Source organism: Kryptolebias marmoratus, linkage group LG19 (genome assembly GCF_001649575.2).
Source record: "Kryptolebias marmoratus isolate JLee-2015 linkage group LG19, ASM164957v2, whole genome shotgun sequence".
In the NCBI taxonomy this organism is placed as follows: Eukaryota; Metazoa; Chordata; class Actinopteri; order Cyprinodontiformes; family Rivulidae; genus Kryptolebias; species Kryptolebias marmoratus.
In genome coordinates this window covers 16984593-17109929 of record NC_051448.1, presented here as the reverse complement: position 1 = coordinate 17109929, position 125337 = coordinate 16984593, and the positions used below count along the sequence as shown (strand labels likewise).

The window sequence follows — 125337 nt, the reverse complement described above, 5'->3', positions numbered from 1 at the left end:
TGTGTGTGCGCGTGCGCGCGCAAGCGTGTGTGAGTGAGTGAGTGAGAGACAGAGAGAGAGAGAGAGAGAGAGTGTGTGAAGAACGCTGATGAGATATGAAATAACCAGTAGCCAATTGAATAAGCTACCCTTTTGGATTTATATATTTGTAAATCTGACTCTCAGTGCCTCACCAACCATGAACCTCACCGCACGTCACTGACATATTGTAAATATCACCTCGCGGGCCAAATACAACTGTAACAAGGGCTGGATCTGGCCCACGGACCTTCAGTTTGAAGCCTGCGTTTTAGAGCGAAGCCTCTTTAAATCAAATTCAGAATCCAAAAGTGTCCTTGGAGCGGCTCAGGTTCACTCAGAGGCGTTTGATGGAACTAATGGACCACACTCTTTACTGCACTGACAAGTGTTTTACACCAGCTACAGCCCAGCTATTTATTGCGACACTGTTAGCATACAAGCCAAACTTGTTCGGAGCTGTAATTTGCTCGAAACGCGTCAGTTGAACAAAAATGAAAGTCTCTTACGGCCGTTTAAAGTTGACACCGCTTCCCGGATCAGCAGCAGCAGAGAAGTGTGCGGCTGTATGGCGATACATTTTTACAGCGTCCCATTAATAAAACATGCCGGGCAATTTTAAGAGCATTAGAAGTTTGATTGCTTCGGGGCAGGCCTGGGGGACTTTCAGGACAGTAATTATTTATATAAATGAAATGTCATCTCGGCTCTGGCTCAAGCCCACTTTAACCTCAGCAGAAGCAAACACCGTGCGGCACAGTGGCAGCCATCTTTTACAGCTCGGTCAGTGATGTTGGCAAGAGTATCGCTTTGACCGGCGTGCACAAATTCAGTGTGTGATATTCCTTTTTTTCTTTCTTTTTTTTAATGTCTTCTTCTTCGCTGTCTTCAGAGCAACAGCAGTGGAAGAGACGCTGAACGCCGTTGGAAAGCATTATCCCGAGTTCACACACGCTCCCTTGGCTGCGAGCGTCTCCTTGATCCTCACCCCTGGGTTTCCTCAATAATACATCAGTGTCTCCATTATAGCTTGTATCCGCGGGCTTGTGGGCAAAAAAGCAGTTTAAGCTGGGTTGCAAAGGGGCCAACATCCCCTGCTTGTGGACACAGGAAAGGTTTTAAGTCCGAAGCGTTGCCTGTGAGGAGACACGCGTCTCTCGTGGTAAAGTGTCAGAACACCCAGAGACACCGCGGGGCAACATCCAACAACATCCAACAAGATCCAACAACATGGACCACGACCCCCGCGTGCTGAAATGAAAGTTTTGTCTAACCCAACAACGGACAAAATATGAACATTCGTGCCTTTTTTTTTTTGTCAAATCTTCAGCTCCTCCGCAGATTTCTGACACCTATTAATTATGTCAAAACAAAAGGTACAGGCCTAGCATATTACTCATTCCATTTCATGCAGATTTTTAAACTTCAGTAAGCTTATGTTTTAGCCTTTTTGGTCAAATCTTAAAAATAACTTCATATCTTGCAGAATCTGTTAGCGCTTACAGTATATGTTGACTCTCGGCTATGACCACATCAAACTTTAGCTCAATATTTATAAAATTTACTGAGTTATAGCCATTTTTGTGTTTAATAAGTTTGGTTAGAAGTAGTGGTCATCTTAATTTGTGTTGGCTCCAAAAATTAGTCAGTTGTAGATGTGTATCCAGTGATCATTTCCTGAAAGTTTCGTTAAAATCCATCCAGGGGGTTATGAGATATTTTGTTAACAGACAGGCAGAGTTCACTCAAAAGAGCAATGGGAAAAATTTTAAACAAAGATTTTGTGCAACGTGATAGTGCTCAGAATATGTGTTGGGGATCAGGCTCGGCTACAAACACATCAAATTTTATCTCAACATCTGCAAAGTTTATCGAGTTATTGCGATTTTTCGGTTCCGTAATGTCGATTAGCTGCGGCGGCCATCTGGAATTGGGTTGACTCTAAAACTTAATCAGTTGTAGATGAACATCCAGTGACTACAATGCGAGAGTTTTGATGAAATCCATCCAGCGGTTCATGAGATATTTTCCTAACAGACACACGACGAGACACAGGCAATAACATCACTGCTTACCTTTCATGGTGGTGGGCAATAAAGACAATGCAAGTACCAAAAGTTAAAAAGGGTTCGATTCTGGGTCACATCCTTCCCTATCTTCCCTTTACATTTTTTACATCATCTGTGTCTCCCCAAAGAAAAGGGAAACAACAGTAATCGAGCGTCTAAAAATAGACCGACGTACTGTAAACGACAGAAAGAGCTCCAATTACAGTTTTTAGGACCAAACAGAGGATTTGTGTGTGTGTGTGTGTGTGTGTGTGCGTTGGTTGCAGAGGTTAAATGTTTAAAACCATTTTTGATGTGATTAAGAACAAAGTGACAGTGCTGACATAAACAATGAAAGGTCCACTCTAGGAGAGCCGGCCTGATATGAATATTGCTGTGGGATTTGCTTATAGTCACTGCTTCATTATGCAGTGTTTAATATTAATAAAGAAAGTAGAAGTATCTATTATTTATAAGCTATTCATAGTGTGTTTGGTGTGTGTGTGTATGTGTGTGTGTGTGTGTGGATTTGAGTGACAGATTGAGATGCTCCCTCGCTACGGGCGATACAACCAGACAAGGCTCTTACTTTTTTCCACAGGACCCATCCTGACAGTTTCTCCCCCAGTTAAGAGGATTTGTCCGAGCAGGGCTGAATCCATAATGCATGCAGATTCCAGATTTTAATGTGGACCGAGTAAATGATTCAATGCTGGCTTTTCTCAGAAGTCCGGGCCAGGAGGGGAAGGAAGGGGGCACAAGATGTGGCCCTACTCATGTACACACACACACACGGTGTCCCAGTCATAGCAGACAGGACATGGGAGGGTTAGATCAGGACAACTATGTCTCAAAGAGTTAAAAACAAAAAATCTTATTCATCAGAAAATCACCAGTAACTATCAATTCTACTAAAAAAAGAAAAGCAACAGGTAAATCTTTAAGGCCGCTGCCAAAAGGTGGAAAGGTGGATGATGATGTGTTTGTCTGTGTGTCTGTTAGCAAAATATCTCATGAACCACTGGGCAAATTTTAATGAAACTTGCAGAAAGTATTCACTCATTGTAGCTCTACAACTGATTAACTTTTGGAGTCAACCCTGTTCAAGATGGTAGCCACAGACAACTAACATTAAAAAACACCAAAATGACTATAATAAAGTCAGTTTTACAGATATTGACCTACAATTTGGTGTGGTGGTAGCTGAGAGTTCTTCACAACTCATACATCAAGTCTTACTTGGTGTGTAAGATCTTTGCTTCAAACTTTACCATTAGCTGTTAGAGTCGACCCTGTCTGTCTGTTAGCAAAATATCTCATGAACCACTGAATAGATTTTAATGAACACTGACCACTGGAATCAGTTCAAGTCAAGATGGCTGCCACAACTAATCGAAAATAATTAATACCTACTTTTTTAGTTTAATTGATTTGGAAAGCTATACAAAACAAATTGTTGTGTTTTTTTTGTAATAGACAATAAGAAAATGTGTGAAAATTTTGATTTCCAAACGTAAAATAAATTAATAAATTAAATAAATTCTGCACTTAATTCCTCACAGCTAAACATTGGTAATATTTTGTCTTTTAAAGGTGTCTGTACAAACCTATTTGTTTGGGGTACAATGTTGTTTGTGTTTATTAGTTCTGCTGAGTTTTGCACAAACAAAAGACTATATTAATATATAAAGTCATAAAACAAAAACAAGCCAGAACAATTCAGGCTGCCAAAGTAGTTATTTGTCGCCCTCTGGTGGCTGTAGTTTAAAACGACACACTTCTGTATTCAAACGAAGGGAATTCTTTTTTATTATTATTATTATTAATAATAATAATAATAATTCATTCTGCCACATATTAAAATTAATCGAATAAGATTTCTATTGTTATTTTAGAAGAAAAATAATTTTGTTAAAAAAAAAGTACAACGCTTACCCCTTTATGTCGATAAGCCCAGCACACGTGCGTCTCGTTTACTGCGTCATCACGTTCGCCGGTAGTCAGTGACGTACAGCAAAATGTCGGTGTCCTTGTTAGAATGGGGACCCATTTGTTAGCCGATTTACTGTGAAGAATTGCGGATTATTCTCACTGGTGTCTGGTTTTTTTTGTGGATTTTCCCTACGCATACATGATAAAGGTACGTGTTACGTTTTTATTGCAGAATAGGAGTGTTGTGAAAAAGTCCCTTCATAGGTGGGGACCTCGAGGGGGTCTAGTTGGAAGTAGGAGGTTAGCTTAGCCAAGTTAGCCGGAATAAAACCTGGTTGAGTTATTCTTTTATCACGTCTAGTTAAACTTACCTACATTTTTCTCCAACTCACGTCATACCTCCTGCTTTATGTATATTTACCCACTTCACTAGTTCGTTTGGTTGTTCAAGCTAACTGGAAGCTATTAGCAGCTGGCTGCCTCGTTAAGCCGCTAATCTTTCTATTTTATTTAGTTTTAGTCGCTAGAAAATCAGCAGTATTTAGCTGCGGGACGTGCGTTCGCTTTACACAATTACTCTTCCAGTAATAAAGAGTAATAAAGAGTTAAAAATTTAAATGTTGGCAAAGTTTCACACTAAGTAATAAAGTTATCATTTTCTGTCGAGGTTTATTCCAACTGATAAATTCATGTAAATGAGAAATTTGTTGTTTTTCTGTTGTGGCAAAAAATAATTAAGTTTGTTCTAATTAACCTGTTTTTTTTCATGAATCAGTTTTTTACTTTGTAAAATTTCAGAAAACAGCAATAACTGCTACACACACATTCAAATGCACATAGTGACGTGGGTTAAAAATATCCTGCTAAAATGTAATGAACTGAAAGTGACAATAAATAAAATAAATAAAAATTTGTACATAAAAGTAGCGTTTCAGTAAATGCATCTCGTTATGTTATGCCAGTGCTGAAATAAAGCTGTAAACAAGTAAGCTCTGCATTAGTAACATGACTCTTTCTCCTTCAGTGTTTATAAATAATATTTAAATACAACCAAATTCTGAACAAGAAATTTGTAAATAAAAACTGAATGCAATGATTTGCAAATCTCAATAATCCACATTTTATTCACGCTGGAACATTATAAACATACTAAATGTTAAAACTCAAAAAAGTTGTATAATTTTAAGGAAAGAAAGAAGTAGGGACTTTTGAATTTGCTTTTGACGTTGGGATGGGGCTGTATTTCTTTCTGTGAAGCCTCTCCTCCTCTTTTACCAACAGTCTGTAAACATCTAGAGCTGAGGAGAGCAGCTGCTGGAGGTTTTGTCTCACTGCGTTTGAAATGACCTGTGGTCCAGAGGAGACAGCAGAGGTTCTGGATGGTGTTCACTCATGGCTCCTTCTCTGCCTGATAGAGCTTTAAGCAGCATTAGTGGATGGTACAGTGAGCTGTGATCTGTGGAAGTGTTCCTGAGTCCAGAACAGAATCAGAGCTGGTTTTAATGCTCACGACTTTCAGCCTTTTGTCCTTTGAGCTCACAGATTTCTACACATTCTTGAAATCCTTTTATGATACTATGAACCGTAGATGATGGGATATTCAAAGTCTTTACAATTTTCCATTGAGGAACGTTCTTCTAGAATTGTTCCATTACTTTTAGACACAGTTTTTCAGACTGGTGAAACCTCTGCCCATCTGTACTTCAACGAGGTTCCGTCTCTCTAAAAGCTCTTTTTTTATACTCTGTCTTCTTTCTGACCTTTTTGTCAGTTAACTAATTATTTGCAAAACGCTCCTCCAGATGTTTCCTTTTGTTCTACTTAGTTTTCCTGCCTTTTGTTACTCTTGTCTCAACTTTTTTTGAGACGTGTTGTCGCCATCAAATTCAAAATTTCATCTCTTTCCAAAAAAACTACAATTTCCTAGTTTCAACATTTGATATGTTTACTATGTTTCATTATGAATGAAATGTGGGTTTATGAGATTTGAAAACCGTTGCATTTTTATTTTCGTTTTACACAATGTCCCAGTTTCTTCAGAACTGGAGATATATTCAGTAAAATCTAACCACGTAGCAATTGTTCTGTATGGTGATCAAAAGAAGACTGAGGTACAGCTGACTCTGATTCTTGTCGATTGGACATTAGTGTGTCTCAGATTGACCGTCACTGTTGAAGTTGTTTTTCTTTTTCCTTTCATTTTAAGAATTGGTGAAGATAATCCTCTCTCTGTTCATTAAGCAGTCCAGTGCAGCGGGTCCATCCACCTCCTCCCCACAATCAATGAAGGACTCCAAGGAGAACTTCACTGGCCAATCAATTCTGGACCACATCAAGCCATGCTGGTACTGGGACAAGAAGGATCTCGCCCATACCCCGTCTCAGTCGGAGGGCCTGGACCCTGGCACGGAGGCTCGGTACCGGAGGGAGGGAGCCCGCTTCATATTCGACGTGGGAACCCGACTCGGCTTGTATCCTTGAGTGGTTTCCCTTTTGAAGTTAAATTGGTGCCTCTTGCTTCAGCTTTTCCTGATTAAATGCTAACAAATGCCACCAAAGTATACAAACTCTGTAGAATTTATTGACAAAAATGGTGTGTGATGCTGCAAAGTTAATCACCTTCCTTAGAATTTCTGATAAATTGTCGATCATCTTTGATAAACTTGAAAATTAAAATGTGTGAATCCTTGACTGTCGGCAGACACTATGACACACTTGCAACTGGCATCATATATTTCCATCGCTTCTATATGTTTCACTCTTTCAAGCAGTTTCCAAGATATGTAAGTTCAGTTCATTTTTATGCCTCCCCCCGCTTCCTTTGAGTGTAAACCTAGTCCAGGTGAATTATGAATGTTGGGACTTGTGTTTCAACAGGTGACAGGTGCCTGTTGTCTCTTCCTGGCTGGAAAAGTGGAGGAAACCCCAAAGAAGTGTAAAGACATCATTAAAACAGCCCGGAGCTTGCTGAACGATGTGCAGTTTGCCCAGTTTGGTGATGACCCGAAGGTACCGTTTCTCTCATTTAGCCTTTTTATTATTTTTTAACCTTTTAACCTTCTTCTGGACAACACATTGCACTATAGGCCCAAAAGTTTAGTCACTTGCTCTGTTGTAAACAAGAAAATGTTTATAACAGCTAAAAAACTGGAAAGCAAACACTGATTTTTGTGACATATTGAGTTGGGTTTAAAGCTGTTTGTTAAATATTAAAAGCTTTATTGTTTATTTGTATGTGAAGGTGTGCAGCTGAGAAGCTGTAGCATCCAGTTAAACAGCTTTCCAAGCTGGTTATTTATGTCATATATTTAGTTTTAGTGAAGGTCTGAGTAGAAAAGAGCAGTCAAACAAAACATCTGCAGTTTCTTTTTCTTGTGTATTTTAGTTGCTGATGCTCTCAAAGATCAAGTATTTCATTTACAATTTTCAGTTTTTGACAAACTAAATATAAAGAAAGCTACTAACAGATAGTGTTTTGGGGTGTATTTTTGCGGGTGAGATGGATTTTGGGACCTGATTGAACTTGTTTTCACAGGAGGAGGTGATGGTGTTGGAGAGGATTTTGCTCCAGACCATTAAATTCGACCTGCAGGTGGAGCACCCCTACATGTTCCTGCTGCGCTACGTCAAGCAGCTCAAAGGTGAGAGCTGACAAATGCTGCACCACAACCGCAAAAATAAACTCTGGCACGTAGAGAGAAAAAAAAAAATAAAGAGCGGGGTGTCGTTTTGTCTCGTTGTTTTAGGGGAGAAGAATAAAGTGTGCAAGGTGTTACAAATGGCGTGGACATTTGTCAATGACAGGTGAGAAAAGTGCTCCCATCTTTCATACAGGATGTGTTTTGGAAAATGTAATTAACAGAATAATATTTAAAGCTTTATTTTCTAACGTTTTGCTTGTCACATGCTTACAATAAATATGTTCTAATAAATCAATGTTTAGTATCTAGGATGTCTCATATGACAAAGTAGAGGCCCGGTGGTAAAATGGCACCCATTTAAAAGAACATTTTCTGCATGATGAAGGGGGAAAAAAAACAAGAAATAATTTATTTCTTCCAAAGAATCATATTCTTAACAAAATTGTGGTTTTGTTTTCTTCTGCAGCCTGTGCACCATGCTGTCTCTGCAGTGGGAGCCAGAAATCATCGCCGTGGCTGTGATGTACCTGGCAGGCCGCCTGTGTAAATTCGACATCCAGGAGTGGACGGCCAAGCAGTCGTCACGCCGCTGGTGGGAGCAGTTCGTCCAGGACGTCCCCGTCGAGCTGCTCGAAGGTGCTTGTCGCAGAGAATTTGCCCCGTTTTGTTTTTATCAGGATTTATTTTCCGCTCAGCCTGAAATGTGTCCTGTCCTCCAGACATTTGCCACCAGATCCTGGACCTGTACTCCCAGGGCAACAAGCCCATCCCGCAGCAGATACAGGAGAAGGAGCGCGCGCCAGCTCCGCCCATCCCTGCTCCCCCGGCACCACAGGGACAGCCCCCGGCCAACAACCCTCCTCCCCCACCGCCAAAAAAGACGTCTCCACAAGGTGGCAGCCCGGCCCGCCAGCTCAAACGCTCACATGTAAGAAATCTGCTGCTTCTCCGAGTTTTAAAAAAATATATCTATAAATACAAAATGTAAGAGATGATACAACTTCTCTCTGTTTTGTTTCAGACATCTCCGAAAGAAGAACCGAAGGCTCCAGGTAATCCAGTGTTTCTCACAACACTAAGCTGTCAAATGATGTCTTTAGATTTTAAATCATTTAAGAACTCCATGTCAGATAAAGTTTACTCAAACACACAGAGTACATTCAGAGCACCTTGGATTAGTATTTTCTTGGCAGCTTGTTGAGTTTTGTAAACATCTAAGCATACGCAAGTCACTTAATGCGTTCTCGGATCATTTTTTAGAACAAGCCGGGTCAAAGATTCCCAGACTGGAGAGCCCCATGCCCCCGCTGCCTGCTGCAGCTCAGCCGCCCCCAGGTAAACATTCCTACGTCTGCTATCCACCACCTTTGACTTGTCTCTAACTCTGAATGTAGGTAGAAAGGTTTAGAAATAAATTTGAACTTGAAGCCCAAAAGGACCTGTAATCACCCCTCATTTGCAGCTGAAGCTTATGAAGCAGCTCAAAATCTTTAGTCTGCTTACATAATCACAACTCGTCTGGACAACACATGCTCCTAAACCATCCCAGACCAATCTGATTAGTGTTTAAGCCTGAAATGAGCCCTCCTGTGCAGCTGAAGCCTGTTGGCTTGGAGCTCGCTGTTGTTTTAACATGATGTTGGAAGAAGAGAATGAATTGATTTTAAATGTGTTTCTTCAATGTCCAGCCCCTCCCACAGAAGCAGAACCAGGAAATGAAGCTGCTCCTCCACCTCCACACGCCCCACCTCCACACCAGCCCCCTCCCCTCCCCCATCGGCCTCCTCCTCCTCCGCCCTCCAGCTACATCATGTCCACCACCAGCTCCTACATGTCTGGAGAGGGCTACCAGAGCCTGCAGTCCATGATGAAGACAGAGGGTCCTTCCTACGCCCCCATGCCGCCCACCTACGCACCCCCATTACCCCCATACCATCCACACGTGTACCCGCCTGCTACGGCACCGCCTCCAGGCCCCCCACCTCCTCCCTCCAGCTACCCACCGCCCAGCTTACCACCAACCTATCCACCGCCAGGCTACAACAGCTACCCCCCGCCGCCGCCTCCACGTATGCCGCCAGGACACGTTCCCCCTCCGGGGCTCGGGCTTCCACCCGCTGGGTATCCTCCTCCACCTCCTGTGCCCCCAGGACAGTCACAAGTGCCACTGCCCCCTCCACCTGGAATGCCTCTGAATCGTGGGGGGTGGATGAGATGAGAAGCCACAGTCGGAGGGTCGACAAAGCTCTCCGGAGACTGAACACAACCAGGAAGTTGTTTTTCTGGTTCAAACTAAGAGAAGCGGAGTTTATTTTTCTGTGAACGAGCAGCTGCTGGGGGTGTAAAAGAAGAGCCATCAGCAAAGGAGCTTTAAATTAAAAGGAACCTTTTTAGTGTCGTGAGAACCAGAGAGGTCTTGACAGCGCCCATCTTCAAGGTTTTGTAACAAGAGTTTATGGTACAAATGAATATAAGGACCATATTTTTCCTTTTCTCTGTCAGACATGCTGTCTCATTAGTTGAATAGCAATGAAATTTCCTGTTTTACCTTAACATGCAAGTGGGTAAAAGGTGAACTCTAGTAATCTCTTTTTTTTAATCATTTTATGTGTTGCAGCTCTGCTTCATTTTCAGTTTTTTTCCTCCTACCTACATTCCCGCAGTCTCCCTAGGGGAAAAATAATAATAAAATGATGGTCAACTATGCCTTTGTAGTTTAAAACATTACTTCATTTACCCTTTTTAGAACACTGGAGTTGTATTGCAAGACTTTTATGCGACTATTACACCTTTTTATTTTTTATTTTACTCATTTTTCCCTTGTTTTATGATTCAGTAAAGTGTCCTGCAGACAGTATTAACCAGATTTCAGAATAAAACTCCTGTTGTGAAGTTAAAACATGTCGACAACTGGACAGTTTTATAAATTTAAAGGATCTTTTCATTTCAGCGGATGGTTTCTAGAGCTTCTAAATGTGCCTTAGTCAGGCCTGTGTGTGTATCCCAGCTCGTAGCTTTGATTTAGATCACAAACAGTTGTCACGACAATAAAGACCTACTTCTTTTCCAGCTCTTCAACCGATTTGTGGGTTTTCAGTCCACGTAGGTGAAAAGTAGATAATCAGGTTGTAGTTGGATTTCTTCTGCACAGCAGTTGCACCTAAAAGCTTCATGTGCCAGTAAGTCTAAAATACAAAGTCTTATCTGGTGTTTTGAAAATAAATAAATTGGGCCAATCAATGGAATTCTTATGGCCGTTTTGTTTTTTAACCACTTTCTTGTTAAATTTTAATATGAACAAAATTTTTAGGTCCTAAAATATTAAAGTAACCAGCCTCAACAACCTTTTCCAAAAACACTAAAGAAAAAGCAACCTGTAAAAGCTGCCAGATTTAGGGAAATGTTTTGAATTACGTTGTTTTACACCATTATCTTTAATTGGACTCATGTGCAGTACTTTCACTTACCAGCAGAGGGCAGTCTAACTCATCCATTTGCTTCCTTTTTTGAAATAAGACATTTCACAGCATCATTAAGCAACTTGTTTATTTTTTTCTTCTTCAAAGATTTCTAAAAGTGGCCTATTTCATAAATTGTTCACCTGCCAAATCTTGATCTTATCAGTAAAGTTCATGAGAAAAGGTTACAGTCATGCTATCTGCTACAGGAATACACATGGATGCTGCGGATTATGGGGATCTGGACTGGGGGTTTTAGCATAAAAGGTGGAAAAAGGAGCATTAACAATGTTTACAAAACAGTCGGGTTCCAAATCAAAATGCACTGAAACGAAACGTGGCACATCTAAAATCAAATGCCACCTATTAGATATTCAAAATTGTACCATGGCTTCAAATCGGTTCCTAGAAAAAAGGACACTTTTAAGAAATAATACTTTTTTTTCCCGCTTTTCCATCCATTTTTTAGGAGAACAGCCTCGGAAATGTTCTAATTTGGAACAAATATCACTAGAGATGGGAGAGAGCAGGCTGTCAGACACTGAACAAATCAGATAAATTGGGAAAAAAAAAAAAGATTGTTCAGTTACAGGTTTACTCTCCGATCTCTATTTTAGACATGGCAATAAATACGCTGACATTTTGACATTAAGAGTTACTCGTTTAAAAATGTTTCATGGTGCGGAGACATGAAAGGGAAGACGTACTTCGTTAAAAAATAACACTCTGCATAAACACACCTGCTGAATCCACATCAGAAAAGGTCTAATCTGAAGAAAAGTGAGCTTTTTAATCTTAGGAGATGAGTACAAAAAAAATATATATTAGTGCATTTAGTATAGTTCAAAATATTATTGCAGTTTATGGGACGTGCCTTCTTGTATGGATTCAGAAAATGTATTTGCACTGTGTTGTAACCAGGGTTCAACAGCCACACGAATGCTACAGCTGCAAGAAAGTCATCCACACACACACACACATACAGGCATTTATGGTTCATAAGACCAATGTGACTTTTTGGTGGTTTACGAGGACCCACTTTTGCCAGCATCTGGTCAACACAAAAACTGTCTCACACACACACAGTCAGACAGGTGAAGGTAAAGCTGTAGCCCTCCCAACCTGAGAAAATGATTGTCAAGCATGCACACAGCATACAGTATTTGTTAGTTTCCCAAAGTGATTAAAATATCTGTAAATGAGCCGAATTAATGGGTAGAATCAGCCTGGTTTTGATACATTTTCATAGGTTTACATAGATAAGGACTGATAATAATCGTTCATCTGGAAAATAATCATAATAAAAAGTTAATACCAAAAGCAAACCCTGTGTAAGGTCCAGTTTTGTGTGTTTTAAAACTGAAATATTGATCGCATGGCCACGCTAGAATACAAAAAAAAAAAAAAAGATAAATCAACGATAACAATGAAGTACTGCTATGGTTTTATACAGAATATACACACGTTAACAGTGATCCCTAATTATTCATAGGCTTGTCTTATAAGCAAAAGGCGCTAGATCACAGTGGGTTTCACTTAGTTAACATTTACAAATCCTAGGTAATCATTGACCACTAGGGGGCGAGGATGGCAGGAGCAGGGGTCTCTATAGGGGGTATTATCAAAACTGCCACACTGTTGGCCCTCTCGTCGCAGCGGCGTGCGGACAGATCTCCGTCAGGTCTGTGCTTGAAACCATGTTGCACTGCTGGCTTACGGCAGCGCAGCGATGCTACTCGAACGGCTAAAAAAGGAGGGCGTGTTTGTGGTTGTTAACAGAGGGAGGGGGTCATTGTGTGGATTCAAAAACCAAAAAGGAAAAAGGGGGTGCATCAGTGAAACTAGCTGCCAGTTGTCAACTCCACCTTTTGACAGAAAAAAAAACAAAAAAAACTTGTAAATTTGTAAATTACAGAGTCCATTCTGAGGCAGTCCTAACAGAGTGTGTGTTTTGAGGGACTCCTGGGTGTTGGGGAACGTGGCGTGACGGTTCGTGGAGGCAGTTAGCGAGGTGGTGTTTTTGGTGGCGAGTGCAGATCCTGACGTGCTTCGCGGGTCTCGCTGCCACGCTACAGCGGCCCCTTGAACTGGTTCCCGGAGAGGTGCTGTCTGATGGACAGCTTTGATCCCGCGGCATCACCCAGTTTTCGCCACACCACCTGCAAGCAGAAAGACGAGCTGAGTGCGGAAAGAAAGGCGCCGATATCTGAAGGACTAAAAAAGAAATCTAAGTCGGTTCCCCGACAGTGAGAGCTTCAAATATTCCCACTGTGACTTTGAGCTGCAAAGACTGCACACATACATATGATAGCATACAGCGAAGCTACCTCTGCGCTCCTCTCTGTGAGGCTTTTCTCTACCACTGAGTGAGAGGGGGGCCCCTGGGGGACCCCGGTGATATTACAGAGGCACTATTGTAGTGCTACCCAGATTCCTGGCCTGTCACATACCTCTGCAGGGCCCTGATAGCCAAACTTTCTTTCTCTCTCTAATCAGCGGACCTTTTATTCAGGACAAGGCCTTTTCAGCACCGACACAGAGCGAGGTGGAGGGAAATGAGGGGCAGCGGACAGAAGGGCCGGATCAGGGGAGGCTGTGTGGTGGGAGGAGTGCTCTTTTCCCTGCCGTTCCACTTTAATTGCTTTGACAGCTCAACTATGAGCCTCTGCTGAGAGTTTCCAGTATGTTGAGCTGGCTTTGGAGCAGGGGGAAGGATGGGGGGGTCAGAGGTACAGTATGCCCAAAAATGCGCTGCAAGCATCACTCACAACTGAACGAGTGAAGTGATTACTCACTTTACCTCAAAAGGACGCAAGTTTCTATTTATGCTAGATACAGGAACTCAACTCACTGTTAACCTTTTGTATTTAAAGCTGTAGCTCAGATCTTTTGTTGTGGGGTTTTGTGGAAAGGCTGTGAACTGCCAGTGCCTTACCTGCAGAAGATAGCTCTTTGAACAGTCTTATTTTGGAGAAATAATTAGTTCTGAGCAGACAGTCATGCTAACAGCTAGTTCAAATGGGGCCAAAGCACAAGTGGTTTCTTAAAACAACTCCAGTCTCAAAAAATTCACTAAAACACTATTTTACCGTTTAATTGCTGCCAGTTTTGTATTACACTGTTATTTATTCTATGGTTATTTAAAATGATACATATAAAACACATGATCCAAAATGGAGGATGTTAAGGGTACTCAACCAGAGTGACGGCTGGAAAAGTAAGACAGTGTAAAATAATTTTCAAAAAATCTAACTATAACTATTTTTTGTTTGCTTTTCTAGAGTCATAGATTGTTTTTCTACCCTAACCCCAAACCTTTTACTGTTTTCCGTCACATGAATGTTACTGGTACCGGACAAACCCAACTTCAGTTTAAACAACCATCTAACCCAAAAGTCACACTTTGAAAAGGTTTATGAAATAGCAAGGCATGTTTGGTCTTGTTTAATTGTATTAATAGTTCATAACCTTTCCACAAAACCCCACTTCAATAGATCTGAACTATACCTTTAAACTTTACTTCACTAAGTCTATTCTTTTTATAGAATAAATATGGAAAGCCCTCTGCTTGTTTGTGCCACTTTTTAGAAGCAAGAATTGAAAATAAAGTCTGGAAACAAAAATGTTTTTCCGCCCTCTCTTATCTTTTTTCCATACTTATTCAGACCTGGAATACTAAAAGCAAATTCCATGCTTTTCCATTATTTTAAGACAGTGTAGAAACTCCAGATTCAGCAGTGATGAGGAATGATGAGAGATGCACCAGAACATAAGAAACGAGCGACTTTCACGTCTTTAAGGAAGACTTTTGCTCATCTCAGGCAGACAAAACCAAAACACAACACAAAGTCCCAATTGTTCATCTTGTTTTTCCCCTCAGAAAATGATTACAACATGCAGAAAATTAAATCTGTCACAAAGAGACCGGGAGACGTGAGTGAAGAGCGGCTGTTGCACTTACGTTGCACATCTCTCGCACAATGGCCTTCTCTTTCTCACTGAGATCGTCCTCGTAGTCCTCCGGAGCCTGCTTGTCCAAATTCTCGTGCACCTCCAGCACCTTGAAAGGCACAGAAGAAAGACCGTTTCCACGGATACAGGGAGACAGAAAGGACTGAGCCCTCTTTTAGGGATAGTTATATGAAACAACAACGTTTCTAAAGAAACCCAACACGTCATATATATTTTTTTCTTTTAGCCAAAATAAAAATATGGAACTTTCTTTTTGTATTAATTTATGACAAAGCTAGACTCTTATTTTGAAGAATATCTATAACGTCCATTTTGAAACCTAGAAGGTAAAACTTCTTCCTGTTTGTATTTTGTTTAGTTTTTTAAGACCTGCTGAATATTATTATCTTCAGTGACTCAGAAGCTGCTGAGTCACTGGTTGCCATGGCGATTCTGGCCTATTTAGGGGAGCAGAGAGAGGAGGGAAGCGCACAGCATGATGCTTAAGCAGACAGGAATGCAAACTTAAAACTGAGCCTCAAACAAACGGTCGCTGTGAAAAAAAGTATGACTTGTACCAAAAATATTTTTAAACCGTGAATTGCACAAACTTGTGTTGGCCATATATGTTTTCTTTTAGTGTATAGTAATTATGTAGGAAATATGACATGTTAAGGAGTCTCTTTACTTCAACTTTTAAAGAGTAAATTCAGAGCTCAGAAATAATGGGAGTCAATTAGAGCTGATGTGTGCACTCTGGATTCTGGAGGGATTCGAGAATAAAACAAGTCCTACAGTAGTGAGAAACATACTGAGTTAATGGCAATAAAACATTTATGTTTTGATGTATAAACTGTATAAAAAGTGGAAAAATTGTATGAAGAGTTTGTTTGCAAAATCTTTGGAAAACCTAGACAGTCCAAAAGTTGATCATTCTATGGCAAAATCTTCAAAAATCCTAAAACCTAGACCCTGATTGTGTATAATTTGTTAAAGTGTCAGAATTTGGTGAAGTCCAACTTCTCCTGATCCATTTAAGCTTTGAATGGTGTAGCTACTCTGAAGTACGGCTGAGCTATAGAGCTTCAAAGAAGCCTGGGTTTCCTTTTCTTTCTTGTCTACACGATAATATGTATCACTATCACAAGTCAGGGCACACTTTTCCTGTTTGAGCGACATGTTTTGATGTAAGTTTCTGCATGCAGTGAATCAAAACTGGCGACAGAAACTGAAAAAATAAAGGCCCTTTATGGCACCCTTATTAAAATAACAGATATATATCATCATAGGGGTGTTTGAGATCATCACTGAATTATTAATCAACAATAAAAGTATAACAAAAGGTGCTGAAAAAAAACAATAGATCCATCCAAGCAAAATGTTCCTAAACGGGAATGTTTTACCTTCATGGCGTGCACCACGGCCTCAGGCTTCTGGACGCAGGACAGGTAGCCAGTGGCAGGAGATGATTCACTGGTTGGTAGGCGGTTTGTACCCTTGTAGGAAGGAAACAAAAAGAAAATGTTGTTTGTCACAGTAAACAGTAAAGAGTACCAGGGAAGATGTGCATGAAGTGGTGAGCAGTGATAAAAGTTAAAAGTCAGGTCCAAATCTTAAACATGTGGAGGATGTGCTCCGCAGCCTTATCACATCTGCTGCCACAGACTTTAAGCCTGCAGTCCACTTCACCGAGACACTGCACTGTGATGGAAAAGGTTTGCCACGCTCTCCGCACCTGCGCTTCTTGGACTCAAAAGATGGATTTCTTAAGAATGTCATCCCCTTCAAATTAACTCAAATCACCCCTCTTCCCCTTCTGTTTGTCCTTTTTTTAATTATTATTATTTTTAACTTTCGTCAAGCAATCCGTTCCCGGACATGCTACCTGCTCGGGGTGATTTAATGTGGTGTGATGGGAGCAGTCAGCCAGGAAGAGAATCGGGGTGTCTGCTTGACTCATCTCACCCCCCCCTGGTTAGTTCCAGACAGTGGCTCCCTGTTTAAGGGACACACAGATCTCTGGGGCACACAATGGCACTATTCAGTGTGACCTGGCATCAGAAGCCTGCATTAGACACAGCTCTGTGGCTCTGTTAGCTCGGGCTCCGTTCATACCACTGATGTGTTTGTCAGCTCCGTCCTCATTCACCGGCTCTGTTTGGGTGCCAGAACGAGCCTGTATAATCTGATGGCACACAGATACGAGAATAATCCCAACTTTAGCCCCAAAAACTGTCCAAGAGGTCACATCAGACACTGGTTTCTGTAAGTGGTCCACAAGGTCACGGCCTGACACCTGCTCACCCACAACTAGTAAGGTGTTATTTTTTCTCCTTTCTGTAGTGCGCTGTGAAAGGCTTCTAGAGTAAAATAGCTAATTAACTTAATTATCTTGTAATGATGACTTAAATAACTTGAGCTAACGCCGTAAAAATAAACTTCTAAACGTGTCTTCTCTTGGTTCCTGTGCAAAAAACGCTTCTTTTTTTTCCTCTCCTTTCTTTTTGGACTTTAAAGTCACCTACAGCTAAATCCTCTCCGACACCAATCCCTTTTGATGGTCTTTGTTACAGTCTTCATTTGAAATGTGTAAACCTCTCCCGCTCGCTCTACAGCCAGGCTTTCCCAGTTTGTTTTTCAACCGGCGAAGAAAAGGATCTGGACAGTCCAAAGACGCGGCCAGCTCCCGGCAATGTTTACTGCTTACATAAATGTATATTTGGGGAGGTTTTCCTGCATAAACAGGCCAGGAAACAGGAAGGGGAACACAAACACTGTCAGAATCGGCGGTGTGGAGTTGGGAGTTCAGAAGATCAGAACAGACTGTTAAGTGTTTGTGTGAACCGCGGAGGCTGGCCTCTTTCTTTCTCTGTGCATCTTCTCTTCTCTCCCCTCATTTTCGATCTGAGGCTCTCACACGTGCTCACTGACCTGAAACTGTTTGAACGAGACAAAGGACTGAACTCAGTAAAAAAAGGATGAGCTGATAGACTGGGAGGGGTACACGAACTCCAGTCCTCTGAGCTTCTGTTGTTGCCTTCTTTAACCCGCATATTTGTCATCTTTCTTTAACTTTCCTCTTTCAAACTTGGGCTTAATTGGGGTCGAAGCAATAAATCCTCTCATGATCGTTATGAGCTCCCGTTCGAAAAAGTGCCAACTTTTCTCACAAAATAACGACTTTTCCCAGCATAACGACTATTAAAGCAACAGTTCAAATCTTTTGAAGTGGGTTCCTGTAACCCCGCCCCCACCGGGTGTAAACTGAATTGTAAATTTAAAAGTAGGTTGTTTGAAATTTGCATTTTGCAGTTCTGAACCAAAGGACATCAGTACATCCACACCGAGGCTGTCATCAAACCATGATATAGATTTTTGTTTTCTCCAACACCCCGAAGATTTAGTCCTCTGTGCCGTGGTGCAGCGCCGCTCTAACTCTTCATGGGGCAGTCAAAAAACAATTACCAAGCCTTTCCTCCCCAGACACTGTCAGGGTCAGAGGTGGAGGTGGATTGGAGAGGATTATTACTTTCAAGGTGGGATTCAGTTTGAACAAGCTCCAGAGAAGCAGAAAGGAGCTGAAATAACAGGATCTGAGATAAAGAGAAGAGAGTTCTACAGCCATATAAAACTTCTTTGTTTATCTTCTAGTTTGTCTCATCCACCTTTATTTTCTTCCTTTCTGAGCGCTTGTGTTCTTCCCGTCACGTAGAAGACAGCAGCGTAGGTGTAATTGAAGAGTCTGTCGTGAAGTGAATTAAAGCTAACCTGACTCGATTTCGCCATGGAGGCACCAGCGCAGTCCTCCCTACAATTAGATGTGTACGAAATTAAACCCTGCCCCCAACACCGAACCACATCTGCTAAGGCAGCGCGATGGTGACGACCTATTGTCTGAGCAGTTAAATGTGTGAGTGGCTTCGCCCTCGCTACGTGTCACTGGGAGTGTTTGAGAGAGGTTCACGGGTGCGTGCTCACCATGTGCATGGCTTCCTGGCGCTGGGGCAGCGAGGACAGCTGGGACTCTGAGTGGTACAGAGTCATTCCCTTCCTCAGGGCACGGAGGTCACCTGGGTTGCACTGCTGGATACACGTGGGCACAAAGAGAAATAGGACTTCAATGTCACGTCGCCTCCAAATTTCCAAAGGAGTTGCCCTTGCTGCACATAAATTGATTGCAATAATTAGTCTTTAAACAGAGTACAAACATACAAGCAGGAAGCAGGGAGGTGAATGGCGTTGATAAAAGTTCACTGAAGTGAATTTGCAAAATTTACATAATCAAACCCAACTCAAAAACCAATCAATTTCCCTCTATATGCGTTCAAATTATCCTCCTGGTACTTCAGTTTCCTCCCACAGACCAAAAACATGCACATTAGATTTATTGGTAACTCTAAAAGTCCCTAGGTGTGAATGGTTGTTTGTCTCGTTTGTCTCTATGTGTCCCTGTGATGGACTTGCAACCTGTCCAGGGTGTCCCCCGTCTCTCGCGCAGTGACTGCTGGAGATAGGCACCAGCTCCCCGTGACCCGGAAAGGAAAAAGTAAAATAAAGTGGATGGATGGATGTGTTCAAATTGGCATCCTAAATGAGACTCTGCTTCAGTTAATAAAGCTGGATCTTACTGGGCTGCTGGCAGCTAGCTGATAAAAATACATTTCTACACTTGTTTACGTTTTCCATTCATTCTGGTAAACTATACCTCCAGTACGGGTCTCACAACCTGTTACTGTGTATTATTGTCAACAGAAAGGGTTCATTAACGTCTCTGGTTCTGCACCTGATCTCTCATCGTCACTTCCACATCACTGCTTGTGCTGCTCTCCGCATAAAATTGCATTTCATTGCGCTTTGTGCATCACTTTGTGCCATCACTGAGGGCCATCACGCAGCACAGAGCTCCTAAGGTTTTGTGCTCATTAGCAGCCAAAGACTACCCGCTCCTGCGAGCTGCAACCAGCCGAGCTTCACTCTGTAGGCAAGAACACAGCAACGCCATGGTTCCTTTGTGACATTTCTCATATCACGCATGAGTGTTTGCTCTGTGTGAGGCGCGGCGTTTAAACACACGTGATGCCTGGGAGCTCTCTCAGGCTATAAATAAGCCAGCGTGTGTTTCTGTGAAAGCTCGGACATTGTGCTGTGCTGTCTGTCTGTGTATTATCTCCCTCTGACTCATACAGTCAGGTGCGCGCTCGCATACGTTTTCCAAAGCCCAAAGACACAATCAGCATTTCCCTTGTCCTCTCTGTCCTCTGATATCCACCCTCCCCGTCTCTCCACCACCTCCGCATCCTGCTGGTCTTCCTCTAACCTTTTCCAATCCTTCCCTCGGCACGTCCTGATCCATCTTTTGGGTTTCCATATTTATGCCCTCAGTTCTTTACTTCTGTAAACACCTCCAGGCTCTGTGTCAAGAAGCTCTAAATGTCAAATCTGAAGTAGTGACAAACACACTAAAATTAGACCAACGCTTCAAAAAAAGTAAGAGATTTCTTCCAGAATCAGTTCCGTTTTCCCTTTTAAAACAAAACCCGCACACATCTCTAACTTTACTCCCAATTTGACCTTGACCACTGAGACCAACAAAGCTATCTGTTTGCTCGACAGCCGAGGACAACTAAAACTCAGGGTCCTCTGTCCATTTATCCATCACAGTGCTCTTCGGGGTGACAAGAAGAAGCTGGGGACGTGATGCATCGTTTTCCTTTGAGTTATGAGAGGCAGGGTTGCTGCTGCCCTGTTAGAAGGGTAGGAAGGATGGCGGTGTGCACTGTGTGAGCCATAATTCAATGAATACAATAAAAAAAAAAAGTTTAATCCGAGTCATTTGCACATGGGTAAAATAGGAGTCTGCCTGTTTTTTTAATATTGTACATAAATAAGATTCTGGCAAACCTGTTTTGTCCTTACTGATCGTGAATCAGAGGAGCATATATGACAATGTGAAACATGGCTGCTCTCCCCTTTTAAAACCCACGGTTGGCTGGTCACGTAGGCCTTTTGTCATCGCTTCATCACACCATCGAGCCACGAGCCCGCTGACCTTTTCACACCTCAACCATTAGATGTCTGTCACTGCGTCTGTTGGCAGCTCAGAGGCATAACAGCAGCTGGTTGCCTTCAGCCCTCCATTCATAAATCACACCAAGACAGTGAGAAGGTGCCTCTAAGCTGATTGAGGTCTTTAGCTTAAAGAGCCAACTTATAGTAACTTAATATAAAAAAAAAAAAAAATTCCCTTCTCACCCTCCGCGGGTGGTCTTTGTTTCATCCTCTGAGCTCGGGTCCTCTACCAGAGGCCTGGGAGCTTGAGGGTTCTGCGCAGTATCTTGGCTGTGCCTAGAACTGCACATTTCTGGACTGAGATGTCTGATGTTGTTCCTGGGATCTGTTGTAGCCACTGCTCCAGTTTGGGGGTGACTGCCCCTAGGGCCCCGATGACCACAGGCACCACTGTGGTCTTTACCTTTCAGCCATGAGACTTTTAGATGGTACTTCATTCAGTCGTTGTAATTGGCATCGGGGTTGTCTACTACAAATTCAGACATATATATATATATAAATATATATATATGTCTGAATTTGTAATATTAGTCTATAAACTTAGAATGTAGATTTTTTTTTCTTATTTTATCTATTGGAAGTAGTATAGTAAAACAATTGAGACAAACTTTCACTGACGCTTCTGAAAGCTGATAGCTGGGTTTATATGGAGCTTACACAAGCCATGCCTCAATCCGTGGTTCTTTAGTCTATCTACTTTCTTAGGCCATGAATTAAACATGTTGTCAGTGAATAAGCTGTAAGCCATTAGGCTCTATCACTCTAAACCACAGGACTCTACCACTGCCCACTCTTACAAATGGATTCAGGTTAAGCGGCTGTTGGAAGAAGTGCTATCTGAATGGGCTATTTAAGTCATTAAATTTTCAAAGTCCCACTGAGCTTTCACTTGTTAGCAAGCATGTGGCAGCAAGTGCGAAGTAAAAGTGTGTTGCACTGATCTTTTATTTTTAGTTACACCTGTTTTTTTCCAGGCCTTTGGTAATGTGCAGCATGAAACTTCCTCTCTATTCCCATCGGTGCAGCAGAAATTCCTCCACCGAGCCGATCTCGAGGCTCAACAGTCCCGCCATAAGAGGCTATTGTTTCTTTTCAGCTGCACACAAGTTTCACTGGTCTGGTTTCATAATACGGGAAGTTAGGCAATATGTCCACAGAGGCAACTAATCCATTGTTAGAAATCCACCTGCAAGTCTCCAAGAGGAAGGTTACATAAGAATCAAGTCCTGTAACTCTTGTTTGTCCTGTTTTCAAAGAAATATCCTGCCATTAGTGACATTGACGTAGAATATTTAACTTTACACTGACATTTTTTTGATTCTTCCTTCACACTTACACACCAGTTGGCAGCCATGCATTATGGATGCCCGGATCTACCTGTGTTGCCCCCATATGTTAAATTATTCAGCCCACCAGACGTTTTGACAAGCAAGAACAAGAGTGTGCCGTTTATGCACCAAAGCACAATGTAGCATCCATTCACCTGGGATACCCTGGACCAATGCAATGCAGGTCCAAGGACAGATAAAAAGTTTTTTCAAGCCAAGAAAGGCCACATATACAAAGCAGCTGTGGGATTCATTAGCCCAGCATGCTGGCAGCATGTGAAGGGAACAGGACACAGAAGCAACAACTCTACAAGGAAATGTAATTCAAGTTTGCTCCTAAGACTTCTAGAATTTTACAAAATGTCATTTAAATTCTGCAGTGTCTGAAGATGCATTTTTCTGCGGTGGAACACTGAAGCTCTGTACAGTAATCTGATGTCTGTATGTTTAATATGAAACACAAAACACAGATATAACTTGTCTGACTCAATTCTAAGTACAGCATGAAGGTTTTGTCCAATATACTGTAATCAGGGTGTCCTCTAAGAAAGGACAAACTGCAATCGATGAATGCAAAGAAAGATCTAAGGTAATTTCATTTGTCAGGCATCACTAACATTTTATTCTGTACTATATATATGGAAACTAAATTACATCTGTACAGTTATTCTATAATTTAAATAAACTTAAATTATGTTTGAATATGATTCAAAGACTATAAACTTTTCCTAACAGCTTTTCTAAAGCCTACTGATCAACATACTTTTAGATTAAATCGCAAATATGCAGCATTTGTGTGAAAAGATGTGGTTTTATTGAAGTCTGTGTTGGATTTTTCTTGCTCATTAAGCTTTTGAACACGTTTTGCTATACTGAAACAATTAAATACCTGAAATTAAGCAAAAAAATAACCATGTAAGTGATTGTAAATAAGGTGGTTAGTATAATTTTTTACAGAGATAAGCCAGCTGTTTCCAGTTTTTACATTAAGGCTGCAACAACTGTCATAGGGTGTAATTTTTAATCCTCTGTCCAACCATAGAATCTGAAACTTTTGGTCCCAAAAAACTTTTTACAAAGAATTAAAATGGTCTTTAAAATTGTCGGCTGTCTGCATGTTCACAAAAAGTCTTAAAAACTTGAAAATATTTGACAGATTAGTCCCTTGATGACTGGAGAGGGAAGAAGAACTACCGTTTCCAACTCGGTACTTTAGGTGTGTGGGATTTATTTTGTGATCCTAAAATATTCCTGCAGAGTGCAGCTTGTCTGTCATTCCACAGCACTCAAAAAGTTCTGCAAAGATAAGGTGATCTATAACAGTTCCTGTGGCGCTGAAGGGCTGAGGCACACACACAGAAGTGAAGTGAAAGTCAAAAAGAGAAAGAGCACATCAGGTGAAACCTCTCACCATCTGGCAGCCCGCCACCTTTTTACAACTTAGTGCTGAGGAGTGGCTGCTTTTATTTGCACTTTCAAATAAATATACCGTTAAATCATTAAATCTTTACTTTCTCTTCTTTGTTCTTTGGTTTTTAAGAGCTTTGCTCACACATTGGCTGTTTTTTGTTTAAAAAACAAACAAACAAATGCTTTTTGTTCTCTTCTGGTCATTTATAGGCTGCCATCACTTAATCAGCTGTGACAACAGCCCTATTAATGGCTTCACACGCCAACTAAGCTCTGTGACTACCTCTGTTGGCTGCTCAGAGGAATATTGGAGGTGGATCAACTTTGACCCCTCATCCTGTCCTGGTACTTCCTTCTCAAATTAGGATAAAGACATATCAAGTAGGAATGGGCAATGATTTTTTAAATATCTGAATGTTGTTAAAGTACACAAATTTATGCGACTAGCCTTTTGATAAGCAGCTGTTTTTTTTTCACTGGCACCAGGTACTAACTTGTTGCTTACAACAATACCACAAAGTGATGGTAATGTAGCAAGTTGTACAAAAACGGAAATTACAGCCAGAACATATGTGGACTATCAGAATTAGCAAAAGCATACGTGTCCCTGCAACCTCTGTCCCTTCAGAGAGGACTTTCAGCGGCAGGACTTGCAGTAGACAGTACTCACCGCAAGTCTTCACGCCAACCAATTTTGGACAAAAATATGAGACAGGCAATGGTCCTAAATCATAAAACGGTTGCTAAAATTAGCTCCTATTAAGATAAACGTGTTAAATTAATGTTCTGGTGTTTTTCAGCGGCATAGGAAACAATTTAATGTTGTGCTAACACGAGCTATAATAATTAGGACTGCTTTAGTACAGACACACTGTGGGACAATGCAAGAATAGCTGTCCCTCAGTCTTTTTCTCTGTGTGCTTAAAGGGTTGGGGTGGACGCTTTTGATATTAGCAATAGCTGAATAATTGTCAGGTGGCTGGAAAAGTACTTTTGCTTGAAATTCCAAAGATCAACGTTGACTTGAGAGGTTATGATTGAAAGCGCCTACGGATTCCAACGGTTCATTTTTCCTGCTTCCTCAACCACCACAGATGGCCACATTTGGGTTTTGTATTTCCAACAAGTCACAACAATTCCTGCCACGCTCCGTGAAGTAAACCAGTTTTCTGAGTTCTATTCGAGATTGAAGACTGATCCTTCCAGGCAGAATAACAAGATGCCGTGACTGCTTGATGAATCACAAACATCCAGCTGCACATTTTGCATATCTCAAATGCAAATTGAAGCAAGTTTTTGGTATATTTTGTTGAGTAAATCTGTTGATTTGCAAGGTAGTGTGTTCTAAGTCTGCATCTCCTAATGACTCATCTTGATAAGGGATAGACGCTTTCTGCCGTCTTATCTGCCTTTGTGGTGGAAAGAACTTGATCTAGAACAGATCAAGTCACTGTCATGATAGGAGGGACCTGATCTTTGGAGCTTGGTGGGAAAAAAAACTGATAAGAGAACAGATAAAAAGTTTGTTTCACAACAGAAGAGTTGTAAATGTTGTCATTCATAGGACCTGCAGTTCTTTAAATCTTAACACAGATTGATTATTAAACCCTTCAATTAAAAAAAGTTACATTAAATTGTACAACTGTTGCTTTGACTGTGTCCATCATGTTATAAGAGAAAGCGTCAAGCTCAAAGCTGGGAAATTGTCCACCACCAGACAGTTAAAGAGAATGAAAGAGAAGAGGAGTCAACATAGAGTGACATTTCAGAAAGTTACCTTTTTCGTCTGTAATTGTGATAAGCTATAGCGGTTATAAGCCTAGGGAGAGAAATGGTGGAAAGATTCATCATTATTATTTATATTGCTTTTCTATTTTGGTGTTTCTTTATTTGGCAATTGGAAGTCATTATTATCAGCAACAGAAACACGTTAAAGTTCCAAATACTTTGCCCTTAGTCACAAATATCCAACCCTAAAATCTGCATCACTTCTGTGACAATCAGGCCCTGTTTGCATGTTATCGCTCTCCTGTAAACGGAGATTTTCCGATGCTGATTTGGGAAAAGTTACATGTTTACTCTGTAATCCTGTGCTCGTAGGTTGGTATTTCAACGACACACTCCAGCATGAAAGCCGTTGTGTCCAAAAGGGTGACTACACGGACGTTTGTTTGGACCGACAGTGAGGTTGGATTGCTGCTAACTGCTGAAAAGGGTGAACGGCACAAACAGCGCTCAGTTATCCACCATTGTTACTGTCGTTGATCTACTCGTGCAAGCGCAGAATAAATAAATGTTGACTGCAGCCGTCTTGTAGTGGGCACGTGCAGTTTCACTTTGACACCGGGCCTCTCCAAAAACCTCTATTCGGAGACCTGGGTTCAAAAGGTTTCGGTGTCAGAGAATCGGATCGCAGTTGTCGTGTACACGAATGGAGGAATCGAAGCAACAAAAAACGGTGTTATATAAACAGGGCCTGGTTCACGTTATTCCTCTCATTTGAGACAATATGTAGCATTTAGGAGCTAATTATGAGGATCATTTCACACCACTGACTCCAGCCTACACTCCTACGTATGAATCTGTTGGGAAAGAAGTGGTGAAAGAGGACTCTCAAGTGAAGAAAAGCCTCAAGTGAAAAACCTCTGAGGCTGTTAAAAATCTGTGTCCCAACATCATAAAACCCTTTAAATTAACAAAAGAATGCATCTTTACAGGAGTTCTACCAAGACATAAGGATTCGGCTTTAATGTGTTGAAAATTTTAACCCCTTTATGTGGATAACTGGTGAACACGCACTCCTGCAGACTGACATGTGACCTCCTGGTGAACTACACTAAAAATTCCTCCCCTCCCTTCCACACCCCCCACCTCCTACACTCCAACTTGCGAGAAGTCACTATGAGGTCAACTTCAGGGAAGAATTTTTGTTTTGTTTTGGGGTTTTTTTTTAAACTCGGTTGCTGTCACTTAATGCTTTTCCTCCTTTTTCCGCCCTCCTCTCATCTTTCTTCCGCTCCCCCAGCTCGCCTGTGGGGTGAACAACTCTGCTTGGAAGTGAAGATTACTGACTCCCTATGAATTAAACATGAATAAACATATTCTCTGACTAACGAGCGGCCTGACGCGAAGGAACGGCTTCACAGAGGCGAACCCTTCGAGTCATCACAGCTGCCGATCACAAGGGCTTTTGGGAGGAGTTGCAGGGGTTTTAGTGAAGTTCAGAGACGCCTGAGCTCTGACAAGAGAAAGACCGAGAGTGGCGGACACTGAGCATGTGCAGTGTTCGGGCCTCACCTGAGAGAGGAGCTTGTTGTTATCGTCCTCCAGTATCCGCACCTTGGTCTCCAGCTGCCGGATGTAGTTGGAGGAGGGATCTGGAGGAGAAAACAGGGGAGGAGAGGTGATTAGCATTTCAAAAGACCTCAAGTGAGAAAAAGGCAGGCAGGGTCAATGAGGCAGAAGGACCATATAGGATTCCAAAAGCCGTCGTGCAAATACAAAACGAAAATCTTTGCAGAGGAGCACTCCACAAATATGGATTTTTACATCGAGGTTTGGTCTGATATGGAATTAAATGGAGTTACATGTACAAGAGAAGTGTGATCTTTTAAACTGAGTTGACTGGTTTTTCTTAAATGAAAACAATACAGATGCTTTTTTTGCGTTGAACTTGAAAGAGGCTTCAAACTCATCAATAAATTTGTGACAGGTTCCTGTGACCAAACCTGACAAGATGCTTGTGTTTGCTCTGCTGTCAAACTTTTTGTGAAGCCAAAAAAACCCCCAAACATGTCCATATTTTTAAACATAACAAAAGTGCTGCAAATCCTCATGTGTTTGAAAGTCTAAAAACAACATACATTTATTGCTCATAAGTGGTAGTTGGGGTTCTGTGAAAAAAATTCGGAACAATAATTTCTTTTGTGTTAAAGAGAGCTCTTTAAACGACCTCGGTGGGAGAAACAGTGTAATTCTGGCTGACTGATGAGTTAATGGCTGGTCTATCCACGACCAGGACCAAAACAAACTGCTTAAACACAAAAATTTGGTACCAATTTAGGAGAAGATTTATAAACCATTACACTGCTGTTGTTTTATACTACATGGTTATTTATTTAAGATCTTATGGTTATTTGCAAGCAGAAATAGCAGAGGCAGCTAGCTGTAGCATCTTTAAGCAGGAATATTATAACATTTCTGGTGACATGTAACAAGTAATGTGAAACTGGCAGCAATGTAAAGGGCCTAAAAAGGATTGTTGTTGGATTTGCATCCAACAACAATCCAATTTGGTCTTGGTCTCAGTCAAATCCGTGGTTAACTCGGGTAACTAGTCATTAGCTAATTTGATACTTTCTGCATCAAATGTAATTGTCATGTTTGTAATCTTTCACAGAGTCACAGTCATAAAATCTGAACTTTAACTGTTTATGTTCCCACCTAACAATTGACTAACTGATCATTTAAGCTCTAAATTTCAGCCTTTTTGGACAAAATTTGAGCTACTTCCATCTTAACTTTCCACATTTCTTTTTTGTTTTATACAAACTCAAACATTTCCCAGACAAGCAGCTTGTTAGACATATATTTATTAAAACTCACGTTTAGCCGGAGTCCTAAACTCCTCGTTTCATTTTTCTGTATCAAACCTAACTGTCACATTTAAGGTTCGTGACAGACCGTCTGAGAAGTAGTGCTCGACTTCTTCGCAGAGTTTCCCACAGCCACCCTGATAGTAACGCAGCGCTCTGCGCATCAGGTTTGGAGTTCAAACCAGGGACATGAGCTGCAGTTTGACTCAGTGGGTGGCACAGAGCCTGTTATCTAAAGAGACATGTTTAGTTTAGACATCAAAGCAGACAGGAGCACACCACTGCACATGCAACTTTATTTCCTTTTGTTTTCTAGGTGGCGCTGCAGCAAGAGGGGAGCCTTTGATAGGGAGGTATAACAAAGCAATAAAATGCTAAAAATAAAATGCTACAGTAGCGTTTAAAGATGTTTCTGCCATTGGTGAGGAAACACCGTTTATTCTTAAATGATGTTTACTAAATTACCCAGCTTGTAACATTCCCTTTGTGTACTTAACTAGGGGGCGCTACTGTACAAAAACCTATCATCGGTATGTCTTTAGCTTTACATTAGAGCACACTATGTACTGCTGTGAAACAGACATCAATAAAGATGACTCAATGCATGATGGCTTAAAGTCTTAAAACAGATTAAATAAAGAGGTTTCTACGTTCTTAATGAATAAAAAAAACTTAACAAGCACAATGGATTCAAAACAAGGACAAAAATCCCAGACAATAGTTCCGGCCACGCACATTTATGTTGAGCCCCCTGACTTTTTAGGAGAGCCGGTGCAGATAGCACCTTTCAGCCCATGGCTGGACAGCTAGAGGAGCAGGTTGGAGTGGCCAGAGCTGGTAATCCTCTCTAACTGCCTTGTGACCCTCTAATCCTCATTCATCTGCTGGCCTGACCTGCAGCCAAATCTCAAGCCGATTAGGACGAAGGTTCCTCAGCTTTTAGTCATCACCAGCACACTAAAACAACAAAGAAAGGCGACTCCAAAAGAGATGATAAACAGGGAGTTTTAAATGCTTTTTTCCCCTTGTCCTCCGTGGCGTGTTTGATCGCATACAGTGGTAAAGATCTAATTCTCAGTGATTCTCAGTTAAGGCATGCAACCAAATCTAGTTATTTATGTGTTTTTATTTGCTTTGAGACACTAAGAAATAATCTAATATGAAGAATTCTGTAAACATGAGTAGCCTTTTTAAATCCCACAGCTCTCTCTCTCCCTCTCTCTCTCAGTGCCACTCCCCTAAACATAAGCCTTTGATTGTGTTACAGATGGCTAAATCTCAGAGAGCATAACTTCAATCAGCGTTACACGTGATGCTGTGGATGGTTGGCACAGCACTGTCATCTCGCAGCAATAAGGATCCTGATTTAACCTTTGGCTCAAGCATTCAGTAATCAGATGTTTATCTTTAAAGTGCAGCATTCACGAATTCAAATAGATTGCGCTTGTTTTTTTGGATGAGGAAAATAAAAAAAATCCACATTTAAACTCAGGGTTAAGACATTCTTCGGTGTTATGAATGTCACAGCAGGAGCCGAGACTCGTTCCTTAACCAAAAACGTGATAACTGAGAAAAAAGTTGATCAAAATAGGGTTTGTATGACTTGATTTTTGAGACTGAAGTTGTTTTCAGACAGCAGAAATCTGCTTTAGAACTAGCCTTTTAATTAGCCGTTAGCCTGATTGTCCAGGGAGAACTTCTCTCTGATTTTTTGGAGATTGCTCTGAGTGCTTTGTAGGGTAAGATACTTACTACTTATAACAGCTCCACAAAAGCCCATTAAAATAAAAACTAGCATTCCTTGAAGGAATTCATATGGGCTGGCACCTTTATGCCAAAGTTTTAAACAAAGATCTTGTGTGATCTGTTCAGAGTTAATCAGTTGTAAATGTCACCACCATCCTGTGATTACTTTCTGAGAGATTCATTAAAATCCATCCAGTGGTTAGTTAAATATTTTGCTAACAAAGAGACATGGCTGACTAGAACAATTAATGCCAAAGTAAATGGTTATTGATTGGAGTATGTGTTGGGGAAGACTTAGCTACAACCACACCAAGATTTAGCTAAATATCTGTAGACTTGACTGGGTTATAGCCATTGTTTTGTCTTAGCTTATAGTGATTGGTTGTGGTGGCCATGTTGAATCAGCAGGGCTCTAGAGTGCTACCAATTTGGTCGCAAATGCAACCTGATTGTTTTCTAGAAAAAAAATTCCGGTCGCACCGGTGCAACCGGTCGTTCTTGGAGGCGGGGGAGAGATCTGGGGGCCACTGACACAAAAATTCTCCATGTGGTTTTACCAAGACACCCTAAGCCCATGTCATGGTCTAAACCAATCAGAGATAGTGAAGGGGTGGCCCCCACCTCTGATTGGCCGAGGTCCAGCTATAGCAGAGAGTGGATGTGGCGCGGTGAGAAGGGAAAATGAAAAGAACAACTGACGACTTCTTCGTCAAGTCAAGGCCATCTACCTCCCAGGGTATGCCACGCCCTGATGCGGAAACGGCATCAGAAAACGATCCAAATACGTTTGGCTCTGAGCCCGCAGAAAGTAAAACAGGGAAAGTATATACGTTTCGAAGACAGTGGCTGGACCAGTTTCCCTGGCTAAGATGCAGCAAAGCTGATAATATGATGCACTGCATTTACTGCAAAGAGTGTGGGAAGGCCATGGCTGGCAGTCGTGCATTTGTGACCGGTTCAAATCCATTCAGAATTGAAAACGCCAACATTTAGCCCTAAAATCTTCAGTTTGAGATGTTTATAAGATTTCCAGCCCTTAAACATTTGGGCTTATAATTTGGAGATGCTTAAGCCTAAATTTCAGGTCATAGAAGCGCTTTAAAAACTTCTTCAGCAAGTTAAATGTCTGGTATAATTCTGGTTCAAATAAAGAACTTTAGGTTTACTAGATTGTTAATTATTAATTCGTGAGTCAACATTGACTTTATGGACAGTGATTTGAAAACAAAGTGAACCTGTAAAACTGCAATGTTAAAGGCAACGCAGTTCAAAATTTGGATGCTCCTAACTTTTGTACTGGTGCACCTAAGAAAAAAAAGTTAGGCGCAAAAGGTTACTCTAGAGCCCTGATCAGGTAGACCCCAATAGTTACTTGTCTTACTAATTCTAGATGTACATCCAATGATTACAACAGACTAACATCAAATGAACACAATATAACTTGTGCATTGACACAAACAATTACATGGCCGCCTTTAATAGTTGTGGGTGATATATATATATATGTGTATATAAAAATTATTTTTTTCAATCTATCTTATCTTATTGTTTAAAAAAAGCTGTTCTGCTATCTTTCTAGCTTGCTAACTAGCTGTAGGTCCCACCATAGTGTAATCTGTAAACATACAATTGGTAACACAAAATCTAAGTGTGTCACAAACAGTCCTGAGTTGTGCTACAGTGCTTTCCCCGTTAGAGTTGGTTATTTAAGCACTCTCAGTGAAGAAGACACAATGTATGACAGTGAAGAATTAGAACAGTTGTTTCAGCTGGGCTGTGGTACAGAGGTCTATGAAAAATTTATTGATTCTGTCAAATTAAAACTGGTGCATGGCCCAGAGATAATTTGATTATCCATCGTCATCAGTTTCGTTTTGACTGACCCTGTATATTGGAAATACTGGAGAAGACCAATGGATGAATCGTTACGTGGCCTTTAAATACGGTATGTGCAGATAAAAAAAAGCCAGAGAGTCCTTAACACTTCCCAAAAGCACACAGCGAGCCACGGGGAGAATGGAGTCGTCAGACACTCTTTAACTCTGGGCTCCAGAGAATCATCCTGGTGGGAGAAGGGTCAGGCAATTAAACTGTTCCCTGGCTTTTATCTCCTCCATTCCCCGGGCTTCACATCTACTGCTCTTCTGGAGGAAAAGCTACAGATCATGTGGGGATTGCGTTGCAAGATTCAGCTCTGCTTCATTTCCTTTACATGCTACCACCGAGGGAGCTGCTGTTGTTCGTCATGTTTAACCTAAATGCGCTAATATGAGCCATTAAAGGATGAAGTTCAGTGAAATGTATTCAACTCGGCGGTAAGCCATGAACAACGAAAAAGCGAGGAATGCTTGTGTTTAGAGCGGGAGCTATTTTTACCTCTGGAACGTAAGAATGGTTGTGATTTTTAGTGCGAGCACAAGACAAAAGGTGACGCAGAGAGTGGCGCAAGTCCATCCGTCTCTCAGCATGTCACTCTGTATCACGTCACTGCCACTGTGACCCAGTTCCAGCTGCCGCTCCCTCCTCAACTCTGCCCCACTCTCTTATTTCCCTCCATTTTACTACTTCCTTCAAATGAAACAATTCTAAATTTTTGTGGCTTTTCTGTTCAATTTTCAAAAGGTCTAACTTTTTTTTTGTTTGTTTTGATGACTGGCCTGCAGACAAACCATCTGTAGCTGCTTGGTGGTGATGAGTCAAAAAGAAAAACAGCAACGGTGACCTTAGTAAAACTCAAGTTCTAAACACTTGGTGTGACCTTTTCTAAAGGTCTTGACCTCCACCGGGCCTCCTTTGTTTTCTGCTGGGCTCCAAAGCCTCCCATCCCCATCTGTCCATGACAGCTAATCAGCTAATCTTGCTCCTTCTGCACTACACTAAGTTAAAGCCACCCCCCTCCCCCCAGCAAGTTATAGTTCCTCTTTAAATGGGACGTTGTTCTCCACGTTGTTCTCCACCAAAAACACAAAACTGTGGAAAATAGAGCTACTTGCAAAGGTTTACGTTGTATTAAAGAAACTGGACTTGATGCCTTGTGTCTTTTAGACACAAGAAACAGAACATTAGTGGTTTCAGTCAGTCTAAAGTTAGGCAGTCGTTCAGAGGTTTTAATGCCTGTGAAAAATGATGGCGAGAGACAAAATGCATGTGCAGTATTTGACAAGTTTTGATCGTAGATCAAGCAACTCAAGATATCTGATCTGGTTCTCCTAGAGTCAACGTTTCATAGTAACTATCAAACAACAACGTGCCATATTGCTATGGCAATTTGTATAAACATGCTGGGTATGTATAGTGGTTGTGAATAAAAGCAGCCAGAATAAAACTACATCACTTTGCCACATGTTTCAACTCATTGAACTGGCACTGCTACATTAATTTATGTACTGTTCCTTAACCTGGGGACATCATTATAACCGTCACTGCTGGTTGTCACACGAGACACCTCAGCAGCACATCAAACACAACTCTCTAATACTACTAATAATAATATTAAGAAGAAGAAGACAGGTTTTCTGTTATTTGGCTCAGACACTGTGAACAAATGAAAGTGTGGTACAGCTTATTATTGCTAGTAAAACCATAAATCAACAGATCAGAAACTGAAATTACCCACCGGGGCCCGTGTGCTTGTGTCCATAAATGTGAAGATCAGACTTCAGGCGTGTTTAAAGCGGCACGTGCGTGTTACTAGGTCCGACTTAGTCAGAGCGCCATTGCTAAATGTTACGGGAAAGCACCAGGCAGATAAACCAGACAAGGTAATGACATGTTCACTTGTCCTGTTTACTGGAAAGCCGTGCAGATCTGAAAGGATGTCTATGTGCTCTAGCGTCTCAGCCACGACCAGCACTTGGACCACAAAAGTCTAGAAATGATTGCTTTTTTTTGGTAATAGTAATACCACGCACACTGATATTGGAATAACAACAGATTTTTCAGATTCTGTTAACTGAAGTAACACAGTCTAAGACGGTTTTGCTGTAGATGAGCAACTAGCTTCTGTAGTTTCTGCAGCAGAAGGGTCTGGGTTGTAGTTCAGGGTAAAGGTGGGGCTATGACATCATTGTTTTCAAAAGGTTGTGTTCTGGTTGTCTACACAAAAACACAAAAGTGGCATTTCAAGATTTTTTTCACAGTGGAACCTGTGTTAAAAACAGTAATGTTTTGGGTTCCTATAATGCAAAGCTGACACAATTAAAACCATTTGCATATTCACAAAACGCTGTTCCCATGTGGGCGGTTGTCTGACTGGATTAACGACCTAAAACTTAAACTTTTACGCTGCTGTCAATTTTGTGTCACACAGTTAGGCAACTGCTTGTAAAAGTATTCCTTTATTGAGTGCACTCACATTCAAAAAAAACATTTTATCAGCAATAAAAAATGGGTTTATAGGGAAGGAAGAGACATTTTTTACAATTTCATAAATATGACACATCAACTGAGCATAAAATACATAAAGAGTAAAGACCTGTAAACAGACGCATAAAGGGGGCTCTGTAATTTTTTGTCATTTTGTAAAAAGATAGTTCCAACAGCCCTAAAACACTATCTTTAAAACGGCAGTGATGATAGGGGAAAAGTCCATGTTTTGAAGAAAACCTAAAGGTTGTTTGTAATCGGGGCTTTGTGATGAGCACTCGGCTGAATTTCTGCAAGCATACAGTAGGTGGAACAGCGAACCCCCTCCTTCACTCCAGCAGTTTGCCTTTCCATCTCAAGTTCCTCCTCACATCACGTCTTTAGGTCACATGCTTCAGATCCCAGTACGAGACGCTGGGTGGGACCGGGTTTATTGGAGGTCGAAGCAGGTTCCTCTTTCACAAACAAACCAGAGAACCAAGACGGGGAGCCAGGTACGATGCTAGCAGACGTCTGACGAGAATTAGCCTGACAACTGTTAAGACGAATGCGAGCGGACGCGTGCGTGTTGAAATTAGGCAATAATTTGACGCTGAAGAGATGGTTACAAAACATCAAAGTAGCTTTGTTAAAACACTGCTGTTAAAAAAGAAAAAGGGCCGCGCTGTGGAATCCCCTCATGTTTTCAAGCCAGATCCCAGGGCTGTTTAGAAGCCTGCGGTGCGCTGAAATCAGTCGGCTTTTATTATTCCTGGCTCAGCTCCGGCTTTCATCTCCTATTCACAGCTGTATTTTAGTGTTTTAGCACAGAGACATGGATATTCTCAAAGCGATGTGTGTGTGTGTGTGTGTATGCGCGCACTAGGAAGGTGTAGAGCATTTGTAGGATGGGGAGTGCATGTGGGTTGGACTGGTGTCTAAGCTGACAGCGTGAGTTTGTGTAGGAGGGAGGGGAAATGAGCAAGAAGGTTAGTGAGAGAAAGGGGAATTTTAAACCCATCTGTGATTACACTGTATATGTGTGTGTGTGTGTGTGTGTGTGTTTAAGGCAGGACCAGGTTGAATCAATTACATCAAGATGTTGAAGAAAGAGCTGAAACAGTCCAAAGTCTCGACTTTCTCTCTTTTGTTTGCGCCAACACCCAGTTCAAACTTCCATAAAGTCCGACCACAGTGCTTGTACACCGGCCAGCCATCGGACGAAAACAACTAACCAAGAACTTAACGACAGCGTCTCCAAAACAAACAGGATTCATGCTGAGGAGCGCAATTTAAACGAGGCCCTAGTTCAAAACTGAAAAAATAAAATAAATCAAAAACAACGAGAAACAAAAGAAGTGTGGCACCAGCAGCAGCCTCGAGTCGAAAGTGATAAGTGAGAACTTATCAGTAGAAACAAAGCCTGACTTTTGCTTTTTGTTAAATAAACCTATTGTGCTTGTGACTGATCTAATATTTACTTTGTGTAAATGACATATGTTTGAGACACTCTAATCTCACAACACACACACACAAAATTCTAGACCCCCGTTCCACGCTCCGTACCAAAATCTGTACCATTGTTTTTTTTTAAACCAGAACACATCCAGCCCACTGTGTCACATGGAAGCCAAGCGCAAAACCAACCTGGGGCTTGCACCACGAAGCAAGATTTTGGACTATGCTGAACTGAAAAATCAGAGGTTTTGGCATCACAAAGGAGGCTCTCTTTGAGCCTAGCTAGATCACCATGGCAACAGAAGTAGTGAAAAGCAAGCCTTGCCACGCTGTATGGCTCGCGACAGATGCCGGACCGTACGATTCCCTGCTGCAGGAGAATGGCGTGCGTCGCGACCATCCAGCAGAGATTAGTCCGACAATAAATGGAAAACGACATTGGCAATATAAAAAAAGTTACCACTCCCATTATTGGGTTACGACTCCTAAAAAAACAAGAGGAAGGAGGAGGAGGTAAACCAGACACCTGTAGACGGTCTCAGCAACAGTCACATGGCATAAAACTTTCTGACAGTGCTAGTTATTTGTTGTCTTTGGTCGTGGGGGCGATAAATCAGCTGTTGGTAAGCTTATCACACTAGCCGACCAAAGATTGTCTTTCAATTATTTCACAGCGATACAAATTTGCCAAGAACAGCCGGAAAAAATAAAACTACATTGTGCCAACAACTACAAAAGTGACTCAGATTTACAAAAGATAAGGTTTTCAAACCTGTTTGATCAAATAGGATTGAAAATAAACAATAGTCAGGAGGTAGACTGAAACACTGCAAGTTTTCTGCTCGAAAATGCAGAAATTATGTTTTTTTTTTTATCTCATTCTATGACCCAAACAGTCAGTAAACAGATGTTAAATCAATATTTGGCACGTCTGCATGCATGCACTAGGGTGAGTTAGTGCATGCGTCTTCAGCTTGGCTGCGCAGCAATCGGTCAAGGCCGGGGCAAGCTGGCCACAGTGACAGGGAGGAACAAGTTAAGCGGGCAGCACCCATGCTGCATTGATGTGGGGGGGGGTGCTGCAGAACCTGGCAACCCAAGCACGTAAACCACAAGCCCCTGGAAGGGCTTCAAAGGCTCGATTGGCTCATCAGCTGGCAGGGAGCTAACCCCGTCTGACAAGACGTGGCAGCCACTCTGAGGAAGAAAGCACCTCACCTTAACCCGCACTCTTCAGAGTGTGTGTGTGTGTGTGTGTGTAGGAGTGTGTTCTGCAAAGAACAAGGCTTTTTTTTTTTTTTTGCTTCCTGTGTATGGGAACATGCACATCTTCCTCGATGTGCGCCAACAGCCCGGTGTTACTTTCTGCTTGAACAGATGGAGCTCATGCAGAGTGACTAGTGTCAAAGTTAAAGAGTCGAATGGATTACACTTCGAACGGACGGCTCCGAACAACTCAAACGCTGACCTGGTGAAATCCACAAAAAGCGAAGCTGAGGAGCACTTACTAACAACCGGAGGTTTGTGTGGTTTTAACTGAAAAAAAAACACCGAAGGAGATGTTTGCCTTGAGGACTTCAGGCCTTATAAATATTTAATATACTTTGGTGGGTCATATAAAAACCACATCCCTCCGAAGCGCTGTGTGGTCATGCAATAATAATTAAAAAAAACAAACAGAAACAAAACAGCTGATTGGCTGTGGCAGCCCGTTGAACCTCGACCACTTCCAGACAATAAATATGTCAGCTCTGTGCTTTCTGTTGAAGAGTAATAAATAAAGACTAGCTGCGTCTTTGGCTATACCTAATCTACTGAACCAAACAGTGACAAGTAAACAGAAAACACCCCAAGTAGACACATTTCTGAGTCGGTTTGTCAAAAGGAGCACAAGCACTGCAAGTCATTCCAGCCTCAGTCTGGAGAAGCTAACAGCTAGTGCAAACGGGCTCAAGAACAAAGTGGACTGCTGCCATTTTAAAAACTCCAATTTCAAACAGTTCTTGCATCTGCTGCTTCCTAAGCCTCTGCATCGTCATCGGTTTTACATCACTTGCTCATTCTGGCAGAAGTCTGATGATCATCCTTCAGGAAGTGCCTCCGGCTGCACCGAAACTACTACAACTAGCGATTAAACACAAATATTCTAGATAAATATCCACGTAAGACTAAATTGACAGTGATGTAAAGGTTTATAAAACAGCATTCAAATGAGCAACTTTAACATTTTTGTTGTGTTAAGACATCAGCAGTCCACTTAGGACTAGTGGACCATGTTGTTTTCCACAGTTTTTAATATGAAAGTGGTGTAATGTTTCTAACCGGCATCCCATCATTGTGCTGCACTATATACAGCGAGGTGGTGTAAACCAGCATGGTGAATACAAACAATGAAAGACTTTATCTTTGTTTGGCTTCTTTTTTTAAATGATAAAAAAGCATAATACTGTAGTTTTAAAAGCTTGCTTACAATAAACAATACTTCATCTCCTCTCTCACAGCATGAATCAATCTTTTCCCATAAAGCAAAGACAAGTTGACAGGGAATCATTATCGGCCTAATCTAATTACCAGTGATCGTCACATCTTGTTATGCGTGTAACCATGATGTTGTAGCCACCCCAGGCTGCGCACAGGTCAGGCGGTGCTCCACAATCAAACCGGAGCTGGTTGCTGTGAGGACATCGAGGGCCCATTTAAATTGCTCGTGGCCAAGTATCGATTGTCCTGTCAACAACTTCAGCAGCAGAGAGAGAGAATCCCTGTTTATTTACGGGGGCTTCAGCGGTCATTTGCGCACAACTGCGTCCCGCTGCTCTCACACATTTTCTTTCTGGGGAAAGGGAGGCGTCTCGCTCCTGTCTCCTCCTCTCGCCGTCACCGCTCTCGCGGGGTCAGCGGACGTCTCGTCGCACCCGCAGGCCTGCGCGGCGGGCTATAAATACGCCTGTATCTGTGCAAAACCTGCGTGCGTCTGCGCAGCGTGCAAATGCGCACGGCCAGCTGATGTGTCCGTCGAACGACGCGACTTTAAGTTCCGTTCCCGCTGACGTGACCCAGCAACAGCAACCGAGAGTGAGTAATTATAGTTGCTCGAGTACAAAAACCTTCATACAGCCGTGGCTGTTTCGTATATGATCAGGCCACTTGTGAGTGACTCGTCCCACGTGTCCCTAATCTTTTGATTAGGCCTGAAGAGCGGCAATCAGGCAGCCCGTTTGGTTTAATCCCATGAAATCAAAGCTTATATTTGGTCCGTGCTCTTAATTACAGTTCATGTGTGAGTACGGCGGCCATTCACTGCGAGACAAAAACCAAAGGGCTTACTGACATTTGGAGGTGGCTTAGCTGCGGTCTATTGTTCGCCGAAAGGATGTTGTGCTGTAACTTGTGAACTTGCCCATGGAGAGAGCACATTTGCCGTTACTTAGGTGATTATTCCTCTTATCCGTAAGTTGATCTCGAGCCTCTTCTTTTTCCCGGTCAACATATTCCTATTCTGAGAAGCCAGGAAAAGATTCCTACTTCCCAGTTAGCATTAGGCTGTTAACAATAAATACCTCCGGTGACAATGGCGCTTGCCGATTCGACAATAGAATGCTGCATTCCTCTAAATCCGACAGACATTCTCTGCTTGCATGAAACAGAATGGTCAGATTACTTTGTGCCTGCAAAGTCCCTTATGTCTACATACATTTCAGTATCTGACAGTTGTTTATATGGTTTATTTTTGAGGATTATAAACCCTTGTTTGCTTGTTGACTTGAACAATTAAGAAAAAAAAATGATTTAAAAACTAGCATTCCTTGAAGGGATACATATCGCCCACTTTGATTTGGATGTCAAAGTTTTTAACAAAAATCAAATATGATCAGTTTGAGTCCAGAGTATGTGTTGTGGATAACTCTTAGCTACGACCACACCAAATCTTAGCTTGATGTCTGTAAAAATGACCAAATTATATACATTTTTGTGTTTCCTATGGTCAATTAGCCCAGGTAGCCATCTTGAATTAGACTGACTCCAAAGGTTAATCGGTGGCAGATGTATATCCAATGACTACTTTCTGAGAGTTTCATTAAAATGTGCCTGTTAGTTCATGAGATATGTTGCTAACAGACAAACAGGGTTGGCTAACCATTGTTGCCAAGATTTTAAACAGAGATTTCACTCAATCTATTAGTGCTTGGGGTATGTAATGCCACTTACTTTCAGCTACTACCAAATAAAAATCTGAGGTCAATAACTATAAAACTGACTGACTTATAGCCATTTTTGTGTTTGCTAAGTTTGATTGACAGTGGTGGCCATCAAGAATCAGGTTGACTCCAAAAGTTAATCAGTTCTAGATGTACACTCATTAATTGCTTCCTGAGAGTTTTACTGTAGTCAATCCAATAGTTCATGAGATATTTTGATAACAGACAGATATCAACCAGTACCTAAGCATTTTATTTTACATATGGCTTTAAAAACAAAGGAAAAAAAAACAATGTGCAGGTATGTTTCCTGCAAACATTTAGATTTTATCAACACCCCACAAAGGCTTGACAGAGGAGGCTCTTACAAGACGGTTGGCTGTACCTCAACACACGCCACAAAACAACCACACTGTGTAAACAAACACCAGAGGGCATTGTGGGTAGAGAACGTCCTTCCGGAGCCAGCGGCCCTCTTTAACCTCATTCCTCTCCTCGTTACCACGGTTTCGCCACCGCAGAACCCCTCAGCAACCTCATTTGCATAAATCTGCATTCCTTTTAAAGCCTGTCTGACTGACTGCTGAGCTGGCAAAGGTTGTGCTTATGTAAGCAGAGCAGTTAGATGGTAAATACAGAGGACATTCCTTCCACAAGTACAACCCTGAAACCCCTTTATTATAAGCCTCCGAAAAACCCCATCTGCCATGTGGGCTATGATGCAATCTCAAAACCAGGACTTTTTCTTTAAAGCTTGTAAAAAATATATATATATATATATATATATATATATATATATTTTCTTCCCAGTGACATTATGCAGCAGTCTCATTACCGTTAAATCCAATAACAACAAACTACGCGTTCATCTGAACGCAGATCGAAGAGACCAACGACTGAACCTGAAATGCAGAAAATGACCCGAAATGCAGTGACGGGGCTGTAACAGTGCCACAGAATTACACCAAAAAACAGGAAGCAAGACGTAGAGCATGCACGTCAAGCTTACATGAACTGTAGACACAACAAGAAGAAGACGAAGACGGCCAACACAAGAGTAAAAAAAAACAATCTTTTTGTGGATAATACGTTTAGTGTCAGATTAAACTCCAAACCCACAAAGTTCAGGACAGTAAGAGTTGACTGCAGTCGTGTCTGGCCCATTATCAAATTAAGTTAAATACTTTACACACAAAAGTCCCTCTTTTAAAAATATTCCCATTTCCCTAATTTGTAAATGTATACTTGATGTATATTGTAGTTTCTTTGTGTATTATATTTGTATTGTTCAATAAAGTGATAAAAAACTTCTTTGGTTTTAGATTATTTGGTGTAATAATAAGGGGCTTTTGCTCTGGTTGACTTAAGAGTTTTATTGTTTATCAGCCTTCTCTGTTCACTGAAGTACTATAGTATATGACTGTTTTTATGTAGTCGAGAAACTACGGGCATTATTGTTGCATGTCATGCTTTGGGTCTGTAGGTTTAGGTTAGAGGTGGGGCTATGACATCATGGTTTTCAAAAGGATGTGTTTAGGTTGTTCACAAGAAAATACAAGGGTGGCATTTAAAGATTTTCTTACTCATTTTTGATAAACACCCATTAGGGTGGTTTTTTTTTTTTTTTTAAATGCTGTTTCCACTGAAATCTTTTACGTAATCACAACAATCACGGGGTTGACATGTAATCGTAGGTGTTGATGCTTTGACACTTGCACGGGAGCTTCTCCTCAGACTGAAAACAGGTCCTTAAAGCCACGCCGATTCTAAGTAAGGATTAAAAACTGGTTCAAATCTTCATTTCAGCATTTCAGAAGCGTACTCCAGCAGATTAAATCATAACCGTGGCAGTGGCTGCAGAAGCGAGCTGAGGTGGGGATGATGTGGGCACCTGGGTGGAGGAGGGCAGCAAAATAANGGGGGGCTGCCAAGGTGGGGACAAATGGCGCTGAGGCAAGTACGATGTGGGAGGAGGTGGACGACAAACTAATGTGCATGGGCAGGAATGCAGTTTTGCGGGCCGTGACTTTCAAAAACTGGCCTTTCAATATGCAGCCACTTTGGCTCGTTGGTTGGTTGGTTTAGTCACAATCCCTTAAAAGTCAGTAATACTGCGAGGAAAAATTTGCAGTTTTGAGCCTCCAACTAGTTGTAGCCCAGAGAAATACCACCTTATCTCTGAAATGAAGTGTTCCAAAAGCACGAGGACAAATCTCGCAAATGAAACAGCTTTGAGACGCAAACAGAACATTCCCATATGACGTCTGGAGCTTTACCCTCTGCAGAAAGAATGGGCTCCATGAGGAACTATTAGCGCAGTAATGGGATCTTACAGAAGAGCTGTCCAGGCAGACAGTTATCTCATCCCAACCACAGCTATAAATGGTTCGGATGTTGGACCGCAGTTATGCAGCTGCTCACTCACTCCGACAGCACCGCGGTGAAGCTAAATGAAGACGACAGCAGTTATACTTTGCCATCGTCAGGAAAACAAAGGCAGTAAAAAAAAGGAAACAGGAGAATGACGGCGCGACGCTCTGTATGTCACAGAGACGAGAAATGCTGCGCAGACGGAACAAACAACAACCCAAACACTAAAGAAACGCTCATGCATTTTTAATGAGGGCTTAGAGCTGGCTGCATCCAAAACTCCAAATACAGAAGAGAATAATTATCCACTTTACCAATTTTAACTCTTCAGCGCTTTTCAGAGGGAGAAAACTGAGAAGTACTATGACCTGCCGCTACAACGGGCCCTCATCTGAGAGGCGTCTGGACAGGAACAAAGACATGTCGCCAGCTCACGCATCCAGATCAACAGGCTGGTTTTAACGAAGATTCCTGTATGAAGTGGAGCTTCAGAGGAAAAGCACACTTCGTGGCAAACTAGAGTAGAGGAGAATGAGCGTAAAGGCAGAACCTCACTGGGCTGTGAATGTTGGGAGACTAGCTGGCGAAGAGGTAGTCTCCAAGACGTCTCAAAATGTTCCCAGTTTCCTCATGTGAGTTGCAGAGGCTCTCAGTCTTGATGTCCAGGTCTAATCGGTAAAGAAAAAGCAAATCAAGTGTACTCCAGTAGATTAAAGCATGAACATGGTGGGGGAGCTGCCAAGGTTGGGACAAAGCCCGCTGAGGCGAGTATGATGTGGGCAAAAAAGTACCGTGCACGGTCTAGAATACAGTTCTGCTACTTTATTGCTTCTCCCAAGGGTGCTGAATACATCAGTGAGGGAAACTTGACTAGATCATCAAAGTGTTTGCTACAAACTGCTGGCGACAAACCGCAAAGGGGATTTGCAGCGGGAGCTTCCAAAATGTCTCAAAACGTTTGCGAGGGTTCTCAATTTCCCTGGCTCGAGTCTCAGGGCCATGTAGTGTCTCAGGAAATTTGAACATAATCCAAATTTTTTTTTTACTTTTAATGGTCACAGTGTCGTGGCAGGCATCTGGAGCCTGTCTTGAACCCTTCTCAATTTAGGTCATGTAATTCTAGAGCGCTAGAGCTGAGGTTTTTTTGGTCATATGTACGCAAACTCCCAGCAAATGTTGCCAAAAATCTGTGCAAATGTGTCGTTCAGTGTGACTCCAAATGAAAATTTACATATTTTCTTGCAATTTTATATCTCCAACTAGTTCCCAAAAGTCGCAGCCCAGTGAGATTCCACCTTAAGTCCTTTTAGCTAGCAAATAAAACATGAACAATGTTGTTGTTCAAATAAATATATTGCCAATGTCAACATAATTTGATCATAATTAGAGGAAATCACTGAGATATGAGGTATTTTGGATGCCAACCATCCTCGAGTGTCATTAAATCCCAGCAGATGAGGAGAGGCCCAAAAAGGTGACATTACAAAAAGACCAAACATTCAAAAACAACATGTTCGTTATAATGGTTAGTTTCGCCCAGCTGTTTATATACACATAATTGAAGGCCATTAAGAAGATTACGCAAAGTGACCTCTGTCGAGAAATAATTGCGATTAGACGATTATGCAATAATTCTGACAGGCCCGATTCTAATTAGTTTCGACATAAAACAGGAAGTTCAAAGAGGTCAAGAGAAATTGAGTTAATGCCGACACGTGCACAGACACCGTGTCCTGACAGGCAGAGCGCTCCGCATAAATTCAACAGAAACGGCGGAACCCGTCGCCAAACACATGACACTGATTAAATATGCCAGTAAACACTTAACTGCTGCTGATGAATAGCTTCATCAAGCCGTTTGTTCCAAACATCAACCGTATTCGCACCCTGACATTTACGACTAATGTCGTCACTCAGCTTTAAATTTTAGAGCGCTTAAAGTTGACGGGATGATGAAGTGCTTTTTGACTTTGTTTATATACTGTAGCCCAGCGTGTACAGGGAGTTTGAAATGGCGTTGTGCATTAAACAGCGGCATCATAAAGATATCAATTCCATAAGTGCCAATGTAGCGCTGAAGCCAACTTTTAATAGGCCTAAACCTTGTATCTGAATTTATAGCCATTAGGTTTATTACTGTTGCTCATACAAAACACACACACACACATGCAGAGCGTAGACTCCCAGGGACAAATTCCATTAGCAAGTGAGACTAGAGGTTTATAGACAGATGGTTAACCTGCCTTGAATCTGATGAAGACTACAGCGGGACTTAATGCACACACGCAGAGCCTCACACACACATAAACACCTCGTAAAGTTTAATGGAGACTCATCAGCTGGTGATTTCATTACACACCGACCTCCCCGGGACCCCATCGGCCGATTGTCGAGCCACACGTTCTTGGTTTACGATGCAGGGCCATCGAGCACAGCAAGCAGTTCTATACGCTCTTTGGTTTGATGCGTCCTCTGACAGGACAGAATCAGAAACCTGTCAATCTAACAGCTGTCTGTATGTGTTATAAAAGACCAAAAGGCAAGTTGGATTGCCAAACTGAAAGCTAAAACTGAACATTAAGGTTGGATGGTATCCATTTAAAAAAAAAACTAAACCTTTAGACTTCCTCAGATTATACCATGGTATATGGTATTAGCATTTGCCTAAAAGTCTTGTCGTGTTGTCTCATTACTTTTTAAACATTTTTAAATTATTTTACACTTACTTTCTCACATTAAAGATGCAGATAAGTACTGTTGTATCACGGATTATTTAAACATCAAATTTTTATGTATCGTGAAGCCATAATTTATGTATGGTCGGAATTAAAATCACAGAAATTTTTTAAGGAGACTATTCAAAGCAATACTGCTGATATAACTCTGTATTCCTTTAAAGCCAAATATTATACAACCCTAGTGAACATGCCAACATGATACTGTGGCATTAACGTGACCAGTGTTTTAATAACATGACACAAACTGAACTACTGTTCTTTTTAAAGAAAAAAAAAAAAGGACCGAACCACTCAAACCTTTCAACCAGTTTGACATATAGCGATTAGCCTTGAACGATCTACCACTTTTAGTGCCTTTATTACGCTCAGAAGAACAGCACCAGACACAAGATGAAGACAAGTGTATCCCAGCCAGCGCCGTTGGGCGGGACGCTACTTCTGAATCCGTTGTCGTCGGTGGAGCCATCTGTCCTTTGGGAATCGCTGTGTCAGCTCAGATTAGCTGTGAGGGACAACAATCGGGGCGACACCGCCGTCTGCAGGTGGTCCCCCTGACTCAGTGGGTCTAACTAATAAATATGCAGTGAAAATAAGCGTGGTGAACAGTGAATCGCCACCAGAATATAATAAAAGAACCAGCCACAGACGAAGACATGGTGCGACAAAAAGGGAAATAAGAGGTACAAGCACCGATTCCAAACAAAACTAATTCTGTTGCTTATGTGCTTGAAAAAGAGGGGGGGAATCAGCTCTTAGTGGATCTAAATAAGCCATTAGCTTTTTTTATTTTTTTGTTTTTAATGCTTGGTTATCAAACCTTTAATCAGCTTACACCAGATTAATATGGAACAACACATGCTGACATTTTGTTTTTGATAGAACTCTGTTGGGTTCCGTGTCGGCTTGAAAAATTCAACATTTTCATCTGTTCCGGTCCTCCTCTGCTAAATGTGTTCCGGTTCCCTCCCACAGTTTAACGCAGGTTGGCTGAAACGGTTTCACGCTGCAGGTGTGAATGTGTTCCTCTTCTTGTTGGTGCATCACCCCTGTGATGGAGTGGCGACCTTGGCTGGAGTGGACCGACCCATCGCTCAGTGCATTCTGGGAATGGTTCCAGCGTGAAAGCATGTGCAAGATCCAGAAAAAAAAAAAATGATTGGATGGATGGGGTCAGCAAAGTGATCAAAAAGATAGAAAGCCTATAAAAGCCTGATAAGACCCCTTAAAACCTCCTGCTGCAGGCTGATAAGTCATGTCAATGAAGGCGTTTATACGTCATGAGCATAAAACACAAAGAAACACCGTCCAATGTGACCCGTCTGTCACCTTTTCCTTTCAGCATGTGGGATCACTAGAGGCAGGTCAGCACAAACAACTGTTCAGACATAACTTTACGTAACCCACTCAAGTGTGTTTAGTACAACTTAACGGCAAACTCCACCCACTGCACCTCGCATCCAAGTTCCTGTCAGCACACACTCCTTATTGACATTCCCCAGAAATTTAAAAAAGGCACGATGAGGTCCCACCCAAGAGCCATTAACATCTGCAGCGTTGCAACAGCCACAGTTTTATCATCGGTATTTCACAGAGACGGTTGTAATTCATCGGAAAGGGGGGAAAAAAAAATGTGAGAAAGTCAACTTCAGGACCACCGCTGAGATATTTAATGATAGCACAACCTCTGAGCAGTAGGACGCGCTCCGATCTGCATCAGTGTGGAAATACCTTCATATTGTCAGAATTGTTTTTAATGGATAAAGTTACAGACTGGAAGGCAGATAGGGAGGATAAAGTTTGGAATCTTAAACGTCAGGAACAAAAAAGAGACAAATTGTCAGAGATGTTTCTTGAATTACTCAAAAATCTACAGCTTAAGCACTTCTGTTGAGCTGTCTGCTTCGTTTCCCGCCATGATCTCGCCACTCTCTCTTGATACGTAAACACTGTGTCTGCTGGAGAATTTTCCGAATGAGCACAGGGAGTCTGTCGGACGTTTCTGGATGGGAAGGGGAATTAGCTGTGATGCATTAGAAGTGCATGGGAAAAGCTAAACTCTTGGCTAATTAAATACAAACAGCTAAAAGACTGCAGTTAAAATTTATACTCCGTAGTTACGAGGAACAATGTGTGATATATTGCATAATATATAACCTATTGTGCACTGGGTGTTATAAATTAATGGATGGAAAGGGGGTATGATTAAATAAGTTAACCTTCATCATACTCCTTTTCAGACTCATATTCACTGAAAAAGTGGTGTATTTACATGTATTTGAGTATGTGTAGGTGATACTGAGGTACTGTATTTACATTTAGAAATATGAAAGTCTTTGTTGTTGTTGTGTCTTTTGTTGGTGAAATATCTGTCTGAAATAAAAAAAATATCATCATGGACGTACATCTTAACTTTCTGATGTTTTTTGAAGGTTTCCCAACTTGACCTTTAATGCAACAGCAAAAAATTCCTCATGATCTCCTACATCATATACAGTACATTACTTCCTATATTATATACTTGACTTTTTTATTTTGTTTTTCCTCACAGGTTTTTTTTCCTCAACTTGATCCTCCTCTCAGCCAGCTCTCGAGTGGATCTTACTCTTCCTTTCATCTTGTTTTTTTTTTATTTTACTTTTTTTATGTTATTCACTTTCAGTCGTCTCTGCTTGAGCCTTCAGATCTTCTGCAGACTCCCCATAACACCCAAACCTCCAGTTTTCCTTTCGATCTCACATTACTCAACTTTGAGCATTTCTGTGATTTTCCCTGACGGTCACCGATGTGGGCTCGCACTGTCCAAAGATTTTCTCCATCAGCCTTTCCAAACGCCTGGTGAACCGCCTTGCCGCGACTGTGGTAATCACAACATCGACGCAACAGGAATCGACCGAGGGAAGCCGCTCTCGTTCTTCTTATCTTAGACAGTATTTTCCAAAGAGTCAATTATTAACTTCTGTGTGGAAACTGCTTACGTTTTATCCTGCGTCTTGTTTCCGCCTGGACCTGAACTGGAGGATTACAGAAACATTAGCCCAGCCTCCCTTTTTGGCTTTCCGTTCACTGTTACTGTTTGCCCAACAGGCGCCAACTACAGGCAGGCCCTACTGGTATAAAGTGCTCGTTCCTCCTGGTAGTAGCTCAGCTTTAAAGCAATCAGCAGCAGGGGGAAAAAAAAGCAGCTATCTGCATTCCTCTGCAACGAGATTCAACTTGTTGTGGAGTCTCCTAAAGAAAAACATAAAGTTGTCAGGAGAAAAGCGGATTTAGAGAGTGGAGTCGAGAAGTGCATAGCTAAACGAGGTGCCTGTCAGTGGTGAAAGCACAGAACGGCACAGCCCATAATGATGAAAAAGGGGCATAGTATCCTAGCAACAAGCCAAAAAGGGGAATGCTGCTTACTCTGCAGTGTCCTCTTGGATCTAAGCCGTGGATCCTTCCAGACGTTCAACACAGCTAATCTCCCAGTGTGTCCTCTTTCTCCCACCCCGTATCCTTCTATGGCCTGTTAGGACAGCGGCCTGCAACCCAATAAGAGCATTTTCATCAAGTGCACATGTCATTTACCACACACTGTAAAGGGCTTAAGAGAGTGCCTTGGTTTTTACAGCGCCTATCATACGCAGGGCTACGTGCTATGTGTTCAAAAGAGTGGTGGGCAGAGATACAGCACCGGATCGCGCTTTCCAAATCCTTTTAAGCCATCCTCTTCCAACCTTCTGCCATGCTGCTGAGAGCCACGGCAGAGCTACAACATCAATGGTTTAATCCCCCTACATCTTTTGTTGACTGAGAGGAGATTCAGCGTGATAGAGAGCATACATGGTAGGAGATAACACACAGTCATACAGCTCCTGAAATTGCTTATGGTTGGCTTTGCTTATCTGCTCATGATTGTGATTATATAACAGTGATGGGTGCCGACAGAGACAGCCATGGGTCAGAGTTAGATTTATCAAGAAAACTGAGAAGGAACTCAGAGTTGGTTTATCTGCGCAGTGGTGTCACGGCGAGGAAATGCATGCGTGTTCACTGTCTTTACTCATTCGTCCAGATTTAAAAAGCCCTTACAGAAAATTTCACATCTTCACCTGTCAGAACAATTACGTTCTTGACTCGCAGAATACTGCTGGCTGTGACAGACATGTTTTTTAAAGACATACCTCAATACTGCTCGTCGTCTTTACATGCGTTTGTTGACTTCAGCCAACTTGACGTTCAAATTAAAAGCATAATGTTTTCGCTATTTGAGAACATTTGTATAAAAAAAATACAAAATTCAGCAGCACCAAACACTACTATACAAACAAAACCCTTGTTATTTCTTTTATAAAACTTGAAAGTTTGATGAAGGTCAGAAATTATACTTGAACAGAAGTGGAAAACTCTGCTTTCTTTATTGGCCAATAAGCGGACCAGTCCCACTTAAAAATGTTTACTTAAGTACATTTTCCATTTCTAGACAACTCTGATGAGGGATTTTTTTATATGACTAACCAGCTTAAGGTGTATTTAAGACCTAAAGTTCTGCAAACAAAGGGTGTGTCTCTTTCAGACACGTGTACTGCTGCCACTACCCAATGGCCACAATCTCACGACAACTTCATCCAACCATCCATTTTCTTTACCTGCTTCTCCTTTCTGTGTTGCTGGGATCTGGTGCCTATCTCCTAATGGTGAGCTTGAAATATCCAAACAGCTGAATAACATATCAAACTAGAAGCACTCAGAGAGAGCAAACCCCCGCCAAGGCCATAGGGTCAATAAAACATAATGTGATCCGGATCATGAACTGGATCACCATCAAAATTTAATCAATTGTTTGTTAGTTTTTTGTGACAATCCCTACATTTCCTCTAAATTTCTTGCTAACAAACAGAGAAACAAACACAACATAACTTTGACAAAGGTGTCACCTGTGGCCTTGACCTTTGACCCCATGACCTTGAAACCAATAGCCATCATCCTTGACCCATGAGGTGTCCAGCTGTGCAGTTTGACATTCCTACTTTACACGGTTGCAGACTTAGAGCACAAGATCACCTCTAACCTTGACCTTGGGATTTGACCGAATCACTACCAAAACAGAATCACGTGTTCCTTGTTCCATGTTTGACGTTTCCTGAAAATTTCATGAAAATCTGTTTATAATTTTTTTTTTTTGGTAATCTTGTACACAGACAGACAAACAAATGCTACCAAAACCATAACCTCCTTGGCAGAGGTAATGATAGGCATTTCCCCCCACGGTCTGGGTATTTACCATTGTCAAACTTGGACCACAGCACTTCAAGAGTAAGTATAGATCTTCTGAAGTCTGGTTCTGTGGATAGGTTAGGAACAATTATTATCTTACAAAACGTAGATAGCTATTTGATCAAGCTTGATTTCATTCTAGAACCTTTTGTTCATTACATCAGCAAAGTTTCCTGTAAAATTATATTTGGTGACGTTATTTCTCAATCGATGTAAGGCTAATTAGCTTTTAGGTGAGCTAAAAACAGAATACTCCAAGTAAAGTGTTAACCCATCCCTGCTGCCTTGCAAGCTGGCGCCCAAGTCAAAAAAATGTGCTGATGCTGAACTCTCTCATAAGCAGCAGATGAGTGAAGATCAGAACCGGAGAAGCCACAGTGCAGAAAAGGAGAATAATTGGCTGTCACGAGTGTCAGCTCCTCTCAGCGTGTAAGTGAGATGAATAACTGGCTCAGTTTGCCTCATCTAACACTTAACCAACTCGAAGTGAAGTTAGGAGGCCATCTGGACAGAAACGGGCATCTTTTCTAGGCATCATAAAATTCCAAAGCCAGAGACATCATTTCATTCATCAGTCTCCACTTTTTTTTTCTTTGTTTTTTGTGGCCAACAAGAGCCAAGAAGCCTTTTAGACATCTGCTGAATCCAAAGCCGACTCTGATGACGTTTCAGAGGACTGGATGGACAAATAATTAGACTTGAAGAGAAGCACATGGACATCCCTGGTGACGGTCACATGAACACTAACACAAATGTTCCCGTTCCATGATACATGCAACCACATGAGACGTTAAAGAGCTTTCTTTGTTTGCATCCCTCTTCCTCTGCCGTCCAGTACTGACTGAGCCAAGCAAACTCATTTTCCACGAACTTGCATTTGCATACGATTATCAGCTTTCACGTTAAGAGCTTTATGATTGCCACAGAGGGCGGAATTGAACATCCATCACTTGGCTCAATTCAAATAAATAATAATCATTTTGATCAGTCCATAAAACCAGAGAACAGGCTCAGTTAGAAAGGATTGTAAATCCTCATTTTTATTAAATTTAACAAAACCATCTGATATTGGACACGCAGGATAAACGTGTTTTATTTGCTCTGTAAAGTCGGAAAGTTAAGAAAGAGACTGAGAAACATTCTTCTTACTGCTTTTGTTACACCACGTGGATGAGTGAAAAAAGCTCCGCTAACAGATGGTCTTAATGTAGAATATTACCAGAATGGAGAAAAAAAAGGGTGGAAACCATGCCCCCCTTTTTAAACTCCCCCAACTTATTCCACGGTATCCAGTTTCGACGTTCATCTCACTCGCAGTTCTGTGTGATTGATTGTCACCCTAAAGTAAGTGCCTCCTCCTTCCAGGGTAAAGGTAACAAGTTGCCTCAAGCCTCATGCCAAACCCAAACAGAGAAATGTTTAGTTAGACAGAGCGGCCTGCAAGAGGAAATTGGTCTGCAGAACAGCAAAGAAAGGTTACCTGAAACCATCCAAAAGAGAAATGGAAAAAAAAGGGAAAAAAAAAAAACATTCCAAGAGGATGTAGCAACAATGCTGTAGACTGTAAAATTCATTCCAGATGCTTCAGCCGACAGTCAAAACTCCAAACTATCTCATCCATCTTAGTGGCACACTGCCAATTTCCCTTTTTTTTGCATGCATGACAATTATATGCAACTTTCCCAGATAGGAATTTATGTTCAAGTTTTCCACATCTACCTATCTGAACAAATTTTGCGGAAACTCCAAACAAGTATTTTGGTTTTTGCCGCTTTTAGTCATGTTGGACCCACCAGAAGTGGCGACGCTGGAGCGCAGCCAAGCATTCAAGAGAACAATCAATAACTGTTAAAGTGCAGGTCGGCTGGAGGTGACAGCGCTGGGTAAAATGTGAGGAAAGGGAAAGACCTCTGCTGACTTCAGCCACCAATGTCACAGCGACCCAAACCCAAGAGCTGACCGACAGAAAATCCAGATGAACGCCTCGTTCCTCCCGGGCCAAGAAAGGAGCTGATGTGTTCCAACCTGGGACCCTTCCGCTGCTGGAAGGTCATGGTTTGTGTTGCGTAGACAGAATCGAACTGCTGACGGGGGACTTTATGCTGCCGTCCCAGATGAGTTTTTGTCACTGCGCCACCTGAACCTATTTACTCTTCAACTCCCTGTTGTGTCTCCAGTTTGCATCCTAATCAGTTGTTCGGATCTATTGCCATCTGACTTGCAGCACAGATCAATAGGGCTCCTGCCAAGGGTGCAGTTCTTCTTAATAAATAAGATCAGCCTGTGTCAGGTAACGGCTGGCTGCCTGAGGGACAAACATGGGACACAAAGTAGCAAAAGTAAACACAAGTTTACCAAAATGCTTTCTGAGAAAGACAGTATGGAGAAGTTTTAGAAGCAGGCATTTAAAAAGAAAAGGTTCTGCTATGGAAATTCAGCAAAATTACTCATTTTCTTGATGTTTCTTAGTCAATTAAAAAAAATACTGAAGCACTTTTATCAAACACTGCATTTAGATTGCTTTTAGTAAATAAATAAATAATATTCAAAGTTATGAGATCAACACATCCACTGGTTTGTGGATGCCTCACTTTGAAGCATCAAATATTTAAAAATGATCGTCCTAGCAGGATCAATGTACTCAATATCAATATCATAAAGAACTACAAGAAATTGAGCGTTTATCCTAATAATGTATTTGGCCAGAGGAGACGATAGTGGCCATGATAATAATGCACACAGGAAAACCAGAGGGAGTTAAGATGACGAAAGAAAAAGAGGAGTTAAATCTGAATTTATAACAACTAATACCTACACGGTGATATTCAATATTATCACCACAGCCCTAGTTTGAAGTCTTAACTTTAACATTTTAGTTGACTTGGGTTTTTGAAACCTGACTGAATAAAGTGCACACACCCTTTGGCAGATGGGATCTCTGGTATATTCTGTACAGATTATACCCAAAATGAAACACTAATTCTTAAATTGCAAACCCACATCCCAATAATGTAATTTTCAAACAACCAGCGTAGAACTTGACACAAACTTTACTTTACTGATGTGGAAATGATGTGCACCTCATTAGGCGTAATGTTACCCAGGGGTAGAAAAATGTTTGATTTCCAAAAGAAAGGAAAATTATTTTAAAACAAAACTAAAAAAAGAAATAGGCTTGGTTTGCCATGAATTCGAGTGACAATGTAAAAAAAAAAACTTGCCAGCCAAGTTGTGTGAACGTGTGTGTTATATCACTTAAAGTGATACAACACATAGTGTGAACATAGAAAACAACCAACAAAGAATATTATTCTTTTATCATCAATTAGTCGGGTGTTGTAAAACGAAGTTGCCAAGCTGTAGTATAATGAAACGTGTGGTAACGCAGGAATGTTTGTGGGTATCTGGGTAGGAAACATCTGCTTATCACCTTTAAATTTGACAGGCTGACTTATCTGCTTGTTAAAAATAACCTCCTGCTCAAGTGAGGCTTTCATGTCAGTGGAGTCTGACAGAACTTGACTGCATCACCCCCCACAACCTCCACCACTCTTTCTAGCTCACCCCTTGATTTTTGCGTTTAAATGTACTTAAGAAAAAGAAGAAAAAAATGTATCTGCTTCACAGCTATTGGGAGGATATTTTGCCCTTTTCCCTCAGATTGATGATGTTTTATAAGTTCACACAGAACGTATGCATGGAGGAGGAAACCAAAAAGTCAGTCATTTTGTTTGTCCTAAAATTTCTAAGTTGAGAGCACACACACACAAACACACAGCTGACCTCACTCGGGTTGGCATAATTCTGCACGGGTCAGCCAGCATGGAGGGCGACCATGCCTTAACCGAACACCCCCCTCTCCCCTCCTCCTTACATCTTAGTTCCCTCCGCTTCACTGACTCCAGAGCTAGGCGTGGGTGCTGTCCACTCGCCCCACTGATCATTGCTGTCGCCTTGGCAACTGAGCGACCCAGCCCCTTCAGCAGCCTGCTGCCCAACAATCAGAAAAGAAGGACATCCACTTAAATCACCACAGACATGCGGGGGGGGGGGCTGAGCCAAGTGCTTTAGTACTTGCCTTGTAGGCTGTCTGCATGAGGAAGATGGGTGGGGAACGGATTTGTTTACTTGTTTCCTTCTGAGATGAAAAATGTGGCGTTACATTATGTGATTTGTAAGAAAACATGATGTTTTGCGTAAAAAGATTATATCCGCTCACCGGCAGCTTTATTAGGCCCCACCTGTTCAATTGCTTATTAACACAAACAGCTAATCAGCCAATCACATGGCAGCAACTCAAAGCCCTTAGGCATGAAGACGTGGTGGCATCAGAACGGGGAAGAAAGGGGGATTTAAGTGACTTTGAATGTAGCGTGGTTGTTGGTGTCAGATGGGCTACTCTGAGTATTTCAGAAACCACTGATCTGCTTGGACTTTTACAGACAACCATCTTTAGGGTTTAAACAGAATGGTCAAAAAAAAAAAGAGTAAGAATCCAGTGAGCTGCATTTGTGTGGACAAAAAAGCCTCGTTAATGTCAGAGGTCAGAGGAGAATGGGCAGACTGGTTTGAGATGACAGAAAGGCAACAGTTGCTCAACTAACCACTCGTTCCAACAAAGGTCTGCAAAAAACCATCCCAGAATGCACAACAACACGTCTAACCTTGGAACAGATGGGCTACATCAGCTGAAGGCCACACTGGGTACCACTCCTGTCAGCTAAGAGCAGTTCACACAGCCTCACCAAAATTGGACAATAAGAGATTGGGAAAAACATCTCCTGGTCTGATGGGTCTGGATTCACTGGACTCCAACGGTCTCCACAGCCACCAGATTTTAATCCAGTCCAGCATCTTTGGGATGCGATTGGAACAGGAGATTTACATCATAGATGTGCAGCTGACAAATCTGCAGCAACTGTGTGACGCTAACATGTCAACAAGGACCAGAATCTCTGAGAAATGTTTCCAACATCTTGTTGAATCCATGCAACAGAGAATTAGGGCAGTTCTGACAGAAAAGGGAGTCCAACCTGGTGCTAGCAAGGTGGACCTAATGAAGTGGTCCATGATGAGCATATTTCAGAGGTGACAGGCCAAACACATTGCAGCTCAGACTTGTTGAAAACCCGCTGTTGTGTTAACTGCCCAAGTGTCAGATCTCTGAGAAAAGTCGGCGACCGTGTGGGCAAGGCCCATGCTGGCTCTTTAACCTCATTCTGTCAGGCTGGGCACTGCACAGATGGGACAGACAGATTGGATCAGACAGCAGGTTGGCGGGAAACAGGAGAAAGATCAACTCGGATGGGGAGAGAAAGAGATTCGCGGGAAAGTCTGTCAGCTAGGTAAGATAAGACATCGAGGCAAAAGTTCAAAAAGCAGCATTTGTTCTTCCATCTTCCTGTTCCTCTCTCCATGCGGTGTCATCCCTGCTGTGTCACAAAGAGGAGAAAGACCCACTTCCTCTTTTGTTTATCCTGGAATGCGGGACGTCCTGACAGGCAGGCTTTTCATTGACAGTACACAGCTGAGAGTTTCCCCCTGTGGCTCTCTCTCTTAACCTCTCCTGTGTGGGTTTATGAGAGTGTGTGTGTGTGTGTGTGTGTTCCATTATCTGTGCTTTATCAGTAAACCAGGCCAAACACAGAGAGACAACATGCAGGGAAACACAATCCAGAGATGTCTGCGTTAAATCCAGGGAAACTCCCAGATCGTATCTGACGCTTTTTCTACAAGTTTTAACAAGACATAATCAGATCTTTTTAGTGGAATCATGTAAATCTCCGGGATATGAAGGCACTTTAGTTTCCCAAAGTGGCTTTATTTTTATTTATTTTTTATTTTTTTGCTCTTGTCTGGGTGTGTGAGTTTTTCCTGTAACCAAAAGATTTCATTACCTACTGAACAGATTTTAATACAACTTTCGGAAAGTCATTTTTGGACGTACATGTACAACTGATTACCTTTTGGAGTCAATCCAATTGAAGGTGGCTGCCACAGCTAATCAACGTTAGCCAACGCTAAAATGGTTATATATAACTCAATCAATTTTACAGATATTAAGCCAAAACTTGATGTGGGTCAGTCACAACACAAACTCTGAGCGTGACATCTCACGATATGGCATGAGATCGAGCATAATGTCATTTTCAAAGGTTTGACCAAAGCAGCTACAACTCCGTCAATTCCCAACATAAGATCTTCTTAGTTTTAAACTCTGGCATGAAAGATTGCGTGTGATGTACATGCGTTCAAAGAATGGTAAGGTTTTCATTTCTCTCTTAAGTTTTGGGTTTGCAAGACATCATCAGGTAGGAAACATATCGAGAAAAGGTCACAGAAACCAACTCGGCCCATTAGATCACAGAACGTGGGAGTGGACAAACAGGATATCAGCGACGGAAACATCCAACTCTTGCTCAGTCAACCCCCCACCTCCTGCTTTTTTTTTTTTTTTTTTTAAAGCCTTCAGACATGCAACAACACAATGACTTGAAACAACTGCCAAGAATGAAACACCATTGTGTTGCCGAACCTCTGGCTTCCTCTGAAAGAAAGGAGCTCTCAAAGAGAAACTCAAGTGTGACTGGGTGTGACTGACTCAGGTTTATTTAAGAACAAAATGTATTAAAGCCGGACTTTGACTCTTCAACATAAAAACTGCCCTATTGTGCACTTTGAGTCAACACAAACCAGCCAGAAGAATGTAAACACTTAATCTTTGGCTTTAAAGATTCTTGATGCACACCGCCACAGACGCACATAAATGTGATTATGAGGCCACTGACTGATTTGCGTTGACACGATGACACGCACAGTCACTGGCGGCCAACTGGGAGAGCTGGTTCCACAGTTTCAATTGAGAGCTTTTAGCTTGTGTCACTCGCCAAGTGTGCAAAAAAAATAAGAAAAAAAGAAATGAAACTGAAAACGGAGTTTTCTCCTAAACGAGAAAGTGGAATAGCTCGCACTCACTCAGCACCTCGTATGATGTGACACATACACACATGGAAAGGCCAGGTGCTAATGGATTAAACACATTTTCTTAAACTGCTCTGCCAATTTATGAAGGCTAATTAGAGCCCAGCTGGAGCCGGAGTGGGCGGGTTTATGGGGCGACTTGGGCGCAAGTTCTCAGGAAGTGCAATCAATGCAACACACACACACCTTGTGGAAAATAAAAATTAATCTGCAGTGAATCACCAACCTATCTGATAGGTTTCTAATAGCCAGACTCAGCTGAATAAGATGGCAAACTGGATGGCTCAAAAAGATTATGGTATTAATAGAAGCTCATCCCTTGAATACATAGGCCTAGCAGTTTTGTGACGACTGCTAACAGGTCCTAATCACAACTGAAGTAGAGAAGAGCTCCCTGAGATTTTTCAGTCTTTTGTACACCATTTCACAGACTACATAAGCATGGCAACTGCTTGCATGTCAGTTACTGTAGTGGCTCAAATCAGGACAAAGTTCACCTGGTTTAAGTGAGAGGCAGAGTACTGTTCACTCCCATTACACAGCTGTCACACATGAGAGGACAGTCATTTTGGATTCAGTCTGTTTTAAAAAAGATAATAATAATAAGGAACCACCTAAGATCACCTGTTGTCTTTCATGCCAGAGATGCAAGAACAGTAACATCACAGTTTATTTTGGCCATGCTAATATCTCAAAAAGCTAATAATACAGAAACAAGTGTCCGCCTGTACTGTAAGATGCAGCTCAAAGTTGTGAGCCGAGTAGCAAACAGGATTGCAAGACGATCAAGATACAACCAATCACATTCGCGAATCAGTGAGTTTATGGGAGCAAGGCCCCAATTCCAGCTGGTGTGGCACATTTAACACCAAAAGAGTGCTCAAAAGATGGGGCACCGACTTGGAACAACACTGAGATGTGACAGATTTGTGGTTAATTTGTTACTTCTTGCAGCAAATCAAACAAAAAGGGTTGGATTTCTTTCTTCTAAGGTTTCAAAATGTTGGTGTAGGTAAAGCTATTGAGTACTCAATAATTGATCATGGGCGTTTTCAGACCAAACAGTTATAAGGACTCTCTGACGGTTATAAATCTATTCGTTCCACTTTGGAGCGACCATAAGGACCTGCATCCTTGGTGGTCAGCGCAGCTTAATCACTTATGTGACATTCAATGGAGGACTCTAAAGTTGGAGCTGGGTGTTATTGATCTTTGGTTTAATTTTTAAAGCAGAATTTGAAAGAGAGCTGCAAACATTCATAAGAAGGAGTTACTGGAGCCAAGACGTCTCCAGCAGATCAGCCTACTTTGTTTTGAACACAATTATAGAAGGGCACGTCATAGCAGAGAACGCCAACAGTAAAGTAGCTTTAACATATCTTTATGAACCAGTCACATACCCTTAGGAGAGTGAAAGGTCCTACTCAGACAAGAAAGTGCCTACCTACCAGGAGCTAGAAAAAAGAATCATAGTTTAACAACTATGGATGGACACAGTACCCGCAGTGCGAAAAAAACAAAACAAAACAAAAAAAAGGCAAACTACCTCAATAAGAGGGTCTTGACACTAAAATAAATACATTTAAAGAAAAGGTTATGTTACAACTTTTCCTAACTGAGTTCTTTCAACTTGTTATTGCATCGATTCCAGCCAAGAAGCAGACGTTAGGCTTCGCTGAAAAGCAGGCAAACCAAACTGTATGATTTCCTAGAATCAGCTTGAACAAACATTTTCTAAGACAATGTTTTGTTTACTATTCGTTTTTAAAAATCATACATTAGTGTACAAGAGCCAATACTGCACGAGAAGTGAAAACACAGCACAGCGAGGGCTGCTGCACTGCCAGATATCCTGCTGACAGAACGTGAATTGCTACAAAGACCAAATGAGCTGAAGTCAGTCGGTGTTTTACTGTTTCTCTTTCTCGATATAAGGGAGAACCTGCATCCACTGGCTTGTTTGGAGTGCCTTTATCTGCTGAACTAACACAACCTTTCCTTAAAGCCACTATCAGCTAAAAGGGCCGGGGAACATGTGAGGGTTCTGCTAAAGGTCAACAAGCAGAGAGGGTCTTTAACAGCGGCTCATCTGGACATTGTCAAAGCCGCATTTCACTGTCCCGCTTGGCCACTTTGTGGTAATCTGCAGCTACATTCAGTTCGGAAGGTACTAAGAGCGAGCTTGACGCAAATTCGCCGTGACAGCATCGTTTTTCAGGCGGTCTTCGGCTGGAATTGGGTTCTGCGAGTTCAGAACAGAACGCAGACGTTGAAAAAGCCCGCCGCGTTTATGAGGTGGGTTATGAAACCCACGGCGTGGCATTTAGAAGCAGATTTACTGATTTATCTGCTGCTTCGTTTTAACCAGAAGTCAGCACTCTCAGGCCAAAATAAAAGAAGAAAGGGTGGGGTGGGGTGAACAGATGTGTCGGTGCTCAAGAAATTCAATTAAGCAGACAGTGGGATGTTGTCAAAACCCAACTTCTATTGAGCTCAATATGCCCTCCAACAGCCCCCTCCGCTCCGCTCCCAAGCTTCCCAACCAGCCTCTTAGCGCCATTCAGCCACTCCCCCACTCCCCCAACAACCCCAAGCGCCATCAGGGGGGCCCTTTGCCTGGGCTCCTCTTCTTGTGTCCTTTTTTTGATCAAAAGAGATGGGGATTTTACATATTCAGACACAACACAAGAAGTCTAACTCAACATCCAAAAGTTGAAGGTGCTCAATTCGGTTTTTAGTTTAAATAGACAAAACAATTTTTCTGCCTCATCCTCGTCGTTCTCTCGTCCCTCCTTCTCCTTGACTGAGTTTGTGTCTGGCGACCAGACAGATGCTGCTCATTTAGCACTCGAGCGGCGGTCCTCGAGCTCGTCTCCTAAACGCCCAGGGGAGCCCGTGGCATTTGGACAGCGTTAACCGAAACCTCTCCAGACCCCTCACACCGCGGGGAGATCCAACCTCGCAACATGGTCACTCCTCTCGGATTTCAACCAGCCAAACGACTAATTCCGTGCTGGTGAAGAAGACCCATTTTTCCTCCCTGGTCTGTCACACAGAAGCCGGTGTCACATGGAGGTTTACATCCAAGACATTTTGAATTCAGATCTCGTGAAGTGGTTATGAACAACTTCATGTTGTAGATAGCTCTTTGAACGACCTCAATTTAACCAGACAGAGCTTAATTTTGACCCAATCGATGCACTAATGACTAGTCCAGTTGTCAATTTAGCACGACACAGTTATTTACATAGAACGTTATGGTTATTGCTCGCACTAATAGCAGCAGCAGCTAGCTATCGCATTTCCTGCATAGCCTGGGGCACTTCCAAAAGGAATATCTATAATATTTTTGTCAAAATAACAATGTAATGCAAAACTGACAGCACTATAAAAGGTTTAAAGAAATTATGTTTGCCTGAACCGCAATGAAATTTTTGAGATTGGAGGTTTTTTTATTTTTCCACTTGGGTCTTGACCTGACTCCAATTAGCTATTAGCTTGTCAATTTAGTCCGAATTAAGATCGATTTCTCCAAATTGAGGCCATTCGATGAACCATCTACAACAGTTCATATATTAATTGTTCATGGCCTCTCCACAGAACCCCACTTCAAACGAGCAGACTTATTAAGAATTATTTATCGAGGAGTAAAACAACTGTTTGATCTCCGCGCTTCAGCTTATAGTAATCCAACGTGCAACAGTGAATTAGAATCAGGGGGGGGAAATTTGCTTTGTTGTTCTTATCAAACGACATCTTACGGAGCGTCGGTGTCAGTCCCGTTCTTTCCCAAACAAAGTTGTTTACCGGGACACAAAAGTCGGGCAGATTTGCGACGCTCAGCCTTGTCTTTCACGAGATAGCACTGGTCTCATTACGAGTGCACCGGCTCGAACAATGGCATCAAAAACCCACTTTTCAAATGAAGCCAGCCCTTTCCCAGAGTTGTGGATTTGTACATTGTTGTCAGCGACGAACACACAGCGCCTCGTGGGCTCAGAATGTCACATGCACACAGCGAAACAGCAGCTCAGAGAGGCACCATAGGCCACTGCAGACACAACAGTAATGTTACGTAACTAAAGCCTAAAAACATGCTTTTAATTTTGTGTGTGTGAGCTTGAGCACATGTTTGTGTGTGTTTTTTGGATTAAGGGTTCTCCCTCGAGCAGGATACCATCTTTTTTTTTTCTTGTTTACCTGCACAGTTGCTACCAGAGCGCAATTCCAGGAATGTCTGATGGATAATGCGACGCGTGTGATCTGATTTGAGGGCACCTGGTTTGATCTCCTGCACGCCGCACTGTCCTTTTAAATCAGGGTGAAATAAAAATAGTCTAAGCTAGAGAGAGGATTTCTTCTTTTTTTTTCCCTACTTCAGCAAAGTGGAGTTTATTCCTCTTGCCAAACAGATCATGGTGCTAACTGAACAAGGCTTAGTGTCCTCATGTTCCAGCATAGCTGGGTTTTTTTTTTTTTTTTCTCTCCCCCTCTTCATCCCTGCATGCAGCTTTTGGACGTGTATTTTGGTCTTACAGTGACACTGAATTCTGGTCCCGTGCCATGCATCTCGCACAGGCCCAATGCGGAGACGGCCGCTTTTCCACTGCCAGAGACGGCAGCGATAATAGGCGAACGACCCCGATAAATTCAATTTGCCCGCGCCCCATCTAAAAGCCATTAGGGCCTCTTCTAGTGCGGTGACCTAAATCAGTGCTGACTCGAACGACGGGTCGGCGAGGAACTGAAACGGCCCCTTAAAGACGCCGTGTGTGCACTTCTGTGGGTGTCCCGTAATCACCCCCGATCAGGACGTCGCAGAGAGAGAGAGAGGTTAAGCTGAGAAACCACACTCCTCAACCACTCTGATCAGGACATCAGAGAAGTCAGATGCAGACAAGCAGTACGCAGTCTGGTGGTGTCAATCTACTGATTTATCAGCTTTAATCAAAGCATTAACTTCTGAACTCCTCAATGACACGACTGCTGTATTAAAATGTGCTCTCTCATTGAGCTTTTTCTTAGCAGAGTCTGCAAGAGCCAGCCTTTTACGTAGGAAATAATGATTTAATGAAACATTTAGGCCTAATGAACCTGTTTAGTATCATATTAAGCTAGTTTTAGTCTTAGTCACTTATACAGATTTACTTTAACCATGATTATCATGTTAACTGCAAGATTAGGAAAGTTAACAATCAAAAGTGGACAAAAGTGGCCCGCGGGCCGGTACTTTATTCACTGGCATACAAAGTGGGGGTTCGTGTGACAAGCATCTTATGACAGCAGGTTGTGTCTCCATGACCCCACAGTGTGTACTCACCATTGAGCCCATTGGGGGTGCTCCTGTGATGGTGCGGCGCCGACAGGTCGTCCATTGACCTCCGCATGGTGGTTGGGCCCATCTTACTGTTCTCTGAGGGCTTACTGTTTATGTGGTTGTGGTTGTGGTGATCAGGGCTGCCAGCACTGCCCGTGCTGGACGTGCTGCTGCCGTCTCCCACGTCCCGGACGGTCCCGGAGCCTCCGTTCAGGTTGGTCAAGCTGGACTGGCTGTCTATGGAGCTCCTGGAGCCCGCGCCGTTCCTCTCCTCGTCCAGCATGAGGATGATCTCCTTCAGCTCGGAGTTCTCCCTCAGCACGGTCTCCTGGTTGGCCTCCAGCTCCTTCAGCTTCATCATGTAGGTGCCCACCTCCTTCCACATGGAGCTGGCGGTGAAGCGGCCGAAGCGCTGCCACTCCCGGGACAGCTTCTTGCCCTTCTGCCGGTCGTCGTCCAGGAAGCAGCAGAGCTCCCGGAGCTCATGGTTGTCGTCCTGCAGCTTCTGGTTGATCTCCTTCAGGTTCCGGATCTCGTGGAGGTGCACCTGCAGCCGCCTGTTGATGTCTTTCATCATGTTGCCGTGCTCGATCATCAGGGTCATCTTCTCGCCGTCGACCCTCCTCAGCCTCCTCAGCAGCTCCTCCTTGGTGCACCGCAGCAAGTCCTCGTCCGTCAGCTGGCTCAGGTCATCTTTCGGCCCCTCGGACGGATTCTTAGCCATGACTGTGATTTGAATCTCAGTTTGTGAATACTGTCCCTTATAATCAAATATATAAATGTTGTTGTTTTTTTTTTAAAAAAAAAAAGAAAGAAGAAGAAGAAGCTTACTTAATCTAAGCTCAGCTGCAGAACAGTGTTAAAAAACGAACACATTGTCCAAAAAGATGTGAATTAATGCTCCGGTTTTCCAACAGGCCGACAGAAAGGGGGACTAAATGTGATGCTATGGCAACCCAAGCTGAACGCTCCCGCTAACCTGGTTAAAGGAAAGCCTCGCAGGATCTCGGAAACAACAGTTGGCTCTCACATTCCTCCCCCCACCTCCTCTTCCTCCCTCCGTTGTTGACTTCTTTTATATCGGGTCGCAGGAATTCACAGTCGGGTCCTATTCGAGTCCCAGGCGACGAGTCCGGTCAGGAGGAAACAGCGCAGCTAAGAGACCATCTCCGCTGGACATCACTCCGTACAAATAACATAAGAAGAGGGGAAATTGTCACACTTACATGCAGATTTAGAGCAAAACGGCGAGTGTTTAAAAAAAAAAAGAGAGAGAAAAAAAATAATCTCCTGGTTATATCCCACTTCCCAGCCGCGGTTTGTCTCTTTCGGTCAACAATGCGCTCCTCCGTGAGACGGTGCGCTGCTCGGACTGAGGGCTCAGGCTTTCCGGACCCCCTCCTTTCTCCTCCTCCTCCTCCTTCTCGCTCTCGTCCAGAGACTCGGGTTTGAAATCATTCAAGAGGATTTGGCTCAGAGCGGGCCAATCAAGGCGGAGGAGAGACGCGAGCAGCAGGTAGGATGAGGAGCGCGCCGGAGCCTGGCAGGAGCGAGGCTCGGCCCCCTTAAAGCAACAGTGCGATGCGTTCAGGGCCACAGAAAAACATGGGGAAAAAAATATTTATTCGATAGTGTAATGCACGGCAATGGAGTACAGCTAAAGACAATTATATTTAATATTACACAAAGTCTCTTTTAACGACTTCAGTTTGGAGGAATAAACAGTAACTCTGACCCAAGCTAACGGCTAGTCCAATTAAGGCTAAAGCAGATTGCTGCCATATTTATTAAACACCTCTAATCTTAAAAAAATGACATAATGGTGCAAATTAAAGCTGCTTATAAATCGTTAAATCGGCATCAGTTTTGCATTACATGGTTGGTTACGTAGAAATCTGTGCCTATTTGCGAGGCAGCAGCGGCTAGCTGTAGCACTTCCGGCGAGAGTATCACAGAGTTTCTGCCACAATATTGTGTAATATGAAACTGATGGTTATATAATAGTTTACAAAATATGATCGGCATGAATCTCTATGGTTTATTTGTAGACTGGAATTGTTTTAAGATGGCAGCAACTCACTTTGGTTTTGGCCCAGCTAGCTGTTAGCCTGACTAGCCATTAGCTCATCAGTCCAGACAGAATTAAATTATAATTTTTTTTTTTTAAATAAACAGTTATTTTGAAACATCAAATGGTAGGTAGCCTAAATTGAAAAGGTAAAATTCAAACATTAATTAAAAACAGCCTGAATCACAACCAAAGTTCAGTTCACTAAACACAAAATATAAAGACAAATGTTTTCAAACTGGAGTGTGGTATGTGTAGTTTAACAGGTGCTTCTTGAGATTTCTTAACAAAGTAAGGGCACCCCCCTGTGGACACATAGAAGACCGATTACATAACATTTCTGAGCAGAAAACGGAGCACAAAACAAACATGAGGCATCACTTCATTAGTTGCACTTTATTTTAATTGTCATATTTAGTGCTTACATGTAAGTCTTAAAGGCATAAAATGTTCAGGTGTTATAACAAAGAACTCAGATTTTTAAAAACACTATATGCAAGAATAAACAAAAACATTTAGAGTACATTGTGGTTAAGTTCTTGTTAAGTACAATAAGAATTCAGACAAAGAAAACGTGTTTTGCCACATGAGTAGTGTCTGACTAAAACAAGAATAAAGCCTAAGAACAGTTTAATAACTCAGCTTCACAACAATGTTTGTCACAGTTTCCTACATTATGGAGCTTTAACACCACTTAGTTTCTACTTCCTGTGTTTGATGGAGCAAACCACTCTGCTCTTCGGCCTCAGCATGCCAGTGTCCCGGATTTCAAAGGTCTGTCCTGGGACGAGGCTGAAGTCAAACCTCTGCAGCAGCTTTGCCATCACCACTTTAGCCTCCATCTGCAAACACAACTACACGTTTGAGCTGTGACTTTAGGAGGTGTGAATTTAAACGCTTACTGTTTTCGTCCAACCCACCTGAGCAAAGTTCTGCCCCAGGCACGCGCGTGGACCGAGGGCAAAGGGGTAGTAGCAGTAATAAGGCCTGATAAAACAGATGCAAGAAACCAAATTTTACTCTTTTTTTTCTTCTTCTTTTAATAAAGGTGAATATGTGCTAAGATAAAACCTAAAAGATATGTGAAAATAGAGTTCTACCTACCTGGGAGCATCTGGGTGAAATCTGTCTGGATCAAATTTCAGCGGGTCCTTGAAGAATCTTTCCAGTCTCCCAGAGACATAGGAGTTCAGCTGAATATGAGAATAATGTGTCACGTTTTGATCGTCAAGAATAGTTTGTAAGTGATCTAAAACAGGTTTTTGATTTTGTATTTTTTCCTGATGCTAGTGTTGGTCAAACATGCCAAGCATGCAAATATATATGAACCTGATGCATTAGATCATTTGTTACATCATCTTGAAAAAGGCAGGCAATTCTTAAAAAATACTCAGCCGCTGACTGGATGAAGCACCTGTCTACAACTGTCCCGAATAAACATTTTCAGATAGATTAAACAGAGTTAAATTAAAACAGTTGGAGCCACGATTGTTGGCGCCACACCTAAACGTCGGCCGTAGTTACCAGTATGGACACTGAGTGGTCCAAACCATTATGCTGCAGCCACAAAAGGCTGAGCTTGGATCCTGGCAAGACACATTCATCTGCGACTGTGTTCTCAGGGATCTTGTAGGAATCCAGCTGCGTTGCGATGTCAGTACCTTCTGAAACAAAACACTCACCATACAGGAGACTCCCCCAGGAATGTGGACACCATCAATCACCATGTCTTCCTGAATCTCACGGGAAATGCCAGGAACAGTCGAGTACATTCTCAGTGTCTCTTTTAGCACCTGAGGGAGAGTTATAATGTGAGGCCCTTCTAATAGATCAGTTGCTTAAAGAAGAACAAACAAGCCTGCAGTTATGAAGCAAACTGAAGCAGAGAAGAAAGGAACTTATTAAAGCAACTAGAAGACTGACTGACATTCCAATGATGAATACACACAAGGATATTACAGGCTTGAGGGAATGTATATCACCCACCCTCTTTTGTGCCAGTTTTGAACTATGATCATCTTACGTGGAAAAATGACAAAATTATAGTCTTTTTGGTCAAACCCTGAAAATAACATTATGTGCAATCTCACGCTATACTGCAAGATCTTGAGTGATCTGTCAGCACTTGAACTGTGTTGTGAATGACTCTCAGCGATGACCACGGCACATGTGAGTTCAGTGGCTGCAAAACTGAGTTGTTGCAATTTTTGTGTTGGCTAAGGTCACTTTTGAATCGAGCTAATTCCAAAAGTTATTTAGCTGTAGATGCACACCCAATCCAATTTTTTTTTGCATGTTTCAATAAAAATGTCCAGTGGTTCATGGAGGTATTTTGATAAGACGACAAGCAAACGAACAGACACAAGCAAAAAAACATTTTCGCCAATCTTTGCCTTTCCAGTAGTGACTGATAATGAGGGGGAAAAAATCAATCAGGACACTAAAAATATTTTTGGATTTTTACTGTATGTACCTGTGAGAGGTAGGTCAGTTTCCCAATGTCTTCATAGCTCAAGTCTTGTTTCATCCCAATGACATCATCCACTTCTTTCCTCACTCTGAAAAGTCAAAACTCTACTTCAGAAACAAGTCTTCACTAACTAACTACATAACAAACTAACATAAACTGTATTATTATGTCTTACTTCTCCAGAATTTCAGGGTGTCTTCCAAGCTCCATGATGCAGAACGCTAGCTGGTTAGCTGTTGTTTCTTGACCTGAAATATTGACATTTTAGCAAAGCTGAATTAAAACGTCACTTGAAATTAAATATTATTTCACAATTCCACCTAAAGTGGTTGTGATTGTTGTCATCAAACAAAAAATGTTTTAAAAACACACCTTACTTAAAAATAATAATTTTAATAAGCAATGATGTAATAGTGATTGGATATGTGATAAATGTGATATTTTGGGTCAGTCAATAGCTAGTACCAATAGTTTTTTTAAATGATTTTCCCTTCAATGGCAGGCAATCAGCTACCCTATGCACCCTTAGATATCCTTGTGAGGATGAGGAGCTGGTCCAGTGTTCCACATCCAGGATGAAAACACATTGCATGTACTGAATCCAAGATTTGATCAGTTAGAACCTCCTTTCCAGCATCCTAGCATAGATTTTCCCTAGGAAAATTGCTGCAAAGTGTGATCCCCCTTTAGTTGGAGCACACTGTCTGGTTCTTAAAAAAACAAAACAAACAGGTACCACCACCCATGTTTGCCAGTCGAAGGCATCCTTTCCCCACAATGAGACAGGACAACATTCAGGATCTTGAGGTGAATCTCCTCCACCCCTAAAGCCCTGGTGCTGTAGAGATGTTTAAATCGCTTGGCAACTCTGCCCCAGTGATGGGTAGGTTATTTCTAGATCCCTCGACCTCTGACTCTGCAATATATTGGTTCCAGAACCCATGATATGTTGGGTAGAACAGGCACTGGAAGGCCAGTTCAAGGGTCAGCCTTGGGGACATCAAGGGTGCAGGCAGATCATGAGGATGAGCAGAATGCAGATGGGATAAGCGAAGCAGGACATGCTTAGGTCCCCCAGGAACTTCATGCCTGGAGCATGCATGAATTTTGCAACTGAAGCTTTGAGATTTGTAACTTAAAGATTGGAAACTTTCGGTTTTCACAAGCAAAACTTAACAAAATGTTGACAATAATTTGAAGTGCAAGTTAACATAATTTTTTGCTCTAAAATGTACTCTGTTGAATAAATTGCATGTTTGATTGATTGCTAAAACCAAAAAACAAAATCAGAACACCAGAGCATCATGCTGTAAATACAGTAGCTATGCAGTTGATACTGACCACCAGCAATAATAATGATTTCTAGAAACAACATTTTTAAATAAACCCAACTCTGTGCAAAAGCAGCTTCAGGCTTTTCTCTGGAGTCTTGTTCTTCTCATTTAGGCTCAAAATGACTCACCAGCAATGAAGAATGTCACAAAGTTGTCCAACATAAACTCCTCATCTTCTTCAGTCATGGTTTCTTCTGTTGTGAGAAAATGGGCAAGCCAATGATTTAATGCTGTTTCCTCAAATTCTATCACTGAAGTTCTACATACACAATGCTAAGATGTCTAAATTCATCCACCAACTACATTAGAGTGTTTTTTTAGATCTCTGTGTCATCAATCTGCACACTGACATTGTTTGCAAACAAGGGGTAACAGAAAATTAAACTTCTTACTCTAACCTGTGGCAGCAGTTTTGATGATCTGTGTCAGGATGTCCTTTGGGACATCTTCGCCGTTCTGCATGGCCGTCTTTCTCTCGCGGATCACCCGAGCTCCAGTTGTTCGCAGCAGGCGACACGCTTCCCTCGCTTCCTTAATGAATCGTCTGTTCATTGGGTTGAACTGGAATGAGCAGACTCGAGATGATAAACAGGCTCATGTTCATGAGGTTTCTATGGAGCAAGTTCCAAACCCTAAGTATCACCTCGAAAGTTAAATCTCTGATATAGTACACCATCGCGTTCAGACAAGTCTCGATGGCTTTAGGGAAAGGTGAGCTATTCGTCAGGAGGTCTAAATCCATGCCAAAAGCAACCTGAAATAGATCACATAAACACAAATATGTATGTAGTAGTACAGTACCAGAATGGACAATTAAGCTAGTGCTTTTTTTCCTTTTTCTTCACATTTATTTGTTGAGTCAAGACTGATGTTACCTTAGCGATCACATCAAGTGTGACACAGTTGACAAGGTGCAGCATGTTGGCCTCCGTGTTGTTATCAGCTGCATCTGCAAGTTTATCCATCAGTTTCTCTGCCCTCTCATTGAAGGTCCCAATTAGACCTCTCAAATACCTGGAAGGAATGATAGTTTCAGAGCAAGAAAACCCCACATCCAGTCTCACAGATGTACTGTAATTGGACAATGCTGCAAAGAAAGGCTAGAAAAACGTCTTGTACAAACTGATAAGGTTAGAGAATTAAAAACAAAATATATCAAATAAATAAAGACCAGAAACTGAACAACTCACAGGGTGCTGAAGGCAGGGTCCATGATCCGGCGCTGTTTGTACCACAGTTCATGATTCTGCACCGTTACCAGGCCGTTGCCAAAAAACCTGCAAAACAGACAGGTGCAAAATTCTCACAAGAAGGTTGTGAAATGTTCTTACTCAAAGTGAAATTAAAAACTGAAATGGAAGTTGCAGTATCTTGTCAACTTCTACGTCATTTTACAAACCTATCAAATGAAAGTATCACCTTGTAAATATATGTTGGTTTGCAATGTGTTATCATTACTGCAGGTAAGATACTGATTGCTGATAAAAAAAACTCCACATAAGCCTACATCAGCAAGTATGAACTAGTCCAAGGGTGGGCAATGTTAATCACCCATTGATTTAAATCGGGTGTGTTGGAGCAGAGAAACAAGGAAAACATGCAGGGTAGTGGCTCTCCAGGACCAGGGTTGCCCACCCTTGGACTAGTCTTATGTTTAGCAATACTGACAGTCAAACAGCTTACCTTTGTCCAAACAGGTTGTAGAGTTTCTTGTAGACAAACTTGTCCTTGAGGTACTTTGGGGACATAAGGATCTCCTGAAACAAGAACCAATAAAATGCTAAACAGTGACAGATAGACAGCAATCAGCTTATTGAAACATTCTTCCATCATGAGTTACAGAACTTCTGGGGGCAATTATGTGTAAAGTTGTATGAATCTACAGCGTACTGTGAAGGAAGTATGATGATTTAAAGTTACTCTCTCCTTCAGGCTTTGAAGAGAAAATCCAGAGCTCAGATTAAATGGAAGCCAGTTAGAATTTGGGGGTGCAGACTAGTGCTGTTACCTCCAACACCGAAGCTTGGAAGCACGCTTCAAACTCGACAGGGTAGTTATGGCGAAGCAGTGGGCCGGAGCTTGTTTCATGTGACGTCACTGATGACGTTTGAACCACTTCACCGCTTCACTCAGACCGATTCAGCTGACCACTTCGAGTTCACAGGTGGAGCTTAGAACATTTGGCGCGATTCAGTGTATTTAAGATGGCTCAAGCCCTGGATAATGTCCCCCTTCTACACGTTTTATACATTATGACAGCTCTCGTTTTTTGATATTCAGAGTTTTGGTGGATTATTCTATCATGGAGCATCCATCGAGGAAGAGTTCCCAAACACAATGTCCAAAAACACTCAGTACACCAAGCACACTCCCAAAGAAAATGTGACTGAGAAACCCAAAATTTTCACAACATTATTTTTAAATTATTGCTACATTGGTTTTGCCTAAATCCCATTGTTGTCTCTGTGAATCTCGTTCCTTTTTTAAGTAAATTTTGAGTGCAGTGTGTTTTGTACTGCTACCATGGGCACAGATGGCACTGGGGATGGGGGGACATGACTCCCCCAGTGTTTGTGTGAAGACTGATGTTGCGTTTCAGTGGTACACAAATGTAACAATCCCAAATAAAAATAAAAAAAACACTTATTCTGTTGAAATCATGTGCTGACATATTGGTCCCCCCCCAGTTCAAAAGTCCTATCTGCACCCCTGACTGCTACCAATAGTCACAGTGCACTATATTCAGTCGAGCTGAGTTTTAATGTAGTTTGTTGCATGGGTTTTTCCAGTGTTACAAGCAAAAATGGTGACAGATACAGAAAAATAAAACTTGACAATAAACTAAGGGAACACATTTCTGCACGACTACTTACTAAACTGAAAGAACTTTTTTTTTTCCCTACACCTGGCACTTTCTGAGCTCTATACATTTTAGCACAACAGCAGTTCTCTTCAGAAAACAAAGGGGCTGTCTTCTGTGCACTTTCACATAGTTTCTTTAGCCATGTTTGTGCAGCAGGTGTTTACCTTTGTTGCCTCTGGACAGGTCACACACACGACAACAAAATGCAGAACATTTAACCTGTAAACGGACCCGTAAGTCTCTGACCTGTGAACGACACATTGCAAATTAGCGTCATTAAAAAAATAAAAAATAAATAACACCTGTTTTACACATGCAAATCAGAAAAATATGACTTGCTAATGTCACTAGCGTGTTTTATGACATTTTCTCAGGGGGAAAACTCATACACACGGCCTTGAAACATAGCGAAAAGTCTGCAGTAAATACGCTTTTCTAAGTAAGTTTTTCTAAAAGCCGTTTTTTTATCGCTTACTTACAGCATTAACACTTAACTTACCATTCAATTAACTTGTCGTGTACAAGTTCGTCATTTTTCATAATCCTCTTTAACGTCGGCGAGTGGCCCAGAAAGAAACTTTGGAAGCAAAAAAAAAAAACTGCGTCAGAAATTACGCTGCAGCGAACTAACAATTATTGAAAAATAAAACGTGTTTACTTTTTTTTACCTGTCTCTCGGTGGTCCCGGTATGTGGTCATATTTCATGTGAATGTATTTAAGGTACAAGCCGTAAATGAGAAATGCGATGAAAAGAAGAAAGACTGGGATTAAAAGCGCCTTTGCACCCAAACTCCAAAGTAGATGAAAAACTGCCATTTTGGTGAGTCTTGTGCAGCAACGAGTATGGCAGGCCGGTATATCATATAATCAAACCATTTCCTACCTCTGATTACACTTTAAATATCAATGTTAGCGTTCAAGTCAAAATTACATTGTGTGTATTTTGCATATAAAGGTCTACACAACTGAGAGCGTATTAAAAGAAATGTTTGGGATCTAAAAATCTAAATATAAACTGGTTTATGTGCATAATTCATAATAAAAGTTCAGAATAAAATCATAATAATTAGGATTTTTCAACTAATTTGGCAGCCCATTTAATTCCTTTTATCCATAAATTTATTTGTGTATTTTTGTAATTACATTTCTACTAATTACAGACATCTGAAAGTGTTTTTAACAAGTCAGGACAAGATCTCCCTGATGTTTTAGATGCCTAAAATGTAAACTGTGGTTGAAAGAAATTTCATTCTGGGGTATATGAAATGTTTTATTTGATTGGAAATAATTGTGGATGTCAGCTTCAAAGATCCCGTCTAATTATTTTATGATAAATTTGACCTTAACCAAAGTGGTAGAAATAAAACAGTCCTCTGAACTTTGATCTACTGATTATCAAATCAAATCAATGTTTAAAGTTCAAATCTTTGATGTGGGTTACAAGGTGCAGTGGGTGAAGTTACCAAAGCAGATATAATCTGAGTTTAATCATGTTTCAGTTTTATTAGCTTCAACAATATCATGGGAGATTATGTGTGAGGCAATATTTAGTGACATCCAAATACTAAGAAAACACTCCTGTATGTTGAGTCACCTGATTCTCAGTAAAGCCCTAAAGTTGAAAAATTGTAGAATCTGTTTTTGATCTTTTTTTTTTCTCTCTGACCGTCTATTAAACAGATCTGTATTTACAAAAAAAACCACTACAAGACAGGAATGAATGTATATTTAATGAGCATCACAGTTGAAGATTTACAGGATTTTGTGAGATTTTACAAGCTCACAGCGCCCCGTGTGGACACTGTCAGTAATGGTCAGAAACAACAGACTGAGTACAAAAAAATTGTTGCTCAGTATACAGAGCATTTCGTGCACTTCTTCGGGTATATTAGATTCAATATTTACTTTTTAAACATAATGGTGAGGTAAAAAATTAAAAATAGATTTTTTGTTTTAATCACTCATGCCAACATATTAAAAATCTTTGAAAGAATATATTATAATCAAAGATTTAGTTTATTTTTCCAAAAGGGCCAAAAAAAAAAAAAAAAAAAGAGCAAAAATGAAAGTAGTTTTTTATTAACATAAAAACTCAGATTTTGGGTGAGGCATAAATACACACCAATCAAAACTTAGTTTATACAGCTTCAACATCACTTATTCACTTGTTTTTGTAATTCCTGTGTTTGATGGAGCAAATCACTCCGCTCTTCGGTCTCAGCGAACCAGTGTCCTGGATGTCAAAGGTCTGTCCTGGGACGAGGCTGAAGTCAAACCTCTGGAGCAGCTTTGCCATCACCACTTTAGCCTCCATCTGAAAACACACCACCCACTGAGCTGTGTTAGGGTTTATACATGAAATATGAAGTGAGTGTAGTGGGTGTCCTACCGACCTGAGCAAAGTTCTTTCCCAGGCACGAGCGTGGTCCGAGAGAAAAGGGGTAGTAGCAGTAATAAGGCCTGGTAAAACAGATGAAGAGAAGTTTACCTTCTTCCTTTCACCTCTATGATGGTTTCTAAAGTCACACAGAAAGAAAAACTTGACATTAAGAGAACATTTTATTCTACTTACTTGGGAGCATCTGGGTGAAATCTGTCTGGATCAAATTTCAGCGGGTCCTTGAAGAATCTTTCCAATCTCCCACTTACATAGGAGTCAAACTAAAAATAATAATAATAAAAAATTTAATTGTTGGTAATAACCTGACAAATATTTTAAGCAGCTAAATGTTTTAAAGGTAACACTGTTGGTCATTAATATAAAGCAAACAATCGGTTTCAGCTTTAGAGCTACAAGCATGTTTGAAACAAAAAATCCTCACTATGCAGCTGATTCCTCCAGGGATGTGGACACCATCAATCCCCATGTCTTCCTCAATCTGACGGGATGTTCCTGGAGCAGTTGGGTAGATTCTCAGTGTCTCTTTTAGCACCTGTGGGAGGGTTACAATGTGAGGACCATAAATGTAGTTCCATTTACAAACATGTTATTTGAAAATTCTGAACTAGAAGACAAGAGTAGAATCAACTTCTTAAAAGAACAAGTGGCCTGATTGACTTTAAAACACTAACTGCGGGAATGAACATGGGGTTAAAATCATTCAGGACACTGATAGTATTTTGCACATTCATGGTCTGTACCTGTGAAAGGTAGACTAGTTTCCCGAGGTCATCATAGCTTATGTCTTGTTTCATCCCAATGACATCATCCACTTCCTTCCTCACTCTGAAAAGTCAAAACTCTACTTCAGAAACAAGTCTCCACTATATAACAAACTTAGAAGAACTGTATTATTATCTCTTACTTCTCCAAAATCTCAGGATGTCTTCCAAGCTCCATGACACAGAACGCTAGCTGGTTAGCTGTTGTTTCTTGACCTAGAATACAGAAGTTTTGGCAAGGGTGAATTTAAGTAACAATACACAACTCAAATTGAAGTGGTGGAGTTTGCTGTCAGTACACCAAAATCTAAATATTTATATAAAACAAATTTCATAGAAGATAATAATAATTACAAATGAAGGAACTGTAAAATTCTGAGCCAATACCATTGTTGAAAATAAAGTAAGTCAATTACTACTGATTGTTTCTATTATTGTCAATAAATCAAGTATAGCTCACGAAAAGTCACTGAACAAGTATTTCAACCATTAACCACACTATCACACTATCACAGTATCTCTGAATACCAGAGCGGGAACAACCTTCCTTGTAGGTTCCAGCACAAGCTTTAAGACCGGCTTCTCTATGTAAACAAATGGAACATTGCAGTTGATAAATTAAAAAAACATACACCTAAGATCTTTTTTTTGTTAATATGTATAGCTGCAGTTTGTTATTTCAAGCCTAAAAGAAAGCTCATGTAACACCTTGATTATGTGAAGAAGTAGGTGGGACACCGAGTTGTGTAACTACCTTGACAACCTCAGTTCCTGTGGTAGAAGACTTCTTCTCGGGCTTCCAGTAAAGATGGTATATAAACTGGGTTTAAAGTACTCCTTACACGGCCTGGCTACATCCTCAGCAGCACTTCATCTCCACTGAAGTGTTGGCAAAGCATGTCCTCCTCCAGTGAGCCACCTCATGTTTTGCCAGAATCACTTTATGACAAACCAAATGTCTCACCAAACACCTCCTACACCTGACTTTTCTCACAAGCTCACTAAGCTTGCAGGGCTTCACGGTCAGCATGATAGCTCTCTTCATCTCGCACTTTATAGAGTTATGAATATTGGTCAGTTCAATAAGTCCTGTCTAACAAATCCTTTTCATGCTGGCAAACCGAAAATAACAGCTGCAGTCAATCACGATCACCAATAAGACGTTATCTGCCTTATCCTTGTCAAGTTAAAGATGTTCAAGAACCTTCAACATTACTTATTAATGTGAGTGTACATGTACACTGGTGCTTGCAGGCATACATTTAACCTAATAGAGAAAATACACTATAAATTTATACTTTGTGCATCCAATTCTTGTTTTTAAAAATCACTGAAGTAGGATGCTGTATAATCATTTCACCCTGGAAAAAGAACAGCTCAACAAAATCATTAAAAGCCCCAAATTAATTTAACAATCATGCCCATGGTTGGTGTATGTACACTTCTGACCACAACTGTAGATGTATGCAGGCAATAGTAATTCTGTCTGTAAGCCTCACACATAGTATTAAACACAAATACAAGCTTGTTTTTGGAGCACATTTCACCATTTCTAAGGGTCAAAAAAGGCTCACCAGCAATGAAGAATGTCACAAAGTTGTCCAACATAAATTCCTCATCTTCTTCAGTCATGTTCTCCTCTGTTACAACAAGAAAAAAAACAAGTCAATGATCTGAAGCGGTTATCTTGAATATTGTGTAAGTAGTCCACATCCAAAGTATGTAAACTCAATCACTAACAACATTAGAGCGGTTTGTGAAACCCCTGAGTTATCTATCTGAGAATTTTGAGAAGAAAAATAGCACAGAACTGTATGGAAGTTTATTGAGGTAAACTAAAATTATACTGCTACAACCTTTATCCGATTTTCCACTTTTTATGTATTCTAACCTGTGGCAGCAGTTTTGATGATCTGTGTCAGGATGTCCTTTGGGACATCTTCGCCGTTCTGCATGGCCGTCTTTCTCCTCTGGATCCACTGAGCTCCAGTTGTTCGCAGCAGGCGACACGCTTCCCTCACTTCCTTAATGAATCGTCTGTTCTTTGGGTTGAACTGGAATGAAAAGACTTGAGATGATAAACAGGCTCATGTCCATAAAGTTGTTTTGTTCTTTTAAAATTAAATGAAAGTTTGTAGATTAACTTTGGAAGCAATGACACTGCAAACACTGACAGACTTTGTTCTACTCCATCACAGATTACCTGATTCCTATTATTCATTCTCTAATGTTATACAATGCAAACAACAAAGCCCTCAACCCGTGCCTCTAACCTAAGGGTTCAACCCCTATGGATGGACAGAGATTTGTTTTTTTTAACATTCAGTCTAATTAAAATTGGCAAATATAAACTCCTGACGCGCCAAATTGTTTCCTAATGGTGTTTTTCCAGTGCTGTTTACTACTGCAAAGCATCCTCTCTTTTTTTAATAATAGTCTGGGTCGTCTTTGCTGAATCTTTTGTTTCATGAAGCACCAAATGTTTTCAGTTGTTCAGAGGTCTGAACTGCAGGCAGGTCAGTTCAGCTCCTGGACTCTTTTACTGAAGCCCTGCTGCTGGAATGGAGGCAGTCTGAGGTTTAATGTTGTCTTACTGAAATAGACATGGTCTTTCATGAAAAAAAACTTTGCCTGGATGGAAGCATGTTGTTCTAAACCTGTATATACGTTTCTGCATTGATGCTGCCTTTCTAGATGTGTAAGCAGCCCATGCCACAGGCATTAAGGCACACCCATACCATCAGAGAGGCAGGTTTTGAACTGTGAGCTGATAGCAGACTGGATGGTTCCTCTCCTCTTTAGTTCAGAGGATGTGGTGGGTTTGGCTTTCAAAAATAATTTCAAATTTTCATTCATTTGACCACAGAACAGTTTTTAAAAAATGTGTTGCTGCCATCCAGTATAAAATTACCTTACTTTATCCTAAAAAATGTTACAATTTCTTTGTTTAAACATTTAATATGTCTTCTAGGTTCCATTGTTAATGAAATATGTGTTTATGAGATTTGCAAATCACTGCTTTTGTTATTATTCACATTTTACACAACGTCCTAATGTTTTCAGAGTTGGGTTGTAAAATAAGAACATGTGAGTAGCAAGAATTGCTGCGAGTTAGTCTCATGATCGTAGAAGTTGCTGATAGGTGGTGGGATGGTAAAACCAAACCAAACCAGGGTGGGTCAGTGTTGAGTGGAAAAGGTTAGGGATGAATATTCAAAGAAAAATCGATTAATTACCGGACAAATTTGAATGATTTTGCATTAAATGTCCATCTCTAGACCCAACAAAACAGCATTCAGCATCTTCAGACAAGCTCACAATGCAGCCAAGCCAACAACAGTCAACCCCCCCCCCCCAGGCTTCAGGCCTCAGCCAGTGTCAGCAGACAGATTGGTCAGATCCATCAATCTCCTTTCAGTACTCCGTATCTTCTCATCACTTGTCATCCTTCATTCCTACCTCATCCCTACCAACATTCACTTATCCATCTGTGGGGTTCTAAGATGGCCAGGATGTTCACCCAGACAGACAGTACCCCCACTTTGAGTCTCCTTTAACCGCCTTCCCCAGACGAGACTCAGCCTTCAAACAGACTCAGTCTCTCATCCACACTTCCTTAGCTTGGAATAACCTTGTAAACTCTTTTAGTTGTGAGTGAAACAAATTGAAATATTACCTGAAAGAAAAAGTCTCTAATGTAGAACACCATCCCTTTCAGACAAGTCTCAATGGCTTTAGGCAAAGGTGAACTATTCTTCAGAAGGTCTAATTCCATACCAAAAGCAACCTGAAATTTAATGAATAAACAAGCACACATGTATGTGTGTAATAACACAATGTTATAATTTGCATTTATTTTAGTGTTCTTTTCTTTACATTAATTTGTTGGATCTACCCTTAGAAAAAGCTGTAAAACTGATGTTACCTTAGCGATCACATCAAGTGTGATACAGTTGAAATGGTGCAGCATGTTGGCCTTTGTATTATTATCAGCTACATCCACAAGCTTATCCATCAGTATCTCTGCCCTCTCATTGAAGGTGCCCATCAGACCTCTCAAATACCTGTAAAGAATCAGAGTTTCAGAGCAAGAGAAATGCCAGATCCACAAGATGCCGAGGAAATCTTAGTCATACTATAACTGGACAATACTTCCTAGAAAAAAAAAATCTAATTGGTTTCTACAAACTAAGCAAAAAAAAAACAAGGGATAAAACAGAAATCAAAACTAGAAACCAAAAAAAAAAAACCTCACAAGTTGTTGAAAGCAGGATCCATGACCCGGCGCTGTTTGTACCACACCTCATGTTCATGTGCCGTCACCAGGCCGTTGCCCAAAAACCTGCAAGAAAATACTTCACAAAATTATACAAGAGGGATGAAAATGATTGTGTGCCCAACACAAAGTTGGAATTGTTGTTAAAATATTTTTGAGTGTCAGTTCAGAAACTTATGAAGTGAGATTATAACACCAAGTTAATGTACTGTTCATCACAAATAAAATGGCTGTACGTTTCAGCTTCACGTGTATCAAAAGAACTTCATTAAACAAACATTTCTGCTTTTAGGGTCTTCTCAAGGTCAGTTCTACAACTCATGTTAACAAATGAAAAGTCTGAGAGAATAAACATTAATTGATTAAATTTTTCATGCAGACCTGAATCGTACAACACTTTTTAAAGCTGTCTTTGGAATGCCATGCATTTTTTTTTACTCCCAACAAGGCTCTTATTTCATACTGGTTCAGTAAGTTAGTGTAAGGTGATGTTTTTATATTGAGCAGCACTGACAGTCTGACAGCTACCTTTGACCAAACAGATGAGATATTTTCTTGTAAGTAAACTTGTCCTTGGGGTACTTTTGGTTCATCAGGATTTCCTAAAAGCAGAACAAATGAAATGCTAATCAATAACCAGACATAAGAGAGAACTGTACAAGAGGGATATTTATTTATTTATTTTTTTTGCTGCAAAAATTTAAACTTCACGTCTTCATTTTGTGTGCACTTTTTTATACTGCTTATTAAACAGGTGTTTACCTTTGTTGCCTCCGGACAGGTCACAATCAGAAAAACATAATGCAGAGCATTTACCCTGTAAACAAGCCCATAGGTCTCAGACCTGTGAATGAAGTGACAATTTTTGGTTTTAATTGTAAATAATACATCTTTTACACTTGCAAATCAGATGGGTTTAGATAAACTCTGCAGACTGTAATGTTACAAGTGGGTTATGTAAGAAATTCTCACAAACCAGCTCTAAATGGAACACCTGCAAGCAGCATTTATGCATCCATATGTAGAAACTTCTAAAAGCAATTTCTATTTGTTTACTGCACTGCATAACTTACCATTCGAGGAACTTGTCATGTAGATTTTTATCATTTAGCATCGTCTTCAAAATGGTTGGTGAATGTCCAAAAAGGAAACTGTAGAAAAAAAAAAAAAAATACGACAGCTTCAGGATTAACACCGGAACATTTTAACAAACAGCAGCCTCCTAACAACAAGTGTACCTGTCTCTGGGTGGTCCAGGTATGTGGTCATATTTCATGTGGATGTGTTTAATGTACAAGCAGAAACCGAGAAACGCTATGAAAAGAAGAAAGAATAGAATTAAAAGCATTTGAGGAACAAAACCCAAAAGTAATTGAAAAACTGCCATTTTAGTAAGTCCTGCAGAGAGCAAAGTTATCTGCTCACAAGCTGGTTCACAAATCAGACTTTTCCTTCCTCATGAACTCTGGTACAGTAATTATCAATTCCAGTGATGTTCAAAGTCCAAACTGTCTATGTGTACTTCCTGGTGTCCCAGACAGTAAAGGTTTTCCAATAGGTAATTCAATTAAATGCTAGAGTAGAAGTAATTTTCTTGGTTTATTGATAATTTAGTGTTTATTATTTCTGAAGTTTGTATGAGGAGATATGAGCAGGATTCCCAAAAGTTAGTTTAGTGTTTCACACAAAATAAAACAATGACTACTGTTGACTTACATTAGCAGCTACTAAACCTAAAGGGTTTTAAAATGTTCCTGTAGGATTTTTCAGACTGTGTTTACAAAGACACTGGAACACAGGAGAGAAAGGTGGAATATATGTTTAATGACACTTAAAGTTTACCAGTTTTCGAGATTTTACTTGAAACAAACTCACAGCGCTCCCATGTGGTCACTGTTGAATGGTCAAAAACAGCAGACTGAATACAAAAAGCAATTGCTGCACAGCATTTAAAAACTTATTCAGTTATTGTTACATAAATTGACTGACTTTAACATTGAAGTACTGAAAACTGGCATAAAAAATTAATCACACAATTTAAAAAAAGAAAATCATTAAGAAAGATTTAAAGGTACACAGTGCGATGTCATGAAGACTAATCAAAAAGAAAAAACAATCATTAAGAAAAAAAATCTGCAGTTTTTTCCTCATATTAATGGTTAATGTGTGCATAAATGAAAAATTTGTAAGCAAAATTTAAGAACAGCTGAGTGATTTGTGTACATTGAGTGTCTACCTGCATTTCAGAATTGCATGTGAATATAACTTGAAAACTAATGGAGTAGACCCCTTAAAACCACACCATTTAATATAGCTTAGCATAACGTTGTTTATTTTTGATTTTATGGTTTGCATTGCAATGAGTCACTTATCCTACAAAAAAATAGGAAAATTAAGTTTTTCATCAATAAAATTCAGATTCTGGCTGAAGCAGGAATACACACTAAGACTTAGCTTTTAAAGCTTTAAAATCACTTAGTTTTTATTTATTTTTTACTTCCTGTGTTTGATATAGCAAATCACTCCACTCTTCGGTCTCAGCGTACCAGTGTCCTGGATGTCAAAGGTCTGTCCTGGGACAAGAGTGAAGTCAAACCTCTGGAGCAGCTTTGCCATCACCACTTTAGCCTCCATCTGAAAACACATAACCACTGAGCTGTGTTAGGGTTTATGCATATATTTTAAATGTAAATGTACTGGGTGATCAGTAATCTTTGTCCCACTGACCTGAGCAAAGTTCTGTCCCAGGCACGAGCGCGGACCGAGGGCAAAAGGGTAGTAGCAGTAATAAGGCCTGGTAAAACAGATAAAGAGAAGTTTAATTTCTTTCATCTGCCACAATGATAGTTTCTAGCAGCCGAGCAGAGCTATTATAAGCCTTAATAATGATATAATCAAAACTTGTAAATTAGACATTTTATTCCTCAGTAAAAACATGGCTGACTGAATGTAGCTGGAACACTATTTTTAATAAGGCACCACCAGCTAATTTTAATTTTATAAATAAATAAATGTCGAACTGGTGAGAAAATTGAGGACTAGCTGCCATTTTCATGTCTGTATTTCAGCACGAGGAAATTACATTTGGTCATTTTAGCTTAATATCTTTGTTTCCTAGTAAAAGGTTGTTGGTTTAATTATTTACAGACCTCCAAGAAATTCTGGTAAGTTCATTGAAGACTTTGCTGAAATATTGTCAGATATCTGCACTGACTGCAACTCTTCAATAGTTGCAGCAGATTATAATATTTGTAAAGACAATAATCAGGACATTACAACTAACCCACGCACGCTAATGATCATATAGTTCTGGTTATCTCAAAAGGTTTTGACATTTCTTCTATTAATGTTAGGACCTGGTCCTTTCTGATCACTGACCTCTGCCAAGGAGGTACATGTTTTAGGTAGCATTTGTTTGTTTGTTTGTTTGTTTCTCTGTGCACCAGATTACTCAAAAAGCAATGAACAGATTTTGATGACATTTTCAGGAAATGTTGAGGTTGTCATTAAGAACAAACGCTTAAATTTTGGTGGTGATTGGGATCATGAACCAGCTCCTATAATTTCTTAATGACCCATGGCCTAGACCAGGGGTGTCAAACTCCGGGGCCTCAAGGCTCCGCTGTCCTGGAAGTTTTAGGTTTTTCTGCTCCAACACACCTGATTCAAACAGTTTAATCACCTCCTCACCAAATCATCAAGTTCTCCAGAAGCACGTCTACAAGTCATTCTTTTAATCCAGGTGTTTTAAAGCAAGAACGCATCTAAAACATGCAGGAGAGCGGCCCCCTTCTTAACCCTCCTGTGACCCTCGGGTCAAATGGACCCAAAGTACAAGGAAAGCTCCTCCTCTCTTCAATTATGAGGGCCTCAGAAGAGTTAAGTCACACAGAAATAAAAACTTGACATTAAGAGAACATTTTATTCTGCTTACTTGGGAGCATCTGGGTGAAATCTGTCTGGATCAAATTTCAGTGGGTCCTTGAAGAATCTTTCCATTCTCCCAGTTACGTAGGAGTCAAACTAAATATGAGAAATATATATAAATTTTAAGTAATAATCTGAAAAGTGTTTTCAGTGGCCTAGAAATTGGTTTTGTTCTGATCAATACATGGATGTTGTGATGTACAGGCAGCAGACAGTCAGTTTCAGCTTTAGAGCTACAAGCATGTTTAAAGCAAAAGTACTCACCATACAGCTGATTCCTCCAGGGATGTGGACACCATCAATCACCATGTCTTCCTCAATCTGACGGGATGTTCCTGGAGCAGTTGGGTAGATTCTCAGTGTCTCTTTTAGCACCTGTGGGAGGGTTACAATGTGAGGACCATAAATGTAGTTCCATTTACAAACATGTTATATGAAAACTCTGAACAAGAAGACGAGTAGAATGAACTTCTTAAAAGAACAAGTGGCCTGATTGACTTTAAAACACTAACTGCGGGAATGAACATGGGGTTAAAATCATTCAGGATACTGATAGTATTTTGCACATTCATGGTCTGTACCTGTGAAAGGTAGACTAGTTTCCCGAGGTCATCATAGCTTATGTCTTGTTTCATCCCAATGACATCATCCACTTCCTTCCTCACTCTGAAAAGTCAAAACTCTACTTCAGAAACCAGTCTTCACTATATAACAAACTTAAAAGAACTATTACTATCTCTTACTTCTCCAGAATTTCAGGATGTCTTCCAAGTGCCATGACGCAGAACCCCAGCTGATTAGCTGTTGTTTCTTGACCTAGAATGCAGGGAGGTTTTGACAAAGGTGAATTAAAACAATCATTTTAAAATAAAATAGTGTAACATTACATAACTTCACTGAAGGTGGTTGGAATTGTTGTCAGTACATCAAAATTAAAGAGGTCCTTACATAAAAACACAGAAATTTCACATAACAATAACAAGTGGTACAACAGCTTTAAGATTCTGAGCCAGTACCAATGTTGACAATAATTACTAGTCCAGTAGTAGTATAACTAGTATCAAATAATTTTACTTTTGTTAGAAAAAAATCTTCTGTGAAAATGCAGTGTGAATGCGGAGTGTTCAATAAGTGCAGAAACAGAATTGTTAAAGTTAAAATCAGAAGAACAGAAGCAAAAACAACAAACAGATAAATAGATGAACAGACAGACAGATCGATAAATAGATAGACAGATACACAGTTAAATTAGTTTGCCTGTTTAAGGCCTTTGTGTCAATGTGAGAGGAAGTTTTTAGGTTACTTGTATAACCCCAGCTCTCCGAGGAGTATGAGTAAGATATCTTAGTACTGAATGTGCCTCCTCTGTGTGTTCCTCAGTAGCATTTATCTTATGACAAAAAACACGATTGGCTGGTTATCGCAACGTCTGCATCACATACCCTTTAGGTAGCTCTTTCTCTGACATTCATTGAAAATAATATGTTGAAATTTCAGTCATGCTACTCTGAGAACCGGGGTTACGCAACCCTGGATCTCAGGGGTTCAGCAACCTAAAGTTATCATTCATAGCATTTGTTTCAGTGTCTACTACCACTACGGTTTACGGAGGGATAGGGAGACCTCTGTAAACATGGCCCGAAACGCAGCTTTGTCTCAGGTGGAGTGGGCACGCAGACATATTGGTCCCGCGGTTTAATGTGCCTGGAACTTGGGTGGCTCTGAGTAACAGGAGACGCCTGCTGCGTCATAAGATCAGTTTGCGTGCCAGAGGGTGTAACCAATGGGAACGCAGTCCCCCCCTTGACGGTTGATCTAAGCTACCATTGTTGTGTCATCGTCCTCTCGTCCTCTCCGCTGAGGAATGGGAGGGAGCATTTCAGGGTGATAAACACAGCCAAGAGCTCTGGAGAGTTTATGTGAGACCACTGGAGGTCTCGTTTTCAGAGGCCCATCAAAAACTTGTCAGAACAATCAAAATCCAAAGCATGAATTCCCTCACACAACAATCCTGAACAGAGTTAGAGTTAGAGCACAGGCAAGGTTTTCACAAAGGGGTTGTCTGTGACCTTGACCTTTGACCTTGCAATGTTAAAATTAATAGGACTCATTTTTGACCCATGAGGTGTCCAGCTATTCAGTTTGGCGTTAAAGTGTTATCAATTTAGAGCTCGAATTAGAAATGGTCCACAGAAGAGCAGACGGATGGCGCCATACCATAATACGTCCTGTCTTCCCACTTTAATGTGGCAGGATATGGAAGTAGCTTTGTAAAAGCCGAGTAAAGATAAAAGGTGGTGGTGTAGCATTTATTAAAAGGTCTTTGAAATGTAAAACGGTGGAGCAAATGTCAGCTGTTTTGGATGGCGTGATGAAATGTGAGATGTTGAAACTGAAATGGGAAAAAAGGAGAAATATTACTGTAGCCTGCATTTACGGAACACCACATCTAATATTGAATATTTTAGGGCAAAATTTGAAAGTTTAATTCATGGAAGAAAATATTAATATGACTCATATGTGGAAATTTCAGTAATATTTGCTTTAACCCAGGTAAATAAGATGACTACAGACAATATGGATGCAATGTATGGTAGAAGTTTCGATCCTGTGGTCACTTATCCAGCTGGAGTGAATTTTAGTTAAAAAGGGTTTATAACGTTACTGTTAGGGTTTTTTAATGTTACCAGCCTTTGTGTGCAAAACTGTCTACGTGACACAACTGAATGTCAGAGGCTTTAATGCAGTTCATTCCTATCGTACGAGCTCGCAAGCTCTCAAACTGTTAAAGTTCGTGCTCGAGTCAACATGTTTTCAAGGCCAGCTTCTGGCGTCTTACAATCTCTGTGTTATGGTTTAAGATGTCTTCTGCCTCAGCTATGTGTTATCATGTTTTTACACTACGGTCTGGACCGGCTCCGGCTGACTCAGTCCACACCCTTTGCTTTTCCTTAATAAAAAAAAGATAGCTCATGCAGAGGTTAGAACTTCCTGGACAGCACGCTGTTAGTCGCTGTTGTGGAACTTCTCCTCTTGCGAAAGCTTTCACAAAAGATAAACAAGCCCTCTCCGTGTGATTTTTTTGTCAGGTTAGGTGAAATAAATACCCAACGTTTTTGGTGCCGTGAAACCCGGTCTCAATATATCTGCTGACGGCGGGGACAGACGCACCGAAAACCTGAAAGGAAAGCCCTGGAAGTCGTCGTTTCTCACCAGGCCGGTGACCGTAGGTCTGAGCCCCGCCTGCCAGCGGCGGATTGACGGGTTCCGGACGGAGTGACCAACCACCGGAGGGGTGAGTAAAAGAGTTTTTCTTCTAGCAGAAAGGAAAACTGGGTTGAGAGTCTTTCGAAGTTAGCAATTCTCATAAATTATTGAAAAAGTACTTAAAGAGGTTGAGAGTCCTTTGAGGTTGAATGAACCTCATAAATCAAAAGGTTGAGAGTCCTTTGATATTAAGTAAATCTCATAAATCAGAAATGAACGTTCAATAGGTGTGATCGACTGCGTCTGTGTGCATGTTTGTGGCATTATTTGTTGTAAAGACACAGCATTGAGACAGTACTGTGCCCCGCAAGCTATTTTTAGCTGTGTGTGTGAAAAAGAGCAGTGAGACGCAGAAAAAACCTGAGCGAGTGAGTGAGTGTGAGTGGCTGGCTGCGTTTGGCTGCAAATGTGTGCGTAATTGTGTTGTTTTTTTTTGTGACATATTAACAAAAGCAGAGTACTATATATATATATATATATATATATATAAATAAATAAATAAATAAAAATAAAAAAATGGGAAACAAAACAAGTAAAACATTAGAAGGTGACCATAAATTTATGGAGAGAAAACACCCAGGTTGCACTAAGTACCTGGGCAGATGGGAGAAAAAATATCAAATGAAGGGTACATTGAAAGTGGACACATGGCAGTATTTCTTACAAATTCTGGAAACTAAAGCGCTGATGAAAAAGGGAAAGAAAAGAGAAAAAATTCAAGCTGAAATTGAATGTGCCAAATTGTGGTTACAAAATGCAAAAATTAGACGAGACCAAATTAATCAATCCAAAGACAGAAAATTCCAAAAAGAACAAGAGAAAACAGAAATTTTTTTTGTGCGCCCAGAAGACAATGAAACTCAACCAAGAGCACCTTGCCGTCTCCAAAGGGACGAGGGGGAGGGGGAATCAGTCCCCACATCCTCACACTCTGTTACTAGGCGATCACCTACGGTTACTAGACATCAGGCAGAACAAAAACTAGTTCAACAAACCGATTTAGTATCTGCTGTTCAATCAGATAACGATGATAAGGATGAAGCGGCACTTAAAGATGCATCCAAGGCTGAATTTCTTTCAGATCCTGTAAATCCTTTAAAACCTCCACCGTATCCAGGACAACAGGGTACTCGCTTGTACCCATCCTTAGAACTTTTACAAAATTTAACCCCTGAAGCACCTCCAGAGGATGTGCCTAGTGTTAATACTTATCCGATGATTGCTGTGGCCAACCCAAATTCAGGTGTTGATGCAGCTCCACAGGTTTATGTTTTCCGTCCCTGGACCTTAGAGGAGGCCAGGAAAGCTGTAGAAGGTGTTACTCCTCCTTCTGAGGATGTGGAAAAATGGATTGAAGACATGAATGGGCTTATCCATTCTTACAGATTAAATGGTTTTGAAACAGGACAAGCTGCGATGTCCTCATTAACTAAACACTGGGCAGATATAGAAGGCGGTTACACAGGAAGAGATGCGCAAAACAGACCATTAGACTACAACGGGGACAATCACAAATTGGCTGGAGAATATGACACACAGTGGAAAGCGCTGTGTGGCCGTGTGCGGGAACAATTTACAAAACAAGCAAATTATATTCATTTAGCTGGTGTTAAGCAAAAAGCGGGAGAAAATTGTGATGAGTTTAAAATAAGATTTGAAAAAGAGTTCAAAAAACACAGTGGAATCTCACAGAGCAAGGATGACGGCTCAGCCTACCAGCAGTGCTTAAAGAGCTGTCTGTTGACTGGTTTCCGCCCCGAGCTGTCAGCCTGGATCTCAACAAACCTCATCGGCGTAGACACATGTGCAGTCTCACTCTTAATGGCGTACGCTAGACATGCTGAAAAAATACTAAGAACTAATAAAAGTGGAGGAGCTCTTTATGTAAACTGTGAAGATGATTTCTCCACTGATGACATTTTTTATCAGGGTCCGACAGGAGGCCAATGCAAAGGTCACATCAGATCGCATAAATCTTTTGACAAAGATTTAACATGCTGGACCTGTGGTAAAACAGGTCACCGTGCCTCAAATTGTTTTCAAAACAAAACTCAGGGCCCTCCCAGAGGAGGCCCAAAAAGAGGAAGAGGGCGTGGTGGATTTTCAGCATGACTGACTGCGTCTGCATCCCGGGCTCAAACAAAACAAACTAAACACGACTCATCTTTTGCTGCCGACACAAATGTACTTGACGTTTATGGGGCTTGGGAACTCTTAAATGCATTAAAAGAGAGGCCCTATGTTACCCTGGTAATAAATCATAAGCAAATTGAATTCCTGCGTGATACAGGAGCATGTAAAACAGTTCTGAAAGACAAAATTCCAAACCTAAGCTTCTGTGACAGAAAAACGTATGTGGTCAAACAGAGGCGCAGTGCTTACGCCGGATGGCCTTTATCAGGTTGGCAATAAACCTGTTTTGCCTAAATCCCTTTACAAAACAGCTGCAATCGTGCCACACGGCTTTTGTCATGTGTCAACGGGGGGGCATGTGTAACATAATACAGCAACATTTTATAACGTATGGCATTGAATCTTTTCTAAAAAATTTTTTTGCAAAGCAGGCCTCACGTGCTTTACGTGTGTAAAGCACGTGAGGCCTAAAAGAGGCTCTTTCCCGAAACCATCTTACCCTTTTCAAACCATGCACATGGACTTTATTGAAATAACACAAAGTGGACCGTACAGGTATCGTTTGGTGATGGTAGATGCATTTTCAAAGTGGGTAGAAATAGTCCCATCGAAACATGAGAATGCAATAGCAGTTGCAAAAGCCATCTGCAAAAACATCATGCCTGTGCATGGCATCCCACAAACAATTTACAGTGACAATGGGCCACACTTTGTTAATCAAGTGATGCAAACTATGACTGCACATTTAAGCATGACCTAAAAAAAAAAACATTGTTCGTACCACCCCCAAAGCGCCGGATTGGTGGAAAGAACCAATGGAACAATTAAAAGCAGGTTAAGAAGGTGCATGGAGACAACTGGCAGACCATGGCCAGACTGTTTGGACTTAGTGAAGCTCTACAAGAGAATCTCTCCTACACAAGATGGGTTAACACCTTTTGAGATCATCTATGGTAGACCATACAAACTGCCATTGTTTTCATCAGACTTAGAACAAGCAGAGGAGGAACAGACATTGATAGACTACATGGTTAAGACACTAAAAATGAAAGAAGTGTCAAATGCAAATTTACTGCCATCTGATTCTGTTTCCCAACAGGACACACCTCTGGTCCAACCAGGAGACTGGGTGTACATCAAAGTAGTGACAAGGAAAAACTGGGCTAGCCCACGGTGGGAAGGACCGTTCCAAGTGCTGTTGACCACGCCCACCGCAGTGAAGATCGCTGAAAGGCCCAGCTGGATACATCTCAGCCACTGTAAGCTGCAAAGAGTGCTCGACCCTTAAAAGCACCGGCACTGTGGGGAAGTCTGACTACAAAGGGGCCTCACTGGTTAGAGGTGGGGCGTCTCAACGTCAGTGAAGAAAACACCCGATCCCAGTTCCATTAGGCTATTAAAGGGCTCGTGTGTCTTTGAAGTCTGAGCAACAATGAGGACTCCACACCTGAAGTGGTGGATTCTCTGTTGCGCTGTGGTTGCAGCATGTTCACTCTGTGCGCTCTGGGCACGTTCAAACAGAATTGATGTTAACCGCACCATGTGGGCTGGATACAACCTTACGAGATGTTACCAACATGTGAACAGAAGGACTTTTAATTTAACGGCACGTTCAAACGGCACACCTGGCAAAACCAGGTGCAGCACCATTGAGCCAGGTCCCATGGGCTCTCGGGTATTAACTGACTGGTACTTCCTGTGTGGGCACCACGCCTACACAGCGCTCCCACCTGATTGGGGCGGCCTATGCGCCCTGGTACCGCTGGCTAGCCCGGTGTTCGCCCTAAAAAAGGACAATACTTCCCCTACACACCTCAGGAGCAGGGCTAAAAGACACCTCAGCGGAGTGAACTGTCTGCCATCCGACAGATGGTTCTGCAGAATCGCGTAGTTCTGGACTTGCTGACAGCCTCTCAAGGTGGGGTTTGCAAGATTGTTGGGACTGCATGTTGTACATACATCCCTGATGAGACGGAGGAAGGAGGCCTGATCCACGACGCCCTAGAAGAGCTTCGCCGTTATGTGAAGTCTGCCACCCACGGCTCTGAGCCGTTCGACTTGTGGTCCTGGCTGACGTCTGGGACCTGGTGGCAGCTGCTACTGAGACTATTCACCCCAGTGATCTTTGTGCTGTTACTGTTCTCTCTGTTTTTCTGTTGTGTCATCCCGTCTTAAAAGTATGATGACCAGAGCGGTGACCCAGACGCTGGTACGAATGCAGATGGCAGCCATGGCGAGCTGTGATCGTGGTGAAACTGTGCCCTTTCCGTGAAGCTGAATATGAAGTTTAATTCTGAAACAGACCTGTGTTTTCAGTGAAGAATAGAAAAGTTGTTTTGTGATGTTTTAATTAAAATTGATGTTTTTACAATTAAGGTTTCAGAAGTTGATGGAGGTACATACATGTCGTTCACTTTTGTTTTTATGTTTTCTGGTTCTCAATTCTTATTTCCCTTTCTGATTCTTCCACTCATTAATGATTCCATTTTAATTTGCTTTCATGATTTGTTGTTCAATTAGTTTTTATGTTTATGATTTATGATCTTAACCATTTCATCTTATTTTTATGCTTTTTAACTTTGGTATTTTGTTTCTTTTATGGGTTTTTGCACTGTGGTACAATATTTTCTTTGTGTTTCAGTTTTCAACTAAGTCTGATAAACAGGAGGGAATTGTTGGGTTTTTTTAATGTTTCCAGCCTTTGTGTGCAAAACCGTCTACGTGACACAACTGAATGTCAGAGGCATTAATGCAGTTCATTCCTATCGTACGAGCTCTCAAGCTCACAAGCTGTTAAAGTTTGTGCTCGTGTCAACAAGTTTTCAAGGTAACACACAGCGGCGCCAGCTTCTGGCGTCTTACAATCTCTGTGTTATGGTTCAAGATGTCTTCTGCCTCAGCTATGTGTTATCATGTATTTACGCTACGGTCTGGACCGGCTCCGGCTGGCTCAGTCCACACCCTTTGCTTTTCCTTAATAAAAAAAAGTTAGCTCATGCAGAGGTCAGAACTTCCTGGACAGCACGCTGTTAGTCGCTGTTGTGGAACTTCTCCTCTTGCGAAGCCTTTCACGAAAGATAAACAAGCCCTCTCCGTGTGATTTCTTTTGTCAGGTTAGGTGAAATAAATACCCAACAGTTACATTTCTAGACTTTATTTTAAATCATAAACTCAATTGGAAGCCTCCCATGAACTACAAAAATATATACAAATTGTTCAGCATTGCAGTTTTAAATGAATAAATTAATATTGACATTTAAAGATTTGACTTCCTATTTTATAGGTTATGTAAAGAAGCTAAAAAGAAAATGTTGCCAAATATTTTACAGATCCTGTTTTGGAGATGATAGAAGGAAAGCTCATTTACACAAAATATAATAAAGCAGATGTGTATTTCAGCAAATGGAGTCAAATTATAGAATGATCTGGATGATGATATTAAAAAAAATCAGTTTAAGAAACATTATAAATAAAAAAACAATGAAATGTTATGAACTCATGGAATAATAATATGATGATATTGTTTGCAGTTTCATTTATGGATAAATGTTTACTTAAGCATGGTCACATGTAATTTTGTGACTCATTACGAAAGGACCAGGTTATACAGTATCAGATTGTTCTTCTACCTGCCCCGTTTTCACTCAGTGGTACTGTAAAAACTGCAACCTATCAACTCTAAACAAAAAAGCAGGTAAAGAGAATGGACGAATGAATGGACAGTTTTTAATTAACCTCAGCTTTGTACAAATGACGCCACAACTTCAAGCTCATTTTGGAGCAGTTTCCATCCCATTTCACCACAAAGACTCACCAGCAATGAAAAACGTCACAAAGTTGTCCAACATAAACTCCTCATCTTCTTTGGTCATGTTTTCTTCTGTTAGAACACAAAAAAAATGGACAAGGCAACGGTTTGATGCTGCTGACTGAAATCATGCTGGGACAACTTTTCTCAGATTTTCCACTTTTTGTTCTAACCTGTGGCAGCAGTTTTGATGATCTGTGTCAGGATGTCCTTTGGGACGTCTTCGCCGTTCTGCATGGCCGTCTTTCTCTTCTGGATCACCTGAGCTCCAGTTGTTCGCAGCAGGTCACACGCTTCCCTCACGTCCTTCACGAATCGTCTGTTCTTTGGATTGTACTGAAATGAGCAGACTTGAAATGTCAAACAGGCTACTGTTCATAAGGTTGTTGTTGTGCATGTTCCAAATTATATAAACTGAAGCATTACCTCAAAAAAAAGGTCTCTGGCGTAGTACACCATCCCTTTTAGACAAAGCTCAATGGCTTTAGGGAAAGGTGAACTTTTTTGCAGGAGGTCCAAATCCATGCCAAAAGCAACCTGGAATTTATGAATAAACAAGCAACATAAAGTCATTGGAAAAATAATGTCCATGCTCTTTTAATTCTAAGGTTTGAAATCATAATTTATACAAAAGAAATAGAAAAGCTGTGCATATAAAAACCAAGCCCACCCCATAATTTATTAGCTTGTAGATTCACATTTAAGAGTACTAACTCCCAGTGGTAGTTTTCTGTGCACACATCAAAGGCAATGAGGGGTTCAGTGTCATTCTCACACTTTGGAGAGCTGTTGCCCAAAGCGGACTGACATAAATCATGGCTCCAATGTGAGAGATGTCAGTTAAAACAAAGGATAGGATTATGAAAAAAAATAAATAAATAAATAAAAAATTACATTCTGTCATTTAGGGAACAAACAACATCAATCCGGTTGAAAATCTCTGGTGGAAATTGAAGAAAATGGTTGAGTACAAGACTCCAACCTGCAAAGCTGATGTGGCAACAGCAATAACTGACAGTTGGAGTCAGATTAGTGAATAGCACTGTTTGTCATAAGTTAGGTCCACGCCTCAGAGAATTCAAGCTATTATAAAAAAAAGGCCAGAGATGGTGCAACAAAGTACCAACAGCGCAGTGTTTTTCTCATGATTCCATAACTTTCTGCTCAAATTTGGGTGATTCCACCATTTTTTTCTTTTACTTGATCTATAAAAAGACTAAGTGTGACCGACCACAACAATTATATTTCTTTCTTTTTTTGTTTCTTAATGCTAGACGGCTGTAATTTTGAAAAATAATAGTTTTGTGGCCTATCCGTGATTTATGTTTTTATACAAAATCAAACAAATGAAAGAACATCCTCCGAGAGTGGTTATTTTTGCTAGGGGTTGTATATGAGAAGAGATCATTACATGCATATATACGTTTTTGCCGAATGCAAAGTGACAAATAGTCTGAAATGACAAAACTTTGTCAGGTTGAATTTGAATAGAGTTTTAGTCTCTTTAATATGTTGCCTAAATGTAAGATTTGACAACACCAAGACACTTGAACTGAGCCACCACATCAAGTCTCTCTCCACATTAACATTTGGCCTTAGGCCCTCTGCTGGCTTGTGTGAGAACAACCTACATGTAGTTGCTTTTTGCACTGTCTGAGAATGTGTAAGCAATACTGTATCGTCCGCATATAGCGGAACTTGAACAAACATTTGGTAAATAATCAACATAAAGACTAAAAAGAACAGGCCCCGATATAAAGCCTTGGGGGGCCCCAGCTAAGCAATTAAGATACAATGAAACTGAATCTGATCCAGTTTGTTTTCTATTACATAAATATGATTTCATCCAGCAGAAGACCCTGATGGAGAAATTAAAATGGGAGAGGAGAACTTTGACAGGAGCACATCATGATTAACAGTGTCAAAAGCTCATTTTAAATCTAGAAAGACAGCCCCAACATAACCTTGCTTACCCATTAAGCGTTTGATGTTCTCAAGAAAATAACAGGTAGCTGCCTCAGTTGATAACTTGCAAAATCTGAACCGCGTTGGGTGGAGAGGGGTATCCCTTAACCTTCTGAGAACCAAGCTTTTGTTTGGTGTGCATTCTTTCAATGTAATGTCCTCATATGAGAACGTAGGGTCTCAGGAGGATATATTAGGGCATTCTATCGATTGGAAAGAGACCCATATCTCAGCCACCTTTGAAACTAGAGGTAAAAGATGAATTGGTTGCAAACTTCCTGGTTTGGTTTTATCACCGGCTATAAAAACTGTGGAAATTTTGCCTGACTTCCATGCTGTTGGTACAGCTGACTCCTTCACAGATAAGTTTATCAAGTGAGTGAGTGGTACGGCAAGAGGCTCTTTGTTAAAGTTTAGGAAATTGTTGTTGAAACCAAAACAAACCATCTTTGGCTTTGGAGGTCTTTAAGGAAGAAATAATGTTAAGAACCTCAGAAGTAGATATGTCTTTTATGTAGAAGACTGGTTTGCTTTCATCAATGGGTTTAAAAGAAATAACTGGTTATTCAACTGAACCTATAAAATAATTATTAAAGGTCCTGGTAATAGCCTCCATATTGGTAGTTAACCAGCCACTCACCACTCACCTGAAGCTGTACTTTATTGGACTTTGTGTTATTATTTCAGCCTAATAAAATTTTCCATTTCCATTTGCGCAATCTATCAATCCAATAAAAAAAAATCAGTAATGTTTTAGTACGTCTTTGGTAAACTACAAAGCTGCACCGCTTGCAGCATTAAGACTCAGTTATAGTCGCGAAGGGCTCCGTGCACGGCCCGCTGACCTGAGCGATCCATGGAGGCGTTTATACTTGACGCCTACATCGGTGCAGTATTCTCCGAAAAGACAGGGGGCTATTTTGTTTCACTTAATGCGCCTTATAGACAGGTGTGCCTTATATATGACAAAAGTTTGAAAATGGACCATTCATTGACAGTGTGTCTTATAATCCAGTGTGTCCTATAGTGTGGAGAATACGGTACTGCTATCATTGTTTTCATTGCTTGTCAATATCTTAAACCAAACATTGTACCAAGATTAGCATTTTAGCTGGTGGTTTTGTCACATTTTCTTCAGACATATTACTTTGGTCAAGATTAATGATACCTTAGCGATCACATCAAGCGTAACGCAGTTGAGAAGGTGCAGCATGTTGGCCTCCGTCTTGTTATCAGCGAACTCTGTTAGCTTATCCATCAGTTTCTCTGCCCTCTCATTGAAGATACCCATCAGACCTCTCAAATACCTGAAGGAATGATAGTTTCAGAGCAAATGAAATCCCCTCACCCAGAAGATATCAGCAGAATCTTACACACATGCTGTAACTGAACAATACCTAGCAGAAAAAGTAGAGAAACTTTTTCTACAAACTGAGCAGGATAAACAATGACTGAAACCACATGATATAATGACCGAACAACTCACAGGCTGCTGAAGGCAGGGTCCATGATCCGGCGCTGCTTGTACCACAGTTCATGATTCTGTGCTGTTATCAGGCCGAGGCCAAAAAACCTGCAATTAGACAGGTGTGTGAATACTTCAAACTTTACACAAGGAGGTTGTAAATGTTTATGATTTGACTCAAAACTGGAATGGAAGTTACAGTACCTTACAATATAAATTCACAAAACCAGATTATATCACCAAAACTAAATTGTGTTCTTTTCAAATAAAAACGGCTGACATTTCAGCTTCACAGGTAAAGAACAGGACTTATTTAAATCAACATTTCTGCTTTCAGGCCGTTCTCAACATCAGTTCTGGAACTGATCCTTAAAATTTAAGGGCCTGAGGGCCTAAATTTTAAATTAAATTTCTCGTATGAGGGTGGCTTATATAACATGTTTTAACTTTGTTTGTCTTGATCAGGACATTGAAGAAGTCTTTGGTGTGCCATACCTGTATTACTCAGACAAGACTGTTCTTTAACGCTGCCTTTGTAAATTAGTCCAAAAACACAATACATTATCAGTGATGTTTTTATAGTCAGCAATATCAGAGGATCCTAGGATCATTCAGGATCAGGAAGTCCTCCACCACGAAAAAGTACTGATTCAGGTAAAAGGGGATGGTTTTATATTGAGCAATATCAAATGCCAAAACCAGATCAAAGGACATTATGGTGAACCACACCCTTCCAGATTATGAACTACCCACGTCCCTCCAGAACAAGGTTGTGGGGCCAAAAAGCAAAGGACAGCAAGGTTGAAGAACCGCTTTTTTGGATGAGTTCCCTTCAGCTGCCCTCTGGACTTTGTGCATCATGGGATTGCAGCTGCTCAAGTAATTTATTTAATTTGAGCTGGCCATTGAAACACATTTTATTCTTCAATGTCTGACCTGTGGAGGAATGACAACTAATTACATCAAAATCAGTACTGACAGTCCGACAGCTACCTTCTACCAAACAGGCCGAAGAGTCTGTTGTAGACAAACTTGTCCTTGGGGTACTTTGGGGACATCAGGATTTCCTGAAACCAGATCAAATAAAAAGTTAAACAATTACAGATAGTAGTCAGCATTTATTAAATTGCAAGAACTTGCACTGCTAACATCTGTTGAGTGTGCACTTTAACACTGTTTTCAGACAGTGCTTTTGAAACAGGTGTTTACCTTTGTTGCCTCTGGACAGGTCACACACACAGTAACAAGATGCAGCCCATTTATCCTGTAAACAGGCCCATAGGTCTCAGACCTGTGAATGAAGGGACAATTTTGGTTTTAATTGTAAATAATACATCGACTAATACATTAACTGAGCAGACTACAATGTTACAAGTGAGTTATGCAACAATTTCCTCACAAACCGACTCTCAGTTACACACATGCAAGCAGCATTTATGCATCCATATGCAGAAACTTCTAAGAACTGTTTTTATCAGTTTGCTCCACTGCATGACTTACCATTCAAGGAACTTCTCATGCACATTTCCGCCACTTTTCATAATCCTCGACAACGTTGCCGAATGCCCAAAAATGAAACTAAAGTAAGAAAAAAACAAAAACGTCACAATTAATGTCGTAGTATTTTAACAAACAACAGCCTCCTAATAACAAGTGTACCTGTCTCTGGGTGGTCCGGGTATGTGGTCGTATTTCATGTGCATGTATTTAATGTACAAGCAGTAAAGGAGAAATGCGATGAAAAGAAAAACAGACAGAATTAAAAGCGCGTTTGCGCCAAGGCCCAAAAGTAATTGAAACACTGCCATTTTAGTAAGTCCTGCAGAGAGCAAAGTTATCTGCGCACAAGCTGGTTCACAAAGTGTTTAATATATATGACCCTCCTCATAAAAGTAAGGAGTGCCGAAGTTACGTGACGTGTCACGTGACTTGGAAAAGTGATCGTTATCGCGTTAAATTGGTCTTAAATGATTTGGTCACACGTTGTTTGACATGCAAATGTTTATGTCCAATGACGTATATCCAGAAATACGTCATTGTTTATGTCTCTTTTAGTCAAATGCACTTCCGGATAGTTTGAGACTGGTCTCTTCCGATTGGCTGTTCAGACCCAGGGCTAAACCACTTCGACAAAAAGAGGGGGAACATCCATATATCAATGTCCATATAATCCACTGTTCCACGACTTTAACTTTTTAAATATATATATTTTTACAAATATATTTTAATACAGCTTTCATAGCTTTGACTGTTGAAATGGCTTTGACCATTTTAATAAATACTGAGAACGTTTACTTTATTGTTGCAACCATTAAACCATGTAGATCTATTTAGTTAATACATCTGTTATAGTGATGCCTATGGGTTTCTATTTGAAACGTCTTTTTTCATTGCAAATACAATAGAGAACAACTCAGTTGTTACAAAAATAAATAACTTGAGTTCAGTAAAAGTGGGCATGTATTATCTTCTTCATCGCAGCATATAATTGCTCTACCAAAGGCTCTGACCGGCAGGACAGCATTGAATAGAAACAATTTTTTTTGATCCACTGAGAGAATTTAGTTATTGTGGGGGTATTTAAACACTGTTAAGTAACATAAATGGTAACAAAATATAAAGAAAGAATAATTTTATTTTAATTTTATGTTTTGTGTGGGCCTTGTTGCCTAGCAACAAGCCACCTGTTTCATGACATCATCGGGGATATTCTAATGTAGGTGGAGCCTAACTTACTTGCCTTGATCTGATGTCCTTTGATGTTTGATGACATCATAAAGCTTTAAGTATGGCTTGTGTTCCACATCCATTTACTTTCTGACAGATTGTCATTGCGAGTGCATCTGTGAAAGATTTCTCAACCTACGTCACTTACCGTGAGTAAAAAAAATTACCTTAAACTATTCTAGTTTTTGTTAAACATCGTGTTCTTAAAGAAACTACATTTAAAACCATGAAAGCTACTGGAAAAAACACAAAAATCTCCAAAAGGCAGGCATATACTGTTAAGACAAACACCTTTAACTCCAAACGTAAGAAACCTTTTGACGCCGCCTGTAACCAGGACTTGAAGGTAACTTTAGCTCCTTATAATTATACCAAAAACCTTCCACAAAAATCAGAGAAAATTAGTTTCAGTGATGAAGCTGGCTCCGGTTCAGACCAGGTGTTTGCTCCGGATGATTTTCCTGTCTTAAAAAGAAAAGGGCCGTTAAAATTGAAACAGCAATATAACATACCAGCGGCGTTAAACAAAAACCAAGTAGAGAATCGTTCGAAAGTAACATCTGACAGATCTGGTAGCATTTCTGTATCAGCTCCATCCCAGCCTGTAATAAGACCTAAACAGGTTGCCGAGCAAACTCTGGAACAATCTGTGAAAGGTCCAACGACAGAACTTCTGGCTGCAGAGACGCACTCCCAGCCTCCAGCTGAGGGTGACGTGTCTGCTGAGGTGCCAGACGTGCCGCAGCCAGAGTTACTGCAGCCAGAGTTACCGCAGCCAGAGTTACAGCAGCCAGACGTACCACAGCCAGAGTTACAGCAGCCAGACGTACCGCAGCCACCCCCAGCAGCAGAAATGACTCCACCTGAGAATGAGGAAAATCGCCTGCCTAACCAGAGCGCCACAGACCTGCAGGCTGACGCTGGAATTAACACCTGTCCCAGCGAGGAAACTTTCCCCATGGTGTCGGAGATTAAATTTACTCAGAACCTCAATTGTAAAGATGAAATGATCTCTGGCCTGGAGCAAGAAAATGCTGAACTTGAAGAGGAGATAAGGAGTCTGACTGAACATCTGTGTAAAATGCAGGGCGATCACTCATTAACGCAAAATAAATTCAGACAACTCGAAGCAGAAGTGGCTGCCGAAAGGGTGGAGAGAGAGAAAGCTGAGGAAATAGAAGCACAGCTGCTGGATGAGGTAGATGTTATAAATGATTGCCTGATAGCGGATCAAGAACATCTTGAGCGAGAACATAAGAAAGCCACTAAAGAAATAAATCGCGTCAAATTAGAAATCGAGCTTCTTCACGAACAGATAGAAGGTCAGAAGATTGATAGTGAGGAAAGGATACCGGTTCTTCAAGCAGAGCTACAAAACATGACCTCCGCTCATGCAGACGCCATGAAAAAGATTAGTGACTTGGAAGCAGCTGTCACTGCGGAGAAAATGAGAACGAATGAGGCAGAAATGTTTGTAGTCCAGCAAGCAGAGGAAACAACGAAGGTGAAAACTTCTTTGGTTCTCATGCTAAAGCACCTTGAAGAACAGCAGAGGCAGTGGGAGAACGAAAGGTCCCGTCTCCTGTCTGAGCAGCTGGAAACGGTGGCGAGCATGGAGGAAACTGTCCTCAAGGCCCAGAGAGATCTGGACCAAGAGAGACAGCGGATAAACAAAGAGAAGTCGGACCTTTTAGAAACTGTCTCAACTCTGAAGGACACGCTCAAGAAGAAGGAGGAAGAGGCAAAATATTTCACAGAGGCTCTGGTGGAGAGAATGAACACTCTGGAACGACAGATAAACGAAGCATCGGCCCAGAAAACTAAAAAGAAATCTTTCATAAAGAGATTCATTGAGTTCTTTAAAAGACGTCCAAAGGCTCCACGTCAATCTGACAACTGAGACTGGAGGCCCTCTCTCCTCCAAACCCCGACTTCAGCTTCCTAACACAACCATTTAACCTTCACTTATACCCTTAAACTTCAATTTATTAAATGCCTGCCCTCCCCAACAATAAATGTTCTGTATCAGCACGGTGGATCAGTGGTAAACACTGTTGCCTCACAGTAAGTCCTGGCTTCTCTGCTCTGGGCTCTTTCTGTGTGGGGTTTGCACGTTCTGCCCGTGAATGTATGGGTTTTCTCCGAGTACTCCGGTTTCTCCCATTAAAAAAATAAATAAAAAAAAATTAATCAGATAATGTCATATTTCATTGTTATTTATAGAGAATTTTGTGGTTGTTTGCAAGTGCAAATAGTTTTAGCTAACTGTTGCACTTCCTGTGCTTCTTGGGGTACTTCCTGCAGGAATTTCATATTCCTTCTGAAATATTATGAAACTGAGGGTGATTAAAGTAAACAGCATTCAGATGAACCACTTCGATGACAGATGGAATGGTTCCATTCCCGCCTGTCATCTAAGAAACCAAGAGCCTTGTCCAGTGGGTAGGGGGTCTGTCACAGGGAAGAACTTCTCAGCTCTGGAGGTGAAGTTCGCCACCCAACGTTGTCTGTCCTCCAAAGGGAGACTAGCAAGAAGCCTGTGGGGTCAGGACCAGACCTGCGTGCTCCTCACTGAGGTGGTACTCGTAGGTGGCATGCCGGTCATAGCTCATGGCTCATGATGTATCTGGTCTGGTAAATGGGGTTCAGACTGGCAACCCACCGGTTACAGGATGAGCTCCTACCCCCTGCCCTGGCCTGGCAGTCTGGAAACAGGCTAATTGTTCTGCTGGACATCTTTCTTCACTCTTTAGGATGGTAAATGGCCTGCATTTGTATTGGTCTTTATCTTGTCCAAGTACCCCAAATCGCTTTACACTACAATCACTCATTCACCCCTTCATCCACACACTGATGGTGGTAAGCTACATCATAGTCACAGCTGCCCTGGGGCAGTCTGACAGACGTGAGGCTGCCTTTACACCGGTGCCACCGAGCCCTCTGACCACCACCAGCAGGCGAGGCAGGTGAAGTGTCTTACCCAAGGACACAACGACTGAGATAGCTTCAAATCCACAGTTGGGCAGAACGCTGAGTTTGGATGGTCTCCACACAGCGTTCAAGATTGTTCAGTAAAAACAATTTTTTTCTTACTTTAGTTCAGTTTCAACCATCCACAGATCAGAACAATGATCTGCATGTTGTCATACAGGTAAATCAGAGTGAACTGTTATCTGTACTGATATAATATCTTGTATTTAACAGATATTGCTATCTTGAGCATCTTGGTATCTTGTTTAGAAGTGAATAGGACAACTAAAAAGTCATATCTTTTTTCCTATTTCTAAACTTCAATGTATCTTATTGACTCTTGTCAGTACTTCTGTTTAGTCAGGAGATGGCAGCAAAGTATAACAGAGATCTAGTAGGAAACCAAGTGAATCTGAAACAATGAGGCTGGAGTTTGCATCAGTCTTTAGTTCAAGTTGACTTTGTTTTAAAAATTGATGCTCTTTATAACAGTATGTACACATATCTTCTTCTTGAAAATGATACTAATAATATGTTGAAATAATACCGGCATTTTACAGAATTTTCATGAATAAAAATTAATATGTACAACAATTATTCAACATTTAATTCAAAACACGTTTATGTATTGAGATTGGGTTTGGACATGAAATAAAAAAGCGTCATTTGTAATATTTTATCAAAATGATAAAAAACAAACAAAAAAACATTTATTAGGATTTGTAATTATCGACTGACGCCATGTTTTTATGAACTCAGGTAATTGCCTGTCTTTGTGTGTGCTCATTTGTCTGTCTGTTAGCAAAATATCTTATGAGCCAGAGGACGAATTTTAATGAACGTCTCAGAATGTAATCATTGGATGTGCATCTAAAGCTTTGGAGTCAAGATGGCCACCATTGCTATTCCACCTTAGCAATCACAGAAATGACTCTAACTTTGTAAATGTTCAGGATACTGAACTAAAATTTGGTGTGGTAGTAGCTGAGAGTCATTCAAAACATATATTCTGAGCGCTAACAGATTATGCAAGGTCACACGAGATACCGCTTTATGGCATTAGATTTAACTTAATGTTGTGTTCAAGAAAAATAGCTATAACTCGGGCGTGAAAGGTAATATATGTGTTTTAGACTTTTAATTTGTAAGGATTTTGTCACATGATATAAAACGAAAAAGTACCTTCAAACACTTTGGCTCTGTAATGAGTTGTGATTTTGTTTTTGACACCATAGCCTGTGAAAGAGCTGGAGCCCGTTTAGTGCACGCCTCAAATATTTTGTCATAACTTTTCTCTATGTGGCCTTTTTTTTATTTTTATTTTTCTTTTACTTTCTTCTTTACGAGCCGCCTAGAAGCAGCAAAGATCTGACTCAGATCTGAACGCTGGTTTCTTTATACGACAACGTTTATTTTGTTTCCCTCGAGCATTAAACTGTGAAAGGAGCATTATAATCACAACCTAAAAATACAGGGCCGTATTTGTTGTTATTGTCTCCGGTTTCGCCGGTCCCCTGGTATGCTCTGTGAAACCCCACATCTGATGCGAAGCTCCGGCCAAGAGGGATGCGGCACAGTGTGATGGGATATTTTCATATGGGAGAAAACGAGGAAGAGAAGGAGACCCTCACTGTGAAAGTTCAGAACTTTCTCTTTGAGTGGCCTGTTCCGCTTTCACATATTTCACATTTTTTGGTTGTTGTTATCCATCTGAAATGTACCTCTCCTCGCTCCGCTGTCTCCCTCTCACCCTCGGACCAGAATGTTGGCTCTCACTCGAAGGGATTTCAAAAGTTCTGGACAAGTCTGCTGTGGTGTTGTTAAATTATTTCCTCAGTTACCATAAATAAGGAATCATTTAATCATCCATAGCCATTTTTATTAATTTCGTTAGATTCCTGCCCTTCAATTAGGTTGTAGATTTATGTGTATTGGAGGCCTAGCATTTCTTGAAGAAATCCACATCGCCGACCACTTTGTATGCCAGAGTTTTAGGCTGAGATCTTCCAACAAGAAATGACAGAATTATAGTTGTTTTGGTCATTCATGGTCTCGTGCAATATCTCAAGATGTCACACTCAGAGGGAATTTTAGCTCAATATCTGTAAAACTGAGTTAAAGACCCTTTAGTGTTTCCTAAGATTAGCTGGCTGTGGCGGCCATCTTGAATTGAATCAACTCCATAAGGTGATCAATAGTAGACATTCATCCAGTGATTATTTCCAGAAGGTTTCATTAGAATCCATTCAGTGGTCCGTGAGATATTTTGCTAACAGACAGACAGAGCTGACTCCAAAAAGTTGCTAGTTAAAACTTTAAACAAAGAGCTTGAGTAATTTATTAGTGCTCAGAATATATGTTGGGGATCAGTCTCAGCTACAACCATACTAAGCTCTAAATCCGTATCTGTAAAATTGACTCAGTTATAGACCTTTAAGTGTGTTTTAAGGTCCGTGAGATATGGCAGCCATCTTGAATGATGTTGACTCCAAAAGTTAATCAGTTGTAGGTGTCCATCCAGTGATTGCTTTCTGCAAGTTTTAATAAAATTTGTCAAATGGTTCATGGGATATTTTGCTAACAAACAAACAGACCGAGGCAAAAACATTATCACCCATCCTGCCTTTCACCTGCAGATGATGATTAAAACGTATCAGAGAAGTTTTGCCTTCTTGTTCCTGCTTGTTGAGTAAAAAGGAACTGGGGTCCATGGAAAAATGACTTTAATGATCTCTAAATTTGTTGATGTCTCTCTCTTGGTCTCTGAGATGAAGTAATAAAGTTAGTCAAGTTGGAGTCCCTCCACGTCTCTCTTTAGACCACAGTCAAGGCCCATGCTGTTTTATTTTCACATTGTGCAAGACGTCTCCAGACTCTCTCCTGAGCTCGTTGCCATAAATCATATATTCTGACTGTAATTCTTCCCCTTCTGCACTTTTTTATTTATTGGTGAGGGCGATAAAATATCCAGCCTGCTCTCTGTGTGTCCCTAAGCTGTCATCTGCCTATGACTTTAATGTGAGAGGGAGCAACAAAAAGTCAGATTTTCTCTTTCTCTGCTGAAAATAGACGCTAAGTTACAGGCCTACCATTCCTTGAGGCAGTGCATATCGCACCACTGCCCTTAAACTGGACCTATTTTGGTTGAACCATGAAAATAAAAGTCATGCTATATCCTGCATGACCTGTTAGTGCTTGGAGTGTGTGTTCTGAATGACTGTCAGCTACTTCCACACCGATTTTTAGCTTGATATCTGTAAAATTGGCTGAGTTGCAGCCATTTGTTGTGTTTTGTAAAGTCAGTTAGCTGTGGTGGCCATCTTCATTTAGTCCAAACGTTGTAGATGTCCATTCAGTGATTGCTTTAGGAAAGTTTCACTAAAATCTTTCCACCGGTTCATGAGGCACTTTGCTAACAGGCAAACAAACACACAGACACTTATGTAATCATAAACACTAATTCTCCCCGTCTCAACTCGTCTCTGTTCTGGTGGTGAGCACTGCTCCGTCAAATGGACCTTTAATGCAGCTGGAGAATACCTTCTCATATCGTCTGTCCCTCCTGGAAAAAGGCTTAGAATAATAGTTAAAAGTAAACATTATTTTGTCAAAATTCAAACTAAAGACACATTTAAGCTGGGTAATAATAGCAGGAAATGGTTCCTCGTCATCTTAAAGGATAGTGTTCATCAAAGTAGCTAAAAATTACATTTTACATATACTTCGTTGTTATTTGCTAATTCAGGAAGTCTGCGAGACTGAATCAAATTTCCCTCAAACTGGAAAAGTTATGGACAATGAATATCTTACCTGTTTTGGATAGGTTTGTGAACAACCTCATTTTGAGTTTAACTGACCGCTCTGACGAGCTAACGGCTAGTGTGAGCGGGGCCAAGACTAAAGTTCCTGCCTTAAACACTGCCTTAAAAGAACTCTAATACAAAAAATAAAAAATAAAGCAGAGCAGTTCATGCAAACACTTTTAGAAACCTTTACATTACTGTTACTTTCCTATCACAGTTATTTTGGATGTGACCCAGGTTACACAGGATGTGCTACAGCTAGCTGCCACTATTAGCGCTTGCAAAAACCTTAAGTAAATAAACATGCAACATAATTGACAGCAATGTAAAAGTATTTTAATGTTCGTTTCCAGAAATAAATGAATGTAAACTGATTGGCATCCACTTTTATCTTAGCCCCGCCCAGACTAGCTTTTAGCTCATCTCAGTATCTCAGCATTTGTTAAAGAAAAACACACAGGCAGCTTTTCAAATAAAATCAGACTTCAAAGACCACTGAATTGACTTTATATTAAGATTTTTTATATTGTTTGAGGTAATAGGGGATTAAAACCCACAGCTCCTGAGAGCCGAGCGAGGGGTCCGACTCAGCACTGCGTTCTCCCTCGTCCGGGTATCATCAGCCGAATTTCCTCATGCTGTCACTCAGCTCCGCAGCGTCTATCTCTTTAAACAGCTCATAGTCAAATAAACAGATCTGCTCGTGGCTCTTCTCCAGCCCCACCACCGAACGGACCCTCACATCGGCAGGGAGGTTCTACTGTCAAAACAAACCAATCAGTACCTTTTGCCTTTTGTTCGTTAAGGCCAACTCGGTTGTTGTCCTGACTCTGATATAAGCAAGTAAATGCAACAGAGCCTTTTATGATGTTTTAGTAGAATAAAAAATAAAAACAGGCGGGCTTTGCTGAATCTAGATGTAGCTGTAACACTAACAAGCAGAATTTATTTCCATTTTTGTTCTTTATTTTAATGGCTGACTGATGAGAGGTTTCTATGTTAGGCCTATCCCAGCACCCTGTGTATGCCAACACACCCACACACACTGAACTTGTTGAACAGAACCCATAAAGACTCGACATCTGTTTGTTGCCATACATCCCATACGGTTTTGCATTAGAAACACCACTTTGGTAAATTCCTTCACACCTCAAACTGCTGCACGTAAAAAAAAATAAAAAAATCCATCTTTTAATTACTGCTTCCAGGCACGAATAAACGCAGGTGCCGGCACTATGTGGGGCACAATGATGTGTGTGTGTGTTCAACATGTGTGTCTGTGTTAAAGTACACTTTTATAAGAGACGGCAGAATCTTTTAGCACGAGTCTGAACATTACAAAAAGCAGCAAAAAGTCACAAAATCATTTTCATTCATGTTGCTGACTATACTTCATTAGTATAGTTTTTTTTGTAACTTTTAGTTATTATAGTTTAAGAGTAAAACTATTTCAGTAGAAAAATGAAATGATCTGCCTTTGAACCCTTATTGCAACTTTTTATCTCACTTCTTTACATTTTATAAATTATTTTTCTGCCATTTCCAAACCCCCTTCTTTTCGTCTTCTGCAGATCTGTATTTTTTTTCCTTTTTCTTTTTAGGCCTAGTTGGGTTTCAGAGCTCTATTAAAAGTTCAAAGGCAGCATTTACCACTGTAACTGGAGCTAGTCCACACCGAGGCCCTTTCACTAATGAGTGTGCAGCGTACAGTCCGCACACATGCAGGACAAAACGACCTAAAGTTGAACATGTTGCTCTCATGCAGGCTGCAGCAACCTTTTGTATTGCTGCTTTGTTGTTATTATGGTCAGTGTGTCTCTTTAAAGGACTGATGATGGCCTCAGTATATACATGTTTTCTTTTTCACTCCTGCAATTATACTGATTCTGTAAAATTTCAAACAGCTAAAATGTGATTCATGTTTAAAACCTTGTCGAAAAATTCATTGTATTTCTAGAAGTTGAAATTGTTTCATTCTATATGATTACTTCGCCCCCTAATCTCTTTTAAGGGGTTTTTGTTCATTATGTTGCCTTTTTGTTAAAACTCATTTCTACTCTTTAATCCACTACTTTCCTCAGTTTCTCACACTTACATGCAAACCTGCTATTTCCCAGAGCAGCACTGAAATGCATTTGTACTTCAGCTCTACAGCCGACACGAGCTCCTCGAGCGCACAAAGACTTTTAAGCGTACACAAATAACTGGAGGCATAGCTAATGGTTTCCCTGCGCTGCTTCACACAAACCTTTTATAACAAATTAGAATCTAATAATGTTTGTTGAGCCTTCGGAGCTTTGCGGTTTTGACCCTCCTCTCGGCTGTGTCCTCAGATGTCAGACATTCCAGGATAAACAGAAAAACAAACAAACCAGACAGCGAGGCCCGGGATTAGACTGGTGGTACTCGTGTATTTGTTATGCCAAAATTTATTGTGTGTGTGTGTGCTTGTATTTTTGTTAACTTTTCAGGAGTTTCTTCTGGTATAGTCGTCTACTTCGTCAGAACCGGTAGTCCTTACACCGACCAAAGCCCAGTCCTAACACGGTGGAAAGTTACTTTTTGGGTCAAGGATTAGGTTTGCAGCTGAAGTGGGATTTATATTTTCTCAGTTTCAAATTCTCTTCAAAGTAGGGTTTTACTCTAACATTTCCAGGTCCTGTCTACACTTCTTTGTGTATTTTTTCAAACAGATATTTTGTTTCTATATTAATATATACTTTTAGAGAGAAAGAACATTTTCAGCTTGGCTAAAGATTTTCCCCAAAACTCTTTAAACTTCTTTAATACCACTCACATTTCTGTCAGTTATGAGCCATTTCAGCACGCAATCAGAGTTTAATGGAGAAACCCGACGAGAACGACTTCATTGTTGTTTGGGTTTCTAAGCAGAAAGAGACAGCAGACAAGCAGGAAAAAGGCTGCCGTGTCATCATTTTTTAAAAACTCCATATTTCCAGTCTAAACAGAAACATCAGAAACTGTTTTTCTTTTTAAATCTCCACTTTGGGAAGTTTTTTTTTCTAAATTTTTCTCAACAAAATATTGTTATGTGTTATGAAATGGATCTACAATTAAATATATTTTTTGGATGATTATAAAAAGAGATTATTAACATTAATTGACTCAAGCTTTGTGAACAGCAATAGCATCTTTTGTAGGTTTATAAATTTTGATTTGTTACTCATTTTTACCTGCTAGAAAAATGTACAACGCAAATTAGCCTATAAAATGTATTTAATTTTACATGTCCTAAAGTTGCTTTGTCTTATGCATAAGTATGTGTTTTTCAACCACTAAAGTATTTTTAGAGGATGGGCAAAGTATAGGGAAAATCCTTAAACGTACAGAGTAATTATTGTTTTTTTTACTGTTTCAGCTTGCACTCTCTGGTTCCCATCTGTTATGAATGCTGGGTAAAACCATTTTTTCTTGTATTCACAATTGCATTTTGGTTTGTAGTTAGGCATTTCATTATTTTGGTTAGATTTAGGCAACTAGAGAAGTTAATTTCATTACGGTTTAATGTAAAACATCCTAATATCATCAAGATGCTTTCATCTCTGTGTGATTAGGTGGCAGAAAAACGAAGCTCTTTTTGCTCCTAAAGGATTATTTGCACTGAAAAGCATAAAACAAATCTGTAATTCTAATAAATGCTCCTGGTTTCCTCTGTTGAATGAACTGCAACACCTCTTCGTTTTAGACAAAAGTGCCACGGTTTTGTTTGCATCCTTAATGGTGAGTTTTCAACATGTTTCTGACACTAAGTGTGCTTGAAATTAGGCCTCACAGGACAGAGGAACTGAGTTCTGGGGCAAATGTTTATTATTACCTCCATTTCTAGTGGGCTAGCCTTAAGGGGAGGCTCCATAGCAGTGACCCTTGACCTTTCTCCAACTCCCTCTTTAGTAGACCCCCCCCCACCCCTTCCTCTTGTCTCTCTATTTTGCGGTTTGAAATGTTGAAAGAAAAATAAAAGAATTACAGTGGAAGAAAATCTGAGGTCATCTGAGCTGACGCCGCCATTCCTGGAGCGGTGGAGCTTTCTGAGGCGATATTCTTTTATTCTTTTATTGCGGCAGAGAATGAGGGAGGAGTGAAAAGCATACTTCACAGCTTTTTTTTTTCTTCTTTATTCTGAAAATCCAAGAACGGATCCAGGGCGATAAAAGCCAACTCTCCTTCAAAGTTTTACAGCTTAGCGCTTTCTTTCCTTCCCTCAGCCTTCATTCATTCACTCTGCCCGTCTCTTCCTTCCTTCCTCCCGAGGCCCGGGAGCGACAGGAATCTGCTGCCTGTTGGCACGGCAGATAATAAACACCACACCACACCACACCTCCCTCGTGCACCTTGGGGCAGGAAACCCCAGTCATACGCACCTGCATGGGCTGCCAGGACGACGAGGACCATCTGTCCATCAGACCCATGTCTGCAGGAACCTGTTCTGAGGCATATGGACGAGGATAAACACACATACACACTCACAGGCAAACAGGGCACTGGGGTCAGAGGTCAAAGGACCCCCCTTTCCTGTCCAGACAGACAAGGCCTCCTCTCAAATCCGCTCAGTTTCTTTTTTGTTCTCCGAATTTTCCACCTCAGCCCCCCACTGTCTGAGCTTGACGTTCACCGGACTGCCGAAAAACAAACCTTTTATTGCTTTGATACTCAACCTTCTTTTTTTTTTGTTAATAAGAGCTCTGTAATTCAATCCAAATACTGATTTAAAAAGTGAAGTACACTGATCTGAGAGCTTGATCTTATGTTACACCAATTTAAAAAAATAAAATAAAATGATTCGGCAGCTGATTCTTGTTAGAGATTTTAGAGAACTCGGCAACAAAAAAAAGTCTGCTAAAGCAGCATCAAAACCAAAAGACGGGCTTAAAATGGCTTTTCTAAAACACGTTTTTCCGAACATCTCTAGGTGTTTCATCTAATTCAACAGTCTGAGGGATAGAAAATTTTTCTCCTGCAGTTGAACCAGCCTCCCTCGCAAATTGAAAAGAACCGAACCATTTGTGTCGCTTTTCAAGTATTCAGAACGAGTTTGCCTACCATTCTTTGCTCATGTCTGCGCCTGAGAGAGTCTGTGGTGCACGGCTGGCCTGGTAATAGTCTGTGGTGCTCTGCTGCGCCGAGATTAATGTGAGGACTTATTGATATAATGAAGGAGTCATGAAAGCGAGCTCCGGGCTGCGGTTTGGGCCCAACACACGATCCCAGTGGACTCTGTGCGTATGTTTGTGAGCATGATTGCGTGCTGTTCGTGTGTGTGACTGTGATTTTGGGGAGAAACAGATGAAATTAATTGGGAGGTTCTGCATTCAAAGAAAGACTTCAAAAATGTTTTTTTTAATTTTGTTTTTATTTCTGAGATTGCTCTGCTTATGGAAAGGGGCTGACTTGAGGTGAAGGCTGAAAGTTTGACCTCGGGTTTTTCATTATGCCTGCCTGTCTGTGCCGTCGTGTCACGTCTTAGATGTGTGTTTTGCAGCACGGCTCTCGGCTGCCCAGAGGTCGCTACAGCTAGGAGGAAGTGCGGCTCATGCTGACACTGCAGGGCGGCGTGGTTGGAGGCAACGTGGAGGGAGGCTGAGTAAATATGACCAAAATTAAAGTGGTACCTTCACAACTAGTGTCCTGCCGTGTGCACGTGAGTGTGGACGTATCTGCATATCTGCAGATTCTCCGGTGAGGCCCAGCAGGTGCTGACAAGACCACCCCTATTCATCTTTCCAGTCCCCCGCTAAACCCCCATTTTTGTGTGTGTGTGTGCCAGCAGGCTTGATCTGCTCAGAGTGGGTCTGATGTGGACGTGATTGACAGGCGAGCAGTCACAGGGGTGATTGAGAGCAGTTGTGGGAAGAGAAGGACCTTACAGCCTCGCTGCTTTCAGCCCTGAGGGGGACAGGGAGACAAAGGCAGAGAGAGGAGGCAGAGACAGTCTAAACAGAATAATATGAGACACAGAGATGGAGACGGCACAAAAATGACCACAGAACTGCTGCTAAATAAATAACGTTCCACATAGTTGGCTCTCGCAGGAGCCCAGTTTGTTGGTTAGGCAAAAAATGCACACGATAAAATTTAACTTACGACTGATAAAAAGCAGCCTCGCTTCTTTATAATCGCCCTGCCTGTTCCCTGATCTCATGGGTGGGAAACCCTGGGGAGCATGGGGGGTTTATGGGAAATAGCTCATACTCATACAGTGATGTCATGTGTCAGAGGCAGAGCTGTCTCCGGCTGATACAGTGAAGGGAGGACAAGTACTTGTTGCACAATCAGACGCATTAAAAATCTTTTAATCAGGGGGATTAAAAGTGTGGTGGGAAAGTTGTGAACGGTTAATATCTTACCTGTTGTAGATAGCTCTTTGAGCACCCTCAGTTTGGGGAAAGAGTTTAAATCTGGATTTCAGTTGCAAGTGGGCAACAGGGTTGAGGGCCACAGGCAGTAGTTATGTAAAACTTCTTCATCAAAGACAGCAAGCATTACGTCCCAGAAAAACATTTCTGTTGTTTGGTTAATGTCCGAAATACTTGAGGGTGAAGTAGACCAGGTTTGAATTAACAGGCTGTTTTTCCAGTAGTACTTAAGGATATATCATTGCAGGTACAATAAGAAAAAAAAGAAACTTTCGTAAGGTATTTTTACAAGTTTCATGCGAGCACAGGAGAGACAGGCACGGTGTCCCAGCCAGCCACAGAAGAGTGGGCCTGTGACCATCTGGGTTTAGAGGTGTCTTCAAATGCAGAGGTGTAAATCTACTGCCCATGTGCTGGAGGGGATGTCCGTTTCTGAGGCCACAGACCCACTCACAGTTCAATAAAGTTAACTCAAAACATTCACACTCTGCCATCTGAAATCAACCATTTAATGAGATGCTGTTCTTGTAAAAGTGGAAAAGGCCCCTTCAGATTTATTAGAACGGAGAGAGAGTAGAATTCCAGAGAGGAAGAAGAGGAAGAGGAGGAGGACAAAAGAAGGCTAGGCTTTCTGTTTAAATTGGTTTCTGTTAATCCAATACCTTCAGAAAACATCTTCTGTTAACGTGCAACTCATAAAAATGGCCTTTTGATCTACATTGTACGAAGAAGCACATTTAAATCTGATTGGATGTTTTCACAGCCGTAAGGACGGAAGGTCTCCTGACTGTAAATCAGTCTAGGTAATGTAATTTAATCAGGTTTAATCCAAAATGAGGGTCTGATTTCTGGAAAACAAAAGTGCCAGAAGCAAAATGGCTGCTCAGCACGTTTTAAGCAAATATATAAAAAAAACAAAAACGTTTTACAAATAAGACCAAACGCTAACAGCAAAGACACACAGCTGAATAAGTTACCTCAGTTTTCACACGGCTCTAAAATAACTCCCACTGTTAATGATGTGTGAAAGAAATTCTGGCAAACCTCGTACTTTTTACAAAGAACCTGAGACACGGTCTTTCCTGCGTCCGTTTGGTCGAATGGAAAGCATATATTCCTGATGTGCTTTCTGCTGTCTTTGAGAAGAATTTCAAGGCAGTAAAATTTAAAAGTACTGAGGGAGCATTTGTGGTATTGTTTGATAATGCATGAATACAAAACGTCTAATAATAAGGCTAAACATACCCTAGAAAATTAGAAGGATCTTTCTTTTTTTTGATTTTTCATGAGATGTTTAACCTGTAATTTTTATTTCACGCATTGCATCTTGGGACCAAGAACCTCTGCTAAGCAGGAAAACGGCTTCAGGCAAACGTTGCGTTCTTTCCAACTAAGCTATCTTTTAGTCGGCCTTCACAGTGGGAGAAGCCTTTTTTTCGTACCTCTGTAGTAATATTAAATAAACAAGAATATTTTTTTTCCTATTAAAATACTTCAAGACCACAGCTATGCGTAAGCTGGTTGAGCTTGTGTGACTTTTAACGACTCACACCCAAACAGGGAAACATACTAGTTAGAAATACAAGAAAATACACAAATTTTCCCCCGGAATCCCATAGAATTGGTACATACGACACATTTGTGTGCGTACACGTGTCATGATTTGTGTTATTTGTCTGTATTATGTTATGTTCTCACTCTTTTGTTCTGGTTGTCTTTGTTATGTGTTTCTCTGTCACCGTTCACCTGCCCTCGGTTCAGTAGCTCTCCACTCAGCCTGCCACGCCCATCTACACCTGTCTCAAATCAGTCACCTGTGTCCACGTCCTCATTTATCCTCTGCCTATATAATCTGATCTTTGTCGCTCATTACTCGCTGGTTCGTTCCTTTCGGTCCTCTTATTCTTGCCTGCTGTTCATGCTCCTTAGGTTTTTGCTCCTCGTTTTTTGTTGTAGGTTTTCTGTTGCTTAGTTTTTGCTGCCCCATCAGCCTTTTGGTTTACATTTTTTATAATTTTACCTCGCCTCGAGTCTGCATTCTGGGTTCGTCATACCCCACCGTAACAACATGACTGAATAAATTGCAACATTCCTGCAAATATACAAAATTATTGTTGCGATTTAGTCACAAAGTATCTTAATTATATCTCAATCTTGTCTCAGTTTGTTCACAATTTTTTTCTTTTTCTTTGTTGTCTTCAGTCATTAAAAATTGGTTTCATAGATCACGACTCCTCCCAAAGTTGTCTCGTGTTTCTGACACTTTAGGACTCTGAGACACTGAGAAAGGATGCCCGAGTCAGCTCTGTGGCTATTTTGAGAGAGAATTTGTTTAACGGTTTTTTCTAAACCATTTGAAAGTCCCGAGACACGAGCACAAGGATCTGCGACTCGAAAATTAAGAACCCTTACAAACATTTTGAAACATTTCACCAACGCTGGCCTAAACCTGCTGCGTTTGCTGATGGGTGGGAGAGACGAGACCTAGAAGCTCAAAATGAAGGTCCCAGTTTGCTTCAGATTTTATTGTTTGCCACATACAACAGTAATGGTTGTTCTTTGCAACTCAGTCAGATGAGTTATACACTTGTTAACTTGTAATCTAAAAATCCTGGGGTTTCATCTAGTCCAAAAAAAAGACTGATGTGCCTGTCGGCTAATGTCTGTCGTTAGTTTCCCTTTGAATCAAGCTGCCGTCAGCTGTGATATTATTATTTTTTTGTCTTGGTGATTATACCTGAGAATATACTGTAAAAGTTGGGAAACATTGTTTCTGAATTACCAGAAATATTTGTAACAATAACATATAAATCTCTTTTAAGATTGACAGAAGTCCATTTAAGAGAAAAGTTTTGTCCTGAAACTACAGCATATTATATATTTTGTCTGTTCTTTTTTGGGTCAGACTCTTGATTTTCTTCTCCATTTTGGGTGTCCCAGACTCCTATCTGCTGCATTAAACTCATGCAAACGCCGGCATCTACCTGAAAATCATCTGATGATTGGTTTATGCTGGTGGAGTTCATGCTTCCCTCAACTACCGCACGAATTCCCAGACGGGAGGAGCATGAAAATGTCCATTTTTATGTTGACGTTTTACTTTTGGGGTTTACTTTAGTACGTCGAGATGTAAATCCCTCAAGCAATCGCCGGACCGAGATTGTGTTACCTGGACCCTCTGGTTTACGGCCGCTGCAAAGAAAATCCTACAAGTTAACAAGTGTGCATGGAAGGAATTACCGCTGACCCCATGCTGCGAGCCGGGGCTCATCAGGTGTGATGTTACGGGGCTAAATCTGCAGTGCCCCAGATGCGCAGGTTGACAGGCGCTGACAGTTGAAGGCACGGGTCAGGAGCACATGCTGCACAGTTCAGTTTGTGACATACAGGGCGGTTTACGTCAGCGCGGAGACATGTCTGGTTTGGTGAGCAGGATTATTTGAAGAGTCTGTCACAAACTCGAGCAGGAGGGGCAGTTGGCGTGTTTGTGCTAGTAATGGGCTGTTTGTGCGAGTGTGTGCGAGCCTGTATGTTTATGCAGCTAACAGGGGTTTAATTTGATAAGCAGCTGGCGGATTTGTCAGCACTCAGCTGAGATGGAGGAAACCGGGTCTGTATATTTTGGATAAACAAGAAGAAATTTGCTCCAGGTTTCTGTTCCTCTCTTTCTCTCACTGCCTATCCGTGGAGATCTTATTAGTTAGCAAAAAAAAAAAAGGCACTGTGTATCTAAAATATACAATGGTGTATTAGGACCACTTAGAAAAAAAATGAGGAAGATTTTCTTTGTATGTTTCTGACATCTAAGATTAAACAGAAAATGTTGTAAAGCAAAAATGCTATATCAAAAATAAAGTCAAAATCTTTTCAAAACCTGAAGAATTGAACCTTAATGTGCTCCTGAACCCGACTGAATTTGTTCCATTTTTTATTAATATTGTATCCTAAGGTTATAGGTGGCTTTTTGGTGAGGAAATTACAAAATAAAATGAATTATTTTCTTGAACCAGTTTGAAGTGTGGTTAATTTCCGTCGCAGCAGCGTCAATCACGTCAGAGGAACTTACAGAAGTTCCTTCAGCCCTTCACAATAAGAGTCTCAAGCATATACTTAGTGTTGACCTCTTAATACATTTTAAACTTAAACAAAGAACTTATATAATTATTGTTATTATCCAGTAGACTTCATACTGCAGCCCAAATCACTAGGAGTTTTGATAAGTTTTCTTACAGGCTGTGTACAGCTCTAGACAAATGTTTCGATGTATTTTCAAAAAACAATTAGTGATAAAACCCTAAAAATCACTAGTTTGTTTTTACAAGGTATGTTGTAGGTCTTTGTGTCAACAATGTTTAAGGTTTCAATTCAAAAATCTTCACTATTGTTTTAAAGACATATATTTAAGTTGTAAATAATAAACATAGTTATTATTACCAGTTGCCATGTCGGTAAGGGGAAAAGAAGTCAGCTTTGTCTGATAGAATAAAAGCTACACCTCTGTATCTGACGTTGTTGATTAAAAAACTATGGAGAGAAAACGCTGAAATCTTAAAGAGTTGTCCTTGCTCGTGTGTGCTCTGCGTTGGGGCCTGTGAGAAGATTTTACCATGGGAGACATATGGAGTTGGGGGTGGTGATGAAGTTCTAATGTAGTCACAACAGAGAGTTCAGAGCCAAAGGAAACAGGGGTCTCTCTCTTTTCTAAACAGGATGAGAGGACGAGACCACACGCATGGCACACTGTACACTGTATATGTATCTACATATAGATCAAACAGCCTCAAACTTTTCTAATATATTAGGTTTTTGTACCTATTCTGTTATTTTTTTGGTTGATCTTGAATTTCCTTTTGGTCTCTCTCTTACAAAAATACACACAAAGCTCTGTGGTCCCTAATGTGCTATGAATGGCCCTACTGTTGTTTCTCTTATCTCTTCACTCCTCCAACTCTTCTTCCTCCTCCTCTTGACCAGGATGAACCTTATCTACAGATAAAGTAGGCGTCTTTACTCACTCCTGAGGCTTGTCTGCTTCGTAGAATGGTCAGTTTTAAACACAAATTCGACTCTAATCTTACTTTCTTTCATTTTATTTGCTTATATACTTCTTCATGCCTGGTGTCTGTCATTTGGCAAGGATAAAACTAATGTTAAAGAGCAAATAAAGACTAAAAGATGCCATCTCAAAACACTGTTGGGACCTCTGCTTCATGGTCGTCTTAGAACTGCGACTGTGTAAAGACTTGGCCTCTTTGTGTGTGTGCCAGGGTGTGTATATGTGTCGGAGGTGTTATTCCAGGTGCCTTGTCAAAGACGGTGTGTGTAAATCAGCTGGAGACCGGAGAGAGGAGAGTTACCATCCTTCATCACCATGCGTGGTCTGTGCACGTGTGTGTGTGTGTGTGTGTTCTGAGCGTGAACATAGATAAAGAGAGCAGGCTGGCTGAGGAAGTGAAGGCGGATGTGGAGATCTACGATACACCCTGAGATGCTTTGATATACTATATGAAGAGGCAGAATGGATTTGAGAGCCTGAGCCCGGTAGTGTTTTGTGTGCGCTTGTGTCTGGTTGTGTGCAGTGTTGGTGAAAGCGCGTAAACACTTGTCTCGTCGAGACTCCCCAATTCTCTGAGTATGTCTGACTATCAGCGGCCCATAGAGCCCATTCAACTTGCATCTGAGAGTCACGTGATCTATCTTTTTTGTCATTTAAGTGTCGTCTTGCCTCTTTAAAAAGAAGTTAAAATGGATAGTGGTGATTAGAAATGGCATGTAATATGTTGGATTATTGAAAAAGTATTTTAGAACACTGTTCTATAAATGTGACATTCTCTTTAAAAAAAACTAATTAGCTTGACAAGCTGCTGTGCAGCGGGCTGTAGGTATGTTGGCATGGCTCAGTGTGGTTCACCTTTGACCTCAGAGCTGTCGTTAGGGGAAGCGACACCATTTGCTGCTTATCCTTTAGCTTCTGGTGACCCCGCAGGACCTCAGCCCCCACATGGAGGATCTACTACGGGGTCTGGAAAGCAGTAATATACAGAGTGGCTAAAACCCTCAATCCAGATCTGCAACATATGAACAAGAAAAATAAATCAATCTCAGGAACTCTCGCCTTCCTCCTGCGACAACTCTATTAAAGTCACTAAATCTTTTAATGCAGCGATTTGAACTTTGTCTTGCTCTACATACAGCCTCAGAGATGACACACTGATAACTCACTTCAACACTAGGCACTCTTTGCTTTTAAACTACGTAAACACACACACACACACACACACACATTATAGCAGCAGGCAGGAGTTTTTCAGCGGATACAGAGTGCTGTATCTCACCGAGACTCCAGGAAACCCAGCGCTCACTTCCACCTTCAGTGGGATGAAAGAAGTTCAGGCAGCTAGAGTTCCACTCAGCATGTGTGTGTGTGTGTGTGTGTGTGTGTGTGTTGGAGTACAACACCGCTTTGGAGCCCCTATCTCCTGTCTTTGCGGTCCCAGCATAAGCACATTACAAATTCACACATGCCCCTACCAACATCTTCATACTCCAAACCTTCATCTCTTCACCATCCGATACAATCACAACTTGGCTACAAAGAGGCTGCCAGACAGGAGGCGCTGCTGTGTGTGTGTGTTTGTGTGTGTGTAAGAGAGAGCTTTTTTTCTGTGTCTATTCATGGGACAGGATGCGGGTTTTTTGGTGTAAAATGGTGAGAATTTCTTTTAACCGCAAAGAATCTTCAGAAACACAACAGAAGCCTCCCTTCATCTGCTTTGGTTTTGGGTTATTTTAAACACGGAAACCCAAATCCCCCCCCATAATAAAACTAGCTTACAGAATAGATTATGTTTACCTTTTCCACTTTTTATTGCCCAGCTGAGTGTTGTAGGAGATCTAATTGAACCATAAACTCTGTGTCTTACTATGTTAAAGTAAAACAAATGGTCCACCAGTCCAGTTATTAATCTTATTGAAAGAACTGTAAAAGATATAGCCTGCTTCAAAGTTACAATGTCAGTAAATGCTACGTTGATATCTTTTTAACTTTTAAGAAGAATGTCAATCATACTGAGCTAACTCAGTACAAAGATTTGGATGAGGAAGACAATAGTAAAAGCAAAACCTGAATTTAAAGCAGTTAGTTTTAACCGTTTCATTAATTTCTAAATTAGTCAATGAGGTGAATGAAGCAGTCGTCTTAGCGATGACTGTAAAGTCATTTGCATAGTGAAGAAAAAAACACTTTTATGACTGCAGAGCGAGGCAGGAATGTTCTGCTGAATGTGGGCGTCCAAAATCTCTCCACTGATCTTAGGATAACTTGGCCAGAAGCAGAAGCACAGAGGACTGGAGAGAAGATGCAAATCTGTCTTAAATCTAAAAAACTAAACAAAAAAAGGTAGATCACTACTCACCTGCTGCTGGTCAGAAACAAACTCCTGTAATCTAAATCTGTACTGTAGTCTTTACACTCTGGTTTTGAATAAATATCCTTTTTGTCAAATGTCTTTTAAAGTATCGACTTATATGCAGATCTAATATATATGATTGTATCTCATGTATATATGGTGAAAACATATGTAGATTATAGCTGATACCTCATATATGACATTAATTACTATAAACTTATATATGATAAATTTAGATGTGTACGTATAAATACACACATAATCTTTTTTGTCTTTAATACTTATTGTTCTACTGGCTCTTGTTTTATTAGTTAGTATAATATATAATAATGTATAATATACATTTTTCAAGCTGCCTATAACTAAATTAAGATAACAATTTAAGCAAAAGAGAGGAGAAATTAAAAGTAACCTGATTTTTCAAAAACTGTGCCAATTAGTGCCGAACTTAAACATCTTTTATTCCTGGATGTTGACTTCTGATTGGCAACAGCCTGTTCCACAGAGGCTTGATTAACATCAAGTTAACACAGAAGCTTGTTTTAACCCATCAGTTTTTACCCATCTTAGGACTCACAGGTCCAAAACCCAACCACCCTCACCCAACAAGCTGTGGTTGGGATTGTGAGAGATTGACACACAGTAAAGTTTTACAGGTGCGCTGAAGCGGGTAATTTGCCTGTTAGCTGTGACTAATGAAATCTCCACTGCTGTGCCCTCAACTGCTGCAGGGGCAGAGGCCACTTTCCTGTTTGGATAGGCAGTGCTTTAAAGCAGAGCAAAGGGGAGCCTGCTGGATGTGGGCGTTGGCTGAGCGGGACGGTCTGTGTTCAACCAAATATGGGATGAAAGCAGGGAAAGTGAAGAGAGTTCAGTGGACTAAGAAGGTGAGCTGTCGGTACTCTCTGCAGGGCTCAGCTTCCTCTTGAATTCATTCTCAGATACACTGTAAAACCCAATAAGTCAGTTCAACTCAAAGCATTTGAGGAAACGGACTGCCGGGAATCGTTGGAGTTTATTAACTCAAACAGTTTAGTGACGCATAAACTTTTAAATTGAGTAAAAGCAACTCGAGTTATTTAATTTACTTGTATGAATAAAGTTACTTCACTGAGTCACATCAGCTTTATTAAATGAGTAACTTTACCTTAAACATTTCTTCTTTACCTAAATGCTACCATTTAAGTTTTATTTAGTTTTTCTCTATACATATAACCTCCTACATTCAGCTTACAGCCTATTTTAGGTTTTATTTTAAATTAATTTATTAATTGGCAATTTTTCACGTTTTTTGAGTTGTTTAAAATAATATAAATTTGTATTTTATAATTTATTTGCCGAGACAAAGATGCTTTACAACTTTGTGTAAGTATTCAAGTTAACTCAGATCAAAGTAGTTAATATAATAAATTTGTTTTAAGTCCTCAAAACTTAAAAATCTCTCATACTCAAAACACCTGTGTTAATTGAGTAGGATTTTGTAGAAAGGTTATAATATATTATCTGAAGAAACAGAGTTTATTTCTGACTGGACTGTCCAGTGAACTAGTCCAAGCAGGGCCAGTTTCAAAATAGATTAAAGTCGTCTTCAAACAGCTTCATTTTTAACTTTTCTATTTATATATTTAATGCTGTATCTCACTGGGCTGTGACCGTTGGTGACTAGTTGGTGAACAGCAGTAAGGTGGGAGTCTTTAAAACATCTCAAAATGTTCATAATTTCCTTTTTGTGAGACATCTTACATCTTACAGAGCTTACATGTTTGTCTCGTTAATTTCCAACAAGTTAAACTGTTCATAACCTTCCTATAGGACCCCACTTGAAAAGGACCTGACCTATATATATATATATATATATATATATATATATATATATCTGACCTAACTATACTGTACCTATTGTGGTATAAAAACAAAACCATCTACAATAAATGTTGATCAAACATTCTGAAACTGTCGGGTTTAAAAATTCATGAGATTAGGTTAAAACAATTAAATATCTACATTTATAAATTTAAAGCAGATTTACAGACATTTTTAGATGTTTTAACTGCACAATTAAGAAAAAAAAAATCATCATTTGCTTCTGAAGGCTCTGCTGATGTCCGTCAGCTGTCCCCTCTGCTCCTGCGTCCGCTCCGTCCTCACACTCACTCGTGTCACTTAAATAGAATAAGTGGTCGACAAGTGTATGTGCATGCGTGTGCTGGTGAGACAGGCCCCCCCAGGAGCGCTGATGAGGGGCTGCATATACGGGTCACCTCTGACCCTCGCGCCACTTCAGGCGCTGGAATGTGCTCACACTAAGTGCTCTCTTCTGCTCCAACCAACTGCTGACAGAGCTGCTTGTTGCAGCTACGTGGCCGGCCAATGGAAACTGATTGATGATCGGCTTAACCCTAACCCTAACTGACCTGTAACCCCCCGCCCTGACTCGTGACCTAGGACAGGGGCAATGTCATACCGATAAACATGTTAAACACAAAAGCTTTAGATGTAGACAGTGTCAGTTTTTGTTTTAGGTTTGATTGCAAAACGAACGTTGGGATGACCCATTACACTCGAGCTAATTCTTATTTTCTGGTGGGTGAGATGTCACTCACTGTGGGGGGTTGTGCCTCTCTCTAGGTGGCGTTGGGTGTTAAAGGCCGCCATCCAAGTGAATGTAATGAGCTGGCAAGATGTCTCCTCTCAGGTGGCTTTCTTCATGTGTCCTCATGTCGCCAACTGCCGATGTGACTTCTGCTTTAGTCATCACGGAGAGCAGCCACCTCCGTGACACGCCGTCGTACCCTCAACCATGTGCGGGGCTGAAAAAGACGCCACTGCGTTCTCCTTTCAGTCAGCCTTGGATGCTGAAGAATTAAAGTTTTACTGCCTTTGTTCTCAGATGGAGCCTTGAGGCGACGAAGAGCTGCTGCTGACACACGCAATCTGATGAAAAATTTGATTTGAATAAACTTGAATTTGCAGTGACTCGCTGGCTCAGTAATCTTAGCTCTAAAGCTTTAAGTGAACATTATTCTTTTGTGTTTAATAAATGGTGTAAGAGAATAATGTGTGACCTCTGGATGAAGGAACTTCGAGGAAAACATAGGAACAAAAGAGGAAACCAATGACAGGCAGTGATGATGATGATGATGATGATGGAGCTTTACGATGTAAAAGTTCTGATGGAAAATTCAGCTGCTGGGCTTAAGGAACAAAGCAGATGGATAAGTGTGTCTGTGTGTGTGACTGCGCCTGTCTCTGATGTGTATTTGTAAAAAAAAAAAAAAAAAAGGAGAGCGCTTTCAGCTCTCTTTTTGCTGTTCTTCCTCTGAAGAACAATAATTGTGATCCATGCTTCGTTACAACTATGGCCCACCAGGATGAGGACACAGGTTCATTTTTCTAGCCTTACCATAGCCTACTGCCAAAAAAAAAAGAAAAAAAGGCAAGCAATTACGTAATTACCTGTGCGATTTTTTTATTTTTTTTGTCTGTCAGCGAAACATCTCATGAACCAGTGGGCAGATTTTAATGAAACTCTCAGAAAGTATTTATTGAGTGCACATTTACAACTGATTCACTTTTGGTGTAAAAAGGCCAGAAACGTCTTTAATCCGGTCCATTTTACAGAAATTGAGTTACAATTTGGTGTGGTAGCAGCTGAGTGTCATCCCCAGCACATACTCAGAGCACCGACTGATTGCATGAGATTTTTGTTTAAAACTTTGACATTCGAGGAGGTGGGTGATATGCATTCCTTCAAGAAATGTAACCATCATTGGGGCATTATATTGACTTCATTTCATTTGTGAAGCCTAATCTAAAGCCTAAACCTCAACAATTATCAGTACATGCCTAACTTCTAACCCAATAAGAACGTTCTACTGCCATAGGACTGAGCTTTGGTCTCCATAAGGACTACTGGTCCTGACAATGTTGGTGGTTATACCAGAAAAGGTCCTAAAAAGGTAACAAAAAACAATTATATGCCACACACACACACACTGCAGGCCAATGGAGACATCAGGCCCATGCTGTCACTCTATCTGCCTTTACAATCTTTCTGTTGTACCCCCCCACCATCTGGATCACTTCTGCCCTTTATGGCCTAAAGAGAAAAAAAGAAACCTGTGTAATGCTAAAAGTAGCCTCCAGGTGGAGCTCTTTCTCATGTTGACAGATTGGAGGTGAAGAAGCTTGCTTTAATAGAGCATTAATGAAAGAATATCCCACATTCTTTCATCTCTCATCAGAATCTGTATTTTTTTATCGGTTTAAGCTGTTAAAAACAACCTTTTCGAATTTTAAATTAAATCATTATTTTAAAAAGTAGGACAATCTCAATAAACCTTAACACAAAAATGAAAAGTAGTGTTTTCTACAACTCTTATAGTTTGTTTTATGGGTTGAAACCACTTCCCCCAATACTTTTTAATACACACTGAAATATGTGCAAATACTTTAAATGAAAATAAGACTGTCAACCTTTTGTTGTACATAATTCTCTTATTTTTATATTTGGATTTTAAATACTTCAAACCATCAGAAATTATCTTTGGTGTGGATATATAAAAGTTAACACAAAACATTTTATTTGTGTATAATGATTTCCCTCATTTTAGCCTAATTTTGTTTTTAACTTGATGACTGCTAAACATGGTTTTACGTTTAGGTTTTAAACAGCACTGTAAAAAAAAGCAAACCTATTTAAGGCCAATCTCATTTCTGTCTGTTAATTAAATTCAACAGAGAGCTGACTTCCTTTGAAGAGACGCCGTAAAAATGTTTGGGATATTTCCTCCGCATTTGCGCTCAAAAATAACCAAACCCCAAAACCACAGTCAACATAAAGTTTCACTCTCGTGAAACACACACACACACAAACTTTTGAAGAGACGTGGAAGGAAACAATCAAGATAAATCTGAAGCCCACTCGGGTGCAGGCGCACAAATGCAGTCATCACTGCTTGGTGGGGGTTTGGAGGCCATGAGCTGCGTTTGGAGGTTTTTGTCAAAGTGTTCAGAGTGACCGAGAGGAGAGAAAATAAACCAAATGCTATTTTGATTGTCAGCACATTTCAGCGTGCCTCTACCCAGCAAGGAAATGGTCATTAGACTCAACATATTACGGATTTTAAGAGGCCAGAGAATGACTTAAATGCTTTTGTTTCATGTGGTTCGTCCAATGTGATGATTTCCACTTTGTAGTCGTGTCAGCTATGAAATCTGTTTATTTTGTGAACTTTTTACGTGTTACACAAGTTTCCTGCGTGCATTCCTCTGCGTGAATCACCACCTTGTTTCTCGGCGGACGCATTCCTCTGTGTTAGTAAAAGGAAAAGAATAAATTGGTGGTTTGACAAATATGCTGATTGTTCTTTTCTTTTGAGAGCTGGAAGAGGCGATTGATGCCAGTTTTAGCAGCTAGAGGGGTGTTGTCTCCGTACAGTGTGCAGCAGAGAAGATATTTACAGGAGAAAAAAAAAACCTCTGCTTTTAGAGAGCTTTAAATGGCTGCAAAGTCATTTGATCTTCTTCCTACAGAACTCATTTAGGACATTTGTCTTGAGAGTAGGGAGCAGGCGGAGAGGTGGAGGGATGCTCTGGAGAGAAGAGGACAGAAAATCAGCCGAAACAAGACAGAATCCATGTGTGAATGAGAGGGAGACAGGTGTCACAATGAAGCTGCAAGGAGTAGAGGTCCTGAAGGTCGACGAGTTTAATCTGAGTTTAAACCACCTACAGCAGGGGTGTCAAACCCAGTGATGCAAGGGGGACAAAATTAAAAATTTGGTCCTAGCCAAGGGCCAGTCACAATCAATATTTATTAAAAATTACATAAATGAACCTTGGTTTTAGATGTATTATGTCAAATCATTCATATAGAAATATCAATTACCTTTTCCCAGTTACAGATTATACAGAGTTTAGAGCAAACAAACTTTAATGAACACAGACAAAAAGCACATCATTACCAGTCATTTCTTACGCTTCACTCAGCTTTTAAATAAATTTTTTAACATTTAAACAGATTTTTTTAAAAAGCCATCAACAAAAACCTGATCATAGAGAAATTAAAACTATATATTGTTGGCTTCTAAGTCACTGTCAGGAGAAAACTTCACTAATTAGGCTCAGTTTTTTTTAAGCAAAATAAGAATCAGAGACTCGATCTGTCCCAGACTAGAGGGCCGGATGAAATGTTACAGAGGGCCGGATCTGGCACACGGGCCTTGAGTTTGACACGTGTGATCTAAAGCATCGAGCAGAGCACAGGAGAGGTGAAGAAGAGAGAGCAGACAGGGTAGCGTTGATGGGGGCGAGTGTCGGGGGTGATTTGTGTCAGAAGGATAGCTATAAGAGTGAAAGGGAACGTTTACAAGATGGTAAAGAGACCTGCTGGTTTAAAGATGGTGGCACTAACAAAAAAGACAGCAGGCAGAGATTTTCAGTAGGTTGACCAAA

General features: G+C 40.9%; 5 protein-coding genes and 1 long non-coding RNA gene across 10 annotated transcripts; 2 read left to right on the top strand and 4 right to left on the bottom strand.

Moving 5' to 3' along the window:
• The first annotated feature begins 4056 nt into the window (after positions 1 to 4056).
• On the top strand, positions 4057 to 11718 carry ccnk (cyclin K). 2 transcript variants are annotated; one of them, XM_017409180.3, is made up of 11 exons: positions 4057 to 4206; positions 6243 to 6469; positions 6700 to 6781; positions 6876 to 7007; positions 7534 to 7639; positions 7745 to 7802; positions 8106 to 8275; positions 8359 to 8567; positions 8661 to 8691; positions 8900 to 8974; positions 9328 to 11718. In XM_017409180.3, exons 1-11 carry the CDS (start codon positions 4198 to 4200, stop codon positions 9855 to 9857), a joined length of 1629 nt encoding a protein of 542 aa, XP_017264669.1. In that variant the 5' UTR covers positions 4057 to 4197; the 3' UTR covers positions 9858 to 11718. The 2 variants fall into 2 exon arrangements, with proteins under 2 accessions (XP_017264669.1, XP_017264668.1); XM_017409179.3 differs by having other exon boundaries at positions 6240 to 6469.
• Positions 11168 to 63823, bottom strand: ccdc85cb (coiled-coil domain containing 85C, b). Of its 4 annotated transcripts, XM_037981597.1 has the most exons (8): positions 63691 to 63823; positions 62863 to 63585; positions 27153 to 27232; positions 25633 to 25674; positions 19027 to 19131; positions 16452 to 16544; positions 15059 to 15157; positions 11168 to 13256 (listed from the first exon to the last, which is right to left on the bottom strand). In XM_037981597.1, exons 2-8 carry the CDS (start codon positions 63581 to 63583, stop codon positions 13167 to 13169), a joined length of 1230 nt encoding a protein of 409 aa, XP_037837525.1. In that variant the 5' UTR covers positions 63584 to 63585; positions 63691 to 63823; the 3' UTR covers positions 11168 to 13166. The 4 variants fall into 4 exon arrangements, with proteins under 4 accessions (XP_037837525.1, XP_017264671.1, XP_017264672.1 ...); XM_017409182.2 differs by lacking the exon at positions 63691 to 63823 and having other exon boundaries at positions 19027 to 19128; positions 62863 to 63618; XM_017409183.2 differs by lacking the exons at positions 25633 to 25674; positions 63691 to 63823 and having other exon boundaries at positions 62863 to 63618.
• LOC108231838 (cholesterol 24-hydroxylase) lies at positions 63648 to 72458 on the bottom strand. Its single transcript, XM_017409190.3, is given in 18 exon segments — positions 63648 to 64423; positions 64655 to 64661; positions 65633 to 65769; positions 65848 to 65914; positions 66032 to 66120; positions 66610 to 66720; positions 67401 to 67485; positions 67573 to 67645; positions 68860 to 68925; positions 69130 to 69292; positions 69375 to 69485; positions 69607 to 69745; positions 69922 to 70008; positions 70415 to 70488; positions 71759 to 71840; positions 72094 to 72171; positions 72263 to 72425; positions 72428 to 72458. Coding segments are annotated over 18 exon segments (1833 nt in total). The 3' UTR covers positions 63648 to 64153.
• A 1162-nt stretch (positions 72459 to 73620) lies between these two features.
• Positions 73621 to 80726, bottom strand: LOC108231837 (cholesterol 24-hydroxylase). The gene is made up of 15 exons (XM_025004358.2): positions 80272 to 80726; positions 80107 to 80184; positions 79796 to 79877; positions 79562 to 79635; positions 79013 to 79099; positions 78683 to 78821; positions 78434 to 78544; positions 76649 to 76811; positions 76332 to 76397; positions 74901 to 74973; positions 74737 to 74821; positions 74418 to 74528; positions 74168 to 74256; positions 73989 to 74055; positions 73621 to 73909 (listed from the first exon to the last, which is right to left on the bottom strand). Exons 1-15 carry the CDS (start codon positions 80418 to 80420, stop codon positions 73757 to 73759), a joined length of 1527 nt encoding a protein of 508 aa, XP_024860126.1. The 5' UTR covers positions 80421 to 80726; the 3' UTR covers positions 73621 to 73756.
• A 111-nt stretch (positions 80727 to 80837) lies between these two features.
• On the bottom strand, positions 80838 to 97603 carry LOC112450290 (cholesterol 24-hydroxylase). The gene is made up of 15 exons (XM_025004357.2): positions 97258 to 97603; positions 97099 to 97176; positions 96808 to 96889; positions 96592 to 96665; positions 95620 to 95706; positions 95302 to 95440; positions 92595 to 92705; positions 92342 to 92504; positions 92175 to 92240; positions 83704 to 83776; positions 83542 to 83626; positions 83225 to 83335; positions 82968 to 83056; positions 81761 to 81827; positions 80838 to 81667 (listed from the first exon to the last, which is right to left on the bottom strand). Exons 1-15 carry the CDS (start codon positions 97404 to 97406, stop codon positions 81527 to 81529), a joined length of 1515 nt encoding a protein of 504 aa, XP_024860125.1. The 5' UTR covers positions 97407 to 97603; the 3' UTR covers positions 80838 to 81526.
• Positions 85957 to 92506, top strand: LOC119617993. The gene is made up of 2 exons (XR_005234520.1): positions 85957 to 86255; positions 89460 to 92506. It is a non-coding gene; the product is annotated as an uncharacterized LOC119617993 (long non-coding RNA).
• Positions 97604 to 125337: the final 27734 nt, after the last annotated feature.

What these genes read in the sequence shown, in the direction of transcription:
- ccdc85cb (XM_037981597.1), bottom strand. Translation starts at nt 63,583, where the DNA reads ATGGCTAAGAATCCGTCCGAGGGGCCGAAAGATGACCTGAGCCAGCTG. An exon ending in GCCAGGAAGCCATGCACATG is followed by an intron (nt 16,545 to 19,026) that starts GTGAGCACGCAC and finishes CCTTCCTACAAG; the next exon opens with GGTACAAACCGCCTACCAAC. An exon ending in CCGTGGTGCACGCCATGAAG is followed by an intron (nt 15,158 to 16,451) that starts GTAAAACATTCC and finishes GTGCCTTTCAAG; the next exon opens with GTGCTGGAGGTGCACGAGAA.
- LOC108231837 (XM_025004358.2), bottom strand. Translation starts at nt 80,420, where the DNA reads ATGGCAGTTTTTCAATTACTTTTGGGTTTTGTTCCTCAAATGCTTTTA. An exon ending in TCTCATCTGTTTGGTCAAAG is followed by an intron (nt 79,100 to 79,561) that starts GTAGCTGTCAGA and finishes ATTTTCTTGCAG; the next exon opens with GTTTTTGGGCAACGGCCTGG. An exon ending in GATCCTGCTTTCAACAACTT is followed by an intron (nt 78,822 to 79,012) that starts GTGAGGTTTTTT and finishes GATTCTTTACAG; the next exon opens with GTATTTGAGAGGTCTGATGG.
- LOC112450290 (XM_025004357.2), bottom strand. Translation starts at nt 97,406, where the DNA reads ATGGCAGTGTTTCAATTACTTTTGGGCCTTGGCGCAAACGCGCTTTTA. An exon ending in CTGGAGGAATCAGCTGTATG is followed by an intron (nt 83,057 to 83,224) that starts GTGAGTACTTTT and finishes TCTCATATTTAG; the next exon opens with TTTGACTCCTACGTAACTGG. An exon ending in TGGGACAGAACTTTGCTCAG is followed by an intron (nt 81,668 to 81,760) that starts GTCAGTGGGACA and finishes ATGTGTTTTCAG; the next exon opens with ATGGAGGCTAAAGTGGTGAT.
- ccnk (XM_017409179.3), top strand. An exon ending in TGGACATTTGTCAATGACAG is followed by an intron (nt 7,803 to 8,105) that starts GTGAGAAAAGTG and finishes TTTCTTCTGCAG; the next exon opens with CCTGTGCACCATGCTGTCTC. An exon ending in CCCCGTCGAGCTGCTCGAAG is followed by an intron (nt 8,276 to 8,358) that starts GTGCTTGTCGCA and finishes CCTGTCCTCCAG; the next exon opens with ACATTTGCCACCAGATCCTG.